The following is a 127500-nucleotide window of genomic DNA, read 5'->3' as shown; positions in this document are numbered from 1 at the left end:
TAAAACATGAAACATGTGTTTTTTGGTGTAAATTAGAGCCAGATAGTAGTTGATTGCATCACGCTGGCCTCGGTGACACCAGAGGATATTAGATAGGACATGCCTCACCCGGAGAGACACAAACCCAAAACAGAGCTTTGGTGACAGTTTGACAGAGAGCTAAGATTGTCATTCCTGATGCAGCAGATCATTTCATGGATGAAAACATTGTCCCTTATTTCTATGGCTAAGCAAACTGAAAACGTATTTCAAACCATAACGTCTAATTCCTCTTTTGCTTTGGCACAACCAATGTGATAAAACGAAGAGATTTTCTGCACAAAAAAAAAAAGAACACAAGTATTGTGTAGATATTCGTGCAGACATTCTCTCCATTGTATCACAGAAGCATCAGAACCATTTTACAACCTAAGTTTGACAGAAACATGAAGCCTAGCATGTGTGTTTTACAGAACACGAGGCAGGAGACAGGACTGTGTCCCAGTGTAATGAACACAACGCAGGAGACAGGACTGTGTCCCAGTGTAATGAACACAACGCAGGAGACAGGACTGTGTCCCAGTGTAATGAACACAAGACAGGAGACAGGACTGTGTCCCAGTGTAATGAACACGACGCAGGAGACAGGACTGTGTCCCAGTGTAATGAACACAAGACAGGAGACAGGACTGTGTCCCAGTGTAATGAACACAAGACAGGAGACAGGACTGTGTCCCAGTGTAAGGAACACAAGACAGGAGACAGGACTGTGTCCCAGTGTAATGAACACAAGACAGGAGACAGGACTGTGTCCCAGTGTAATGAACAGCAGACAGGGGACAGGACTGTGTCCCAGTGTAATAAACACAAGACAGGAGACAGGACTGTGTCCCAGTGTAATGAACACAAGACAGGAGACAGGACTGTGTCCCAGTGTAATGAACACAAGACAGGAGACAGGACTGTGTCCCAGTGTAATGAACACAAGACAGGAGACAGGAGACAGGACTGTGTCCCAGTGTAATGAACAGGAGACAGGAGACAGGACTGTGTCCCAGTGTAATGAACACAAGACAGGAGACAGGAGACAGGACTGTGTCCCAGTGTAATGAACAGGAGACAGGAGACAGGACTGTGTCCCAGTGTAATGAACAGGAGACAGGAGACAGGACTGTGTCCCAGTGTAATGAACACAAGACAGGAGACAGGACTGTGTCCCAGTGTAATGAACACAAGACAGGAGACAGGACTGTGTCCCAGTGTAATGAACACAAGACAGGAGACAGGAGACAGGACTGTGTCCCAGTGTAATGAACAGGAGACAGGAGACAGGACTGTGTCCCAGTGTAATGAACAGGAGACAGGACTGTGTCCCAGTGTAATGAACACAAGACAGGAGACAGGACTGTGTCCCAGTGTAATGAACACAAGACAGGAGACAGGACTGTGTCCCAGTGTAATGAACAGGAGACAGGAGACAGGACTGTGTCCCAGTGTAATGAACACAAGACAGGAGACAGGACTGTGTCCCAGTGTAATGAACAGGAGACAGGAGACAGGACTGTGTCCCAGTGTAATGAACAGGAGACAGGAGACAGGACTGTGTCCCAGTGTAATGAACACAAGACAGGAGACAGGACTGTGTCCCAGTGTAATGAACAGAACACAGGAGACAGGACTGTGTCCCAGTGTAATGAACACAAGACAGGAGACAGGACTGTGTCCCAGTGTAATGAGATTTATCACACACTCTTAAAACGAAGGACGGTCTTTCTCCCTCCCTCCATCTCTCTCTCTCTCTCCCAACTGAGGATATCCACACACATTTCTCTCTTCCTATTATACCCATAATTATCATAAGAATTCCTCGACAGGCAGCGTTGATGAGGAATGCAGGCACAACGCCACCAACACACACCGAGAGAGTTGATGAGGAATGCTGCAGCATGGGAGCAGATGAGTAGCAGTCCCAAGGCCAGGCAGTGAGAGACAGCCTGTCGGCATCATGGCGTTACAACTCTGATTATGTAATTCACGCTGTTCCTCCCTCAGGTCCTGTGACCTCATCATTGATAACACACAGAGAGAGGACTGCATGACCACTTCACTGTACAATCTGATAAAGGCTGATCTCGCTCACTGCCAGAACGAGTGAGTGAGTGTGTGTGCATATGTTTATATTCACAGTGAGAACTAAACAACATACAGAGGCACGAATACTCAAAGGGGAGTTGGTCTTTAGTGGTTTTGAGTCTCTATCAATTCAAATGAAGGGTCCAACTGGTGGTTTACAGCCAGTTCCTCTCAGTTCTCTGTGTTGTTGGAAAACATCGTAGTGTGTATCTGGTGAGTCATACTGACACGGAAAACACCATGTGTCGTAACAATAATGCAAAACCACTTGGGAACCATTACGTATACATTAGATGGGCTAATAAGGGATGCTGTGTTGATGCCACGATGCCTCCATCTTGGCACTCCCTCACCAGTGTAAAAAAAATTTTGTATTATAATTTTTTGAGATTACTAATGATACTGTCCCCACTACAGCAACAAAAAAATATATGAAATACATGTCATCTTGCCCTTGAAACATTTAATTGAAGTAGTGTAGAATTCCAATCATTTCTATGGAGGACTGCTCCTACTGGGGAGTGCCAATATGGCCGACCGGTGGCTTCAAAGCCTCTCAATGGCCAATACATAGTATCAGCAATCCAGGGTTTATATATATCATTGATACACAGCCACATCCAACATAGAGCATGTATTACCTGCTTGGTATTCCAGGTCTCTTTGCATTGTCAAATCAAACATACATTATTACTGTGAGATTTATAAAGCAGTTATTGACTTGTAATGGACAGCCTGTAGGCCTAAATGAGAACGCTCTTCTCACGAGTCTCTGTAAAACACTGTCTTAACAGTACAGGCCCTTTAATTGACAGTGGGGAGATTCATATTAGAAAGTCAGTAAGCAAACCTATATTACACTGATTCTCTCACAGGTACCCTGAATCCATCCACAAACAGTAAAACACAGACAGACACATAAAGACACACACACACAGTGCCGGTTGTTCTGCTGACTGTGAGAGACTCCGTGTTTTCCTGTTGCTGTAATTATGACTATCAGAACTTCAGGCTCCTCTCTCAAGACCCATAAATCCTGGGCAGACACACACGTGAAAGGAAATGAAACTAATATGAGATGTGGCTCTGGTTCTGATTCTACTGTCAAACAAACTACTTTAGCAACTCAGCTCAGCTTGGATAGGAAGAATAGGTTTAACTTTGGGATCTAATGTTAATCATGACTCTCAAAGTTGAAATATCTGCTACAATGGCCAAGTTATATGAAGCATCTGATTACTGTTGTTGTGGCTGACATGTTCTTAAAACTTTAAAAATATATATTTGTTTAACCCCTCGACACACTGATATACATGAGCGAATACATGACTGTTGACGTACTTCAACAAATGTACAACAGTTGATCACTTTGGATATGCACTTTGACCATGCGTAAATACGCACAGGTGAGTTCACACCGCACGCACCATTGTGTACAAGGCAGTGCCAAACGACCTCATCTCCAAACCCACGACAGGAAGAGAAGCCACTGGATAGAAATGCATTAGAACAGAACACATTCCGATAAAAAAAAATATTTGACACAGAACATATGGGCACATTTAACCCGACTTACCCTGTTGTTTTTATCCGTCTCCCTCACCTCCTCTACCCCCACACCTTGTCGGATCATGATCCGGACTATCGTGGCGTTGTTGGTGCAGCACGCCTGGAAGAACGTCAGCGGCTCGGGACTCGGTGGAGAGGGGGTCCGCTCGTTGTCCGCGAACACATCGTCCGGTGGGTAAAAGGAGTCGTCCGAAGCGATACTTTTACTGTCCGGTAATAACGAGAAATCGTCGTATTCCTCGTACTCATCCCCCTCTGACTCGCAGGACCCGAGGTATGAGTCATCGTCTGATAAGGACGGTGATTCCTCGGTAATGGTCGGATGGACCTGGGCGATGCCGCTGGCGCCTTTGGGGTTCTGCTGCTGCTGTTTGACTCGAACCGTAGTAGAGGAGCCACCTCCGTCTCTCTCATCCGTGATCAGCACCATCTAACCCCCTAGGTGGCTGTCCTCCTCAGGGGGGAAGAACGGGTGGATCTCGGGCGAAGAGCACGTGGACGTTTTTTCCAACATCAACGCGGAGTATGAGTTGAACTTTGCAAAGAGCCTGGAAATGGAATGACAGTGAAGGTTTGGCAACTCGTTGTGATGTGAATTTACAGGCAAACTGCTGATCCTACTCCGTTGAGGAATATTCCCCTGATAATAGTCCAACTCCAGCATCCCAGAGATAAATTAACATGAAATCATATCGCTGCGCTGTCCCTGGAATACCAACGTAAACTACACCGGGTTGTAGCCTTCACCGGAGTCAAAAGATGATTGTTTTTGTTCATTTTATAAAACACAGAAAGTTTTTCCATCACGTCTGGAGCAGTGAGAAAATGAAATGCCCGTGATTTAAAGTGCAATTCAACAGTCAACAATCCCCCTTTGCCGACACGAAGTAAACCCGAGAGTTACGCCAACTCTTGTTGTGTCATCATCAGTACGAAAAAAAATGTGTTCCTCATTAGGACAGAAAACAATAGACACGCAGTACCCAAAGTAAAAGAGCCACACTCACCCAGCTAACGCGCAGAGTAGAAAAACAGGCACTCGATAAACTGTAGTCCCATAATCCGATTAGTTTCGTAGCCAACTGCCCCCTCCTCTCCATGGCTCTCCCCTCATGCCCTCCCTCATTTCGTTTTCGTTTGAGCAGATTAATTCCGCTCTGTCTGAAATGTTGACATCAGAAATACTTTGAGATTATAATTTTAGCTAAATGGGGGCAACCCCATTGCAACCGTTTTATGAGACATTGGTCATCGTTAGAATGATTCATACTGCAAAAGCAAAGTAAAACGTCTGTGCAATCATTCTGCGGTTTCAAATGTACATTTTCTGTTTCTTGGATGATGTGAGATCTGTCAGGAAATCCCCCTACATTACCTTAGTTCTCACTGTGAATGACTCAGACACTCAGTAGAACAGTCACAACAGTTCAGATATCCATTCTTGATTCAACCATACAACCAATTTTCACATTTTCACACTTGTAGAACAAGCCAAGTTAAAGTAGGCCTAAACTGACTATTGATTCACTGACCAATCCATGTTTAATAAGGTTCCATCAACTCATGATGCCAATCCAAGACAGTGGTATTGTGCTTGTTAAATGGCCTGTGGATCTGTGTGTCTGCTTGCTAGAGGGACTCTCCTCTCTTGGTGTATCTGACCCTAATCTGTCCCTGGCCCGGCCCCAGCTGTCCTAGCCGCCCGAGGCCTATGCAACCTCTAAATCAGTCTGCAGTGTATCAGCCCATTGCTAATCAGATCCAACAGGAGTGAATGACAAGGCTGTTTAGTGTTCAGCAGGCCTGTTTTCTCCTGGTCCTCCTGATGTAGTCAAAGGCCTGATGCAGACAAACATCCAGTGGCCCTGGCTGGTTTGTTTGTTTGTGTGCGCGACAGAGGCAATAAGAACCTGCCCCGTTCCTGCCATATAACTTCATATGTAGCAATTAATCTATCACTCTGTGTCCTCTGTGATTCTGACCCACCTGATCTCATCTTGACTTGTGAGCCGCACCTGGAATCTCCAGACAGCCAATCGGAGTAGAACCAGTGGGGGTTAAAGACAGGTAAACGTCTGGCCCGAGCCCATGTTCTGAGGGTCATAGGTGTGTGACAGCCAGAGAAAGGGGTGTCACTCAACAGATCAGCACCCAAAACTTTACACCTAAGCATTTTCTGTGTGCCCGTGTCAATGCTCTATAGATGCTAATCATCAGTATATATATTTTTTTTTCTATGAAGATCGTGCCTTTATAAGTAGATAAACTGACAACTAATATCTCATACTGCCTATATTCTTCATCTTTGTCAGTATTCCTCAACACAACAACAGCATCTTACCTGGGATTTAAACATGTCTATACATGCACGCTCTACCTACAGACCTCTCAATGAATTTCTTTAAAACACAGAGCCTACACAACACCTTAAAGGCATAGATCCACCCAAAGTTGTTTTCAGCCCTCAAAAGTGGTTCTACTTTGGAGGTCGGAAAATGTCTGTAAAAAAAAAAAAGTACATATACTTCTGAGGTGAACTATCCGCTAACAAGCCATCCCCTCACCTGGAATACCCTGTGCTGCAGTGTACAAAAGCCCTCTTATGACTACTTAGACACACCCTGGCCTCTGTGTGGGTTTGAGTACACCGTGTGTGTGCGTTTATACAGGTCTCTGAGTTGTTGCCCCTTTTCCCATAAAGCACCAATCTGCTGCGTTTATGTACTCACTCGCACATGTGCGTATTTGTCTGACTGTGTGTTTACCATTTATTAAAAGATGGGACATGGATACAGATACATAAAATGGGACATGGATTCAGATACATAAGATGGGACATGGATACAGATACATAAGATGGGACATGGATACAGATACATAAGATGGGACATGGATACAGATACATAAGATGGGACATGGATACAGATACATAAGACGGGACATGGATACAGATACATAAGATGGGACATGGATACAGATACATAAAATGGGACATGGATTCAGATACATAAGATGGGACATGGATACAGATACATAAGATGGGACATGGATACAGATACATAAGATGGGACATGGATTCAGATACATAAGACGGGACATGGATACAGATACATAAGATGGGACATGGATACAGATACATAAGATGGGACATGGATACAGATACATAAGATGGGACATGGATACAGATACATAAGATGGGACATGGATTCAGATACATAAAATGGGACATGGATACAGATACATAAGATGGGACATGGATACAGATACATAAGATGGGACATGGATACAGATACATAAGATGGGACATGGATTCAGATACATAAGACGGGACATGGATACAGATACACACATACAGAATGAACCAGACCATGACAGTCATACAGTCAGATCATAGTACATGATTATAGACAGGCAATAGACAGACAGGTCTTTGAATGAGGCCTCTGGATATGAAAGTCATCTGTCCTGGGTCCTACTCAGTGCAGTCTGTTGGTCTGGAAAAGGGCAAGTCCACAATACAAAGAGACCATACAAAGTCAGGGAAAATGGGATACTGCTTTTGGGGGCGGTATAGGTCGTCAATTCCAACGGTCTTTTAATGGAGGATGATGACAGAAAAGCAGGAATTCCTGATTTCAGAAAAAAAGGACATTTCAGGAAAAATCCCATCCCTGAAGTCAGCTGGCTGCACCATTCCTCCTTGGCAGAACAAAGAAAATGAGTTGCTGTAGAGGAGAGAGACCTTACAGCATGTTGCCAGTGGACAAAAGTTGTTTTCCTTACACTCTCCCTCCCTCTCTTTGGGTCCAACTCTTTCTTTGTTGCTATCTTCTCTTTCTCTCCTCCTGTTCCATCTCCCTAGTTACTCCCTCTCCTCACTGAGGGCTTTGTGTTCTCTCTGGCCCTGGCCACTCGTTTCCTTCGTTTCCTTCCTTCCTACCTACTATTCTGTGATAGCGTCACCTCCCTAGAAATGTTATTTCCCAGGGACAGGCTGCAGTAAAGTAGAGGCTGCTGTTGTGCAACAAATTCTTCTCTAGGACCCCAGCCCACTAACTCTACAAAGCTACACACAGGCTGTAATTGAGGTCTATGGTGTCTTGTGCACAAGCTTCAGTTGTGAGATACCTAAGGAGCAATGAAGAGACCAGGGCCCATATCCACACAGCATCTCAGAGTATGAGTGCTGATTCAGGATCAGTCTTGCCTGTATAGATCAAAATGAATACGATTATATGGACAGAAGGGATCACAGCATAGAAGGGATCATTTAAACAAAATGTTAAAAACCTGGTCACGAAAAAACATATACAACTTTCCATGGCCCCCAGTCCCGGCATGGAGCCCAGACTAGAGGGGGGGTAGTTAGAAGAGGAGGGGTGCTGATGAGCCCCCTTCCTGCCCCCTCTAGCCTGCTGCTAACCAGTCCCGGAAACATAAAATCCCCCTGATCTTATTTCCTGACCTGGCTTGTAACTTAGCTGGATCACTCCACACTCACAGCATGGAAACCTCATGTTTTATACCTGTACCTAGCCAAGGTTACACTCTACTGCTGGTTAGTACCTATACTATTGTGTAATATGGTTACATCCCTTCATTTCGGAAAATAAAGAGGAAAACCCTACTTTCCTCAACTTTGCCCTACCTATGCTAGCGTGTGTGTGTGAGACTTATGTTTGTGTGTTTGTAAACTTGTTCTCTGAGGGTATGTGTGTTTGTGTAAGTGTTCACTGTCAGAGGTTTGTGTGTGTGTGTACTCTGCGAGAGTTGCAGTGTGTGTGTTAGGGATTAAGAGATTCCCTAGCAGTGAGTTGTCTGCTCTTCAGGTTTGGTATCATACTGCAGTCTGTCTCACAGCAGCCAGCCAGCCAGCCAGCCCTCACCTCAACAGCCTCAAGGGGTGTGTGTTCCCTGTGAGATTTGCAGTGTCTATGACTTTGGCACCATGATGTGGTGTGTCTATAAGCAGCACGCCTACCCAAACCTCTCCATAACCCTGCATCTGGAGGTCAGAACCACAGATATAGAACCAGATTACCCAATCCCCAAATTCTAACCTTAACCAATAGGGGTAACCTTTAGCAAGACCCTTTTCTGCTCCCTCACTCCATCACTGCCAAGAGCCAATTCGATCAAAGAACTCCTTTACCTAAAACAGCCAGCAGCCAATTAAATCACAGGATTGCCTAACCAATTTCTGCAAGAAGCCAATCAGATTACAGAGCTCATCAAGCGCTGCCAGGAGCAATTCAGATCACAGGGCTTATTAAGCAGCGCTGCCAACAGCCAATGGGATGACAGGGTGTTGTGAGGTAGTAAAGGAGTTTATTACATTACCATCAGTGACAGGCTAGCCAGGGAACTAGATTAACCCAATGAAACCCTGGCACAGATTCAAGAAACACTTTGTCTGGCACGAAACCCCCATTGTAATACAGTGGCTTGCGAAAGTATTCACCCCCTTGGCATTTTTCCTATTTTGTTGCCTTACAACTTGGAATTAAAATAGGTTTTTGGGCCGGGACTGGGGGCCACACACACACAAAGTCAATACTTTGTAGAGCCACGTTTTGCAGCAATTACAGCTGCAAGTCTCTTGGGGTATGTCTCTATAAGCTTGGCGCAACTAGCCACTGGGATTTTTGCCCATTCTTTAAGGCAAAACTGCTCCAGCTCCTTCAAGTTGGATGGGTTCCGCTGGTGTACAGCAATATTTAAGTCATACCACAGATTCTCAATTGGATTGAGGTCTGGGCTTTGACTAGGCCATTCCAAGACATTTAAATGTTTCCCCTTAAACCACTTGAGTGTTGCTTTAGCAGTATGCTTAGGGTCATTGTCCTGCTGGAAGGTGAGCCTCCGTCCCAGATTCAAATCTCTTGAAGACTGAAACATGTTTCCCTCAAGAATTTCCCTGTATTTAGCGCCATCCATCATTCCTTCAATTCTGACCAGTTTCCCAGTCGTGGAAAAAATACCCACAGCATGATGCTGCCGCCACCATGCTTCACTATGGGGATGGTATTCTCGGGGTGATGTGAGGTGTTGGGTTTGCGCCAGACATAGTGTTTTCCTTGATGGCCAAAATGCTCAATTTTAGTCTCATCTAACCAGAATACCTTCTTCCATATGTTTGGGGAATCTCCCACATGCCTTTTGGCGAACTTCAAACGTGTTTATTTTTTTCTTAAACATTTTTCTTCTGGCCACTCTTCCGTTAAGCCCAGCTCTGTGGAGCGCACGGCTTAAAGTGGTCCTATGGACAGATACTCCAATCTCTGCTGTGGAGCTTTGCAGCTCCTTCAGGGTTATCTTTGGTCTCTCTGTTGCCTCTCTGATTATTGCCCTCCTTGCTCTTGGCAGGGTTGTTGTGGCGCCATATTCTTTCCATTTTTTAATCAAGGATTTAAATGGTGCTCCGTGGGATGTTCAAGGTTTCTGATATTTGTTTTATAACCCAACCCTGATCTGTACTTCTCTACAACTTTGTCCCTGACCTGTTTGGAGAGCTCATTGGTCTTCATGGTGCCACTTTCTTGATGGTGCCCTTTGCTTAGTGGCGTTGCAGACTCTGGGGCCTTTCAGAACAGGCGTATATATACTGAGATCATGTGACAGATCATGTGACACTTAAATAAAGTCCACCTGTGTGCAATCTAACTAATTATGTGACTTCTGGAGGTAATTGGTTGCACCAGATCTTATTTAGGGGCTTAATAGCAAAGGGGGTGAATACATACAGTGCCTTGCGAAAGTATTCGGCCCCCTTGAACTTTGCAACCTTTTGCCACATTTCAGGCTTCAAACATAAAGATATAAAACTGTATTTTTTTGTGAAGAATCAACAACAAGTGGGGCACAATCATGAAGTGGAACGACATTTATTGGATATTTCAAACTTTTTTAACAAATCAAAAACTGAAAAATTGGGCGTGCAAAATTATTCAGCCCCCTTAAGTTAATACTTTGTAGCGCCACCTTTTGCTGCGATTACAGCTGTAAGTCGCTTGGGGTATGTCTCTATCAGTTTTGCACATTGAGAGACTGAATTTTTTTCCCATTCTTCCTTGCAAAACAGCTCGAGCTCAGTGAGGTTGGATGGAGAGCATTTGTGAACAGCAGTTTTCAGTTCTTTCCACAGATTCTCGATAGAATTTAAGGTCTGTACTTTAACTTGGCCATTCTAACACCTGGATATGTTTATTTTTGAACCATTCCATTGTAGATTTTGCTTTATGTTTTGGATCATTGTCTTGTTGGAAGACAAATCTCCGTCCCAGTCTCAGGTCTTTTGCAGACTCCATCAGGTTTTCTTCCAGAATGGTCCTGTATTTGGCTCTATCCATCTTCGCATCAATTTTAACCATCTTCACTGTCCCTGCTGAAGAAAAGCAGGCCCAAACCATGATGCTGCCACCACCATGTTTGACAGTGGGGATGGTGTGTTCAGGGTGATGAGCTGTGTTGCTTTTACGCCAAACATAACGTTTTGCATTGTTGCCAAAAAGTTCAATTTTGGTTTCATCTGACCAGAGCACCTTCTTGCACATGTTTGGTGTGTCTCCCAGGTGGCTTGTGGCAAACTTTAAATTACACTTTTTATGGATATCTTTAAGAAATGGCTTTCTTCTTGCCACTCTTCCATAAAGGCCAGATTTGTGCAATATACGACTGATTGTTGTCCTATGGACAGAGTCTCCCACCTCAGCTGTAGATATCTGCAGTTCATCCAGAGTGATCATGGGCCTCTTGGCTGCATCTCTGATCAGTCTTCTCCTTGTATGAGCTGAAAGTTTAGAGGGACGGCCAGGTCTTGGTAGATTTGCAGTGGTCTGATACTCCTTCCATTTCAATATTATCGCTTGCACAGTGCTCCTTGGGATGTTTAAAGCTTGGGAAATCTTTTTGTATCCAAATCCGGCTTTAAACTTCTTCACAACAGTATCTCGGACCTGCCTGGTGTGTTCCTTGTTCTTCGTGATGCTCTCTGCGCTTTTAACGGACCTCTGAGACTATCACAGTGCAGGTGCATTTATACGTAGACTTGATTACACACAGGTGGATTGTATTTATCATCATTAGTCATTTAGGTCAACATTGGATCATTCAGAGATCCTCACTAAACTTCTGGAGAGAGTTTGCTGCACTGAAAGTAAAGGGGCTGAATAATTTTGCACAACCAATTTTTCAGTTTTTGATTTGTTAAAAAAGTTTGAAATATCCAATAAATGTCGTTCCACTTCATGATTGTGTCCCACTTGTTGTTGATTCTTCACAAAAAAATACAGTTTTATATCTTCATGTTTGAAGCCTGAAATGTGGCAAAAGGTTGCAAAGTTCAAGGGGGCCGAATACTTTCGCAAGGCACTGTATCTACACACATTTTCCATTTAGAATTTTTTTCATTTCACTTTACCAATTTGGACTATTTTGTGTATGTCCATTATATGGAATCCAAATAAAAATCAATTTAAAATTACAGGTTGTAATGCAACAAAATAGGAAAAATGCCAAGGAGGGTGAATACTTTTGCAAGGCAACCTAGGCTGCTTCATGCTAGAGAGATGATTTTACTATGCTGCAAGCAGTCAACTGGTATATGCAATGAGAGTTCTCGATACATTGTCAAACATAGACGTCAATTCCTTGTAATATTTCCTCATCCTACATGACGACTGTATGGGAAAGAAAAAGTGAGAGATTAGTCTGTTTTGATTCCTGTGCTCAACCACTGCAGTGATGTGTTTTCTGGCTTTCACTATCACGCACAGGCAATCTTCTGTGTATTACAGCATGTGCTACTGTGTACCAGAGTGTGTTAGTTTTCAACAGATGATCTGGGGGCTCTCTCACTCACTAGCCTTATCAGTGTCTGTTCTATTGTCGAGAGGACCACTGATACGAACACTGTATCTCCATTTCACAAGAGCTGACAATCTCTCTGTCTCAGAACCTCTCACAGAATATGCCAAGTGGAAAGTGAATGCAACAGACACTTGAGTGATAAGACATGAGCATGACAAATTAACTATCGACTAACCTGTCAGGACAGGAGCGAGTGTCATTGGAAACAGTGATACTAACTTACATACAGTAAGTAGTAGTAGTAGTAATATCACAGCAACTCTCGATAAGATATGGACCAAACTCAATGACCCTGAGAGCATTCTGTTTGGGATATAATTCAGCCACTGGCTATTATGTATTATTATTGTCCAAATCTGAGCATTAATAGAGAAGAAAATCACTGATCCTGAATTCATGTTGATTTAGAGAATGTATTTGTACAGTAAGTAGTAAACCCTTTTTTCCTGCTATGCTCAGTTTCTTCCTTCTCCTCTTCCCTATCGTCTCTCTCCCTCTCCTCTTCCCTATCGTCTCTCTCCCTCTCATCTTCCCTATCGTCTCTCTCCCTCTCCTCTTCCCTATCGTCTCTCTCCCTCTCCTCTTCCCTATTGTCTCTCTCCCTCTCATCTTCCCTATCGTCTCTCTCCCTCTCCTCTTCCCTATCGTCTCTCTCCCTCTCCTCTTCCCTATCGTCTCTCTCCCTCTCCTCTTCCCTATCGTCTCTCTCCCTCTCCTCTTCCCTATCGTCTCTCTCCCTCTCCTCTTCCCTATCGTCTCTCTCCCTCTCCTCTTCCCTATCGTCTCTCTCCCTCTCCTCTTCCCTATCGTCTCTCTCCCTCTCCTCTTCCCTATCGTCTCTCTCCCTCTCCTCTTCCCTATCGTCTCTCTCCCTCTCCTCTTCCCTATCGTCTCTCTCCCTCTCCTCTTCCCTATCGTCTCTCTCCCTCTCCTCTTCCCTATCGTCTCTCTCCCTCTCCTCTTCCCTATCGTCTCTCTCCCTCTCCTCTTCCCTATCGTCTCTCTCCTTCTCCTCTTCCCTATCGTCTCTCTCCCTCTCCTCTTCCCTATCGTCTCTCTCCCTCTCCTCTTCCCTATCGTCTCTCTCCCTCTCATCTCCCCTATCGTCTCTCTCCCTCTCCTCTTCCCTATCGTCTCTCTCCCTCTCCTCTTCCCTATCGTCTCTCTCCCTCTCCTCTTCCCTATCGTCTCTCTCCTTCTCCTCTTCCCTATCGTCTCTTTCCCTTTCCTATTCTCTCAATTTTTGCCGCTGTAGAAGTTAGCCACCTGAATCATGTCTATCTGTTTGGTGGTGTAAACATTAATGCCTTGTTTTAGAACCATTTCATGCTGCTTACTATCAAATCTATGATTATAACTACAGTATCTCTAGCATCTCATGTTGAGGGTATATTCCCAATCGTCTTAGGCAGTGTTAGATAACGTAATCAGATATTACGCAATGATAGCCAATAGAATTAGGGTTAGGATATTTTAGAGGGTATTGACCGCCTTAGTAATGTAATGTACCATCCACATTACAGGTGTGCTGTGAATACTACAGGTATGTTCTCGCACTATAAACCAATGAGATTACTGTACTAGGCCTATACGGCTAATGAACAACAGGATAGATAGTATGAGAGAGGTAGAGACAGAGGGGGATAGATAGTGAGAGAGAGAGAGAGACAGACAGACAGCTACAGAGTGATAGAGAAAGTATGTGTAGGGTAGTGTACTCAGACAGGCTTCTGCAGGCTGCTTAGGAAGCTGTCTATCCTGGGGATCGCTCCGCCCAGGTAGGCCAGGTAGGGTGTACAGCCCTGCAAACAGATCAAAGGGCATCGTCGCCGCTCCACCCCCCTCATACTCTTTCAGGATTTCACACGCATACCTCAGGGCATTGATGATCGGAACACACACAGAAAAGTCAGTAAACGCCAGGTCATCAAGACAGTGAAATAGTGCCTCCATGTGGTACTTATACGAACTACACCACAGTTTCTCTCTGGAGACAGACTTTAAAAAAATATAATTTTTATTTCACCTTTATTTAACCAGGTAGGCTAGTTGAGAACAAGTTCTCATTTGCAACTGCGACCTGGCCAAGATAAAGCATAGCAGTGTGAACAGACAACACAGAGTTACACATGGAGTACACAATTAACAAGTCAATAACACAGTAGAAAAAAAAAGAGAGTCTATATACATTGTGTGCAAAAGGCATGAGGAGGTAGGCAAATAATTACAATTTTGCAGATTAACATTGGAGTGATGAATGATCAGATGGTCATGCACAGGTAGAGATACTGGTGTGCAAAAGAGCAGAAAAGTAAATAAATAAAAACAGTATGGGGATGAGGTAGGTAAAAATGGGTGGGCTATTTACCGATAGACTATGTACAGCTGCAGCGATCGGTTAGCTGCTCAGATAGCAGATGTTTGAAGTTGGTGAGGGAGATAAAAGTCTCCAACTTCAGCGATTTTTGTGAATCGTTCCAGTCACAGGCAGCAGAGAACTGGAACGAAAGGTGGCCAAATGAGGTGTTGGCTTTAGGGATGATCAGTGAGATACACCTGCTGGAGCACGTGCTACGGGTGGGTGTTGCCATCGTGACCAGTGAACTGAGATAAGGCGGAGCTTTACCTAGCATGGACTTGTAGATGACCTGGAGCCAGTGGGTCTGGCGACGAATATGTAGCGAGGGCCAGCCGACTAGAGCATACAGGTCGCAGTGGTGAGTGGTATAAGGTGCTTTAGTGACAAAACGGATGGCACTGTGATAAACTGCATCCAGTTTGCTGAGTAGAGTGTTGGAAGCTATTTTGTAGATGACATCGCCGAAGTCGAGGATCGGTAGGATAGTCAGTTTACTGGGGTAAGTTTGGCGGCGTGAGTGAAGGAGGCTTTGTTGCGGAATAGAAAGCCGACTCTAGATTTGATTTTCGATTGGAGATGTTTGATATGAGTGTGGAAGGAGAGTTTACAGTCTAGCCAGACACCTAGGTACTTATAGATGTCCACATATTCAAGGTCGGAACCATCCAGGGTGGTGATGCTAGTCAGGCGTGCGGGTGCAGGCAGCGAACGGTTGAAAAGCATGCATTTGGTTTTACTAGCATTTAAGAGCAGTTGGAGGCCACGGAAGGAGTGTTGTATGGCATTGAAGCTCGTTTGGAGGTTAGATAGCACAGTGTCCAAGGACGGGCCGGAAGTATATAGAATGGTGTCGACTGACATATAGGAGCCAGTCAATCACCCCTTACAGAGCGAATAAATGCATCCAGTAGATGTTGGCAAAGAAGTTTCCCAGGGCCAGCAGTGTCCAGCTGCTCTGAGGGCTGACACAGACCCTTCCACTTCTGCTGCAGCTTCTCCATACTGATTGTCTCCTTGGGAATAGGCTAGAAAGAAACATGGAAAGAGGAGGGAGAACAGGGGTTCAACTAGCTTGGTTCCTCTCAATTTTTCAACTACCATGGACAGTTTTAATAGGGGCAAGCTAGAGTACCAAATATGAGTGAGGAGGCCTGGTGTCATTCTTTGGGTTACTGACAATCTGTTTGTTTAGGACCTTGAGCAGGCCTGGAGTTAGTCCGGTTTCTGTCTTCTGTGTGGCGACAGGCCTCTCCAGCCTCTCCTTGGTTGGTAGAATGTCTCCTTTGGACAGGGCAGATAAGTACCCGATATAACAACAACAGATACACTTTAACGAAACAATTTCACCTTACCCTGCCCATTATCCCTGCTCAGATACTGGGTAGTTACACAGCCAATGTACGACCACCTGTACCATAAAAACCCCGTTCTCTTGGTGGTCCTGTAGTGGGTTTTATATATACCACAGGAGAACCAAGAAATGAAGAGCGACACCACGGCTGTCTTTTTGGCTTTTATGTTGATCTGCAATAGTATTGTGAAAAGACAGGACAGGAACACATCAGTCTCCAATGCACCATCTGACAAGTTGTTCTTTCTCTCTCTGTGTTTTCTCAGACTCAAATCACATTCATACATAAAGCCATAATGTATAGTATAAAATAATAACCAGTCCTTAATACAACAAATGTATCCTCTTAATTCTTAGACAATAGAACCATACCTGCAATAGTGTTGTGAAAAGACAGGACAGGAACACATCAGTCTCCAATGCATCATCAGACAAGTTGTTCTACACAGGAGCACGAAGAAAGGTAAAACACATATCCTGTCTCACATCCCCAATACATTGCTAGGTGCTTTCAGTGTTGACAGTATCAAAATACAACAACTCATGTACAAAAACACTGCAGCATAAACAAGTTACAACGTGAAATCGTCTCTATCCCATTTAGAACTTAGAGAGCCAAAACTACATCTCCCATAATACAACGCCAGCACCATTCGGCAGCTCAGCTAACAGTCTGCATCACAGAAAGGCATGCTGGCTAGCAACAGCAGCACTTTTAGCACTCTGTAAACTACACTGCTCAAAAAAAATAAAGGGAACACTAAAATAACACATCCTAGATCGGAATGAATGAAATATTCTTATTAAATACTTTACATAGTTGAATGTGCTGACAACAAAATCACACAAAAATGATCAATGGAAATCAAATGTATAAACCCATGGAGGTCTGGATTTGGAGTCACACTCAAAATTAAAGTGGAAAACCACACTACAGGCTGATCCAACTTTGATGTAATGTCCTTAAAACAAGTCAAAATGAGGCTCAGTAGTGTGTGTGGCCTCCACGTGCCTGTATGACCTCCCTACAACGCCTGGCATGCTCCTGATGAGGTGGCGGATGGTCTCCTGAGGGATCTCCTCCCAGACCTGGACTAAAGCATCCGCCAACTCCTGGACAGTCTGTGGTGCAACGTGGCGTTGGTGGATGGAGCGAGACATGATGTCCCAGATGTGCTCAATTGGATTCAGGTCTGGGGAACGGGCGGGCCAGTCCATAGCATCAATGCCTTCCTCTTGCAGGAACTGCTGACACACTCCAGCCACATGAGGTATAGTATTGTCTTGCATTAGGAGGAACCCAGGGCCAACCGCACCAGCATATGGTCTCACAAGGGGTCTGAGGATCTCATCTCGGTACCTAATGGCAGTCAGGCTAAGAAATGCCACCCCACACCATGACTGACACACCGCCAAACCGGTCATGCTGGAGGATGTTGCAGGCAGCAGAACGTTCTCCACGGCGTCTCCAGACTCTGTCACTTAGGTCACATGTGCTCAGTGTGAACCTGCTTTCATCTGTGAAGAGCACAGGGCGCCAGTGGCGAATTTGCCAATCTTGGTGTTCTCTGGCAAATGCCAAACGTCCTGCACGGTGTTGGGCTGTAAGCTCAACCCCCACCTGTAGACGTCGGGCCCTCATACCACCCTCATGGAGTCTGTTTCTGACAGTTTGAGCAGACACATGCACATTTGTGGCCTGCTGGAGGTCATTTTGCAGGGCTCTGGCAGTGCTCCTCCTGCTCCTCCTTGCACAAAGGCGGAGGTAGCGGTCCTGCTGCTGGGTTGTTGCCCTCCTACGGCCTCCTCCACATCTCCTGATGTACTGGCCTGTCTCCTGGTAGCGCCTCCATGCTCTGGACACTACGCTGACAGACACAGCAAACCTTCTTGCCACAGCTTGCATTGATGTGCCATCCTTGATGAGATGGACTACCTGAGCCACTTGTGTGGGTTGTAGACTCCGTCTCATGCTACCACTAGAGTGAAAGCACCGCCAGCATTCAAAAGTGACCAAAACATCAGCCAGGAAGCATAGGAACTGAGAAGTGGTCTGTGGTCACCACCTGCAGAACCACTCCATTATTGGGGGTGTCTTGCTAATTGCCTATAATTTCCACCATTTCCATTTGCACAACAGCATGTGACATTTATTGTCAATCAGTGTTGCTTCCTAAGTGGACAGTTTGATTTCACAGAAGTGTGATTGACTTGGAGTTACATTGTGTTGTTTAAGTGTTCCCTTTATTTTTTTGAGCAGTGTATATTAATAACAATACAACTCTTAAGTTACATGTTTCAATTGTCTCACACTCCATATTAACATTATCTTCAGGATTAACCTTGGGATGTTTTATTTATTTGACGTTATGGACTTCTACAAAGGAGTAATCTGCAACCTTTCTCTGTGTTTTCTCGGACTGAGGAGAACGGGAGCTACGGGTAGTACCAGGGTGTTAGTAGGTGATGCAAGCACCCAGATGAAATAAAATAAATGTAATGAAACAAAACCTGAAGATGTTAACATCATTCAGCTTCTGTAGCTGCCTACCTAACATCAACAGGCAGCACCAGTAGCGCAACAATTAAAAATATACACCAAAAGTAAAGTTCCTGGCGATCATAGCGATCTGACTCCCCCTTCTGTCTGAACTTGGAATATTCCTGTTCGCGGGCTTGGGCCACTGACCCTCAAACGGGTTGTTCTATTCTGATCATTTGAAGTTTGATGGGCAAACATTTTTAACTCTCCTACAGTCCAGTCACATGCAGGGAGGCTGTAGCCTGTACTTACGTTTTGATGGCAGCTTTGGTGAACTGTCTGGTAGTTCAGTGGGGGATGTTGATTTGCTGGGAACAGTACATAGTATCTGGAGAAGTCATTGCTGGGAAATAAAGTGGGAATGAAATGTTATTCAAGCTGTGATAATATTGTAGCGACCCGCACAGACAGCTGTGTATTATGTGTTAGGCTATTAGTGGGTTGTGTTGTACTTACCAGTGTTCGCGGGGTCCGACATGCCAATCAACCTGCTATCTGCCAATCACGGGAATGCATCCTGGCGGTTGGCGGAGTGGCGTGGAGGGGGGCTGGGCAGGGTGATGGAGCATTGGAAGTTAAGACCAGGTGTAGCCATTGTTCTCTCTCTAATATCTGGGCTTCACAAGAGAAGGTCACGGTATCTTTCATTTATTTGGCGTGGGCTACGGCCAAACAGTAGCCTGTGCAAATTTGGGTTAATAAACCGTCAATTCGTAAACTCAAGCCTCAGTCTGGACAATTGTTCCTTTATGATCTAGTCAGGTCATTACATTGGTGTCAGAAGTAAAAACGTTGTTAAAAGTGTCTGTGGCTAGCTACCGTAGGTGAGAACGGGGGTTGAAAATGCTTTGAGGGAATCTGAAAGTAGAGGTAGGGGACGATTATGGCCAAGGAGGTGCGTGTGCATGGACGTCGGAGGATCTGGCTGAGGAGATCGCCAGGGCGTCAGAGCCCAGAGGCCGCTTGAGGGAGGACGTTACAGTGATGGCGGCTGAAGCGGGCATGAGTCCTTCGTCGACTGTGTTTCGCGCGGATTCTGTTGGGCGGACCAAAGGGGTGACGTCGACGCTGCGGGACGCGGCGGATGAAGAAAGGGCACTGCAGTTGGCCTTATGCCTCACGGATGAAGCTCTGGCCTGTTTGATATTGATTAGCCCCAAGGACAGACATGATTATGGTGCTTTAGTGGGAGCACTGAGGAGGCGCTATGGACAGTGTGTACAGCCCGGGCTACTGCGCTCCGAACTAAGTAATAGACGCAGGCAGCCTGGAGAGCCTCTACGGGTGCTAGCTAATGACATTGAGAGCCTTTCTCAGGGGCATATGCTCACATGCCCCCCTCCGTGCAGAGTGAACTAGCACGGGACCAGTTCATACAGGCGCTCTCTCCTACGGAGCTGCGCATACAGACCCAGCTGGCTCACCCTGAGTCATTGCAGATAGCCTTGGAGATGGCTTTGGAGAGGGAGCTGGTGTGGCCTGGGGCTTCAGCTGGGGCTTTGGTGGGGGTGCAGGGAGAAAGACCCTCTGTGCGGGCTGCTCTGCCTCACAGCCCAGAGCCGGAAAAGCTCGAAACACACGCCCTGGTCCCAGGGTCTGCTGGGGTTGTAGCCAGCCAGGCCATCTGCGCCAGGGTTGCCCCATGTCCCCCAGAGCTGAGGGAAACGGAGGAGGAGCCCACCGGCACAGGCGGGGAAGCAAGGCTCCACTTCCCCCAGAAGCAGACGAGGGCAAGCGGCTGGAGCCTGTTGTTGTGGTGGGCCGGACCTGTGTTGGGGACTTTTGTCATGTCCCTGTCACTGTGGAGGGGGTGCCCTGCTCTGCCTTGGTGGACACTGGGTCCACAGTAACTCTGGTCAGGCCGGATATTGTGCCAGGTTGGACTCAGTGTGAGCCCACAACTGTGCAGCTCTGCACAGTCACAGGTGAGCTGGCACCATGAAAGGGAAGGGAATAATGACTCTGACAGTAGGGGGCAGGACTGTGCGTCATCCTGTGTGGGTGGCGGCTGTGCAGGACCCTTGTATCCTGGGGTTGGACTTTCTTAGGAGCACAGGCTGGCAGTTAGACCTAAATGGGGGCACACTGAGCTTCCATGGAGGGCCGGCAGTCACCATGCCCCCCCCCCCCTAATGTCACATTCACACAACCCAACAAACCCTTTACTCCAACAGTTAAAACAGCAGAGACTCATGGCTGCCCCCCCTCCTCCACATCTGTGTGTGGCTTTTCCCCAGACCCCCTGTCACCTACAGCTGTGTGTTACATTCCCCCAGCTACCTCCACGACACATCTCTCCGTTAGTCCGGGCCGCGCCCCCCCCCAGCCCAGCTACCTCAGATGGGAGAGGAGAGGACATTGTCTGCAGTGAGGGAGATATGGGGGAGGAACTGTGTTGGTCTTGACCCTGAGCAGCAGTAACGGTTGTGGCAGTTGCTGTTTAAATTCAGAGACAGCTTTGCACTGAGTGAGGAAGAGGTGGGTCAGTCTCATCTGGTGCAGCATGAGATCGACACAGGTGATGCTCGACCCATCAAGATGTGTCCCCGCCGTATCCCGCTGGCACGCCAGGAGGCGGCAGACAAGGCTGTGTTGGAGATGCAGCGGGAACACTTCACCGAGCCCTCAGACAGCCCCTGGGCGGCACCAATCGTCATGGTTCCTAAGAAGGGGGAGAGCTGAGGTTCTGTACGGACTACAGGTGGCTGAATGAGGTAACCAGGAAGGACTCATACCCCATATCGATGAGTCACTGGACCTGGTTAGGGGGTCCGCCTGGTTCTCCTCACTAGACCTCCGCAGTGGCTACTGCCGGGTGCCCCTCTCCCCAGAGACCGGAGCCAAAACTGCATTCTCCACTAACAGAGGACACTGGCAGTTCAAGGTCCTGTGCTTCGGCCTGTGCAACGCCCCAGCTACTTTTGAGCGTTTGATGGACAGTGTGCTGGATGGCATCCCCCGTCAGCAGTGTCTGGTATATCTCGGTGACATCCTGGCCCATTCCAGTCAGCCCTGGTGGCGCTTCGGCGTGTGCTGGAGCGAGTGGCTGCCGCAGGTCTGAAGCTCCCCCCCCCGAGTAGTGTCACTTCATGAGGAGAGAGGTGTCCTTTTTGGGCCACAGACTTGGGAAGGAGGGGATCAGCACCATGGAGGACAAGGTGGGGGCTGTCCGAGACTGGCCCACCCCCACCGACCAGCGTCAGCTGAAGAGCTTCTTGGGCCTGGCCTCGTACTACAGGAGGTTTATACGGGGCTTCTCAAGCGTCACTGCTCCCCTGAACCGCCTGCTACCGAAGGACAAGGCCTTCACTTAGACAGTGGAGTGTGACGAGGCCTTCAACACCTTCAAACGTGCACTGATCGAGGCCCCCGTGCTCGCCCCCCCTGACCTCACCTTGTCCTTTATCCTGGACACAGACGTGAGCAAAGTGGGCATGGGTGGGGTGCTGGCCTACGTGAGGCCAGAGGGGGAGAGAGTGGTGGCGTACTTCAGCAAAACATTTGACAAACATGAGCGCCGCTACTGTGTCACCCGGCGGGAGCTCTTGGCTGTTGTGGCTTCCGTCAAACACTTCAAGTACTACATGGGTGGCCTGCCCTTTACTGTAAGGACTGACCACTCTGCTCTCCAGTGGCTCATGTCTTTCAGAGAGACAGAGGGGCAGGTGGCACGCTGGTTGGAGGAGCTTCAGCCATATGACTTCACAGTGGTGCACAGGGCACGCCACTCCAACGCCATGTCCCATCGGCCCTATACTGCAGACAGCTGCCGCCACTGTGAGCGGAGAGAGGGACGGGAGAGAGAGCTGTGTGCAGAGGAGGGGGTCTGTGCCACAGTGTGTCAGGCGAGCGGGCCTGTCTGCTGTGAGCTGCAGACTGTCGACGTGGCTGAATGGGGGCAGCAGCAGGGACGGGACACAGACCTACAGCCAGTGCTACAGTAGGTAGAGGCGCAGGTGAGGCCACCATGGGAAGAGGTGACAGCGCTCTCACTAGCGACCAAAGGGTTGTGGTCAAAGTTTGAGAGACAGCAGCTGGCTATCGTCTCTGCCAAACACCAGCGCGACTGGGACAAGCACCTGCTTATGGTTCTCATGGCATGCCACTCCGCTGTCCAATACTCCACCTCCTGCACTCCTGCCCTCCTCATGCTGGGGAGAGATTCACACCATTCCGGAGATGGCATTTGGTCGGCCCCTGGATAGCCCTCATGTTCCCCCGGTGCCGGAGTATGCCCGGAGACTCCAGGACCGCCTGGAGAAAGCCCACACCTTCGCCAGAGAGCAGCTGGTGAATGCAGGTGTGAGGCAGAAGAGGAACTATGACGTGCACACCCCGGGAAGGCACTTTGTGGCTGGGGAGCTGGTCTGGGTCTACAGCCCCCTAAGGAAAAAAGGCAGATGCCCCAAGTTGGACAGTCACTGGGTGGGACCCTGCAGCGTCCTGGAGAGGGGAGGTTGTTTACCGGTGCAGCTTCCTCCCAGGGGGAGAAAGATGACACTGCACCGGGACAGGTTAGCCCCATACAGAGGGGCCTCTTCTCCCCAAACCCCAGGGACCCCCACAATTCCCCTCTCTGGCAATGACAGAGACAGCCCACTCCTCCGGTCTCCCTCCCTGTGTCACCGCGTGGTTCCCCGGAGCCACGGACTGTATTCCCCATTCCTTCTTCCTTGTTCCCCATATCACTTCCTTCATCCCCTGGGTCCCAGAGGGGCAGTCCCCTGCCACGGATGGAGCCCGTTTCACATCTGGACACTGCGACCATCACGGCCACGCAGGCAAAGGAGACCTCCGGGTCGCTTCAGAGACACTGTTTGTTCCCTCGGGGACGAGGGATTTTGTGGTGGGGGGTAGCGACCTGCACAGACAGCTGTGTGTTATGTGTTAGGCTATTAGTGGGTTGTGTTGTACTTACCAGTCTGACATGCCAATCAACCTGCTACCTGCCAATCACGGGAATGCCTGGAATGTTCTGATGCCGGGCATCCTGGCAGTTGGCGGAGTGGCGTGGAGGGGGGCTGGGAAGGGGGATGGAGCATTGGAAGTTAAGACCAGGTTTAGCCATTGTTTTCTCTCTTACGTCTGGCCTTCATAAGATAAGGTCACAGTTGGTTTGTGGGGTATCTTTCATTTTTTTTGGTGTGGGCTTCGGCCAAACAGTAGCCTGTGTAAATTTGGGTTAATAAACCGTCAATTCGTAAACTCAAGCCTCAGTCTGGACAATTGTTCCTTTATGATCTAGTCAGGTCATTACAAAATATTAGCTAGTATAAATAGTATTAACTAGTGCACGGTCTTAGCTAGTCACGTTTAGCAGACATAAAACACGGCTAACCAAGTCATGTAATCAGTTTTAGTTACTACAAAAATGGAATCTAATCTCTCTTGGTGGCAAAAAAACAATAGAAGAATTGCTAAATTACATAAATTGATTTGGTTTAGAGACGGACAACCTGATTTTCATTGCATAGTAACCCTCAAGGTCATATAGCAACAGTAAGCTTCGGTGATTGGACCAGAAAGGTGACATGTATTGCCGCAAAATATTTGTTCAACCGCCAGGTGGCATTGTAAACAGGCAAACAGCAGATTATCTTCCCAAACACTTGATACATGACCTCTGCTCATAAGAGAAACATTTCAACAAAAACAGACAAAGGAAAACCATCATCAACATCAGGAATTTTATTATTAAACTGATGTTTGAAAATACAGGTTTACACTTATCAACTCAAATGAATAGAACAGGATGACATCACTATTTGGTAACAGAGAGAATCAGAATAGACAACGAAAAAGCACAGACCGTAATACCCTCATCATCCACCAGCCCTAAAACAACACCACGGTCTATTGACACACACACTGCATAAATTCACACTTGACAGGAAATGTACGTATGTGTTTGTGCATGTTTGGTGTGTTCTGGTGCCCTTTCAGGTTCTAATTTGAGGCTGTGTGGGACATTCAGCACAGCCAGTTCTCTCCCTTGCATGCATCCTTGCACACACAACAAACACTTACAAAGAGTATAAAATAAAAACTCTACAAAAACTAAGCAATCATGATGAAACAATAATGAGGACATTTAAAAAGAACAAAACACAGGTTATGAACCTTATCCAAATGTGCTGATCTTTTTTTCTGCTCGAGGACTCCCTCTCCTCATTCCCTCCACCCTGGTCCTGCATAACCCCCCTCCCTCAAACCCTCTGCTCCCCCGTCAGGTATAAAAATAAAGATCTGGGACAGACTGTTACACCCCGACCTCCCCTGGACAGCTCTAGAAGTCGCCCTTAGGCACAGGTCTAGAATAAACGTACCCTCCCAAATCCACCTACATGGACTGTGACCCATTAAACAACCTTGGACAGTTCTGGAAGTCACAGATCTAGGATCAGCTTACCCTCCCCAAATCCTACCCGTTCCCTTTGCCCCTCTATCTCTTGCCCCTCTTGTTTCCCACCGGGGGCTTCTTGAGCTGCAGCAGTGGACCTCCAGTGCCGAAGCCCGTGGCGGGAGGGTTGGACACGCCAAACGTCAGGCCTGCAGACGCGTTGAGGCCGGGGCTACTGAAGTTAAACCCTGAACTACTGTTGCTTCCAAAACCTGGAGAGAAGGAGATAGGAGAAACAGAAGAGGACATGAGTTATTCAAATAATGAGTATGCTCACAGGGAGTGTGTGTGTCTGTCACCCTCCAGAGAGCTTGCACAAGGAGGTAAGGTGTGTGTGTGTACCTGCACTCAGGCTCCCTCCCGAGGGCTTGCTGGCAGAGGAGAAACCAAATGAGGAGCCCCCCGTCGCTACCCCCCCGAAACCTGGACCCCCACCAAACACTGCAGGGGAGAGAGATTGAGGGAGCCAAGCTTTAGGGACACACACACTCACTATGCTGCTACTACATGAGGGAGAGAGCTTAGCTTCATGGACACACCACACATACACAACTACTGCAAGAGAGTGAGAGAAAGAACAGTAGCTAAGCCTCTGTAATGGCTCTCACAAACAGGGTATAGTAGAAGTAACTGTCTCCAATGACGAGAGTAAAGCATAGAGACCCACTACATACCACAGCTACAGGCAGACTGTTTCAGCCCTAGATAGTGAAGAGCTTAACTCACACCACATACATTCCTAACACTGCCAACAGTCTTCCACACACAAGGAGGGGGAGAAATGGAGGGAGGTTGCGAGTGAGATCTAAAGAAAGCAACACAGTGAGAAAAGATACATAGTAGCGATGGATGAGGAAGAGGAAAAAGACTAGATGTAAAAAGAGAGGTAGTACCTCCGAGACCTGAGGTGCCCAAGCTAGAGCCCACTCCCAAGGCAAAGGGGTTTCCCAAGCCAGACCCCAGGGACACCTGGCTCCCTGAGACAGAGAGAGCACACAGCTTACTCCTCTGGACTAGGGAGTGTCCGTTTGTATGTGCGTGTGTGTGTTACTGAAGTCAAGTTCCCCCTCTCATCTGCAACGTTCAGGAGTGATATAGTCTGTGTGTGTGTCCACAAGAGAGTGAACAGAGTAACATGTCAGGACCCCGTGGATCAGTGGTTCTGTATCACATTCCACCAGACTACACGTCTAAGCCCAACCTCCTGTCTCCCCCCAACACTAACCTTACTGCCACATCGAAGTTGTTCCCTTTGAGATAATCCCTACACATTTCTACAAATACATTAGCAACTGTGGATAGATTTTCACAGATAAAATGGTCAAACAAATGTGACTGTGGTAGAAACATGTCTGCTAGTTCCTTCACTCTGAACCTCCGTGCACCTGTATCGTTTCTCAAATTGGATTTTAGAGATGCAAACTCAGCTTGGTTTTTAGCATCATCCAAAAAGTGTACTCATTAATTCTCTTAAATCCAATTGGGTGTTCAAAAATCAGTAATTTACCAGTCAAAAAGAAACAAAGACAAAGTCGCTCCTTTAAAACGGATTTATTGTCAATTTAAAGCAATACCACTTACATATAAACAGACACAGTTAAAGGACACAACCGATTGTTAATTCCTAGCCGCTATATTGCATTTCACAAGTTTTCCAAAACTATTCAAGATTCCAAGAGTGAAGGAACTAGCATGTGCTAGGAAAAATGCATCGCAAAATTATTATTAATATATGTCTAGTTTCAAAAGGCACACAATATTATATAGTATCAGATATATGCATCATCGTCAACAACAAGCATTGGTTATATTTAGATTAAACACACCATTCTAAACAAAAGCACTCTGAACCAGAGTGAAGATGAGGGGTGTGTTCAGTGATGTGACACGTTCTGTACGTTGAAGACAGAAATGTAATGAATAGAGCTGATATGACTCCCTATTCTACAACACATTTCTATCTGAACGTTCTACAACGCCACACCCTCCTGAACAGGCCACAGAATTGGCATCTGTGTTTGTCTGAAAATACACCTTCCCCAGCCAATACCAGTGTTCTACAAACATCCCAGCACTTCACTGGCTCCAACTAGCTATTCCACTGAGTCTGAACACTGTCTGAGTGGACGGACAGTCTCTCAGCCAGTCAGTCCAACCACAACTAGTAGTCATTTATTTATTTAAGTAGGCAAGTCAGTTAAGAACAAATTCTTATTTACAATGACGGCCTACCAAAAGGCCTCCTGCAGGGACGGGGGCTGGGATAAAAAAATCAAAAAAACTATCGGACCTTCTGACCTCATTGAACCCCTTCAAAAAGCCCCAAGACATTCATCATAGTCCTGTTAGCCAGCCCTGTCACATTAACAGGAGTTTGCTATGTAGAGCAGACCACGACTTACAGAAACCAACCAGAGTTCCAGAACTAATTTACGTGTTCCAGTTTCACAACTATTTAGCTACTCATTCTAGAACAATCAAAGTTTCAGTGGTTCTGGAATGCTAGCATGAAATGGAGGACAGACGGGTCAGTCCAGAGCAGCAGTTGGTTAATCTCGGAGCACAAAATGGCCGACTCTGAATAGAGAAAAATACTGATATTTGGCACTAATGATCCAACTGGCCTTCCCAAGGCAGTCGATACGAGCAGCACGTTCACTCGGTTTCTCCCCTGTAAAACTAGTGAGTGACGTAACACCGTAGCCCTTCTATTAAATAGAATGGATTATGGAACTAAAGAGAACTAGGTTCCATCTGTACAGATAGACTGTGCGTCATCAGCCCCTCTGCCATCTATATCCTGGAGTGAGGTAGACCTGCATGGTAGACCACCTGCCAGTGTTAAGTAGTGTGTGTAGGAAATACTGATAAATCACAATCATTATCTGAGTCAAAAGGTTATTGTAGAATGCATAGTGATTAATTGAAAGTGATATGGACTGTCAGGTAGAAGTGGGTGTCTTGTCTGTGGTTAAAATCACTGTACAACGGTTATTACCGGCTGAGGCAGTCATTGTCCTGTCTACAATGCGGATACAGTCACACACACACAGACAAGCACACACCTGGCCACTAGCAACCAGAGCCTGCTGTTATTGCTATTACAACTAAAGACGCTGCCGTTGTTACAAAAAGGAATGCATATGTTCAACAGTTAAAATCTTTCACTGAAATTAAAACACCCTTTTGATGCAAGACCTGTGCAGTAAATTATAATATATTCTTTAAACACTAAGCTATACACTGTCAGATCGTCTTGAACTTTTAAAATGTCATCCTGAAATATAGGTGAAGCATGTCAATCAAAGACAAAATGACAGATGCTGAGAAAAAAAGACAAATCATTACATACAACCTAGTTGGGAAGGGAGATCTGCTGGTCGAAGGCTGGTGTGTGTGTGTGTGTGTGAGAGAGAATGAGTGTGTGATTTAAGTGCTTATCAAGACTGCTACCACACAGTGAAAGCTACATTACTGCTTTATGAAAACACACAGACACAACTGTGTCCTAATCTAAACCAGTTTGTTCAGGAAAATCCTAATAATAATTTATAAAAGGTTGAGACCCAATTTCCGAACTATACCGATTTGGACAGTTGCGTCCTAATCGAAGACACAGAGCACACTCACTTGGAACCACCACATTACACCATCCAGACTAAGTCCAGAGTAACTACCTATGATATTTTAGTCAATAAAACCAAAGCAGTTAAGCTTCACAAAAAAGCACCTTCAATAAATATAGATAATCAAGAACCCATTCAGTATAAATTAAGCGACTGAACCCAAAGAGAATGTAGCCTCCACGTATTCAAAAGATTCTAGTCTAGAGTGTGTCTGGGACAGATGAGAGCTGTGAATGAATACCCAGTGATACGAGTCCTGCCTTCCTTGTTTTTAGTCTCATCTCCAGTAATCTGAGCACTCTACACTTTTTCAATCATCTTAAAAAGCCACAGATTCACTGAGAAACTGTTAAGTGCTTCTCTTATGGAGGGAGAGACAGAGTGACAGAGAGAGAGAGAGAGAGAGACAGAGAGAGAGACAGAGAGAGAGACAGAGACAGAGAGACAGAGACAGAGAGAGAGACAGAGAGAGAGACAGAGAGAGAGACAGAGAGAGAGACAGAGAGAGAGACAGAGACAGAGAGAGAGAGACAGAGAGAGAGAGACAGAGAGAGAGACAGAGAGAGTGACAGAGGGAGAGACAGAGAGAGAGACAGAGAGAGAGACAGAGAGAGAGACAGAGAGAGAGACAGAGAGAGAGACAGAGAGAGAGAGAGAGACAGAGAGAGAGAGAGAGAGAGAGAGAGAGAGAGAGAGAGAGAGAGAGAGAGAGACAGAGAGAGAGAGACAGAGAGAGAGACAGAGAGAGAGACAGAGAGAGAGACAGAGAGAGAGACAGAGAGAGAGAGAGAGAGAGACAGAGAGAGAGACAGAGAGAGAGACAGAGAGAGAGACAGAGAGAGAGACAGAGAGAGACAGAGAGAGAGACAGAGAGAGAGACAGAGACAGAGACAGAGAGAGAGAGAGACAGAGAGAGAGACAGAGAGAGAGACAGAGAGAGAGACAGAGAGAGAGAGAGAGAGAGACCGAGTGACAGAGGGAGAGGGGCAGATTAAGGGAAAGCAGAGAGCCAAGTAATGGCCCCTGCTACGTTGATGAACAGGCAGTTCCAACACCACCGCAGAAAGATTGCTTTGGGTCTAATGCCTGTGAGGAAAAGGTCTTCTCACACGTATAGAGCAGAACCACTGGAGAAAGACAAACTGAACACGGTTTGGAACTTACTATGTTGCTTTTACATTCTCCTCTTTCTCCTTCCCTCCATTTCTCTCCCTCTTTACAGAGAATCAAAAGACAAACTAACCTAAAAGTTGGGTACTGGCTACATTTTTATTCTGTCCCACTTTCCTTCTCTCCCCCTACATCTCTCTCCTCCCCCCTCTCTGTCAGACTGAGGGGTGGTAAGGTGAAAGGTCAAAGGTGAGGGGGTCAGGGTTCTAGAACTTGAAGGCGGAGGTCAGACCTGGGCCGGGCTGCTGCTGCTGGCTCAGCGTGGCTGCCATGGCGACCGCCGCCGCATTGGGGATGCTGCTGAAGGGGGCGGGGCCAGTGGTGATGCGTGGGGCACTCTGCCACTTCTTACTGGCCACCCGCTTGGACTCGAAGACGTCCGTGGAGTCCTCCAGGAAGGCCCGGCGGTATCCCAGGTACTGCTGCTTCAGGGTCTACAGATACCCCAGAGGAAGAACCTCAATCACTTCATTCAAAATACTCAATATGTATTTCTGTAACAAGGTGATTTCTTATAGAACAGTCAACAGTGATGTCTGTAGGACTTACCTTGACGTTCTCGTGTACTGACTGGAGCTGAGCAGCCAGAGCCACAAACGTCTGGTACAACTTCTGCATGGCCAGTGACAGATCTACACACAATATTCAGTGAAGAGACACAGAAACGCACACATAAAGACTATGAAGAAAGTCAAGAGTCTGTGTGTGTGTGTGTGTGTGTGTGTGTATGTATGTATGTATGTATGTATGTATGTATGTATGTATGTATGTATGTATGTATGTATGTATGTATGTATGTTACCCTGTGGTGTGATGTGTGATCCACTGCCCTGTGTAGTAAGGTGATTCTCCAGTTCCTCTATCTGCTGTCTGTACTGCTGCAACTGAACCTCAAACTGTTCCACTAAACACCGGAAATAACTACAGACAGAGAGAAAGAATGAGACAGGGTTGAATTTATTATGGCTAAAATGCAGTACATTCATCTGTGGTTCAAAATCAAAAAAGGGGTGCGGTACATTATATATACACACACAAAAGTATGTGGACACCCCTTTAAATGAGTGGATTCAGCTATTTCAGCAACACCCTTTGCTGACAGGTGCATCAAGCACACTGCCATGCAATCTCCATAGACAAACATTGGCAGTAGAATGGCCTTACTGAAGAGCTTTGAGACTTTCAACATGCCACCTTTCCAACAAGTCAGTTGATCAAATTTCTGGCCTGTTAGAGCTGCCTCGGTCAACTGTTAATTCTGTTATTGTGAAGTGGAAACGCCTAGGAGCAGCAACGGCTTAGCCGCGAAGTGGTAGGCCACGAGCTCACAGAACGAGACAGCAACTGCGGAAGCGTGTAAAAACCTGTCCTCGGTTGCAACACTCACTACCGAGTTCCAAACTGCCTCTGGAAGCAACTTCAGCACAATAACTGTTTGTCGGGAGCTTCATGAAGATCACCATGCGCAATGCCAAGCATCGGCTGGAGTGGTGTAAAGCTTGTCGCTATTGGACTCTTGAGCAGAGGAAACACATTCTTTGGAGTGATGAATCACGCTTCACCATCTGGCAGTCCAACGGACAAATCTGGGTTTGGCGGAAGCCAGGAGAACGCTACCTGCCCTAATGCATAGTGCCAACTGTCAAGCTTGGTGGAGGAGGAATAATGGTCTGGGGCTGTTTTCATGGTTTGGGCTAGGCCCCTTAGTTCCACTGAAGGGAAATCTTAACGCTACAGCATATAATGACATTCTAGACGATTATGTGCTTCCAACTTTGTGGCAACAGTTTGGGGAAAGCCCTTTTCTGTTTCACCATGACAATGTCCCTGTGCACAAAGCAAGGTCCATACAGAAATGGTTTGTCGAGATTGGTGTGGAAGAACTTGACTGGCCTACACCAAGTCCTGACCTCAACCCCATCGAACACCTTTGGGATGAATTGCCGCTTTGATGGCGAGCCAGGCCTAATTGCCCAAAATCAGTACCCGACCTCACTAATGCTCTTGTGGCTGAATGGAAGCAAGTCCCCACAGCAATGTTCCAACATCTAGTAGAAAGCCTTCCCAGAAGAGTGGAGGCTGTTATAGCAGCAAAGGGGGGACCAACTCGATATTAATGCCCATGATTTTGGAACGAGATAGTCGACGAGCAGGTGTTCACATACTTTTGATCATGGAAGTTCAGGGGGATATAACAATGATGGTGATAGGAATACTCACTCATAGGGAGCTGTGTTGTCATGCTGGAGTCCAGGGGGAGTCTTCTGAGTCCGCAGAGCTATGTCTGCATTCTTCAACTCCTAGACGAGGAGGGTTAGGAGAGAGGGACTATGACGTTCAGCAACAGTAAGGGCATGTGTATTTTGAGCCTTAATTCCTCAAAAGACAATGTGACATCAGCGTGTGTACCTGCGCAGTCTCCATCTTCAGTTTGTCTATAGCCAGGGCGTTTCTCTGTAGTCCCGAAGCACTGACAGACAGCAGCTGTTTGAGACTCTTGATGTCGTCCTGAACCTTCAGCATGGCTTTAGATGACATCCTGCTGATCTCCTCGTGAACCTGCTTCTGCTCCTTCACAAACTTCCTACAGGAAGGAGAACTCACACGTCAACACAATGCATCTTCATGACCAACAATGTGCAAACAGTACTGCTAGAGCCACACACACTAACATGGGGTGTAGTTGAAGAAAAGTACTGATTTACGTACTGGAAGTTGTCTACATCCTGACAGATGACTGGAGGCAAATTTTCATCTTTCAAAGCTTTACTGTCTCTGAGAGTGAGAGGAAAGAAAAATAAACAGGGACAAGAGTCAGATATATTACCTATTATGATGACCATTATAAACGATTGGTCAAGAAATGACACTGTGGACACTCATTGGTCCAGACAGCTGTCAGTCAGTAGGACTCACTGTGGGCTGGCCCCTGATGATTTGTCGCTTTTCTTCTCTGAGGAGGTGCTGAAGTCAACTCCTCCCAGTCCAAGGCTGGGGGCCGCTGACACCGCCGTGGAGGTAGAGGCCAGGGAACCTAACGTCAACCCCCCTGATCCGAGAGTGGTCTGGCCCAAACCTGAAAACATTAACACAAATAAACACACCGACACTCACAAACACAACCATGCAAATGTTAGTCTGACACCCATACAAACCTAACGCAAACCCCAGTCCTCCAAGAGTGGACTGACTCAGACCTAAGATCAACACATAATCAGAAAGGTGTTAGTCACACACACACGCGAGACAGATCATTCATTACCTCCAAATAAGGAATGTAGTGAAAAGACAGAGATAAGAGACAGAAATGGAAAAAGATAGGCGTGATGAGACTAGAGGACGACCGATTATGATTTTTCAACGCCGATACTGATTATTGGAGGACCAAAAAAAGCCGATACCGATTAAAAATCAGCCCAATTTTATTTATTTGTAATAATGACAATTACAACAATACTGAATGAACACTTATTTTAACTTAATATAATACATCAATAAAAATCTATTTAGCCTCAAATAAACAAATGAAACATGTTCAATTTGCTTTAAATAATGCAAAAACAAAGTTTGGAGAAGTAAAAGTGCAATATGTGCCATGTAAAAAAAGCTAACGTTTGAGTTCCTTGTTCAGAACATGAGAACACATGAAAGTTGGTGGTTCCTTTTAACATAGAGTCTTCAATATTCCAAGGTAAGAGGTTTTAGGTTGTAGTTAATATAGTATTTATAGGACTATTTCTATACCATTTGTATTTCATATACCTTTGACTATTGGATGTTCTTATAGGTAAATATAGTATTGCCAGTGTAACAGTACAGCTTCCGTCCCTCTCCTCGCCCCTACCTGGGCTCGAACCAGGAACACAACGACAACAGCCACCCTCGAAGAAGCGTTACCCATCGCTCCACAAAAGCCGCAGCCCTTGCAGAGCAAGGGGAATAACTACTCCAAGTCTCAGAGCGAGTGACGTTTGAAACGCTATTAGCGCGCACCCCGCTAACTAGCCAGCCATTTCACATCGGTTACACCAGCCATTAGGCTGATAGGCTTGAAGTCATAAACAGCGCAGTGCTTGCGAAGAGCTGCTGGCAAAACGCACAAAAGAGCTGTTTGAATGAATGCTTACGAGCCTGCTGCTGCCTACCATCGCTCAGTCAGACTGCTCTATCAAATCATAGACTTAATTATAACATAACACACAGAAATACGAGCCTTAGGCCATTAATATGGTCAAATCCGGAAACTATCATTTCGAAAACAAAACGTTTATTATTTCAGTGAAATACGGAACCGTTCAGTATTTTATCTAACGGGTGGCATCCCTAAGTCTAAATATTCTTGTTACATTGCACAACCTTCAATGTTATGTCATAATTAAGTAAAATTCTGTTGCATATACCCTGACTCTGCGTGCAATGAGCGCAAGAGAAGTGACACGATTTCACCTGGTTAATATTGCCTGCTAACCTAGATTTCTTTTAGCTAAATATGAAGGTTTCAAAATATATACTACTGTGTTCTGATTTTAAGAAAGGCATTGGTGTATATGGTTAGGTACAGTTGTCCAACGATTGTGCTTTTTTTTGCAAATGCGCTTTTGTTAAATCATCCCCCAGCGTTGCATTGATTATATGCAACGCAGGACACGCTAGATAAACTAGTAATATCATCAACCACGTGTAGTTATAACTAGTGATTATGATTGATTGCTTGTTTCTTGTAAGATAAGTTTAATGCTAGCTAGCAAATTACCTTGGCTTCGCGTAACAGGCAGTCAGTCTCCTCGTGGAGTGCAACGAGAGGCAGGTGGTTATAGCGTTGGACTCGTTAACTATAATGTTGCAAGATTGGATCCCCCAAGCTGACAAGAAGAAAATCTGTCCTTCTGCCCCTGAACAAGGCAGTTAACCCACCGTTCCCAGGTTGTCATTGAAAATAAGAATGTGTTCTTTAGCGTACTTGCCTAGTTAAATAAAGGTATATAAAAAATAATATTTAAAAAAAAATCAGCGCCCAAAAATACCGATTGTTATGAAAACTTGAAATCGGCCCTAATTAATCAGCCATTCCGATCAATCGGTCAACCTCTAGATGAGACCCAGAGAGAGATGTGTGTAATTAACTAACCAGTAGGATCCATGCTGGATAACAGAGAGAGACAGAGATATTTAGTTAACTAACCAGTAGTAGCCATGTTAGAGAACATACTGGAACCCAGCGATAGACCTGTGGATGGGGCTGTACTTGCGGCCACACCCCCTAGGTTGAGAGAGAATCCTGTGGCTCCTTGCTGTGGCGCAGTGGAGGTGAGGACTGAGCCTAGTGTCAGTCCTGCCCCTGTGGGGGCTGAGGAGGCTGCAGTGAGGGAGAAGGGTTGGGCCGAGGCAGAGGGTTTATTGAAGGTCATACTGAAGCCCGTGGTAGGGGCTGTAGAGGCTGCAGGGGCACCTGGGAGAGACAGCAGGTAGAGCAAGGTTAAAGGTAGACTCAACCATACAACATCCTCACCCACAGGCATTAACAAATTAATCTGCCAAGACAGGGACTATTGTATCATCATGCGAAGGCACAGACTGGGATGAGCCAATGGTAGCAGTGGAGGTCTTGACTGATGTGGAGCTACATTGATAGTAAGCTCACCTAATGTAAGGCCTTGGGTGGGTGCAGGAGCACCATAACTACAATAGTCACCTACACCTAAATGTATGTCTGTGTATTTCTTTGTGCTTGGTGGTAGGAAACATCAAGCATGAGGCAGGTCTGCAGAGGGAAAGAGACTGACAGGCCATGTAGAAAACGTGTGTGCCTACCTGAGGCAGGAGTGTTAAAGGAGAACCCCCCAGTAGGTTTTTGTGAGAATAGTGACCCGCCCAGGCCCAGAGAAGAGGTGGTGGTGGTGGAGGCTGGGGCTGTAGCACCCAGAGCTCCACCCAGAGTAAACCCACCTGTACCTGCTGCAGCTGGGGTACTAGAGAAAGGGGTGAGAAAAAAAGTGGGGGAGATAGAGGGAATAAGTACAAAACATTACATGACTTTGCAGTATGCCTCACCATATTTACAGACGTGCAATATGCCGCTGTCACAATTACAATGTATATCTGCTGAATACGAACAGTACGTAGCTATGACATAGAAAAGGCCGAAGTCTAAACCCCACACTGAATACAAACTTATCTCTCATATAATACACACACACACACACATATATAAAACAACTAGTTGACACACCCATAATATATTAGCAGTTTGACACACTTACACCAGAGCGCTGTTTGCATGATTACTTCTACATCGATATTTAGTTAGCTACAATACATCCTGGGTAACCCTAGCTGTATCGACATATCCGCGAGATAAAGCTAACGTACGTCAGCCGTACAATTCTTACCTGGCAGCGGCTCCAAACGAAAACCCTCCGCCAGCGTTGGTGGAACCAATAGACCCGGATCCGAAATTAAAGCCTGACATTTTTAAGCAACAACCAAGTTTCTAGTTAGTCAAACTTTATCTAACTGACTATTCGATAGCTGTTAGCTAGCTTTGAAAGGTACGAACGCCCGCGTGCAGGCCAGTGTGACTGTGGCTACGAAGTCATGGTAACGTGAAAGAAAATAAAAACATACTATTCGGCGATTTAAACTCAGACGCTTAGTAACGTATACACATTTACAGCGATCTGAAACGTAATTAATCCGTTATGCATATAGTTAAACAGCACTAAAATGTTAGCTTCCTTCTCAAAACTGTTTTTTCCGAATCCGCGCTTTACCCTCAATGTACTTTCCGGTTATTGTGGCCTGCTGGGATACTGGAGGACTTGGCAGATTGGACGGTCATATGGGGACATCTAGCGATTGCTATCATGTTTTTGAAGAAGTAAAAATTCGCTTTAATTATTTGTCAGTTTGAGAACGGGTTTTAAATACACATGTGTCACGATGGAACGACGACAGAATATTTGGAAATAGTAATAGGTGGTGGAGTAATGCCTAACAAGAATATCCTCTACTTAGACTACTCTACTTAGAATTCGATGTCTGATGGATGGGTGAAACATTTCCCATAACGCCTGGAATCTGTACTACGTTTAAAAAAAATTGTATTATACAAAATACAAATCAACAATTTACATTGTTACATCATACAAAACAGAACACATGTATTAACGAGAAAATACTAAAACATACAAAAAATATCAAGTAATAAAAAAAGAAACAATCAAGCAATGGAATCTGCACTACGTGGCGGTGAGGTAGAACGCCCATTGACGTCACCCAAGCGGGAAGCGCTGTAGTGGATAACGGTCTCCACTAGTTACCACAGTCAAAAAGTCAAAAATGTCTATATCGTAAAAATTCATGAAAACAAAAATTTGATTTTTGGTGTTAATTTAAAGTTAGGGTTAGGCATAATGTTAGTAGTGTGGTTATGGTTAGGTTTAAAATCACAATTTAAGAAGATAATTTGTAGAAATGGGCGGGGTTTATTACTTTGTGGCTGTGGTGACTAGTGACGACAGTGAATAACTAATCGCTAGCGAGCATCTACTGAAAAAAATACACAATCGTGATGTCGGTACCAAAGTAAAACAAGCGATCAAATAACGTCAGCTTGCCGCACCTTGATAATCGATGTGCGAGCCACATCACATGTCAACTGGTTGAATCGTTGCATGCACTGACAGCTGTCAGGGAAATGGAACATATCCGAACGCCTAAGGTAAGAAAGCTAGCTAGCGCCATTCACGTTACTGTTTTTTTGTTTAACCTCAGCAAAACATGTCAAATGCATATGATGTAGCTAGTTAACTAACTTTAGCTAGCTATAATAACTTGCTTTGTAATTACAACAACGTCTGGAGCGTTGACAATGGTGCCCTAAAAGCTAACGTTAGGCCTGACAGATACAGGGCCAGTTAATTAGTTAGTTAGCTAGCTAACTTGTTAATATGCCCAGTCTTGTTTTGGTTCCAAGAGAAGCGGATGCTGCACGGCTGTATGAATGGCCATTACAATGGTTGTTTAGAATGGGCAAGTTGGCTCGCGCTTTGGGTGGTGATTTTAGAACTTGATAGAGGGAGAGCTTCAGGGAAGCCACTGTAGACGTTGCTAGTAATATATAAACAACCGAGTAAGCTACACCATGAAGACGATCTTTTTTTTCTGTTGTTTTGACAACAGACTGTTTTATGTGTTGTGTGCCAGTGACCTGTTTTTCTCGCTAGCCGCCTCCTGCAGCTGCATGTCCTCCTTGGCACAAACACGATATTAGATTTATTGTACCAGTTGGATGTTTCCAGATAATGCACTTAGTGTGACAGATCATGGGGCCACCACTACGCCAAATGAGCAAAGTGGATTATTTTTTTGTATTTATGCTATAGTCAGAATAATGAGCTAGTTATACAATGATTTGCTATAGTGAGTGGCAGACGTCATCACAGCCGCTGTTTTCACAAAACGGGCTCAAAGCTTTCTTGTTGGTGGCACTGCAGTGAAGAGCCACCTCAAAGTCCTTTTGTAAAAAAAAATATCAGTGAAGTGCCACCTGAAGGAGTGTTGAACTGTCTGTTGAACTGGCACTTGTCGTGTGTTTGTTTTGTTCAGGTGAAAGATGATGGGTGTGGTCTCCTGCAAGGGTGTTACCCATCTGCAGTATTTTAGGCTCTGCCCCCCTGGACCCTGTTTGAACTCTTAATTAAAACATACAGACCGTCAACTCCTGAGATTTGCTGTGGCCTTGGGTAATGGGTGCACTAATCAGGATCATGCTGATATCCGAATCAAGGAAATAGGCCTTGGGACTGTGGAACTGCAATGCAGTTGGTGAACAGGACAGTCGTCAGCTTGACTTCAGGCCCGTCATCAACCTTTTCTTTCCTCCTCTGTGTGTGTGTCAGTCTACACAAACACACACACTCTCTTCTGTTTGCTACCAGGCCTAGACTGAGCTGACTGATCGCCATCCTGTGGCGTTGCCTAGCACCACACTGGTTGCTGGGAAACAGAGAGAGACTCAAAGAGAGGGAGAGAGAATAGGCTAGCCGATTTGTTAATCACAGATTAGAATAGTGCGGATGAAGTATATTCAGTCAAGTGTTCTAAATGTCATTAAAGTGATACAACCTACAGGGTGTGAAGACAAAGGTGAGAGTTAAATTAAGTAGTTCTTCATCTTGTAACCACTGTCAACAGGAGTCAGTGAACCAGGAATGTGTATTTAAAAAAAAAAAGCATCCAGTCAGGAAATGATCAACTCTGGTTCGACAGACTCTGTCATGTTCTACTGACATTCATGCTGTGGGAGTATTAGTGAGGACATGGTAATAGGGCCGAAGGGTTTCACTACAAGTGTTTTTGTGCTTGGTTTTGAGTGGACAAGGGAAAGAGAGAGTCCAAATCTCTTTACATAATGTTGCAAGGAGACAGGTTTGACAGGTGTCCTCGTAATCATAATTGTACAGGTGGAGCAGGTGCGTCTGTTGGAACGCTTCAGTAACAAGTCCACCAGCGGGACGCTGCACCTGACAGCCACACATCTCATCTTCGTGGAGAGCAATAACGCTGCCACCACCGCTGCACAGGAGATCTGGGTAAGAAGTACCTCTATTCTAATACGGAATACAGAACACACCTCATCTCACACAGCGCTCTAAATTCAGAATGTAGGACTTGCTTCAGCTAATGCCTGACACACCCCATTACAGATTAGTCTTCATTAATATCATAGGTGTGTGTGTGGGTGGTGTGAGGAAGTAGGGCAGTATGAGGTGTGTGTGTGTAGTCTGTCTAGCGGTGATAGTTACTGTTGAGACACCGTGGGAACTGGGTTCGGCCTTCCTCAAGTGACAACTGTTGCTACAGTAACCTGCTGGCCCAGCCTATGCTCAACATTGCCTTGGTAACCTGTTGGCAGTGCCAGGTGGAAAGGGAGGGGTGAGAGAGTAGGAATGAGGGAAGACAGTCAGCTCTTATTAGGCCTACTTGACTTGATAAATCAAACTTAACAACGTGTAGACCTTACCGTGGAATGCTTACTTACCTTAACCAACCATGCAGTTCAAGAAAGAGTTAAGAAAATGTTTACCAAATAAACTGAAGTAAAAAGTAACACAATACAATAACGAGGCTATACAGGGGGTACCAAGTCAATCTGCGGGGTACAGGTTAGTCGAGGTAATTTGTACATGTCTGTATGGGTGAAGTGACTATGCATAGATAATAAACAGCGGGTAGCAGCAGTGCAAAAAAAAACTGTCTATGACTTGGGTGACTGGAGTCTTTGACTATTTTGGGGGCTTTCCTCTGACACGCCTAGTATATAGGTCCTGGATGGCAGGAAGCTTGGCCCCAGTGACGTACTGGGCCGTAGGCACTACCCTCTGTAGTGCCTTAGTCAGCTGTTGAATCGGGTAGGTTAGTTAGTGCTGGCTGGGTTGGAGTCTGGAACAGAAATCTGTAAACCGTGTAGCTCCAGGGTCACGGTTGGAGTCGGATCTCTTAACAAAGACACTGCTGCCAGGCTTCCTACACACTTCCTTCCTCTTCCGACTGCTGAGCAAGGGGAAACGTGTGTGTCAATTTGGTAGCTAGCACTCAGTCAGAGAGTCCGAGTATGTGTAGCAAGGCAAAATGTGCCTCCAGGGCATAAATATTCAAGAGATGCTAAGACTTTGTCTTAGGCTTGGGCGGTGTCCAGATTATCATAACTTCATACCGGGCTATTCGGTAGTACCGGTACTGAATACAAGGGGCGCTATTGTAATCCGAAGGTTAGCAATGCTAATAAGTACATGTAAAATCCCATAAACAGTGCTAACTAAATATTAACAACCGCATTGGGAACATTGTATACAGTCTCTGACCTAAAGTATTTGCAGGACAAACATCCAAGCTCATAAAGTTATACAAGTAACCCCAAAATGCTACTCAGTTTGCTGCACGCGCAAAACAAGCCTCTTGATCCAGAGGGGATTCTTCTATTACCAGGCTAACCACTTACAGTGGATGTTCCACTAAAAGTTTGGCGATTATGCTGCGGGATTTAGAGGTAATTTGTGGTTTAGTACGGTACCCTGCGTGACCACTTCACTGCTCCAGACCAGCACAAGGGGGAGTTGGAGTGCTGATTATGCTTTTGGGTCCTACGGTGTCTTTAACTGACAATGAATGGGCGACATAAACCTAAATAGAAACGGATAATTGTGCACAACTTCAGTATTACTTACTAATACTGTTTATTTTGTTAGGATTATTTTGTTCTTACTGTAGCCCACGCCCGACCGGTCACGTTGTACAGCGCCTAAGTGGCGCAACGGTCTAAGACTCTGCATAGCAGTGCAAGCTGTGTTGCTACAGATGCTGGTTCAATACCTGTGCCCACCTCGACTGGGAGACCCATGAGATGACTGTAGGTTTTTGGTTTCTCTCCCTCTAAAAACCGAAATAAATCATTCAAAATAATAAACTGACTTTATTTACAAATTAATAACAATGTCTCACCCTATTTTCAAGAATGGCCTTTATCTCGCACATTTTACACAAGGTTCAAGGCACGAGGGCAAGGGTGGGCCGCAGAGCCGCACACAGAAGACGACCTAGCCCATGAGAAAGGGGTGGTGGACCCCCGCCCCACTGGGTAGCACAGAGCAACACTTTTAGGGGGATTGCACTAATAATGGCCCTAACTAGGGAATCGTTCCCGCTGTTCTTAGTGCCAGTCTGCACGTTCAAACTAAAATAATGTAACTAATAATGGCATCTTTATGCTTTCATTTATAAAATAATGATAAAAATATCCTCCAATCCTCTATATTTAATTATTGGCGGAGAGTCACATTGTTTTTTTGCTATACTGCAGGCCTACCGTAGGCGACATGAATCTCACTAGTGTTGAGTAATTTGCTGTTAAAAGTGGTGGTCTTATTTATTTAAAGAGTACATTGAAGTTCCATCCTAACGGAAACAGAGGGATTTTTGTTTTTCTTGGATTAGAAACACCATATTATTAATCAAATTAATTAAGGTTTCTCTTCATTTGACTATTTTCTACATTGTAGAAAAGTAGTGAATATATCACAACTATGAAATAACCCCTATGGAATCCGTTAAGAACAAATTATTTACTAGGACAGCCTACTCCTTCCTCTCTGTCAAATTGAACCCCGGTCTCCCGCGTGCCTGCATGACACAGGGATTCTTTAGCTAAATAGCCCAGAACTGTAGGCTACTCCTGGCCGTCACGTTGTACAGCGCCATATTTTCCGTGCTATCCTAACGGAAACCCAGAGGGTTTTTAATTTTTCTTAGCATAGAAACACCATTTCTTTATCAGCCCCTTACACTATGTTTTTACAAAAAAAGGTTTTAAATTCTGTAGTACAGCCGCTATTGAAAGCTATCAAATGCATCTCAAAGATGCCCTTTGGTGGTCAAAGTAGCACTAACTAGCATTAATGGTACCAGTGGCTCACACTTAAATAACGTGCCATAGAATTCTGCGTCACCGTGCAAGCTGTGCTGCAGTAACCTGCAACTTTTAAAGGAGGTACCGCTGTAACTAGATGGCTCACAAGCTACTAAATGAACAAACCAAATGAACAACTACAGAGCATTTAGCACATCTTTAGACAGTTAACTTAATAATTATGAGTTTTTATAAGACATTTTTAGTTTAAATTCCATACTGTAGCTAGGTCACCTAGATCACCTGGCTGCACAACAGTGGGTGACTCACAAGGCCATGGTCTCTCATCATTGTGTGCTTGTAAACAAACACCATGTGACTGGCGAATAGCGTCAAGCTTCATAATGAAAAAATGATGTGACTGGTGAAATGAAGAACGCAATCTTCTTTATCTCCTAACGTATATCACAATTTGACTGCAGGTATTTACTTAAATGTAGCTACAAACGTTCACATTTATAAAAATAAAAAAAGTCTCATAGTTAAGGGTATTGAAAATCCATTTCTATTTTCAAATAACCCAGTATACGGTATATCGCCCAAACTTACTGTCTGACTCTTTGCTACTTCTCTCTCTCTCTCACAAACACACACACACACACACACTTAGTGTTGGAATGTTCTGCTAGTCATTAACTATGCTGATGAATGCGCATTTTAATAATGTCCCAGGGTTGGAGTCACTATAGGGTTGTTGGTTATCTAATATGATTATGGTGATGGGCTGATTTAAATATGCTTATTTGGTGCAATGTCCTTTCATGCTCTCTGTTTTGATGGTCATGAAAAGGCTTTAATGAATTGGTAACCTCATTCACACACTCCTGGCAGATAGAAAAAGGTGATGAGGTATGATGATTGCAATGAGCGCGTGTGTGAGTGCACATTATCTCCCTGTGTCCTTTATGTGTGTTTAAATGTTTGATAGAGTGAAAGAAAACGGTCTCTACCTCTAGATTAAGATTACTTTATTTGTCTGTTTTACAAAAGGTTAAGCCGAAATTTGAGTTTCGCTTTTATCCCAACCCCTCTAAAAGACACACTTACATAGGTTGGAGCAGGGGACTGCTACACTGGGTGCCCATGAACCAGTTGTTGTGGGAGTTTAAATGCCTTGCTTAAGGGCACAATGGCAGGCAATCACATCTAGGATTGGATACCAGCGACCCTCCGGTTGCCAGCTCACTTCCCAACATATTTTTCCAGTCAGACCCGGGATTCGAACTGGAAACCTCCGGTGGCTGGCTTTTAACTGCTAAGTTACCTGCTGCCCCTACAGTATGTCCTGTGGTGTCATATTAAGGAAAGGTGTCATGACTGTTTTGTGTTCCCCTCCAGATCCTGCACCACCACATAGCGTCAGTGGAGAAGCTGTCGTTGACCACCAGCGGTTGTCCTCTGGTCATCCAGTGTCGTAACTTCAGAGTGGTCCACTTTGTGGTCCAGAGAGAGAGAGACTGTCACGACATCTACAGCTCACTGCTCAGATTGCTACGGCCAGGTACCTACTGTACCTGAGCGTGTGTGTGTGTTTCAGTTAGGGCTGTGATGGTTATTGGTCAGCTAAATTACCGTGGTCACCGTTTTAAAATCGTTAGAATAGCATTTTAATTTTAAATGTAAGACGCACATTTCTTCCTCTCCTCTGCTCCTGACTGCATGTGCTGCTGCTGCAGGGAGGAGGGTGTTGCCGAGGCAACCAAAGATTTGTTTGTTTCAGCAAGGAGCAACAGTTTCATCACGTTGTAAAGAGTCCATGTTACCGCGGAAATGGACTCAACCGCAAGAATGACCTGCCGTCCTGTCTTCAGTCAGCAGTTCATTCCACCCCCCAAAAAACAAAAACTAAACGGTTATGACTGTTTATTTTAATGAGTCTTCATTCATAATCGTTGGTTAGATGATTATAAGGTAATTAGGTGCCCGCCTACTTTGAGTGTGCAGGACGGTTGAGTTGAGTGAAGTTTCTAAAGAATGTTGACATTTGCTCTCTCCCTCTTCTCCATCTCTGTCTCCCTCCCTAGTATCCTATGATGAGCTCTATGCGTTCTCCTACAACCCCAAGCAAAACGAGCAGCAGAGAGAGGAAGGCTGGCAGCTCATCGATCTGGGGGCGGAGTTTGAGAGGATGGGCGTACCCTGTGACCGATGGCAGCTCACTGACGTCAACAGGGACTACAAGGTGGGCAGAGCGTTCCAATAGGATTCAGGATGTAATGGAATAAGATTGGTTCAATGTTTGACAACAAATCCCATGTTTCCTGTTGTAGATATGTGAGACGTATCCCAGGGACCTGTATGTGCCCATTACAGCCAGTAAGCCCATCATCGTCGGCAGCTCCAAGTTCAGGAGCAAAGGACGCTTTCCTGTCCTCACATACTTCTACCAGGAGAAGAAGGTGACACCTTACCCCACCCTACCCACCTTCACCCTTACCGTAACTTATTCCAAAAATGTATTAATATTTTTTATTTTTTTATTTAATATTTTTCATTTAATTTTTTATTTTTTCAATCAACCCCATAATGACAAAGGAAACGGGGCGGCAGGGTAGCCTAGTGGTTAGAGCGTTGGACTAGTAACCGGAAGGTTGCAAGTTCAAACCCCCGAGCTGACAAGGTACAAACAAATCTGTCGTTCTGCCCTTGAACAGGCAGTTAACCCACTGTTCCTAGGCCGTCATTGAAAATAAGAATTTGTTCTTAACTGACTTGCCTAGTTAAATAAAGGTGTAAAAAAAAAAAAAAACAGGTTTGTAGATTTTTTTAGCAAATGTATTAAAAATAAAAAAATTAAACAATTTACATAAGTATTCAGACCTTATTCTGAGTACTTTGTTGAAGCATCTTTGGCGGCGATTACTTCCTCAAGTCTTCTTGGGTATGACGCTACAAGCTTGGCACACCTGTATTTGGGTAGTTTCTCCCATTCTCTGCAGATCCTCAAGTTCTTTCAGCTTTTTTCTGGTCTTTTCAGAGATGTTCAATTGGGTTCAAGTCCAGCCTCTGGCAGGGCCACTCAAGGACATTCAGAGACTTGTCCCGAAGCCACTCCTGCATTGTCTTGATTGTGTGCTTAGGGTCGTTGTCTTGTTGGAAGGTGAACCTTTACCCCAGTCTGAGGTCTTGAGCGCACTGGAGCAGGTTTTCATCAAGGATCTCTCTGTACTTTGCTCCGTTCATCTTTCCCTCGATCCTGACTAGTTTCCCAGTCCCTGCTGCTGAAAAACATCCCCACAGCATGATGCTGCCACCACCATGCTTCATCGTAGGGATGGTGCCAGGTTTTCTCCAGAAGTGACCCTTGGCATGCAGGCCAAAGAGTTCAATCTTGGTTTCATCAGACCAGAGAATCTTGTTTCTCATGGTCAGAGTCCTTCAATGCCTTTTGGCAACTCCAACCGGGCTGTCATGTGCTTTTTTTTCCTGAGGAGTGGCTTCCGACTGGCCGCTCTACCATAAAGGCCTGATTGGTGGAGTGCTGCAGAGATGGTTGTCCTTCTGGAAGGTTCTCCCATCTCCACAGAGGATCTCTGGAGCTCTGTCAGAGTGACCATCGGATTCTTGGTCACCTCCCTGACCAAGGCCCCTCTCCCCCGATTGCTCCGTTTGGCCGGGGCGGCCAGCTCTAGGAAGTGTCATGGTGGTTCCAAACTTCTTCCATTTAAGAATGATTGGAGGGGCCTCCAATCCTTCTTGGTCTAAGGCACTGTATCACAGTGCTAGCTGTGCCACCAGAGGTTCTGGGTTCGAGCCCAGGCCCTGTCGCAGCCGGCCCACGGGGCGGCGCACAATTGGCCCAGCGTCGTCCGGCAGGGACATCCTTGTGTCATTCCTGACATTTAATCCTAGTAAAAATTCCCTGTCTAAGGTCAGTCAGGATCACCACCAGAATAATAGTAGAGTGATTTTATTTCAGCTTGTATTTCTTTCATCACATTCCCAGTGGGTCAGAAGTTTACATACACTCAATTAGTATTTTGTAGCATTGCCTTTTTAAATTGTTTAACTTGGGTCAAATGTTTCGGGTAGCCTTGCACAAGCTTCCCACAAAAAGTTGGGTGAATTTTGGCCCATTCCTCCTGACAGAGGTGGTGTAACTGAGTCAGGTTTGTAGGCCTCCTTGCTCACACATGCTTTTTCTGTTCTGCTCACAAATGTTCTATAGGATGAGGTTTTGTGATGGTCCCTCCAATACCTTGACTTTGTTGTCCACAACTTTGGAAGTTTGCTTGCGGTCATTGTCCATTTGGAAGACCCATTTGTGACCAAACTTCCTAATACTGATGTCTTGATGTTGCTTCAATATATCCACATAATTTCCCTGCTTCATGATGCCATCTATTTGGTGAAGTGCACCAGTCCTTCCTGCAGCAAAGCACCCACACAACATGATGCTGCTACCCCCGTGCTGCACGGTTGGGATGGTGTTCTTCGGCTTGCAAGCCTCCCCTTTTTCCTCCAAACATAACTATGGATATTATGGCCAAACAATTCTATTTTTGATTCATCAGACCAGAAGACATTTCTCCAAAAAGTATGATCTTTGTCCCCATGTGCAGTTGCAAACTGTAGTCTGGCTTTTTTATTGCGGTTTTGGAGCAGTGGCTTCTTCCTTGCTGAGCGGACTTTCAGGTTATGTTGATATAGGACTCGTTTTACTGTGGATATAGATTATGTTGTACCCGTTTCCTCCAGCATCTTCACAAGGTCCTTTGCTGCTGTTCTGGGATTGATTTGCACTTTTCGCACCACAGTACGTTCATCTCTAGGGGACAGAACGCGTCTCCTTTCTGAGCAGTATGATGGCTGCGTGGTCCCATGGTGTTTATATTTGCATACTATTGTTTGTACAGATGAACGTGGTACCTTCAGGCATTTGGAAATTGCTCCCAAGGATGAACCAGACCTGTGGAGGTCTAAAAAAATTTTTTATGTCAATTAGCCTATCAGAAGCTTTTAAAGCCATGACCTCATTTTCTGGAATTTTCCAAGCTCTTTAAAGGCACAGTCAGCGTTTGTAAACTTCTGACCCACTGGAATTGTGATACAGTAAAAAAATCTGTCTGTTAACAATTGTTGGAAAAATTACTTGTCATGCACAAAATAGATGTCATAACTGACATGCTAAAACTATAGTTTGTTAACAAGAAATTTGTGGAGTGGTTGAAAAACGAGTTTTAATGTCTCCAACCTAAGTGTATGTAAACTTCCGACTTCAACTGTATATAGACAGGTGTGTGCCTTTCCAAATCATGTCCAATTTAATCTAGCACAGGTGGACACCAATGAAGTTGTAGAAACATCAAGGATGATCAATGGAAACAGGATGCACCTGAGCTCAATTGAGTCTCATAGCAAAGGGTCTGAATAGTTTTTTTATATATATATATATATATATATAAGGTTTTGAGTGGCACAGTGGCCACTAGAGATTCTGGGTTCAAGTCTAGGCTCTGTCGCAGCGACCGGGAGAGAACCATGGGGTGGCGCACAATTGGCTCAGCGTCATCCGGGTTAGGGGTGGGTTTGACCGGCAGGGATGTTCGTGTCCCATCGCACACTAGTGACTCCTATGGCGGGCCAGGCACATTGCTCTTGACCTTCGCCTCTCCTGAGTCCGTAAGGGAGTTGCAGTGATCAGACGATTGTAACTATCAATTGGATACCACGAAATTGGAGAGAAAAAGGGGCAAAAAAATAAATAAATAATAAGTTATTTCAGCTTTTATTTGTAGTACATTTTCAAACATTTCTAAAAACCTGTTTTTGCTTTGTCATTATGGGATATTGTGTGTAGTATTATTTTTTTACAAAAATAAATAACATTTTAGAATAAGGCTGTAACGTAACAAAATGTGGAATAAGTCAAGGGGTCTGAATACTTTCTGAATGCACTGTATACCCTACCCATCTTCACCCTAACCATAACACGTATCTGCTTTTATTTGGCCCCCCCAAGTTCTTTCTTTTTATTGTTGAGAATTTTAATCAGTCCCAAGTAATTTTAATTTAAGTCATTTGTTCCCAAGTATTCCCACACATAATGGAGAGAAATTATTGTATACAAATGTAAGGTTTGAAATGATTATGTGCTAGTCAAATATTATCTGTTTGGGCTTCTTTCGGTCAATTTACAGTCTACAATTATTTTATAATTATGTTCAGGCACCCCGACCATCTGCTCAAGGAAAAATCTGTACACAGTGAATCTAGTTGATGATCCCTACCCTAACATTTTACCACTGATCACAACACCAGTCATAATCTAAACCTAATCTGTACCGTTACTTTTACCATTTCACCCCAACACAATATTCCCAACCTAACAAGTCTCTCTCTGTAAATCGTCCGGTTAGGTGTGTGGGGCCTAACCCCTGTTTTCTGTGCTCACCCCTGTTTTCTGTGCTCGTCCCTGTCCCCTGCAGGCAGCAGTGTGTCGGTGCAGCCAGCCTCTCTCTGGGTTCAGCGCACGATGCCTGGAGGACGAGAGCATGTTGCAGGCCATCAGCAAAGCCAATCACAACAGCCGATTTGTCTACGTCATGGATACCAGGCCCAAGGTACCTAATCGCAACGCTGTTAGCAAGCTCTTCCCAAAGAATCTGAACATTCTCACTCCATTCCTTCATTCTTTTGTTTATCGCCCTCCCTCTCTGCAGTTGAATGCCATGGCCAACAGAGCAGCAGGTAAAGGCTATGAGAATGAAGATAACTACTCCAACATCCGCTTCCAGTTTGTGGGGATCGAGAACATCCACGTGATGAGGACCAGCCTACAGAAACTCCTGGAAGGTCAGACGGGCACACTCACTCACACCACACATGCACTACACCCACATGCGCTATTTACTTCACCCCTTCCATCTCTCTCTGCCTGTCTCAGTGGTGGGAAGTCGTTTTCTGTCGGTAAATGACTACCTGCTGGGCTTGGAGAGCTGTGGTTGGCTACGGCACGTCAAAGCTGTGGTAGATGCAGCCATCTTCCTCACCAAGGTAAGGCCATGTCCCTTCTCCAATTACTTTCTGCTTTCCACTTCAGTTTAGTCACACTGTGATTGCAGACAGTTAGGGGTATAAACGTTAATTTGGGATCCTTAACGTTTTAAGAAAAATCTCAAACCGAAAAACAATGTAGCAGTGCAGTTATCACAAAACATGATTTTCCGTGTTATATCCTAACTAGACGATATGCAATATACAGTGCCTTGCGAAAGTATTCGGCCCCCTTGAACTTTGCGACCTTTTGCCACATTTCAGGCTTCAAACATAAAGATATAAAACTGTATTTTTTTGTGAAGAATCAACAACAAGTGGGACACAATCATGAAGTGGAACGACATTTATTGGATATTTCAAACTTTTTTAACAAATCAAAAACTGAAAAATTGGGCGTGCAAAATTATTCAGCCCCTTTACTTTCAGTGCAGCAAACTCTCTCCAGAAGTTCAGTGAGGATCTCTGAATGATCCAATGTTGACCTAAATGACTAATGATGATAAATACAATCCACCTGTGTGTAATCAAGTCTCCGTATGAATGCACCTGCACTGTGATAGTCTCAGAGGTCCGTTAAAAGCGCAGAGAGCATCATGAAGAACAAGGAACACACCAGGCAGGTCCGAGATACTGTTGTGAAGAAGTTTAAAACCGGATTTGGATACAAAAAGATTTCCCAAGCTTTAAACATCCCAAGGAGCACTGTGCAAGCGATAATATTGAAATGGAAGGAGTATCAGACCACTGCAAATCTACCAAGACCTGGCCGTTATTCAGCCCCCTTAAGTTAATACTTTGTAGCGCCACCTTTTGGTGCGATTACAGCTGTAAGTCGCTTGGGGTATGTCTCTATCAGTTTTGCACATCGAGAGACTGACATTTTTTCCCATTCCTCCTTGCAAAACAGCTCGAGCTCAGTGAGGTTGGATGGAGAGCATTTGTGAACAGCAGTTTTCAGTTCTTTCCACAGATTCTCGATAGGATTTAAGGTCTGTACTTTGACTTGGCCATTCTAACACCTGGATATGTTTATTTTTGAACCATTCCATTGTAGATTGTGCCGTATGTTTTGGATCATTGTCTTGTTGGAAGACAAATCTCCGTCCCAGTCTCAGGTCTTTTGCAGACTCCATCAGGTTCTTCCAGAATGGTCCTGTATTTGACTCCATCCATTTTCCCATCAATTTTAACCATCTTCCCTGTCCCTGCTGAAGAAAAGCAGGCCCAAACCATGATGCTGCCACCACCATGTTTGACAGTGGGGATGGTGTGTTCAGCTGTGTTGCTTTTACGCCAAACATAACGTTTTGCATTGTTGCCAAAAAGTTCAATTTTGGTTTCATCTGACCAGAGCACCTTCTTCCACATGTTTGGTGTGTCTCCCAGGTGGCTTGTGGCAAACTTTAAACTACACTTTTTATGGATATCTTTAAGAAATGGCTTTCTTCTTGCCACTCTTCCATAAAGGCCAGATTTGTGCAATATACAACTGATTGTTGTCCTATGGACAGAGTCTCCCACCTCAGCTGTAGATCTCTGCAGTTCATCCAGAGTGATCATGGGCCTCTTGGCTGCATCTCTGATCAGTCTTCTCCTTGTATGAGCTGAAAGTTTAGAGGGACGGCCAGGTCTTGGTAGATTTGCAGTGGTCTGATACTCCTTCCATTTCAATATTATCGCTTGCACAGTGCTCCTTGGGATGTTTAAAGCTTGGGAAATCTTTTTGTATCCAAATCCGGTTTTAAACTTCTTCACAACAGTATCTCGGACCTACCTGGTGTGTTCCTTGTTCTTCATGATGCTCTCTGCGCTTTTAACGGACCTCTGAGACTATCACAGTGCAGGTGCATTCATACGGAGACTTGATTACACACAGGTGGATTGTATTTATCATCATTAGTCATTTAGGTCAACATTGGATCATTCAGAGATCCTCACTGAACTTCTGGAGAGAGTTTGCTGCACTGAAAGTAAAGGGGCTGAATAATTTTGCACGCCCAATTTTTCAGTTTTTGATTTGTTAAAAAAGTTTGAAATATCCAATAAATGTCGTTCCACTTCATGATTGTGTCCCACTTGTTGTTGATTCTTCACAAAAAAATACAGTTTTATATCTTTATGTTTGAAGCCTGAAATGTGGCAAAAGGTCGCAAAGTTCAAGGGGGCCGAATACTTTCGCAAGGCACTGTAGGTCTGGGGAAAGTTGTTTCATTTAAATAAAACCAGAGCGGAAGAGGTGAACTTGAGGCTACTTTGGTGAATTTGCGAGGAATGCAAAACAGATTACCAAGACACATGCGCACCTCTCTCCCTCACGCTGGCTCGCCTGGGGGCGTATTCATTCTTCCGATTCTGTTGCAAAATTATTCTTAAACAGAAGAAAACGGGGAGGGACCTACCTGCATTTGTCTGTAGAAACTCTAGTTTTAGTTGAAAAACGCTTCTCAACTGTTAGAGCAGTGTTATGATCATGATGCCAGTGTGTGTTCAGTCTTCCGTCTGTTGCGTGTAGAATATCCTAGCCTATTCATTGATAATAGGCCCTGCTTTACTGAAGTTGCGAGACATTGGAAGGAAATAAATTGTGATATACAGCTTTTGACTGCCTATAGATGGGCCTAGTGCACGGTTCTGACTGTCTGCCTGGTGGCCGACCTGACTATGCTGTGCCCCTCCCCTCGCTATCCGTCCCTCGCTAGCTCGCTATGAAAGATGCAAGTGTTTGTGTTCGTGGAAGTACGGCAACTACTCAGTCTCCTCTGTTCCAAAAATACTGAATCTTTAGGAGTTGATTCTGAGCGGAATCTAATCTTGGCATTCAGAAATGGGAGTCGACGTGCAAGGAGCTGAGGAATCAATTATTTTGGAGTCGACTCTCCACCATTTTTCTAATTTGTCACATGAAGCAGGTAGCCTAGCACTTAGCATTGGGCCAGTAACCGAAAGGTCACTGGTTCTAATACCCTAATCCTGACCATGTAAAACAACACATTTTACTGCACCTTTCCGGTGTGTGTGACAATTAAAACATTGTATTTAAAAATATATAATTTATTTACAAGTTATGATAATGGTAGTGATTTAACTTCAGTCCCCCTCCCCCATAGGCAGTGACCGTAGAAGGAGCCAGTGTGTTGGTCCACTGTTCAGACGGCTGGGATCGGACAGCCCAGGTCTGCTCTCTGGGAGCTCTGCTCATGGACCCCTACTACCGCACCATCAAAGGCTTCATGGTAAGTGTGTGTGTGTATGTGTGTATGCCTGTAGAGGAAGGAAACATGTCATAAGAAACTCTGCTCTCTCTGTGTTTCAGGTCCTCATAGAGAAAGACTGGATCTCATTTGGACACAAGTTTGCAGACAGGTGTGACCAGTTGGATGGAGACCCCAAGGAGGTGTCCCCCGTTTTCACACAGTTCCTGGAGTGTGTGTGGCAGCTCACCGAGCAGTTTCCCCAGGTGTGTGTGTGTGTGTGTGTGTGTGTGTGTGTGTGTGTGTGTGTGTGTGCAGGCATCTGGTGTTTCCAGTATACTCACCACATAGCAGCCATCACAGTGGAAGAGTGAGGAATGATTGTGGTGATGATGATGAAACCTACTCTTCCTCAGGCGTTTGAGTTCAGTGAGTGGCTGCTGCTGCAGATCCATGAACATGTTCACTCCTGTCAGTACGGAAACTTCCTGGCTAACAACCAGAGACAGAGAGAAGAGCTGCAGTGAGTAAACCACAAACATGCACGCTTTCCATCTCTCTCCCACACACTCACTCAATCTTCTCTCTCTCTCCTGCCAGACTTGGAGACAGGACTCACTCTCTGTGGGCGTTTCTGTTAAGAGAGCAGCAGAACTACCTAAACCCTGCCTACTGCCCCACCTACGCAGACACACACCCCGTCCTAGAACCCTCCACCCTGCCCTGCCACTTCAAGTAAGAACTAGTCCTTTACCTCCTCTCTCTCTCTCCTTCCCTCATCCACTCTACTCTAAGAATATCCTTTCTCTCCTTTCCTCATCTTCCTAATCTCTGTTTCACTCCACACTACTTTGTCCCACCTGGACAAAAGGAACACTTATTTGAGGATGCTGTTAATTGACGACAGTTCACCGGTCAACACCCTAGTGCCCTCCAAGCTCATCACTAAGCTAAGGACCCTGGTATTAAACACCTTCTGCAACAACATATCCGCCACGCTGACCCTTAACAAGGGGGCCCCTCAGGGGTACGTGCTTAGTCCCCTCCTGTTCACCCATGACTGTGTGGCCGAGCACGACTCCAACACCATCATTAAGTTTGCAGATGGTGGTAGGCCTGATCACCGATGACGATAAGACAGCCTACAGGGAGGAGGTCAGAGACCTGGCAGTGTGGTGCCAGAACAACAACCTGATCGAGGAATATAGGAAACGGAGGGCCGAGTACGCCCCCATCCACATAGACGGGGCTGTTGTGGGACAGGTCTAGAGCTTCAAGTTCCTCTGTGTCCACATCACTAAGGAATTATCATGGTCCACACATCAACACAGTCGTGAAGAGGGCACGACAACGTCACTTTCCCCTCAGGAGGCTGAAAAGATTTGTCATGGGCCCTCGGATCCTCAAAGTTCTACAGCTGCACCATTGAGAGCATCTTGACTGACTGCATCACCACTTGGTATTGTAACTGCTTGGCATCCGACCGCAAGATGCTACAGAGGGTAGTGCGTACGGTCCAGTACATCACTAGGGCTGAGCTCCCTGCCATCCAGGACCTCTATACAGGGCAGTGTCAAAAAAAATAATCTTCAGTCATAAACTGTACAGTACCCTGTGTATATATCCATCCCCCCCAAAAAATATTTTTTGCATTGCATTGCTGGGAAGGGTCCGTAATTAAGCATTAGTTTACACCTGTTGTTTACGAAGAAAATACAATTACATTTTGATCTGTCTGTGTGTCTGTCTGTGTGTCTGTCTGTGTGTCTGTGTGTCTGTCTGTGTGTCTGTGTGTCTGTCTGTGTGTCTGTGTGTCTGTCTGTGTGTCTGTCTGTGTGTGTCAGGTTCTGGAGGAATATGTACCACCAGTTTGATCGCTCCATGCACCCCCGTCAGTCTGTCCTGAAGAACGTTCTCACCCTGAAAGAGAGCAACTGCAAACTGGAGGACACAATAAAAGACCTGGAGGCTGTGAGTACTTGTATCTCACTGGGGTCTGGGTTGATGGGTTGTGTTGAGGGCAACTATCCTATTTCTATCCTGTTTCGTGCTTATTTTGACGTTTTTATGCATTTTTTTCATGGTGCAGTGTTAACGCATTGTTTGTTTATTGGAGAAGGGGGTGTATAGATGGGGGGAAATGAGCAGAGGCAGGTTGTTGTAGTAACGGAAACTCTGGTGGTGGAGGTGAGTACAGGGTCTGTGGGGAACGCTAAGCATGCTGAGGAGGTGAGTACAGGGTCTGTGGGGAACGCTAAGCATGCTGAGGAGGTGAGTACAGGGTCTGTGGGGAACGCTAAGCATGCTGAGGAGGTGAGTACAGGGTCTGTGGGGAACGCTAAGCATGCTGAGGAGGTGAGTACAGGGTCTGTGGGGAACGCTAAGCATGCTGAGGAGGTGAGTACAGGGTCTGTGGGGAACGCTAAGCATGCTGAGGAGGTGAGTACAGGGTCTGTGGGGAACGCTAAGCATGCTGAGGAGGTGAGTACAGGGTCTGTGGGGAACGGTAAGCATGCTGAGGAGGTGAGTACAGGGTCTGTGGGCCCTATACATACAGCGAGGGAACTGTCTAGCTTCCTGAGGGAGATTAAGGGGAAAAATAAGGTTCTGCTGGAGTGTTATATTCCTGCTTCTGAAAGGTTTGTAAGGTCAGCACAACACCTGATGAAGAATTAGGGGTTTAGTGTCCTCTCACCCAGGAAGCAGTATAGGCTAAGAAAGTGGGTCACATTGGTGCGTAAGGGCATTTCTATAGACTCTGTGTAAATTGATAGGTATTTTATGGCACGGTGGCTTCATGGGCTACTCTACTGGTTTCTAATTGTGGTGTTTTCTCTCCCACCTGGAGATTTTATGGTTAGGCTGCCTTAACCTGAAAGCAGCAGAGACTGGGGGGAGAGGGGTTTGTAAAACAAAACAATTTCAATGTGATTTTTTTCTTAGTATATACACTGCTCAAAAAAATAAAGGGAACACTTAAACAACACAATGTAACTCCAAGTCAATCACACTTCTGTGAAATCAAACTGTCCACTTAGGAAGCAACACTGATTGACAAATTTCACATTCTGTTGTGCAAATGGAATAGACAACAGGTGGAAATTATAGGCAATTAGCAAGACACCCCCAATAAAGGAGTGGTTCTGCAGGTGGTGACCACAGACCACTTCTCAGTTCCTATGCTTCCTGGCTGATGTTTTAGTCACTTTTGAATGCTGGCGGTGCTTTCACTCTAGTGGTAGCATGAGACGGAGTCTACAACCCACACAAGTGGCTCAGGTAGTGCAGCTCATCCAAATCCAAATCAAATTTTATTTGTCACATACACATGGTTAGCAGATGTTAGTGCGAGTGTAGCGAAATGCTTGTGCTTCTAGTTCCGACAATGCAGTAATAACCAACATGTAATCTAGCTAACAATTCCAAAACTACTACCTTAAAGACACAAGTGTAAGGGGATAAAGAATATGTACATAAAGATATATGAATGAGAGATGGTACAGAGCGGCATAGGCAAGATACAGTAGATGGTATTGAGTGCAGTATATACATATGAGTATGTAAACAAAGTGGCATAGTTAAAGTGGCTAGTGATACATGTATTACATAAAGATGCAGTAGATGATATAGAGTACAGTATATACGTATACATATGAGATGAATAATGTAGGGTATGTAAACATTATATTAGGTAGAATTGTTTAAAGTGGCTAGTGATATATTTTACATCATTTCCCATCAATTCCCATTATTAAAGTGGCTAGAGTTGAGTCAGTGTGTTGGCAGCAGCCACTCAATGTTAGTGGTGGCTGTTTAACAGTCTGATGGCCTTGAGATAGAAGCTGTTTTTCAGTCTCTCGGTCCCTGCTTTGATGCACCTGTACTGACCTCGCCTTCTGGATGATAGCAGGGTGAACAGGCAGTGGCTCGGGTGGTTGTTGTCCTTGATGATCTTTATGGCCTTCCTGTGACATCGGGTGGTGTAGGTGTCCTGGAGGGCAGGTAGTTTGCCCCCGGTGATGCGTTGTGCAGACCATCCAGCATGGAACATCAATGCGAGCTGTGGCAAGAAGGTTTGCTGTGTCTGTCAGCGTAGTGTCCAGAGCATGGAGGCGCTACCAGGAGACAGGCCAGTACATCAGGAGACGTGGAGGAGGCCGTAGGAGGGCAACAACCCAACAGCAGGACCGCTACCTCCGCCTTTGTGCAAGGAGGAGCAGGAGGAGCACTGCCAGAGCCCTGCAAAATGACCTCCAGCAGGCCACAAATGTGCATATGTCTGCTCAAACTGTCAGAAACAGACTCCATGAGGGTGGTATGAGGTACCGACGTCCACAGGTGGGGGTGTTGCGCTTACAGCCCAACACCGTGCAGGACGTTTTGCATTTGCCAGAGAACACCAAGATTGGTAAATTCACCACTGGCGCCTGTTCTCTTCACAGATGAAAGCAGGTTCACACTGAGCACATGTGACAGACGTGACAGAGTCTGGAGACACCGTGGAGAACGTTCTGCTGCCTGCAACATCCTCCAGCATGACCGGTTTGGCGGTGGGTCAGTCATGGTGTGGGGTGGCATTTCTTTGGGGGGCCGCACAGCCCTCCATGTGCTCGCCAGAGGTAGCCTGATTGCCATTAGGTACCAAGATGAGATCCTCAGACCCCTTGTGAGACCATATGCTGGTGCGGTTGGCCCTGGGTTCCTCCTAATGCAAGACAATGCTAGACCTCATGTGGCTGGAGTGTGTCAGCAGTTCCTGCAAGAGGAAGGCATTGATGCTATGGACTGGCCCGCCTGTTCCCCAGACCTGAATCCAATTGAGCACATTTGGGACATCATGTCTCGCTTCATCCACCAACGCCACAGACTGTCCAGGAGTTGGCGGACAATTGACTTCACTAAAGACAGGAATGTTGAGGAATTGCGTTCGGTCTCGGCAGCGGTGTTGAATGACGTTCTGAATGAGTTTGATTTAGTGGACACATGGAGAACTAAGTATCCCACCTCCAAAGCAGTAAAGGTGGTTGGGGGAGGGTGAACGCAACTCGTTTGGATCGTATCTATGCATTAAAAAATCAGAGCAATACGCTAGTGAGAGCCTCCATTCTCCCAGTTGGGCTTTCAGACCATCATATTGCCATGGCTCACTTCTCTGTTTCACCAGGGCCCAGGCAGGTGTCCTATTGAAAATTCAAATTAAAGCTCTTACAAGATAACACTTTTTGCTCAAGCTTCCAAGGCTTTTGGGAGAGGTGGGGACACCGGAAAGGGGAGTTTGAGTCTCTGTCATTGGTGGGATGTATGGAAAGCCCAGATTGGGTGTTTCTGTCAGCAGTATACAGCCTTTTCTTCTTCAGGGTACTTGGGGAGCTTGAGTCTAGCGGAGGTTGAGCTGGTGTGGCAGGATAGGGTGGGGGATGCAAGATCATCTATCAACTACACTGGGACATGGGGCTCTTTATCCCATCAAAGAGAAAGGAGCACTTGTAAGAGCTGGATTTTCCATGTTGAGAGAGAGCTGTTAGCATCCATTTTCTTGTTTGGGTTGGAAAAACAGAGTGGGGAAACCAAGAAAACCCATTGTTTACTTTTGTCTGATGGGCGTGTAACTTCTGTTGTGAGGGAGATATGCGCGCGCGCACAACAGGAGTTACACGCCCATCAGACAAAAGTAAACAATGGGTTTTCTTGGTTTCCCCACTCTGTTTTTCCAACCCAAACAAGAAAATGGATGCTGACAGCTCTCTCTCAACATGGAAAATCCAGCTCTTACAAGTGCTCCTTTCTCTTTGATGGGATAAAGAGCCCCATGTCCCAGTGTAGTTGACACACACACACACACACACCCACCCCACCGGCAGATTGCTTGCGGACATGCAACGCAAATACGTGGATTATTATCTGTCCAGGAGGGAGGACAAGGCCTGGTGGACCTGGAGAGCAGGGTGGCATCATTCTGACTCGAAGCAGTGCAGAGGCTACTGTACCACACTGATGTTAGCTGGAGGGACCCAGCATGTGCTCTGTTTATGAGTGGTTTAGGGCTGGGCGGCAAGCTCTTCTTCATGAGAAGAAGCCGGAGAGACTAAACGAAGCAGGGGTCTCTGATTTCTATGCTGCAGTACTGAGTGCCTGGCAGCTGCCGAGGCCCACACGAGGGGGGACGTGGGAGAAGCCCATCTTCCACAACCCACTGATCCCTTTGAGGTCCGTTTGTTCAGCCACCCTGCAGTGATGTTTAATGGCAGCAGGAGACTAGCTGACCAACGACTGGTGGAGGGTGGGAAACCCCCCAGGAGTTGGCACAACAGGCGGGACTAACGTCTCTTAGGTTGCTGGAGAGAGTCATGGGAAGGTCCAGGAGGCTCTGCCTGAGCCAGTGAAGCGTGTGCTAGAGCAGCCTCTGGAGGAGTGGCCACCACTGCAAGTGACAGCAGAGACAGATATTACTGATATTTAGCACGCCGAGCCTGTGGGAGTATGTGGAAGTGGGGGGTAAGGCGCTGTACACCCTCCGTGTCAAGGTTAGGCACATCAGGAGCTTAGTGGGAGTGACGGGGCATCAGGGGGTTGTGGGGGGCTGAGAGCATGGCAGGGTATAGGTGGAGGGTGCACTATAAGCTCCCAGTGCCAAACATGTCAGAGGACCTCCAGTGGAGGGTATTACATGGAGCCCTGGTCACCAATAGCTATAGGGTTGACCTGGGAGTTGGGGAGGGGTATCTGTTTTGTGCAGTGACTGAGACTGATCATGTTTTTTTCTGTGTGCCAGGATAATGCTGTTATTGTCTCTAGACTCTGTGTGTGAGGTTGGGAGTGGTCTTCTCTGTGGGGATGTTTGTGATTGGGGCCAAGCTATTCAAGCAGAGAAAAGGGTAAAATGTGTTTTGCTGAACTGTTTGTTTGGCCAGGCCAAGTTGTCTGTATGGCTAACAAGAACGAACCCTGCCTTAGGTTTGAATTGTATAAAATGATTAACAGTGTGGCGTCATTTCAGGAGGTGTGGGGGCTCAGGGGGCTGTCGCTTTGTATACATCAATGATGTCGCTCTTGCTGCGGGTGATTCTTTGATCCACCTCTACGCAGACGACACCATTCTGTATACATCTGGCCCTTCTTTGGACACTGTGTTACCAAACCTCCAAACGAGCTTCAACGCCATACAACACTCCTTCTGTGGCCTCCAACTGCTCTTAAACGCTAGTTAAACTAAATGCCTGCTCTTCAACCGTTCCCTGCCCGCACCTGCCCACCAGTCCAGGATCACTACTCTGGACGGCTCTGACTTAGAATATGTGGACAACTACAAATACCTGGGTGTCTGGTTAGACTGTAAACTCTCCTTCCAGACTCGCATTAAACATCTCCAATCCAAAATGAAATCTAGAAACGGCTTCCTATTTTGCAACAAAGCATCCTTCACTTATGCTGCCAAACATACCCTCGTAAAACTGACCATCCTACCCATCCTCAACTTCGGTGATGTCATCTATAAAATAGTCTCCAACGCTCTACTCAACAAATTGGATGTAGTCTATCACAGTGCCACCCGTTTTGTCACCAAAGCCCCATATACTACTCACCACTGTGATCTGTACACTCGTTGGCTGGCCCTCGCTTCATACTCATTGCCAAACCCACTGGCTCCAGGTCATCTACAAGTCTACGCTAGGTAAAGCCCCGCCTTATCTCAGCTCACTGACACGCACTCCAGCGGGTATGTCTCCCTGGTTACCCCCAAAGCCAATTCTTCCTTTGGCCGCCTCTCCTTCCAGTTCTCTGCTGCCAATGACTGGAACGAACTGCAAAAATCACTAAAGCTGGAGACCCTTACCTCCCTCACTAGCTTTAAGCACCAGCTGTCAGAGCAGCTCACAGATCACTGCACCTGTACATAGCTCATCTATAATTAGCCCATCTAATCTACCTCATCCCCATACTGTATTTATTTGTTTATCTTGCTCTTTTGCACTCCAGTATCTCTACTTGCACATTTGTCTTCTGCACATTCTACCATTCCACTGTCTAATTGCAATATTGTAATTACTTCGCCACCATGGCCTATTTATTGCCTTACCTCTCTTATCCTACCTCATTTGCACATGCTGTATAAAGATTTTTCTACTGTATTTTTGATTGTATGTTTGTTTTACTCCATGTTTAACTCTGTGTAGTTATGTGTCGAACTGCTTTGCTTTATCTTGGCCACGTCGCAGTTGTAAATGAGAACTTGTTCTCAACTTGCCTACCTGGTTAAAAAAAGGTGTACGTTAATAAATAAAATATGGCTTGAGAGGAGGGGTTAGAGGTATGGTTTTAATGTGGTGCTGGTGTATTGAAACGACACACAATGTGACATCAATCAGCACATCAGAATTCTGAAAACAACAGGTGATTGTGTGGAGGTATTGGTGGTGCGCAATGTGTTTTTATGGGTGGGGGGGTTCTCGTTACTAAATCTAACCCTATGTCTCCTTCTTTGTCCCTCCAGAGGCTACAGAAGCATGGCATCAGCCCCCCCACCCCGGACCCACAGGCTTCCCCTAGAGACCAACGCATCCTCCCCACGCGCCCTCACTCCCTCATCCTGGAAGCCCCCCTCAGCCGGAAGGAGGCACAGCGACAGCAGGAGGAGGAGGAGGAGGAGGTGGGAGAGGAGGTGACAGAGTGCTGCAGTGACACAGAGCGGACAGTAGAGGGCAGCAGCGGTACAGAGCGCAAGGAGAGCTACAGTGACCTGCAGGGGACATACGGGGCCAAGGCCGAGCCCGCTGTGGTCAGCCTGGAGTTTGGAGTGGCCCGCATGACCTGCTGAGGCGCGTGATACTGGAGAAATGGAGGAGGGGTGATTGGGATGGAATGGAGAGAGGAGGAATGGAAAGAGTGAGAGATGGGGTCACTAAAGGACGAGTGTGAGTGAGTGCGTGTGTGTGTTGGTGTGAGTGCATGTGTGTGTGTGTTGGTGTGAGTGCGTGTGTGTGTGTTGTGTTTAGCCATATTCCTATGTTGGCGAATGAAGGTTGTATTATAAATCTTTATAGAAAGCGGCATTTACTGCACATAGAAAGGCTTGTTTTTAAGAATGTTGAAAAGCACTAAAGAGAATAAATGACTTCATGAAGATCTGCGTGTTCTGTCTGCCTATGTTATTCAACTCAACACAACTGTATTTGTGAAAGCCAATGCTCTGTAGCACAGTTCCTGGCATCAGACTGTGTCTGCTCTGATCTCTTGATGTTCAAACCATCAGATTCTCCCCTTAATCCAACGTCTAGCCGATTTAGTAATGAACATCCCATATTTCATGTTCTTAATATTGTGATCCTCCAGATGGGGTGACGGCCAGGTACAGATTTGAGTTCTAAAACGTCTCGATCCTCCGTCTAAGCCAGAACATCTTTGGATAACCCTGTTTTAACGTGGAATTGCACTGAAATCAGATCATTTATCCTTCAAACTGTTCCATCTTCCGAGATTCCACTGTAATCTGAATGATGGATGCTGAAAGCTGATTTTTACTGCCATGTCCAACATTCATCCATGGGCATGGCATTGAGATAATCCCTTTGGCTCCCTTGGGTTGATTGGATAATCCAGTTGGTTACCTTTGTCTCGCTGGGTAAGGTCATAACCCCATTTTCAAGGTAATTGCCATAGTTACTCTGGGGTCATAGAACATTGGAGGGGTCAGCCGGAGAACAAGGTGGCTGTGTGTGAGAGACAGGAAGAGTTTGTCAATCCATTAGAGGAGACTAGAGCAGGGCTGTCAACTCATTCCATGGAGGGCCTAGTGTCTGCTGGTTTTTCCTTTCAATGAACACCTGGACAACTAGGTGAGAAGGGAGTTCCTTACTAATTAGTGACCTTAATTCATCAACCAAGTACAAGGGAGGAAAGAACCCACAGACGCTTGGCCCTCTATGGAATGAGTTTGACATGTGCAGTAGAGCCTCTGACCAGGTTATCGCGATCTTTCAGACAGTTCCTCATGTTCCATTGGTGAGAACGTCAGGGTGACTATACCCTGATGAAGACCGCTTGTCTGTCAACGTTGGTTAGGTTATTCAATTATTGCATCGGAGCTCCTAGAGTGTGCGGCTCTCCATTTATTTTTCAAGTGTTCTACTCCGCTAGGCAGCACCTCGTCTAAACAGGTGTTCTACTCCGCTAGGCAGCACCTCGTCTAAACAGGTGTTCTACTCCGCTAGGCATCACCTCGTCTAAACAGGTGTTCTACTCCGCTAGGCATCACCTCGTCTAAACAGGTGTTCTACTATGCTAGGCAGCACCTCGTCTAAACAGGTGTTCTACTCCGCTAGGCAGCACCTCGTCTAAACAGGTGTTCTACTCCGCTAGGCAGCACCTCGTCTAAACAGGTGTTCTACTCCGCTAGGCAGCACCTCGTCTAAACAGGTGTTCTACTCCGCTAGGCAGCACCTCGTCTAAACAGGTGTTCTACTCCGCTAGGCAGCACCTCGTCTAAACAGGTGTTCTACTCCGCTAGGCAGCACCTCGTCTAAACAGGTGTTCTACTCCGCTAGGCAGCACCTCGTCTAAACAGGTGTGCGTTTTTTTCCCCGCCTCCACATTGGTGAGAACAGCCATAACTGGCATCCAGCAGGTGGTCACTACAACACACTTTGGCAACAGCAAGCAATAGGACAGTCACCCATTGTTTTAGTTGTTCGTCATAGTGCATCTGAGCTGGCCACTAGAACCTCCTTGATTACCCTTGGGCCCGCGGGACCCGTGTAGCCTCACTACAGTGTATAATGTAACCCCACGACGGCCCATGTTCGTGGTAGTGCATCTGAGCTGGCCACTAGAACTAGGCCCTCCTTGATTCCCCTTGGGCCCGCGGGACCCGTGTAGCCTCACTACAGTGTATAATGTAACCCCACAACGGCCCATGCCGAGGTCAGGACATTGCTGTCCCCCAGCAGTCACTACAGTAGTGTAACAGAGTTAGGATTAGACTGTCTGGAATGGGTTTATACAAGTTGACCTAAACCATTTCTCTGATCCCTCTCACACACTGACAAGCACACAGTGTACAGATGGTATTACGTGTGTGTGTGTGTGTGAACATACATTGTGAAGTTTGTCTGAAAGTAACTGGGGGAGGGGGGTAAAGCACTTGCTCCTAAATGATTTATGAATATGCCCTGCATGGGTATTGAACTAGTTCCACCAGCTCTCTGCAAATCTCCATGAAGACACTGTACCAATGTACTTTACCAGGCCTTTTATTCCAAGCCTGTGTGTGTGATTATGTCTGTTTTCACCAATACATTGTTGCTACTCTATACTCGTGTCAGCTTTCAGTAAAGACCAGCTAAAACCCTGTAGCCTGAGACAAGAAGGTCCTTGTTGTAAATGAGCTCTGGAGGTCACTGTTACTATACATACACACACACTATGTCCAGAGTGTCTGCTGAAGGGTTGGATTGCATAGACAAGACTTCACTCCCTACACTTCTCTCTCCCTCTACAGGATGAACTGTGCTTCCGTAAGCCATTTAGTCCCGTTGCACTTTAACTTCCATTAAACATTAACAAGTCTTCTACACGACATGGTTCCCCTACCCTCTCCCATAGCACGCCAACATTCTGCTACGTTCTACACCGCAGACAGCCATGACACTACTGAGGGCTAAGTATACATGCATGCACGTCCACCCACACACACACACACGCTCCATACATGGCCAAACGTGGACACCCGCTCGTCGAACATCTCATTCAAAAATCCTGGGTATTAGTATGGAGTTGGTCCCCCCCTTTGCTACTACAACAGCCTCCACTCTTCTGGGAAGACTTTCCATTGGACGTTGGAACATTGCTTCCATTCAGCCACAAGCGTTAATGAGGTCGGGCACTGATGTTGGACGATTAGGCCTGGCTCGCAGTCGGCGTTCCAATTCATCCCAAAGGTGTTCGACGGGGTTGAGGTCGGGGCTCTGTGCAAGCCAGTCAGGTTCTTCCACACCGATCTCGACAAACCATTTCTGTATGGTTCTTGCTTTGTGCATGGGGGCATTGTCATGCTGAAACAGGAAAGGGCCTTCCTCCAACCACAAAGTTGGAATCACAGAATCATCTAGAATGTTTGTATGCTGTAGCGTTAAGGTTTCCCTTCAGTGGAACTAAGGCCTGAACCTGAACCATGAAAAACAGCCCCAGACCATTATTCCTCCTCCACCAAACTTTACAGTTGTCACTGCAGGTAGAGTTCTCCTGCCGTTCTCCAAACCCAGATTCTTCCGTCGTGCTGCCAGATGGTGAAGTGTGATTCATCACTCCAGAGAACTCGTTTCCACTGCTCCAGAGTCCAATGGCGGCAAGCTTTACACCACTCCAGTTGACACTTGGCATTGTGCATGGCGATCTTAGGCTTGTGTGCGGCTGCTCACCATGGAAACCCATTTCATGAAGCTCCCGACGAACTGTTATTGTGCTGACGTTGCTTCCAGAGGCAGTTTGGAACTCGGTAGTGAGTGTTCCTTGCAACCAAGGACAGATGATTTTTAAGCACTTTGTGCTTGTATTTGCGGCTGAGCCATTGTTGCTCCTATACGTTTCCACTTCACAATAACAGCACTTACAGTTGACTGGGGCAGCTCTAGCAGGGCAGAAATTTGATAAACTGATTTGTTGGAAAGGTGGCATCCTATGACGGTTCCACATTGAAAGTCACTGAGCTCTTCAGTATGGGCCAATGTTTGTCTATGGTGATTGCATGGCGGTGTACTCGATATTATACAACTGTCAGCAACGGGTGTGGCTGAAATAGCCGAATCCACTCATTTGAAGGGATGTCCACATACTTTTGTATCTACATGTTCCCTTTTCATGCTCACATTTAGACCAGTCCTAAGACAGCAAATACAATTTGTTGACTGAACTGTACATGTGATTTTAATATAGGAGTGTGTGTATATTCATACTGTGTCACAATGGGGGGAGTGGCTCTATGTCACTTAATAAGACCTAAAGCTGCTCCCTGTTCATTACAGGAACAAAAGAGCACAATGAGTAATCCTGGGGGGGTTACAACACACACACACACACACACACATACATGGATTAGTCTAATTCTGACCCAGCCACACTGAGGAGACACTCTTCCAAGAGTCCCTACCCCCCAAAACCACTCACTACAAGACTCCTGAGGCTACAGAGGGGGTGACCAGTGTATGCTCTGTCTGCATGCACATGTCTGTGTACTGTGTGTTATTAATTCTGTATTAGAGGAAGGGTTATACTTTTGTATTGTTCAGAGCAGAAGATATGACCTGTTAAATCCATCAAATCTGTCCTTACCACTATGGCCAGACGGATGTCTAATAAGGCAGATATAAATAACATGGCTATTCACGGCCTGATCCATCCAATAATTGTTACCATACCAACCACTCTCACAATCCACTCCACTCTGCTTCAGCCCATCAATGGATTGAGTCATTGGTCTGAATATGGAGTCAATAGACAGATACCTCTCTCTCTCTCACACACACACACACGCACACACTCAGTAACACTCTGTAATGTCCTCTAACTGTCCCATTTAGTGATGAGATCAACCCAGGGGGCCTGTGAAAAAACACGCAATCGAGAGAGAGATAGAGAGTAACATACTATTTTCGCAGGCAGACAGGTAGGTACTGTAGTTAGACAAGCTAGTAGGCAGACAGACAGGAAGGTAGGTAGACAGGCAGACATGCAAGCAGACAGACAGATAAGCAGACAGACAGGAAGGTAGGTAGACAGACAGGCAGGCCTGGTTAGGCTCTATCTAATAGAGTTGGCTGGGAAAGAGCATAAGGAGATCCACCTCAGCGCTTCACTCTGGGGAAGCCCTCACCTGTCTTTGTGTGTGTGTCTGTGTGGATGTTGGTAGCCTCCATGTGAATGAAGACATTGTTTGATAGCAATGAGGTGGAAGATGGGTCCCGTTGTTACGGTGAGTGAATGAGGACCCAAAAGCGAACTAACTTAAACAGAGCTTCTTTAATAACCAAACATAGGTAGGCTCAGATAGACCGGCAGATTCCGACAGGACAGGACAAGGTTACAGCAAACATGACGATAGTCTGGCTCAGGCATGAAACACAACAAACAAGAATCCGACAAGGACAGGAACAAAAACAGAGAGAGATATAGGGGACTAATCAGAGGGAAAAGGGGAACAGGTGGGAGAAGGGGTGACGAGGTAGTCAAGAGGAGACAAGGAACAGCTGGGGGAAAGCGGGGGAGAAAAGGTAACCTAATACAACCAGCAGAGGGAGACAGGGTGAAAGGAAAGGACAGAAAGACACAACATGACAATACATGACAGTACCCCCCCACTCACCGAGCGCCTCCTGGCGCACTCGAGGAGGAAACCTGGCGGCAACGGAGGAAATCCTCGATCAGCGCACGGTCCAGCACGTCCCGAGAGGGAACCCAACTCCTCTCCTCAGGACCGTACCCCTCCCAATCAACGAGGTACTGGTGACCACGGCCCCGAGGACGCATGTCCAAAATCCTGCGGACCCTGTAGATGGGTGCGCCCTCGACAAGGATGGGGGGGGGGGGGGGAAGACGAGCGGGGGCGCGAAGAACGGGCTTAATACAGGAGACATGGAAGACCGGGTGGACGCGACGAAGGTATCGCGGAAGAAGAAGTCGAACTGCGACAGGATTAATGATCCTGGATTTCTCGGGATTAATTAACCCGAGAAATACGGAACGGACCAATGAACCGCGGGGTCAACTTGCGAGAAGCCGTCTTAAGGGGAAGGTTCTGAGTGGAGAGCCAAACTCTCTGACCGCGACAATATCTAGGACTCTTAGTTCTACGCTTATTAGCAGCCCTCACAGTCTGCGTCCTATAACGGCAAAGTGCAGACCTGACCCTCTTCCAGGTGCGCTCGCAACGTTGGACAAAAGCCTGAGCGGAGGGGACGCTGGACTCGGCGAACTGAGATGAGAACAGCGGAGGCTGGTACCCGAGGCTACTCTGAAAAGGAGATAGCCCGGTCGCAGACGAAGGAAGCGAGTTGTGGGCGTATTCTGCCCAGGGGAGCTGTTCTGACCAAGACGCAGGGTTGCGAAAAGAAAGACTGCGTAAGATGCGACCAATAGTCTGATTGGCCCGTTCTGCTTGACCGTTAGACTGGGGGTGAAAGCCGGAAGAGAGACTGACGGAAGCCCCAATCAAACGGCAAAACTCCCTCCAAAATTGAGACGTGAATTGCGGACCTCTGTCCGAAACGACGTCTGACGGAAGGCCATGAATTCTGAAAACATTCTCGATGATGATTTGTGCCGTCTCTTTAGCAGAAGGAAGCTTAGCAAGGGGAATGAAATGAGCCGCCTTAGAGAACCTATCGACAACCGTAAGAATAACAGTCTTCCCCGCTGACGAAGGCAGTCCGGTGACAAAATCTAAGGCGATGTGAGACCACGGTCGAGAGGGAATGGGAAGCGGCCTGAGACGGCCGGCAGGAGGGGAGTTACCGGACTTAGTCTGCGCGCAGACCGAACAAGCAGCCACGAAACGACGCGTGTCATGCTCCCGGGTGGGCCACCAAAAACGCTGGCGAATGGAAGCAAGCGTACCCCGAACGCCAGGGTGGCCGGCTAACTTGGCAGAGTGAGCCCACTGAAGAACGGCCAGACGAGTAGGAACGGGAACGAAAAGAAGGTTCCTAGGACAAGCGCGCGGCGACGGAGTGTGAGTGAGCGCTTGCTTTACCTGCCTCTCAATTCCCCAGACAGTCAACCCGACAACACGCCCCTCAGGGAGAATCCCCTCGGGGTCAGTGGAGGCTACTGAAGAACTGAAGAGACGAGATAAAGCATCAGGCTTGGTGTTCTTAGAGCCCGGACGATAAGAAATCACGAACTCGAAACGAGCGAAAAACAGCGCCCAACGCGCCTGACGCGCATTAAGTCGTTTGGCAGAACGGATGTACTCAAGGTTCCTATGGTCAGTCCAAACGACAAAAGGAACGGTCGCCCCCTCCAACCACTGTCGCCATTCGCCTAGGGCTAACCGGATGGCGAGCAGTTCGCGGTTTCCCACATCATAGTTACGTTCCGACGGCGACAGGCGATGAGAAAAATACGCGCATGGGTGGACCTTGTCGTCAGAGAGGGAGCGCTGAGAAAGAATGGCTCCCACGCCCACCTCTGACGCGTCAACCTCGACAACGAACTGTCTAGAGACGTCAGGTGTAACAAGGATAGGAGCGGATGTAAAACGATTCTTGAGGAGATCAAAAGCTCCCTGGGCGGAAACGGACCACTTAAAGCACGTCTTGACAGAAGTAAGGGCTGTGAGAGGAGCTGCCACCTGACCGAAATTACGGATGAAACGACGATAGAAGTTCGCGAAGCCGAGAAAGCGCTGCAGCTCGACGCGTGACTTAGGGGCGGGCCAATCAATGACAGCTTGGACCTTAGCGGGATCCATCTTAATGCCTTCAGCGGAAATAACAGAACCGAGAAATGTGACGGAGGAGGCATGAAAAGTGCACTTCTCAGCCTTCACAAAAAGACAATTCTCTAAAAGGCGCTGGAGGACACGTCGAACGTGCTGAAGATGAATCTGGAGTGACGGTGAAAAAATCAGGATATCGTCAAGGTAAACGAAAACAAAGATGTTCAGCATGTCTCTCAGGACATCATTGACTAATGCCTGAAAGACAGCTGGAGCGTTAGCGAGGCCGAAAGGAAGAACCCGGTATTCAAAGTGCCCTAACGGAGTGTTAAACGCCGTCTTCCACTCGTCCCCCTCCCTGATGCGCACGAGATGGTAAGCGTTACGAAGGTCCAACTTAGTGAAAAACCTGGCTCCCTGCAGGATCTCGAAGGCTGAAGACATAAGAGGAAGCGGATAACGATTCTTAACTGTTATGTCATTCAGCCCTCGATAATCTATGCAGGGGCGCAGAGACCCGTCCTTCTTCTTGACAAAAAAAAACCCCGCTCCGGCGGGAGAGGAGGAGGGGACTATGGTACCGGCGTCAAGAGCTACAGACAAATAATCCTTGAGAGCCTTACGTTCGGGAGCCGACAGAGAGTATAGTCTACCCCGGGGGGGAGTGGTTCCCGGAAGGAGATCAATACTACAATCATACGACCGGTGTGGAGGAAGAGAGGTGGCCCTGGACCGACTGAACACCGTGCGCAGATCGTGATATTCCTCCGGCACCCCTGTCAAATCACCAGGCTCCTCCTGTGAAGAAGAGACAGAGGAAACAGGAGGGATAGCAGACATTAAACATTTCACATGACAAGAGACGTTCCAGGAGAGGATAGAATTACTAGACCAATTAATGGAAGGATTATGACAAACTAGCCAGGGATGGCCCAAAACAACAGGTGTAAAAGGTGAACGAAAAATCAAAAAAGAAATGGTTTCGCTATGATTACCAGAAACAGTGAGGGTTAAAGGTAGCGTCTCACGCTGAATCCTGGGGAGAGGACTACCATCCAGGGCGAACAAGGCCGTGGACTCCCTTAACTGTCTGAGAGGAATGTCATGTTCCCGAGCCCAGGTCTCGTCCATAAAACAGCCCTCCGCCCCAGAGTCTATTAAGGCACTGCAGGAAGCTGACGAACCGGTCCAGCGTAGATGGACCGACAAGGTAGTGCAGGATCTTGAAGGAGAGACAGGAGTAGTAGCGCTCACCAGTAGCCCTCCGCTTACTGATGAGCTCTGGCTTTTACTGGACATGAAGTGACAAAATGACCAGCAGAACCGCAATAGAGACAGAGGCGGTTGGTGATTCTCCGTTCCCTCTCCTTAGTCGAGATGCGGATACCTCCCAGCTGCATAGGCTCAGCTCCCGAGCCGGCAGAGGAAGATGGTAGTGATGCGGAGAGGGGGGCAACGGAGAACGCAAGCTCCTTTCCACGAGCTCGTGACGAAGATCAACCCGTCGCTCAATGCGAATAGCGAGTTCAATCAGGGAATCCACGCTGGAAGGGACCTCCCGGGAGAGAATCTCATCCTTTACCTCTGCGCGGAGACCCTCCAGAAAACGAGCGAGCAAAGCCGGCTCGTTCCAGCCACTGGAGGCAGCAAGAGTGCGAAACTCAATAGAGTAGTCTGTTATGGATCGATTACCTTGACATAGGGAAGACAGGGCCCTGGAAGCCTCCTCCCCAAAAACAGATCGATCAAAAACCCGTATCATCTCCTCCTTAAAGTCCTGATACTGGTTAGTACACTCAGCCCTTGCCTCCCAGATTGCCGTGCCCCACTCACGAGCCCGTCCAATAAGGAGAGATATGACGTAGGCGACACGAGCAGTGCTCCTGGAGTAAGTGTTGGGCTGGAGAGAAAACACAATATCACACTGGGTGAGGAACGAGCGGCATTCAGTGGGCTCCCCAGAGTAACACGGCGGGTTATTGATTCTGGGCTCCGGAGATTCGAAAGCCCTGGAAGTGGCCGGTGGATCGAGGCGGAGATGGTGAACCTGTTCTGTGAGGTTGGAGACTTGGGTGGCCAGGGTCTCAACGGCATGTCGAGCAGCAGACAATTCCTGCTCGTGTCTGCCTAGCATCGCTCCCTGGATCTCGACGGCTGAGTGGAGAGGATCCGAAGTCGCTGGGTCCATTCTTGGTCGGATTCTTCTGTTACGGTGAGTGAATGAGGACCCAAAAGCGAACTAACTTAAACAGAGCTTCTTTAATAACCAAACATAGGTAGGCTCAGATAGACCGGCAGATTCCGACAGGACAGGACAAGGTTACAGCAAACATGACGATAGTCTGGCTCAGGCATGAAACACAACAAACAAGAATCCGACAAGGACAGGAACAAAAACAGAGAGAGATATAGGGGACTAATCAGAGGGAAAAGGGGAACAGGTGGGAGAAGGGGTGACGAGGTAGTCAAGAGGAGACAAGGAACAGCTGGGGGAAAGCGGGGGAGAAAAGGTAACCTAATACGACCAGCAGAGGGAGACAGGGTGAAAGGAAAGGACAGAAAGACACAACATGACAATACATGACACCCGTGCCTCAAAACTAGGAAGGAAGAGGGGGAGGAGGGAAGGAGCGAGGAGAGCGGCTAAAAGTAGGTCGGGTGCTGAGGGGAGATAGGGAGGATTGGAGGAATAGAAAAGGACTAGAAAAAGGATAGTACAGATTGAGCACATAAGCAGTACTCATATAGGAAGGAGAGAATGAAACAGAGTCTGTGGACAAAACACGAGGAGGGAGACAGAACAAAACGGTATGATATACAGGTACTATACATGTATGTATTTATTTCATTGGGTCAAATACACAACACCAAAAAATCTATTCCAACAGTCAGTCGTCTTTAGATGAGACTGTTAGACCACTGTCTCTTAGCTCTCATATCCTATTGGACACATGGTCCTTGACTCCATGTGGAACAGGGTTAGTTGTATACTGCCATATGTTGTATACTGCCAGGCCAAACTCTACTGGAGGTGTGTGTGTGTGACTGAGTGAGTGAGTGTGTGTGTGTGTTGAGAACATTAGCAATGCTGAGATAATTATCTAAATCTATATGCATGCTTTATCCTATTCATTCCACTGATCAGCAGATCTACTCACACACACACACACACACACACACACACACACACACACACACACACACACACACACACACACACACACACACACAGAGACACACAGACAGACACACAGACACACATGCAATGGGGGAAAAACACTACACAACTGAGTCTTCTCATCTGAGTGGGATTTGAGGGGATCAGTTTTTATACTTAGTGTTTACTTCTGAACACATACACACATGTTATTATGTAAGTTCTGTATAGGTCACACATTCATAAGCAAACACAAGCTCATCTGTCTAACGTACTATTGAAATCTCACACAAACACAAACACGTACACACACCCACACACACACAACCACACACACAACCACACACAGTAGTGCAGCACAAGTCAGTCTCTCTCTATGTCTCACTTTGATGGGAGGAACTAATCTGGGGGCGTGAACAAAGATGAATAAATAAAGGACAGAAAAGAAGAGAGGGAGCCATGGTGCTGATCGGGTGGGGAGGGGGAGGGAGAGAGGGAGGAGGAGAGACATGGGCAGTCCGCCAACTCTGACGAAAGCTGCTTAGCCCAACCAGTTGCCATGGATACAGTCAGGAGTAGCACCCGGCGTGTGTGTGTTTGAGAGAGAGAAAGAGACAGAGAGAGAGAGAGAGAGAGAGGGAAAACCAACAGGCAAGCATCAGATAGAACCAGTGAGGAAGCGAGAGAGTACCAGGCTGCAGGATAGAGAGAGAGTGTGAGTGAGAGAGAGAGAGCGGAACAGAGGGAAACAGCAGGAGAAATAGAGTGATAGAGATAGCTAGAAGATGGAGGTGCAGTCAGAATGCGTGGAACCTCCTCCACCTCCTCCTTCTGTTCCCCCATGCGACCCCCAACCGCCAGGGAAGATCAACAAAGCAGCCTTAAAGCTGTTTGGAAAACGACGCTCCAGCTCCGGAATGGCCAGATTCTTCTCCTTCAGGAACAAAGAGGCCAATGGGAATGGGAATTCCGAGAATGGGAATTCTGTGAATGGGAATTCTGTGGGGGCGGCTAATGAGCTCATCAGGAGTAAAACGCATGATGGACTAACAAGCTCGGAGACAGATGGACAGAGAGGGGAGGAGTCTGGAATATCAGAGGCGGGACAGGTGAGGTCTCTCAGCAAATCACTGAGCTTCTTTTCGCTGCTCAGACGAGGAAGTGTGAGAGCTAATGAGAATACAGGGTTTGGAAGCAGGGGGAGGGGTTTAAAAGGCTTCTTTAGTAGTATAAGGTGGCGGCGGAAGGAGAGAGTGATGGAGGGAGAGGTGGGGGTAACTGAGGGGAGGGAGGTGAGAGAGGGAGATGTGATTCTAAAGGAGGAAGTGAAAGACGTCACTCTGACCCTTGAACCCCAGCCCCGCTCACCACAGGAGGATAATGGGAGCTTGGAAGCTGAGCTAAACACAGAATCAGCGAGAACTTCTCCCGCAGACAACGCCACAACACCACTCACGCACTCTACTGCCATGACGACAAACCTGTCAGAATTCCCCTATACACCATCCCCTTCCCCTCTTCACTCTGCCTTTCACTCAAGAACCAAAACGTCAATTTCCTCAGCAACGGCCACCCCCCCTCTGGATCGGTGTGACCCCACCTCTGAACCCTCAGTGGACCGGCTCTGTTCACTCCTCTTCACTGACGTCACCTCGCTCAAGAGCTTTGATTCGCTGACAGGATGCGGTGATATCATCGCAGACGCAGAGGAGGAGGTGGCAGGAAACGTGGGAGGAGGAAATGGAGGAGGAGGAAGTGTCACCAGTAGTAGCAGTAGCAGTGGGGGAGGGGTAGTACGCAGCTCCCCAGCTAAATCCTCCATTACTAACCATGCCACCCCTTCCAGCATTACCCCTACCCCCACTTCCACCCCTGCCCCCCTCCCAGCCAGGGCACGGCTGATGCCCTCCCACTCTGCCCCGATTCAGCAGCCCTCTGGCAGCGGCGTGGTGGCCTACATGGGGGGTGGCGAGGAGATGGCCAGCCCTGACGGGGTGGACGACGCAGACATGCAGGGGCTCTGGCACATGCTCCCCTCTGGGGGAGAGAACTCCCCCGCCCTCCCCCGACCCAGCTCTCACCCGGCTCCCCCCAGGGGTACAGAGCGGAAACCCCCCCAGGTCAAGTCTCTGGGACTCAGCAAGATCCCTTTAGTGGGGGGAGGAAGGATGAGTAAACTCCCCACTCATGCTGCCCGTCAAACCTCTTTGCCCAATGAGAAGGACACTAAGGAGGAGGTCCAGCCCCAACAGGATGTCCCGGCCCTTAGAGACGAGGGCTATTGGGATACGCCCTCGGCAACCCCCACGGCAACGCCTGACGACGGCTTCCTGCGGAACCAGAGGATTGGTTTATCGCGTGACAGCTGCTCTGGCGACGCGCTGTACGACCTCTACAATGAGGAATTGGACAGATCTGATGAAGAGGAAGAGGAGGAGGAAGAAGATCTGACAAGTACTCCTTCCCTCTCCACTGACGACTACAAACGCAGCGCTCCCTCCCAGACTACTCCTCCTTCCTCTTCCTCCTCTTCATCTTTTCGCTCAATGAAGGGAAGCACTAGCCTTCCCCGCGAGTCCAAAATCCCTCTTAGTGTCAGACAGAACACACCCCCTCACTCGGTGAGCCAATCAGCTCTTTCCACTGTCCTCACAGCCACTCCTCCCTCTGACACACCCACCCAAGCTCCTCCCCCAGCCCGGACCAGGATCCCTGTCTCCAAGGTGCCAGTCCGTCGCCCTGGGAACAAGCCCGGCAACGCTACACGAGGGCCAGCCCCCAGGAAGTAAGTCTGGACGAGGCAGCCATGGACTTTGATGTCTTTGGTTAGAACTAGACAACATCACTGGACTAGTGTGTATGACATTGCCGGACTGGTGTATTGTGAAATGCATCAGACAATGATAAAGACTTGAAAGAGAGTGATATGAGCTCTAATCAACACTTCCATTGGTTCTGGTGGGTCACGCCCCCAAAAGTTAAAGTTAAAAAGAAAGAATCTACATCACTGGACTTGTGTGTGCAGCATCACTGAAATTATGTGTATGGGACACTTTTAAAGACTTCAAGTGGGTGAGGGGAGGGCATTTCGAAGTTTGGGATCCACATTTTCGACAACTCTCAGCGCTTTTGAATATGTAAACAATGGTCACAGAATTCAACTGCACTGCACACCACTAGGAATGACTAGAGAAGCTTTTCTTCTTCTCTTCAAGTCCTTGTTTCTGAAACACAGATTTTTACATGATACCACGTGTTTAATCTAATGAAACAGTTTGTAATAATCTAATTGTTAACTAATTACCTCCTAATCCCAGACTACATTCACAGTCTCAATCCTCCTCTACATCATGCCATTTAGCAGGCGCTTTTATCCAAAGCGATGTGTGCAATTATTTCTACGTATGGGTGGTCCCGGGAATCAAACACACTATGCTCTACCAGCTGAGCTACAGAGGAGGAATACAGGACTATTAAAGGCCCAGTGCACTACTTTTGTGATTAGAAAAAAACTATTTTTGTAATTTTCTTCAGCACCCCTACTTCCCGTGGCAACGTGGGGTGTACTGTTGACTGTTCTTCTCCCAGTTCTAAAGTACCAGTGGATAACAGTGGTGACAACATTGCTAAAAACAATCAGAAAGCGTTTATTAATGTATTTTTACTAAGGTGTACATGGAGATCACCGGATACAATACCTCACCTTGCCAGTGAACATAACCAAGAAACAACATCACAAAACTTAATCGTCCTAAGTGAATGACAAACACACACATTCTCCTCTGGACCATATGTGCTCCACCACTCGAACGAGCAACTACTGTACTATGATGACCTCACACTGGAGAAACAGCAGCAGGTTCAATCTCTCTGGAATTAACAACTATAACAAACCAACCAATAAAAAAACAGAATAAGTAACGCAATTGTGAGACAGCATTGAAGGATGTTCCTCTACTGACTGAACAACGACCACTGAACACTCCTCTCTTGCTGCATGAGGTGCCTGGAACACAAGGCACTAGGTTCAGGGAACACAGTCTACACTAAGGACACACACACACCACGTCAAGGACTCTCTTTCACACACACACACACACACACACACACACACACACACACACACACACACATCAAGGATGACTTTCTTCTCTACCAGGACACATTAATACAATGCTTTTTTCTACTGAGTAATTTGTTCTTCACTGGTTTTCATAGTCTTTTTATAAGATAATGTTTCATGAGACACCGCAAACAACCTTCACTGCGAACACCCCCCCCCCCCCTACTGGGCACAAACTGGTTGAATCAACAGTGTTTCAACGTAATTTGTCAATGTATTGTGACGTGGAATCTACATGGAAAATATCAACCTGTTGTTTTGAAGGTGAAATTTCAACCAGAGAATAATGGCATCAGGGTAACCAAATTTCAACATAGAAAATCATATATAATAATCCAGCATATCAGTTATTAATTTGCAGACAAACTGGAATTAAAGCCAGAGTAAGTCAGTGGCACAGATGGAACTATCCAAGCAGACGATAAATATCTTTCAAATGTCGATATTTGGTTGCGTTGACAAAAAAATGAACACAATTCAATATCCCTTTTGAAATACAAATAAATAGCCGATTAACTTGTTAACAAATGATATGTTGGATTCATGTCTCCAACTCAACCAAAAATAGAAGTTAAAGAATAGGTTTAAGCCAGTGGCTCTGATGGAACTATCCAATAAGTAGATACATCGCCTTTTAATGTTGATATTTGGTTGCGTTGTCAACCAAACACAATTCCATATTATTTTTGTATGCAGTAAATCTTTCAAACTAATTTAACATTTAACCTTAAAATGAGTAACACATCCATGGCCACATTTTGAGGTTACTGTTAACTATACATTTCTTATGTAATCATATACAGTGTGCATGTTCAAGATAGCATCATAGGTCATTGCAGGTCTGTGGAGATCTTTACGGTCGCTGTAATAATCTGCGCAGAATCTCAAACGGCATTGATCACTTGCATCATGTACTTTTAATGTCATCTCAACTTTAATCCAGGTCACTTGGTTGTGTGCTACCAGATGAAGCACAGTGATAACACATGAATCTGTTTTATAAATAAACAAAATATCTGACATTGTATTCCCATTTGAACTGCTGTGCTTTTAAATGGTTGAAAGTACAGTGATAGGCGTTTGACATCTAAACCAAAAATCAGACATAGTTTTCCCATTGGAATTTGATCGTGGTTGTAGATGGTTGAAAGCATATTGATGACACATTGGAAATTCAACTAACGTTTGGCTGTCTTTTTGAGTTGAATATAGGTTGTAATCTCATTGATCAACGTCTCAACCAAATATGACACAATTATCCATGTTGAAATGACCTGGTGTGCCCAATGGGCAGGTTCTTAGCTGACCTTTGTGGACCATTGTTTCTGATATCTGAAGGAGGAAGGGGTTGGAGGCCAAAGTTAATACCTGTGGCTTGCATTCAGGAGTACACCTCATCCCCATCCCCAAATCATGGACACACACTCCTTTTCTCTCATCCTGCTGGTGATCACTGTTCCTCTATATGCCATCAGGAGTGACAGACCTGCAGAAAATGAGCATGACGTTGTCCTTAACCCTATGTCTACCTACCTGTCTGTCGGTCTGTCTATCCATCTGTCGGTCTGTTCCTGAGTTTTGGAAGTGGGTATAAGGGATGTTGATTGGACCCACTAGCTTGGGGGGCGGTTCGGAGAAATCCTAACAGACAGTCGAAGAGAGGAGAGTGTAAAGGTGGAGCGCAGTTTTAAAAATAGTCTGGATGTTTTTCTATGTTTTGGTTTCCTTTTCTCTGTTCACCACCTTATTCTTAATCTGGGCAACAAGTTGCATTACAGTGGAAAGCATTATCCATCATTTTTACTGTTTTATCTTCCTGTCTGTCTTTCTTTCTCTCTGTTAACGGTGTGAATGTCTTTGTTTTCTTTCCTGTTTATATATTTAACGATTAAAACCCTGTGTTTGTGCTAATAGAGTGGACTCTGGCTCAGTGTTAGCATCCATTTGTCACCTGCACATACACACACATACACACACACAAACAAACACACATACACACACCACGTGTAGGGCATGGTTGTTCAGCTGGTGGGTGATATGGATGAAGCTTTGTGGTTCAACCCCCTACCCCCACTGTTTAAATCCCTAGGAGGATGAGGGGTGGGGGAGGGAGGCTGTTGTTGTTTTAGTGTGTGGCTCAGAGAGCTGTCTGGTTCATTTCAAGAGATGGAGATACAATTCCCCATGCTTGTTCGTTAAAATAAATCAATGTTGAGTATTGATTGTTAGAATGTATGGTGGGGAGAGACAGACTGAATCTGGAACACAAAGAAATGTGCTGGATTCAGGCAATCTGGCAATATGGAACTGTGTGTGTGTGTGTGTGTGTGTGTGTGTGTGTGTGTGTGTGTGTGCATGCATTTGTAAGGAAGGGGGATTTGGTGCAGTGCGAATCCCCTTTGTAATGGTGCAGCAAAAATAAGTCTCTCCTTCTCTCACCCCCCCATCTGTCTTCCCTCTCTCTCCCTGCAGAGTGCAGTTTATGTAAAAGCATTACGTAACACCATAACACTCTAATGGCAACAGCACACCAGATCAAAGCTGCTCATGATGACAGAGATAGGGGTGTGTGTACACTATCAGTGTGAAGTGGGAGCCTGCTTTTTGTGTGAAGTGTCTGCCTGTTTGTGTGTGTGTGTGTGTGTGTGTGTGTGTATAAGGGTTTGTTTAGGGTGGACTCTAAATGTCGAATGATGCTCGAAAAGGTCTAGCATCAAGAGCCTGTCTGTAGTCACAGTGTGCATGTTTGTTTGAGAACCTGCATAATTTAGAAGAATGAATTCAGGTGAGATTGTACTACTAAAATATTATGATTATGGTGATGAGGTGATGATGATGATATACAGTTCTACACCCTTAGCAATAAGGTGCTATCTAGAACCTAAAATGGTTCTTTAGAAGAATGCTTTTTGGTTCCAGGTAGAACCCTTTTGGGTTCCATGCAGGACCCTTTCCACAGAGAGTTCTAAATGGAACCCAAAAGGGTCCTACGTAGAACCAAAAAGGGTTATTCTACGTGGAGAGCCGAAGAACCCTTATGTGTGTGATATACTAGATAATGTACTCTTTTTCAGAAACTCAAGAGTTAACAATGATTGTAGTTCTCTCCTCCCGTCATCTGTTCTTCCCTCTCTTTTCCTTCTCTATCTGTTTTTTTCTCCATCATTTAATCTCCATGGGTAACTGGCCTTGATTGTAGAAAATCTCACCACTGATTTTCACCTGAGTGTATGCGTGTGTGTGTGCCAGAAAGTGGATGCATGTGTGAATGTGTGATTGAAGCCCATTCAAAAAGCTGCACCCCACATTTCGCCCCACCACAGATGTTTCCTTGGCAACCCCACTAGGTCATCCAATAAGAAGAAGGTGCTGGGCAAGGAGAGGAGGGGGGGGGGGGGGGGGGACTGAGAAACCAGATTGGAGTCAGACTGGTGCAGTGACACACACACACTCACACACAAACACACACACACACGCACACACACACACCAACAAACTGAACATTCATGGCATGAACATGTGGTTTTGAAGCAAGCCTGTTTTGTTCAATAGAACTCTCACCTTTAACACATTATATCCATGTGTCAATCTCACCTCAATGGTCTCCGGCTCTCTCTCTCCGATCTCCCCCCAATGCAAGATGATGCCACTTCCTGTTCAGAGAAGTGGTTACGTAATGGTTCCTCTTTTCAATATCATATGCACCTCCTCAGCTTCTGCCACTCTGTGTGTGTGCAGTGTGAGTGTGTGTGTGGGAGAGAGAGAGAGAGAAAGAGACAGAAAGAGGAGGGGGCGGGGGCTGGAGAGTGAGACATGAAGAGGGATGGGATAGAGATGAATATATATTACAAGAGATATATGGTCAATAATGTTTCAGCTCTGAGTGGATAGAACATTCAGGCTGGAGACCCGGGCTCATTCTCAAAAGTCTTTCCTTGATTCCTCGTGTTGCCTCTCCTCGTCTCCTTTGTAACACACATTGGAGGAGAGGATCTGAGAGAAGAGTGGAAGGAAGTGTAACAGTACAACTTTAGTCCGTCCCCGGGCTCCAACCAGGGACCCTCTGCACACAGACAACAGTCCCCCACGAAGCATCGTTACCCATCGCTCCACAGAAGCCGCGGCCCTTGCAGAGGGGAACAACTACTTCAAGGTCTCAGAGCGAGTGACGTCACCGATCGAAACACTATTAGCACGCACCACCGCTAACTAGCTAGCCATTTCACATTGGTTACATAAGGAACATAGAAAATACTTTTGAGGAAGGCCGAAGCTCTCACTGACCCGAGTTTTCACATCTCCCATGAAGACAGAGATGTCTGACAATTCTTTTCCAATTGACTAAAACAACACTGCTGAGAAATACCTGTCAGGCCTCATATCTCTGACATCCAGCCCTGCCCTGCCCCCCCCCCCCCTCCAAAATGAACCTCCCACCCTCTCTGTGTTTTGAGGGGGGCTTAGGAGGTGATGTAGGCCGCTACGCTCACACACTCTTTATACAATATATGTTGTGAAATCTGCCCTCCTGCCCCATCCCTCAGGAAAAACAGAAACATGTAAGTATAGCATCCTGTAACTGTAATCTGGTACGTTACCAGCTACAATACTGTAATCAGAGTACAGATACTTTTGGATTACTTTCAAATTCAGAACAGATGTTTGCAAAAAAACAACATTATGACACTGTTCTGTTTTCTCAATGACATTCAATTCAGCATTTAAAAAAGGTGCAAGTTGAAGTTTGTTCGACCTGAGGGAGTCTTACCACAAGTCAGAGACCACTATGATGACACACCAAATGCATTTAGCGGATCCTTTTAATCTTCTTCTAATGCCTCTTAAAGGGACATTTCACCATGTTTCAACTTCATATTCATCATCTCCAGCACCACCCCAACATCAACATTGTGAAAAAGATGTTTCTATGTTTTGTAGGAGGATAAGTGTTTCCAATGTCATCATCAACCAATTAGTAGGCAATGCCTACTCATAAATTGATTAAAATCACATGATGCACAGCGATGGTGTCATTGGAAATACATGTACCTATTCTTTTTTTAAATGGACTATTAACATTTCCTTTAAGGGTAATGTAGTCCAAAAGTAATCAGATTACGTTACTACATTTGGGTAATCTAAAAGTTATGTTACTGATTACAATGTTGGACAGGTAATTAATAACTAACAGATTACGTTTAGAAAGTAATTTACTCAACCCTGGATGTGCACCATGAAGTTTATGGTTAGTTATAAACAAAATACTTATATATCGCTGGTACAACGCTTCAGACAGCACACATAATGAAGTTTGTTAAGAATGACCAATGAAGAATAGATTTTGGGTCAGTTTCAGCTCATATAAGATAAGACCTCAGTGTAACCCCTGTGTAGCCCACGCACAATGTGCCTCTAGACCTGTCTCTGGAGAGTGGAGTCAGAACCAGTCTGAATCCAGGACAAGATCACCCTCTAGTGGTTCTGACACAACACTGCTGCTTCTGAGCACAGATGACAAATGCACCATCAGCTTTAACTAGCTGGGCATGTGCAGCTGTTGTTGCATATTGCCTGCCAGTCCCCAGGATTCTGCGATCGCATAATTCAAAGCAAACTCAACTAATCAGCGCATATTATGCGAGACTCGCAATTTTGACCAGTTCCCGCACTTTTAGCGCATAAAAGGGTCCAATCAAAAGCGGGTTCGTAATTTTGACCAATTACTGCACTGTTACGGTGGGAAATGTCCCAATCCAACCACACGTCAACAAAGGTTTTCCGCTGGCCTGTCAGCGTATTCACGTGCGAAGATGATGGGTGGTTGTTGATGGCTGACAGGGCAGTACAATGAACGGAAATCAATCTAATTTGCCAACCAAAATAACAGCTAACTACAGTGCGAAACAATTTCGAAATGTTTTTGGAAACTAGAGAATGTTGGCAATCAACAGTCACTTCAAATCAACAAAGCATATTTGAATGTCAGAACAGTTCCCATAGCAGCGGCAAATCGCCATGACTGAAGTGGTAGCAGGGAAGACTGACAAGCCCTGAAAGAATCAAGGTGAGTGGCGTTTTACTCCGCTAACCTTGGCTTTAGTAGGGTGGTCGGCACTCTGCTCTCCCCAGTCTGTCTATGGAGAGCACTGCTCAAAGCACTGAGTGCAATTTGTCAGCATTGCCGTTTTAAACTCTCTGTAAAACGTAATATGGATCACCAAAGCACAATATTTCTGGATTTAAAAAAAATGTAATCAACTACAACTCTATTTTTACGTGTATTGTTTATTTTTTTAAAGAGAGAGAGTAGGAATGGGAGGTGCATCTCGTGCTGATAGCAAGCACCAAGCCTGATGGAGAGGTGTGTGTGTGTGAGAGAGAGAGAGAGAGTGAATATGTGAGTGGATTATGAGAGCTTTTTGTTTAGGAAAATAAACAGAATTTAGCACTTCAGATGTTTCTAATAGTTTTTGTATTTATAATGTATTCTGCTGAAACTCGTCCAACAACTGAGCACATGACTTTTATTGCTTTATATGAAATGAACGTGTGGAAAAAAACCATCTCAAAATGTATCGCAGAATTTCAGAGAAGCTACCGCAAAATCAAGCAGTTTTGGCTGCAGAAATCACCATTTTTTTAAAAGAAATCCTGGAGGGACTGAACACTTAAGACACACCCTCGTCCACTTACCCTTACATTATGCCGTTGGGGAAATCCCCGTCGCCATCTTGGAGGGTGGTCCAACTGTTTAGCCAAGCAAGGGAAGTTTGCAACATAAGCCCCTCAGCCTTCATTTTTGAGAGTGTACAATTTATGTTCACTCCAAGGGCCTGAAACTCCCCATAATTCAATTTGACGATTGTACATCCGCTAAGTCAGCGAAAACTTCAACATCAATGGAGAAGTCAACATAAGTGTAAGTAAAAACGAATGCAAATAAATTACTTTTTACATAGTAACAACATTTGTTTGGTTATCTTTTGGAAGTTGTAGAAATAAATCATTTCCCTTCAGAAGTTCCAGCTAGGCAGCTAATTCATTTTCTAGCTATCATACAGTAGGTTTTTTTATTTAATAGAAGTAGACATGCACTCAATTGAATGTAGCACATAAAGCACCCACAAGCCACCGGTGGCTGAAACACAATCATCTTGGGATGAACGAGTGATTCATTTACGACCAAGGGTGGTTCATTTAAAAATCATTCCTTCCTCGCTTGCCCTGGAAGTGTATACTCGTCAGACGTCATGATTCGTCATCAGAAGTGTCCACTTAAGACACACCCTATCCCCTCAGCCCTCAAATTAAGTGTTGGACTGCGGCCATTGTTTAACGTTGGACCACTGCATGTCACATGACCACATTTGAGGCGCAGCCTGTGAACTTCAGTCCGGGAGATCCCACCTTTTTTAATACATCTACCACATTTTGGAGGAAGGAAATAAGACAGCCAGTGTAGATAATTACCAGTAATTACCACGAACCGGCTCATAGCTCGTAACAAAAAGGGAGACAACGCAGAGACCAAGGAATAACAAAAATGTATTTATTAACTAAAGTAACTATATACAATCAACAATGGTGTGTGTAGTCAGTAATCAGTAGTGTGAGGTGTTGAGGTGCCAAAACAAACAAGCCACAAAATGCCACAAAAAAATTAGTCTGCGTGGAGAGTCTCCTCAATGAATCAGGGAAAGGTATGTATCCCCGGGACATACCCGAGCCCAGGTGTGTCCCATTTCGCTGACCACCCTCCCGGCTCCGCCCACCCAAACAAAAATAAAATACTGCGTATGTTAACGCAGGGTAGCCTAGTGGCTAGAGCATTGGACTAGTAACCAGAAGGTTGCAAGTTCAAATCCCTGAGCTGACAAGGTACAAATATGTTGTTCTGCCCCTGAACAGGCAGTTAACCCACTGTTCCTAGGCCGTAATTGAAAATAAGAATTTGTTCTTAACTGACTTGCCTAGTTAAATAAAGGTAAAATAAAAAATGCTACCCCACTGCCCCAGCCATCCGCATCCTCTGCAACCTTTGCTCACAGGAAGCAACCTTTGAGAGAAAAGAGGACAACAGGGAACAGAAAACAGGAACAAGACAACACAAAATAAACAGTGGCCAGTCACATGGACGACATACAACCTCAGGGACCACGCGTATGAGAAAGCACATCCGCCGATCAATAGGACCAGACGTGTTCAGGAACAGGGCGCACGAGAGAACGCGTCTGCATCTACATGCTTCACATTGAGATGGAATGCCTGTAAAAACAAACCATCTGGTTAGGACACATCATAGACCTCAAGAAGGTGAGAGGGTTATGGTCGGTATAGACCACAATAGGTACTACACCCGACATACACCTCAGTGTATGTAGCGCTTCTCTTTCCACCACAGAGTAGTTCAACTGACAATGGTTAAACTTCTTGGAAGATAAACTAAACAGGCCTCTCAACACCGGACACGTCTGCTTGCAGCAGGACTGCACCTGCATCCACCTGCAAGGTGAATGACAAGTCCAGGGGAGGAGCAGCCAGCACGGGAGCTGAGGTAAGCAACCTCTTTGCATCTTGAGAAGCCTGATAGGAGACCAGACGTACACCGCATGAACTTTCAGCAAATCTGTCAGGGGAGTGACTACGGTAGAGAAGTTCCTACAGAACCAATCATAATGCAACAAAATACTATCCACCAAAATGTCTAGGAACCAACCTTATGATCCCAGACGAGCCCCACGAACCAGCTCGTAGCCCATAACACAGAGGGAGACGACGCAGAGATCAAGGAATAACCAAATATATGAACTAAATTACTACATACAATTAACAATGGCGTGTGAGTAGTTGTGTGCGTAGATGGTGATAATGAGGAGAGGTGCCAAAACAAACAAGCCACAACCAAAAATACAGTGTGTGTCTGTGTGAAGAGAGTCTCCTCAATGAATGGGGGAAAGATGTATTTATAATTTCGCTGACGTCCCTCCCGGCTCCGCCCACTGACATCCTATTAAGGTAAACAAGAGCAAAAAGAGAGAATTTGGCAGACAGAGTGGGAGGGTCATCATATTGCACACTAGCTGATACAATATACAGGGAAGTTGCTATTGTTCTGGGCTAATGTGATGGTCCATTAGCCATTACCAGATGGGTACTGTTTGGTGTAACACAGAGAATTTTAGACCAAACTTAACTTGGCGATACAATCTTTGTTCTCAATTCAAAACATGTATCTTCTAAAATGTCCGTGTCCAGTTGCTGGTGATTCGTTTGAAATTAGAGCCATGGCTACATGGAACATTTTCTATGTAGTACTGTGTGCCTCCCTTAGTCTGTTCTGGACTTTAAGTTTGTGAAGAGACCTGGCGGCATGTCTTGTGGGGTATGCATTAGAGGTCGACCGATTAATCGGAATGTCCGATTAATTAGGGCCGATTTCAAGATTTCCTAACAATTGGTAATCGGCATTTTGGACACCGATTGTGGACGATAAATTTGAAAAAATCATTTATTTTTTTTAATTTTTTTTTTGGACCTTTTATTTAACTTGGCAAGTCAGTTAAGAACACATTCTTATTTTCAATGACTGCCTAGGAACGGTGGGTTAACTGCTTTGTTCAGGGGCAGAACGACAGATATTTATTTACCTTGTCAGCTCGGGTATTCGATCTCGCAACCTTCCGGTTACTAGGCCAACGCTCTAACCACCTGCCTTACATTGCACTCCATGAGGAGACTGCGTGGCAGGCTGACTACCTGTTAAGCGAGTGCAGCAAGGAGCCAAGGTAAGTTGCTAGCTAGCATTAAACACATCTTATAAAAAACAATCAATCTTAACATAATCACTAGTTAACTACACATGGTTGATGATATTACTAGTTTATCTAGCGTGTCCTGCGTTGCATATAATCGATGTGGTGCCTGTTAATTTCTCATCGAATCACAGCCTACTTCGCCAAACGGGCGATTTAACAAGCACATTTGCAAAAAAAGCACTGTCGTTGCACCAATGTACCTAACCATAAACATCAATGCCTTTCTTTAAAATCAATACACAAGTATATATTTTTAAACCTGCATATTTAGTTAATATTGCCTGCTAACATGACTTTCTTTTAACTAGGGAAATTGTGTCACTTCTCTTGGGTTCCGTGCAAGCGGAGTCAGGGTATATGCAGCCGTTTCGGCTGCCTAGCTTGTTGAGAACTGTGTGAAGACCATTTATTCCTAACAAAGATCGTAATTAATTTGCCAGAATTGTACATAATTATGACATAACATTGAAGGTTGTACAATGTACCAGCAATATTTAGACTTATGGATGCCACCCGTTAGATAAAATATGGTACGGTTCCGTATTTCACTGAAAGAATAAACGTTTTGTTTTCGAAATGATAGTTTCTGGATTTGACCATATTAATGACCTAAGGGTCGTATTTCTGTGTGTTATTATGTTATAATTAAGTCTATGATTTGATAGAGCAGTCTGACTGAGCGGTGGTAGGCAGAAGCAGGCTCGTAAGCATTCATTCAAACAGCACTTTCGTGCGTTTGCCAGCAGCTCTTCGTTATGCTTCAAGCATTGAGCTGTTTATGACTTTTATGACTCAACTCCTGAGATGAGGCTGGTGTAACCGATGTGAAATGGCTAGCTAGTTAGCGGGGTACGCGCTAATAGTGTTTCAATTGGTGACCCCACTCTCTCTGAGACCTTGAAGTAGTTGTTCCCCTTGCTCTGCAAGGGCCGCGGCATTTGTGGAGCAATGGGTAACGATGCTTCGAGGATGGCTGTTTTCAATGTGTTCCTGGTTCGAGCACAGGTAGGGGCAAGGATAGGGATGGAAGCTATACTGTTACACTGGCAATACTATAGTGCCTTAAAGAACATCCAATAGTCAAAGGTATATGAAATACAAATGGTATAGAGAGAAACAGTCCTATAATAACTACAACCTAAAACTTCTTACCTGGGAATATTGAAGACTCATGTTAAAAGGAACCACCAGCTTTCATATGTTCTCATGTTCTGAGCAAGGAACTTAAACGTTAGCTTTTTTATTTGGCACATATTGCACTTTTTCTTCTCAAACACTTTGTTTTTGCATTATTTAAAGCAAATTGAACATGTTTCATTATTTATTTGAGGCTAAATTGATTTTATTGATGTATTAAGTTAAAATTAAAGTGTTCATTCAGGATTGTTGTAATTTTCATTATTACAAATAAATAAATAAATAACATTCGTCCGATTAATCGGTATCGGATTGTTTTGGTCCTCCAATAATCGGTATCGGATTGTTTTGGTCCTCCAATAATTGGTATCGGATTGTTTTGGTCCTCCAATAATCAGTATCGGATTGTTTTGGTCCTCCAATAATCGGTATCGGATTGTTTTGGTCCTCCAATAATCAGTATCGGATTGTTTTGGTCCTCCAATAATCGGTATCGGATTGTTTTGGTCCTCCAATAATCGGTATCGGATTGTTTTGGTCCTCCAATAATCAGTATCGGATTGTTTTGGTCCTCCAATAATCAGTATCGGATTGTTTTGGTCCTCCAATAATCAGTATCGGATTGTTTTGGTCCTCCAATAATCGGTATCGGATTGTTTTGGTCCTCCAATAATCGGTATCGGATTGTTTTGGTCCTCCAATAATCAGTATCGGATTGTTTTGGTCCTCCAATAATTGGTATCGGATTGTTTTGGTCCTCCAATAATTGGTATCGGATTGTTTTGGTCCTCCAATAATCGGTATCGGATTGTTTTGGTCCTCCAATAATTGGTATCGGATTGTTTTGGTCCTCCAATAATCAGTATCGGATTGTTTTGGTCCTCCAATAATTGGTATCGGATTGTTTTGGTCCTCCAATAATCAGTATCGGATTGTTTTGGTCCTCCAATAATTGGTATCGGATTGTTTTGGTCCTCCAATAATTGGTATCGGATTGTTTTGGTCCTCCAATAATCGGTATCGGATTGTTTTGGTCCTCCAATAATTGGTATCGGATTGTTTTGGTCCTCCAATAATTGGTATCGGATTGTTTTGGTCCTCCAATAATCAGTATCGGATTGTTTTGGTCCTCCAATAATCGGTATCGGATTGTTTTGGTCCTCCAATAATCAGTATCGGATTGTTTTGGTCCTCCAATAATTGGTATCGGATTGTTTTGGTCCTACAATAATCGGTATTGGCGTTGAAAAATCATAATCGGTCGACCTCTAGTATGCATGAGTGTCCGAGCTGTGTGCTGGTAGTTTAAACAGACAGCTCAGTGCATTCAGCATGTCAATACTTCTATAAACAAGTAGTAATGAAGTAAGTCTCTCCTCTACTTTGAGCCATGAGAGATTGACATGCGGACGACACTACAGTGGTAGGCTTGATTACCAACAACGACGAGACGGCCTACAGGGAGGAGGTGAGGGCCCTCGGAGTGTGGTGTCAGGAAAATAACCTCACACTCAACGTCAACAAAACAAAGGAGATGAATGTGGACTTCAGGAAACAGCAGAGGGAGCACCCCCCATATCGACGGGCCGTAGTGGAGAAGGTGGAAAGTTTTAAGTTCCTCGGTGTACACATCACGGACAAACTGAAATGGTCCACATGCACAGACAGCATGGTGAAAAACAGTGCCTCCATAACCTCAGGAGGCTGAAGAAATTTGGCTTGGCCCCTAAGACCCACAAACTTTTACAGATACACAATCGAGAGCATCCTGTCGGGCTGTATCACCGCCTGGTACGTCAACTGCACCGCCCTCAACCGCAAGGCTCTCCAGAGGGTAGTGCGGTCTGCACAACGCATCACCAGGGGCAAACTACCTGCCCTCCAGGACACCTACAGCACCCGATGTCACAGGAAGGCCAAAAAGATCATCAAGGACAACAACCACCCGAGCCACTGCCTGTTCACCCCACTATCATCTAGAGGGCGAGGTCAGTACAGGTGCATCAAGGCTGGGACCGAGAAACTGAAAAACAGCTTCTATCTCGAAGACATCAGACCATCACTAACATAGAGATGCTGCTGTCAACATACAGACTCAATTCTCTAGCCACTTTAATAAATGGATTTAATAACGGTATCACTAGTCACCTTAAATAACGACACTTTAATAATGTGTACATATCCTACATTATTCATCTCATATGTATATACGGTTCTATACCATCTACCTCATCTTGCCTATGCCGCACGGCCATCGCTCATCCATATTTATATGTACATATTCTTCATTAAAGAATACTTGCTAAAGACCAGTCTCAACATCAACTGTGAAGAGGAGACTCCGGGATGCTGCCCTTCTAGGCAGAGTTGCAAAGACAAAGGCATATCTCAGACTGGCCAATAAAAATAAAATATTAAGATGGGCAAAACAACACAGACACTGGATAGAGGAACTCTGCCTAGAAGGCCAGCATCCCAGTCAAATAAAATCAAATCAAATGTATTTATATAGCCCTTCATACATCAGCTGATATCTCAAAGTGCTGTACAGAAACCCAGCCTAAAACCCCAAACAGCAAGCAATGCAGGTGTAGAAGCACGGTGGCTAGGAAAAACTCCCTAGAAAGGCCAAAACCTAGGAAATTAACCTAGAGAGGAACCAGGCTATGTGGGGTGGCCAGTCCTCTTCTGGCTGTGCCGGGTGGAGATTATAACAGAACATGGCCAAGATGTTCAAATGTTCATAAATGACCAGCATGGTCCAATAATAATAAGGCAGAGCAGTTGAAACTGGAGCAGCAGCACGGCCAGGTGGACTGGGGACAGCAAGGAGTCATCATGTCAGGTAGTCCTGAGGCATGGTCCTAGGGCTCAGGTCCTCCGAGAGAGAGAGAGAAAGAAAGAGAGAAAGAGAGAGCACACTTAAATTCACACAGGACACCGAATAGGACAGGAGAAGTACTCCAGATATAACAAACTGATCCTAGCCCCCCGACACATAAACTACTGCAGCATAAATACTGGAGGCTGAGACAGGAGGGGTCAGGAGACACTGTGGCCCCATCTGAGGACCCCCCCCCGGACAGGGCCAAACAGGAAGGATATAACCCCACCCACTTTGCTAAAGCACAGCCCCCACACCACTAGAGGGATATCTTCAACCACCAACTTACCATCCTGAGACAAGGCTGAGTATAGCCCACAAAGATCTCCGCCACGGCACAACCCAAGGGGGGGGGCGCCAACCCAGACAGGATGATCACATCAGTGACTCAACCCACTCAGGTGACGCACCCCTCCCAGGGATGGTATGAGAGAGCCCCAGTAAGCCAGTGACTCAGCCCCTGTAATAGGGTTAGAGGCAGAGAATCCCAGTGGAAAGAGGGGAACCGGCCAGGCAGAGACAGCAAGGGCGGTTTGTTGCTCCAGAGCCTTTCCGTTCACCTTCCCCCTCCTGGGCCAGACTACACTCAATCATATGACCCACTGAAGGAAAGACTTAAAGGTTGAGACCGAGTTTGCGTCTCTGACATGGGTAGGCAGACCGTTCCATAAAAATGGAGCTCTATAGGAGAAAGCCCTGCCTCCAGCTGTTTGCTTAGAAATTCTAGGGACAATTAGGAGGCCTGCGTCTTGTGACCGTAGCGTACGTGTAGGTATGTACGGCAGGACCAAATCAGAGAGATAGGTAGGAGCAAGCCCATGTAATGCTTTGTAGGTTAGCAGTAAAACCTTGAAATCAGCCCTTTCTTTGACAGGAAGCCAGTGTAGGGAGGCTAGCACTGGAGTAATCAGATCAAATGTTTTGGTCCTAGTCAGGATTCTAGCAGCCGTATTTAGCACTAACTGAAGTTTATTTAGTGCTTTATCCTGGTAGCCGGAAGGTAGAGCATTGCAGTAGTCTAACCTTGAAGTGACAAAAGCATGGATTCATTTTTCTGCATCATTTTTGGACAGAAAGTTTCTGATTTTTGCAATGTTACATATATGGAAAAAAGCTGTCCTTGAAATGGTCTTGAAATGTTCTTCAAAAGAGAGATCAGGGTCCAGAGTAACGCCGAGGTCCTTCACAGTTTTATTTGAGACGACTGTACAACCATTAAGATTAATTGTCAGATTCAACAGAAGATCTCTTTGTTTCTTGGGACCTAGAACAAGCATCTCTGTTTTGTCCGAGTTTAAAAGTAGAAAGTTTGCAGCCATCCACTTCCTTATGTCTGAAACACATGCTTCTAGCGAGGGCAATTTTGGGGCTTTACCATGTTTCATTGAAATGTACAGCTGTGTGTCATCCGCATAGCAGTGAAAGTTAACATTATGTTTTCGAATGACATCCCCAAGAGGTAAAATATATAGTGAAAACAATAGTGGTCCTAAAACGGAACATTGAGGAACACCGAAATTTACAGTTGATTTGTCAGAGGACAAACCATTCACAGAGACAAACTGATATCTTTCCGACAGATAAGATCTAAACCAGGCCAGAACTTGTCCGTGTAGACCAATTTGGGTTTCCAATCTCTCCAAAAGAATGTGGTGATCGATGGTATCAAAAGCAGCACTAAGGTCTAGGAGCACGAGGACAGATGCAGAGCCTCGGTCTGATGCCATTAAAAGGTAATTTACCACCTTCACAAGCGCAGTCTCAGTGCTATGATGGGGTCTAAAACTAGACTGAAGCATTTCGTATACATTGTTTGTCTTCAGGAAGGCCGTGAGTTGCTGCGCAACAGCCTTTTCTAAAATTTTTGAGAGGAATGGAAGATTCGATATAGGCCGATAGTTTTTTATATTTTCTGGGTCAAGGTTTGGCTTTTCCAGCGAGGCTTTATTACTGCCACTTTTAGTGAGTTTGGTACACATCCGGTGGATAGAGAGCCGTTTATTATGTTCAACATAGGAGGGCCAAGCACAGGAAGCAGCGCTTTCAGTAGTTTAGTTGGAATAGGGTCCAGTATGCAGCTTGAAGGTTTAGAGGCCATGATTATTTTCATCATTGTGTCAAGAGATATAGTACTAAAACACTTGAGCGTCTCTCTTGATCCTAGGTCCTGACAGAGTTGTGCAGACTCAGGACAACTGAGCTTTGAAGGAATACGCAGATTTCAAGAGGAGTCCGTAATTTGCTTTCTAATAATCATGATCTTTTCCTCAAAGAAGTTCATAAATGTATCACTGCTAAAGTGAAAGCCATCCTCTCTTGGGGAATGCTGCTTTTTAGTTGGCTTTGCGACAGTATCAAAAAGGAATTTCGGATTGTTCTTATTTTCCTCAATTAAGTTAGAAAAATAGGATGATCGAGCAGCAGTAAGGGCTCTTCGGTACTGCACGGTACTGTCTTTCCAAGCTAGTCGGAAGACTTCCAGTTTGGTGTGGCGCCATTTCCGTTCCAATTTTCTGGAAGCTTGCTTCAGAGCTCGGGTATTTTCTGTGTACCAGGGAGCTAGTTTCTTATGAGAAATGTTTTTAGTTTTTAGGGGTGCAACTGCATCTAGGGTATTGCGCAAGGTTAAATTGAGTTCCTCAGTTAGGTGGTTAACTGATTTTTGTCCTCTGGCGTCCTTGGGTAGACAGAGGGAATCTGGAAGGACATCAAGGAATCTTTGTGTTGTCTGTGAATTAATAGCACGACTTTTGATGTTCCTTGGTTGGGGTCTGAGCAGATTATTTGTTGCAATTGCAAACGTAATAAAATGGTGGTCCGATAGTCCAGGATTATGAGGAAAAAGGATTAAGATCCACAACATTTATTCCATGGGACAAAACTAGGTCCAGAGTATGACTGTGACAGTGAGTGGGTCCAGAGACATGTTGGACAAAACCCACTGAGTCGATGATGGCTCCAAAAGCCTTTTGGAGTGGGTCTGTGGACTTTTCCATGTGAATATTAAAGTCACCAAAGATTAGAATATTATCTGCTATGACTACAAGGTCCGATAGGAATTCAGGGAACTCAATGAGGAACGCTGTATATGGCCCAGGAGGCCTGTAAACAGTAGCTATAAAAAGTGATTGAGTAGGCTGCATAGATTTCATGACTAGAAGCTCAAAAGACGAAAACGTCTTTTTTTTTTTTGTAAATTGAAATTTGCTATCGTAAATGTTAGCAACACCTCCGCCTTTGCGGGATGCACGGGGGATATGGTCACTAGTGTAGCCAGGAGGTGAGGCCTCATTTAACACAGTAAATTCATCAGGCTTAAACCATGTTTCAGTCAGGCCAATCACATCAAGATTATGATCAGTGATTAGTTCATTGACTATAATTGCCTTTGAAGTAAGGGATCTAACATTAAGTAGCCCTATTTTGAGATGTGAGGTATCATGATCTCTTTCAATAATGACCGGAATGGAGGAGGTCTTTATCCTAGTGAGATTGCTAAGGCGAACACCGCCATGTTTAGTTTTTCCCAACCTAGGTCGAGGCACAGACACGGTCTCAATGGGGATAGCTGAGCTGACTACACTGACTGTGCTAGTGGCAGACTCCACTATGCTGGCAGGCTGGCTAACAGCCTGCTGCCTGGCCTGCACCCTATTTCAGTCGCCTCTTCACTGTTGACGTTGAGACTGGTATTTTGCGGCAGGTAGCCTAGTGGTTAGAGCATTGGGCCAATAACCGAAAGGTTGCTAGATCGAATCCCCGAGCTGACAAGGTAAAAATCTGTTTCTGCCCCTGAACAAGGCAGTTAACCCAATGTTGCTAGGCCGTTATTGTAAATAAGAATTTGTTCTTAACTGACTTGCGTAGTTAAATAAAAATGATGACAGTTATTTAAAATGTATTGTATTTGTCTCTATCTGCATTAGATATCAGATGTTATTGGTCACATATAAAATACAACAGGTGTAGACTTCATAGTGAAATGCTTGCTTACCAGCACATTCCCATCAATGGGAATGTTAAAAAGTGTAATATTTGCTAAACAAATAAAGGAAATAGAAATACACACACAATAACAAGGCTATATACAAGGATTACCAGTGCCGAGTCAATGTGATGCAGTTGAGGTACAGTAATACAATATGTATAAATAAACAGAGTAGGAGCAGCGTGTGTGTGTGCATACATATGCGTGTGTGTTTTTGTGTTTGAGTGTGTGTGGGTAGTCTAGTGAGTGTGCATAGTACTGTGAGTGTGTGGGTAGTCTAGTGAGTGTGCATAGTACTGTGAGTGTGTGGGTAGTCTAGTGAGTGTGCATAGTACTGTGAGTGTGCATAGTACTGTGAGTGTGTGGGTAGTCTAGTGAGTGTGCATAGTACTGTGAGTGTGCATAGTACTGTGAGTGTGTGGGTAGTCTAGTGAGTGTGCATAGTACTGTGAGTGTGTGGGTAGTCTAGTGAGTGTGCATAGTACTGTGAGTGTGCATAGTACTGTGAGTGTGTGGGTAGTCTAGTGAGTGTGCATAGTACTGTGAGTGTGCATAGTACTGTGAGTGTGTGGGTAGTCTAGTGAGTGTGCATAGTACTGTGAGTGTGTGGGTAGTCTAGTGAGTGTGCATAGTACTGTGAGTGTGTGGGTAGTCTAGTGAGTGTGCATAGTACTGTGAGTGTGTGAGTAGTCTAGTGAGTGTGCATAGAGCCACAGCAAAACAAATAAAATCCCTTTATTATTTATTTATAGTTGAATACATCAGTAAGAATCTGGGAGGAACCTCATTGGACTCCATTGTTGGTGAAAAGCCACCTCTTATTCTGAAAAAGGAAACAAACTCCTTTATATGGAACTGAAATGTCAGGAAAAGGACATGGGATCTACATATTCCCGGTTGAGTTTCTTTCTATGCATTCTTCTGTATTTCTGGGTTCTATTTAATCCAGTAAATGGCTACTCAATAAACACTGCAGAATCAGGGAATCTCTAAACATGTCTGTGCTATGTGATGGCAGGAACCTCAATGCCGTACCAGCAGACATCCCATTATTGGTGAGATCTGTAAACATAGCAAAGAATAACATTTCACAGATAAAAAGGGAGGACTTCAAAGATCTAAAGTTCCTCAAAATGTTAATCATGTACAGCAACAGGATCTCTCATGTTGAGAATGGGTCTTTTTCAGACCTGGTGGCTCTAGAGCAGCTGAATCTGGCCTTTAACAAACTCACATCCCTCTCAGACCAAATGTTTAAGGGCCTGGACAACCTCACAGTACTACAATTGGAGAACAACCACATCTCAAGTATTGCCTCCTCATCTTTTCAGTTACTCTTCAGCTTGAAGGTACTGAACTTAACCAGCAACAAACTACATTGTTTCAAGGAGCTCCAGCACATTTTATAATGGCCAAGCTTGATGAAGTTGTTCATTGGGAACAACAGCTTGAACTCTTTGCAGTCACAGGAAATATCAAATAGGTCAATAGGGCTGACAGAGCTGGATCTATCCAGGAATCCTCTGGAGATCTTCAGTGTCACAGCAGATATACTTCCCCATTTTAAGAAACTAGACCTCTACATCTGTGGCATTAATGGAAGCATGGAATGGGATGTAGCGGACAGGTGTTTTCTGAGGATTTTGAGCAGCCTCGACTTCACGTCTTTAGAGGGGATGAGTTCGGTGCTCCAGAGCATCAACTTTTCGTTAGCACTTCTGGGGCTGGATAAAATGGGACAATATAATCTCATTAATATAGCCTGCCACAGAGTAGTAAAACAAGGTTGTCCATTATCGGCATATCTATTTATTATTGCCATCGAAATGTTAGCCGCTAAGTTTAGAGCAAACAATAATATTAAGGGATTAGAAATCAGTGGCTTAAAAACTAAGGTGTCATTGTACACAGATGATTCATGTTTTCTTTTAAAACAACAATTAGAGTCTCTCCACGGCCTCTTAGAGGATCTAGATACTTTTGCTATCCTCTCTGGATTAAAACCAAATTATGATAAATGTACCGTATTGGATCACTAAAAAAATGCAAATGTTACATTATCATGTCGTTTACTAATAAAATGGTCTGACGGGGATGTGGACATACTCGGTATACAAATCCCCCCAAAAAGAAATGATCTCACTCCAATACATTTGTATAGAAAGTTACCAAAAATAGATAAGATCTTGCTACCATGGAAAGGAAAATACCTGTCTATTTGTGGAAAAATCACCCTGATTAACTCTTTAGTTATATCACAGTTTACCTCTTTGCTTATGATTTTGCCTACACCTAATGACCTGCTTTTTAAATTATATGAACAAAAAATATTCAATTTTATTTGGAACGACAAGCCAGATAAAATTAAAGGGGCCTATTTATATAACAAATATGAATTCGGTGGGCAGAAATTATTAAATATTAAAGCATTAGACCTCTCACTAAAGGCATCAGTCATACAAAAGTTATACTTAAATCCAAACTGGTTCTCTAGTCAATTGGTACAAATGTCTCATCCTATATTCAGGAAGGGCCTTTCCCCCTTTATTCAGATTACACCTGCTCACTTTCGGTTGTTTGAAAAGGAAATCATCTCCAAAATATCTATATTTTTTAAACAAGCCTTAGAAAGTTAGTTGCAATTTCAGTTTAATAGACCTGAAAGAACGGAACAAATAGTACAACAAATATTGTGGTTAAATTCAAATACACTAATTGATAAAAAAAACGATTTCTTGAAGAAATGTTTAAAAAATGTATAATTTTAGGGAATGATACCATAAATAGGACTGGTGGAGTTATGTCACACATGCAGCAAACAGATATATATAAATGTCTGCTCTACCCCAAATTACAACCAACTAATTGCAGCATTACCACAATGGAAGAGGCAAGTAGAAGGGGAAAAAGTAAGGAACTTGTATGTCGGCCTTGTATTAAAGAACATAAATGGTTAAAGAAAAGTGTGATGAATAAAAACATACACCAATTTCATTTAAGGACCAAAAAACTGACCACTGTGCCATATAAATTGCAAAATAGTTGGGAACAGATTTTCAATGTACCCATTCCATGGCACATGGTTTATGAACTGAGACACAAAACAACGCCAAATTCAAAACTTCTAATTTTTCAATATAAATTACTATACAAAATTCTTGCAACTAATAGAATGTTATATATATGGGGGATACAATCTTCCCAGCTCTGCAGATTCTGCTGTGAGGAGGCAGACTCATTAGATCATTTATTTTGGTATTGTCCATATGTAGCTCGTTTTTGGTCACAGGTCCAGGAATGGCTGAAGAATTGCAACATTTGCCTAGAACTAATGCTAACGTTAACACCTAACGCGGAAGTTTACATACACCTAGGTTGGTGTCATTAAAACTCATTTTTCAACCACTCCACAAATTTCTTGTTAACAAACTATAGTTCTGGCAGGTCGGTTAGGATATCTACTTTGTGCATGACACAAGTAATTTTCCCAACAATTGTTTACAGACAGATTATTTCACTTATCATTCACTAAATTGACTGTGCCTTTAAACAGCTTGGAAAATTCCAGAAAATTACGTCTTGGCTTTAGATGCTTCTGATGGGCTAATTGACATCAATTGAGTCAATTTGGAGGTGTACCTGTAGATGTATTTCAAGGCCTACCTTCAAACCACGTTCACCTGTACAAACAATAATATGCAAGTATAAACACCATGGGACAATGCAGCCGTCATACCGCTCAGGAAGGAGACGCGTTCTGTCTCCTAGAGATGAATGTACTTTGGTGTGAAAAGTGCAAATCAATTCCAGAACAACAGCAAAGGACCCTGTGAAGATGCTGGAGGAAATGAGTACAAAAGTATCTATATCCACAGTAAAACGAGTCCTACATCAACATAACCTGAAAGGCCGCTCAGCAAGGAAGAAGCCACTGCTCCAAAACCGCCATGAAAAAGCCAGACTACAGTTTGCAACTGCACATGGGGACAAATATTGTACTTTTTGGAGAAATGTCCTCTGGTCTGATGAAACAAAAATAGAGTTGTTTGGCCATAATGACCATCGCTATGTTTGGAGGACAAAGGGGAGGCTTGCAAGCCGAAGAACACCATCCTAACCGCGAAGCATGGGGGTGGCATCATCATGTCGTGTAGGTGCTTTGTTGCAGGAGGGACTGGTGCACTTTACAAAATAGATGGCATCATGAGGCAGGAAAATTATGTGGATATATTGAAGCAACATCTCAAGACATCAGTCAGGAAGTTCAAGCTTGGTCACAAATGGGTTTTCCAAATGGACATGACCCCAAGCATACTTCCAAAGTTGTTGCAAAATGGTTTAAGGACAACAATGTCAAGGTATTGGAGTGGCCATCACAAAGCCCTGACCTCAATCCTATAGAAAATGTGTGAGCAGATCTAAAAAAAAAAGCATGTGCGAGCAAGGATCTCACAATACTGACTCAGTTACACCAGCTCTATCAGGAGGAATAGGCCAAAATTCAACCAACTTATTGTGGGAAGCTTGTGGAAGGCAACCCAAAACGTTTCACCCAAGTTAGACAGTTTAAAGGCAATGCTGCCAAATACTAATTGAGTGTATGTAAACTTCTGACCCACTGGGAATGTGATTAAATAAATAAAAGCTGAAATAAATCATTCTCTGCTATTATTCTGACATTTCACATTCTTAAAATAAAGTGGTGATCCTAACTGACCTAAGACAGGTCATTTTTACTAGGAGTAAATGTCAGGAATTGTGAAAAACTGAGTTTAAATGCATTTGTCCAAAGTGTATGTAAACTTCCAACTTCATCTATATATGATTGTCTTATCTACCTTCCAACTTTCTTGAAGGTCTGAAAATGTTAGAGTTCCAAGCAGGGAATCTTCATATTATGTCCCTGTACCCTGACATGTTCATTCACACACCCCAGTTGTTGTCCCAGCCAGAATTGGTTCAAAGCCCTCTCCCCACAGCTCTTTCACCCATGCCCCAAGCTCAAAAGACTCACCATCTCCAAAACTGAACTTGAGTCATTAGATTTTCTCATAGAAGCCAACCTCACTCAAGTCTGTTTCTTAAAACTTCTTAGGGCTAGGCCCCTTTTTTTCTCAATTTCTGCCTGAATGACTCAGGCTCAGGCCCTGAAGCCATTGGAAAGAAAATACTTTGAAGTTTGTAGAAATGTTAAAATAATGTAAGAGAATATAACACTAGATATTGTAGGAGAAAATCCAAAGAAAAACCAACTGGACATTTTTTCTTTTTGAGAGCCCATGCTCTTTCAATGAAAAGTATAGGGGACGTACTGAATTCTCGCTCTCAGGATGCAATTGCTATGGCTTCCACAGGGGGTCAGCAGTCCATGTTCAAGGTTTCAGGCTTGTAACTTCTAAAACGAATAAGAAATATCAGTTTTAGTTCAAGGACAGTCTTGGAAATTTGGAAACAGAACGCACGTGCTAAAATCGGTTTCCTATTGAACATTCTTCTTTCCGTAAGAAATATTATAGTTTGATTAGATTTTAAGGTATCTGAGGATTGAATAGAAACATATTTTGACTTGTTGAAACAAAGTTTAGGAGTAGATTTTCGGATTCCGTTCTCTGCATGTTGAACGAGTGGATTACTCAAATCGATGGCACCAACTAAACAGACTTTTTTGGGATATAAAGAAGGATTTTATCTAACAAAACAACACTACATGTTATAGCTGGGACCCTTTGGATGACAAATCAGAGGAAGATTTTCAAAAAGTATGTGAATATTTAATCGCTATTTGTGAATTTATGAAACCTCTGCAGGTGGAAAAATATTTTGATGTGGGGCGCCATCCTCAAACAATCGCATGGCATGCTTTCGCTGTAATTGCTACTGTACATCGGACAGATTAACAAGAATGTAAGCTCTCAACCTATATAAAAGACTTGTATGTACCTAAATGTTTAATATCCATAATTTTTATGATTATTTATTTGAATCATGTGCGCACTCCAGTTTCACCGGAAGTTGTCCTGCTAGCGGGATGCCTAGCCCTAAGAAGTGAGACAGAATTAAATTACATGGACCAATGAGACAGTGCTGCACTCTCTCCCAGCCTTAACTCTCCTGGATATGCAAAGGAATCCTTTCATTTGTGACTGCAGAAATGCTTGGTTTGTTCATTGGGCTGAGAGCAACAACCAAACACAAGTTGCTTATGCCCATGACTATCCATGTAGCTATCCAGACGATCTCAAGAACACTAAACTGTTGGACCTGGACACCCACTCCTGTTCAGTGGACCTAGGCATCTTCTACTTCATCTCAACCCCTTCTCTGGTCCTCCTCACCCTGCTGGGGTCCTTTATCTATCATCTCCTGAGGTGGCAGGTGGTATATGCCTACTACCTCTTCCTGGCTTATCTCCATGACACCATTCTCACCGGGGTGGAGAGACGGGGACATTGAAAACTGTCCTGCTCTGATTTTATATTATATTTTTGGTTTTACTTTTAAACATTAATTCTATATATTAAATGACTGATTTAGAATTAGCATTTGTTAATGTTAGTCATTCTAAGAACTTAATAGGCCTACACTTGCTTAGTTACATGTGTTGATTTCTATTAACCTAGTTTGTTAACTATTGGTTGTTGTTTTTAGCTTTTTTTTGGTGAACAATTGTCTTTGAATTGCCCTGGTGACCCAATCATAAACATAAAATGAAAATGTTCCCCCCTTTTTTTTGTACTTAAACACCTTCCTACCCATTTCAAACATACTGCGCTACACTACATTTAACAAGCGCTACACTAGAATATATACAGCAAAGTTATTTGCTAATACAACAATATCAAGTAAGCATTTTACATCACATCCAACAGTTTAGAGATTTGAGGCGGCTACTTTCCATAGGTAAAGTATGGGCTTTGAGCCTGTTTTGCATGAAATCTTACAAGCGGGGTCCAGTAAGATCTCTGACAAAGTTTGTTTTAAATTAAGTATTTGTTCGGGTTATTTGAGTGAAATATATTCTCCCGGATATTCGCCAAATCAATAGCTTCAACATCAACAGTCAAATCATTTACCCATGCTTTAACCATTGAAAGATCTTTCTGCTTTAATCGTTGAGATGAGCATTAATAGCAGACTAAACCTCTGGACTGGAATGTAAATATCCACTCTATCACTGGGTGCCTTCCCAAACGTGTACCTCATGGTACCCCATAGGCACGAAGTGCTGACCGTAGGATATAGAAAGAATGATGACCCTTGCAAATCAAAATGAAGACGAAGTTCCTGAAAACTAAGAACACCCTTTTGAGTTCGAATATATCCCCTAGATTATTGACCCCTTTTGCAGAACAGGCTCTAGACTCAAAAGCTTTATTACCGGAAGTAATAGCCTTGTTATGCCATAGAGGGGTTTGGAGGTGCCATTTACAGTTAACACCTACACACTTCTCAACCTTCCTAAAATTCTGTGTTGTATTAGAATTCATAGGACCAAAATACAGCATGCATTTCTTATTAGATATACCAGAATATAACACATCCTGCAATCTAGTAGGTGAAAAAAGTTATTCTTCAATAGTTCTCCAAGAGTATGATGTAGACTGATCAAACCATGATCTAAGTGGGCGTAATTGGAGAGATTGGTGGTAAATACCAAAATGTTTTAATGCAAGTCCACCATGACACTTCTGTCATTGTTACACCTCAAACCTAATCTTCGGATGTTTGCCATTCCAAAGGTATTTACCAAGGATTTATCAATCCTTCCCCAATAGCCTACAGGTGGAGGGATCGGGATCATCATGCTCAGGAAACTGATACGTGGCAACACATTCACCTTTATGGTAGCGACCCTAGTTTGTAAAGAAGCAGGCAACTTCTCCAAAACGGTTCAATCTCGTTCAACCTCCTTGTACATTTTCTCATAATTAAACTTCACCCGACCATGCAGGGATGTTTGTATACTACTACCCAAATAAGTGGACTGTGTTTTCATGGGAAGTGTTGAGGGAAGTGAAAGTTCCTTGGCCGCCTCATTCACTAACATTAATGCTGATTTTGTCCAAGTTATTTTATACCCGGGCAGCAATTTGAATTCTTCAAATGTGGATAATAAATATGAGATTGAATTCTAGATATCTGTCATATATATGAGTGTCCCGTCTAGTCCCACTCCTCCCCTCCGTTACGAGGAGAATATCATCCGCATATAGTGAGTGATATGATATGAGAGGAAGATTTAATCAGTGTTGGAGAAGCAACTACATTCTGCCTTAGATGTAGTGCTGACGACTGTAGCGACATAATTAATATAGTTGGGGAAAGGCCGTCTACTTGTCTACATCCCCGGAAAATAGGGAATGAACTTGAGCGCACGCCCTTAGTAGAAACCATAGCAACAGGGTTAGCATATAAAACACAAACCATATCGATAAAATTCTTTCCCAAACCAAATTTCTCCAAGGTAGCCCACAAGTACTGCCATTCAAGCCTGTCAAAATCCTTCTCGGCATCTAGAGACAGCAGCGCACACAGTGTGTCCTGCTGTTGTGTTTCATGTATTACCTGCATTACTCAACGGACATTGTCAGCTGCAAGGCGGCCTTTCTTAAAACCTGACTGGTCCATGTGAATCAACTTACGGACGGAAAAGTATACTTTTCAATACAATTTTTGGTCAGGATTAAGTCGAGATATCAGATGGTAATTAACACAATCTGTGTGTTTTTTCCCTTTCTATGGCAGTAGAGAGATTCATGCAGAGTTAATATGCTCATGGAAAAAAATCCTTGTCGATGGCCGAATGAATTGACTCTAATAATACTGTTCTTAAAATGCCCGAAAAATGTAGTGACAATTCAGGTGGAACGCCATCCGGGCCAGGTGATTTACCCTTTTTAGCACCTTTCAGTGCTGACTCCAGTTCCTCTAATGAGATGGGTCGGCCCAGATCCTCAGATTGCTTCTCATCCAATACGGGCAAATCAAGATTCTTAAAACTGCTTACATTTGTCTGGCTCAAATTGGATATAGTATTTTATAACTCTTGGTAAAAAGACTAAAATGTTGCATTAATTTCCCTTGGATCAGAAAGTGAGCCCTGAGATGGGGATTGAATATATTTTATAGAAGAATAATTAGAAGCCTGCTTTGTTTGCTCCCTGTCTGTGTCCAGTATCTTTGCTCCAATAGTCTATGTGCCTGGAGGCTAGGGTCAGTCTGTCCTATCTGGTATAATTATCCTGTTTTGTCTGGTGTGCTGTGTGAACTTAAGTATGCTCTCTCTCTCTCTCGGAGGACCTGAGCCCTAGGACCATGCCTCAGGACTACCTGGCCTGACGATTCCTGACTGTCCCAGTCCACCTTGTTGTGCTGCTGCTCCAGTTTCAACTGTTCTGCCTGCGGCTATAGAACCCTGACCTGTTCACCGGACGAGCTACCTTGTCCCGGACCTGATGTTTTTGACCCTATCTCTCTCTCTCTCACTCCCTCTCTTTCTCCCTCTCTACTGCACCTGATCTCTCGACTTCCTAATGCTGGGCTATGAAAAGCAGACTGACATTAACTCCTGAGGTACTTACCTGTTGCACCCTCTACAACCACTACGATACAACCATCTATGAACGTTTGAACATTTTGAAGAAAGATCTGGCCTTAATGGCCATGCATTCTTATAATCTCCACCCAGCACAGCCAGAAGAGGACTGGCCACCCCTCAGCCTGGTTCCTCTCTAGGTTTCTTCCTAGGTTCCTGCCTTTCTAGGAAGTTTTTCCTAGCCACTGTGCTTCTACATCTGCATTGCTTGCTCTTTGGGGTTTTGAGGCTGGGTTTCTGTATAAGCACTTTGTGATATCTGCTGATATAAAAAGGGCTTTATAAATACATTTGATTGATTGGTTGATACTCACTTCTCCTCCTGGAAACCTCTCTCACCTTCCCTCTCCTCCTCTCTCCCTGCTTTATCCCATTTCCATTCAATCTCTCCACCTCTGTCCCCCTACAATACTCCCCTCCTGTCTCCACCTCTGAAATGAAATTATTGTATTGAGCCACTGTATGAGAATTTAACATTACAGCAAATGTGAAAACAATATAACAGATTCTAATAAAGCACAACTCTGGGTGACCTCATACCAGGTAATTTGAAGTTTGTTATATAACAACTAGTTCAGGCTGTGGCGAAATCCTGCACGGAGCCTTCGCCGTGCGCTGCCACTTTAAGAGCGCATCAGAGGTCAGAAAGGAGGAAATAACGGTAGTTCTTCCGGCAAAAAAAATAATAATAAATAAATACAATTTTAAAAAGATAGTTCTTTCGGCACTCTGGGAGGTAGCTCCCGGTTGGCGCGGCAGTTTGATTGTAGTGTGCAATGCTGCAGAAGTCTTGTTTATTTTCAGCGTGCTGAGTTTGTAAAATGTTTAACTCGATTATCGGTGTTACTGTTTCTTTCTTTCTGTATTGATGTGGGGTGGTACTATTTTGTTTTGTCTACCCCCCATGCATACCCTCTGCACTCCTCCACTGGTAGGTAATACAGATTATTGCAAATCTTCTGATATTGATGATTGCGTCCTTTCTTGTAAATTGTTTCTCTGAAGTTGCCGTTAACTTAAATTGCTCTGCCATTATTATTGTGTGAGTTATTATTGGTGGCGTTACTCCTGTGCTGTGATGTGTTTTATATGGTGTGTCTTCTCTTTTCTCTCCACTGGCTATGTGGCAAACAGGCTACACTCCAGGCAGTCTCTTCTGCTGATGTGTGTGTGGGTCTGGTAGTGGTACTCTCTCTATCCTATTATTTTCCTTTCGGCATGGTTAATACCTGCCTGGCACCCAAACAAAATCTTTATCTTTACCCCTCTCTAACAATACCTTCATCAATGTTTTCTTATTCCTTGATAACCTTCTGCTAGGAGCAAGTTACACAGGAAATGTTCCTTGACTATTAGTATGCGGCCTCAATATGGGAGTTCTACGTATGTTCTACAGGAGCTGAAAGGGTTAATGATGGGGAAAGTGAAGCAGGTTTTAGAACAGAAGTAAAATGGCATGTGACTGTCTGAGGAACTATTTGTGAAATGTTGCGTATTCCATGATCACATTACAACTACTGTAAACCCTTGTTAGACTAAGAAGCATGTCCTCTTCTGCGTGTGGTGAGTAAAACAGTAAGAAGTTATATATTTTCACATTTACCTCTGTCTTGTTTAACAGCTTTTGTTCAGTTTGACTACTTCAGTATAGTATTATTTACCATTACATGAAGTTAACAGTTTAGGAACCAAGTTGGTTAATTGGATTACCCATAAGTAGGGCTGTCAAATGATTGATTAATGTATGCAATTATATGATCAACTCTGGTCCATATAGTTATTCGCCATCATGTGACATGACCAAGGAAAGGTTTCTAGGGTTATGTGATGTCTTTCAGTGAATACAGCATTGATTAATACTATCACATTGTTAAAATGACAGTAAGTAAATATGAATATGGCACAATCATAACTTGTATCTTCTGAGTTCGGCACTAGAACAACTGATGAAATATGATTGCACATTTTTTTGCAGTCTGTTTTCATTCTGAAATTAACGAAAGTCACATGTCCTACATCTATGATGACGCAGTTATTGAACATATTTTGTATTTGTCTTTTATTTACATTAGATCTCAAGTAGCTTATAAGTCGAATACATCAGGAAGAGTCTTGAGAAGAACCTCACTGGACAAGACACTTTTTCTTCCAAAAAAGGAAACGAAGCTCCTTAATATGGAACTGAAAGTAACCTTGTCAGGAAAAGGAAATGGGTCTACATATTCTCGGTTGAGTTTCTTTCTATGCATTCTTCTGTATTTCTGGGTTCTATTTAATCCAGTAAATGGCTACTCAATGAAACACTGCAGAATTAGGGAATCTCTAAACACGTCTGTGCTATGTGACGGCAGGAACCTCAATGCCGTACCAGCAGACATCCCATTATTGGTGAGATCTGTAAACATAGCAAAGAATAACATTTCACAGATAAAAAGGGAGGACTTCAAAGATCTAACAATCCTCAAAATGTTAATCATGTACAGCAACAGGATTTCTCATGTTGAGAATGGGTCTTTTTCAGACCTGGTGGCTCTAGAGCAGCTGAATCTGGCCTTTAACAAACTCACATCCCTCTCAGACCAAATGTTTAAGGGCCTGGACAACCTCACAGTACTACAATTGGAGAACAACCACATCTCAAGTATTGCCTCCTCATCTTTTCAGTTACTCTTCAGCTTGAAGGTACTGAACTTAACCAGCAACAAACTACATTGTTTCAAGGAGCTGAAGCACATTTTACAATTGCCAAGCTTGCTGAAGTTGTTCATTGGGAACAACAGCTTGAACTCTTTGCAGTCACAGGAAATATCAAATAGGTCAATAGGGCTGACAGAGCTGGATCTATCCAGGAATCCTCTGGAGATCTTCAGTGTCACAGCAGATATTTTTCCCTATCTTAAGAAACTAGACCTCTCCTTCTGTGGCATTAATGGAAGCATGGAATGGGATGTAGCGGACAGGTATTTTCTGAGTAATGTGAGCAGCCTCGACTTGAGTGGCATTCACATGTCTTTACAGGGGATTGGTTCGGTGCTCCAGAGCATCAACTTTTCGTTGGCATCTCTGGGGCTGGATAAAATAGGAAAAGATAACCTCATTAATGTAGCCTGCCACATACCTACACTGAAGACCCTCCGATTGCAATGTAACAACTTCAGCAGTGTCTCTGACAAGATGCTGCAGTCCTGCACACAGGTGACTGACCTGGACATATCAGGTAATAATATTACTGACCTGTCAGAAGCTGCTTTTCGATCAATAAAAGATCTTAAAACTCTGAGACTAGGCTATGATGGCCTCTCTTCTGTGCCGAATGCTACAAGGAATCTCCGCACATTAAAAAAATTGGATCTCAGCCACAACATCATCAAAACTTTAGGCTGCTCGGATTTCTCCAATCTAAGAAGACTTGAAAAACTCTATCTTAACAACAATTTAATCTCAAAACTTGAAGGGTGTGTTTTCCTGGATTTAAGGGCCTTAAATAGCCTGACACTTAGAAGGAACAGAATCCTAAACGTGGGCGACGCTTTCACAAAGGGTTTGCAACATTTAAAGAGCTTGGATTTAGGATTCAATAAACTAACCAACATCAGAACAAAGGACTTCAAAAGCTTAAGATCACTTGAGGATTTGGCTTTATATGACAATGAAATAAAGACACTGGATGATGGGGCCTTTGTGGGTTTGGCCAAACTTAAAAATCTTGTCCTGCTAAACAATGTTATAGGTAAAAGTGAAATCCGGGGTGCTGTGTTCAAAGGACTTAGAAGCTTAAAAACTCTCAATATGGCTTCCAATGCTATCAAATATGAAAAAGATGAACAACTACTACAACCACCCTTCACTGACCTGTCATCTCTGGAAAACCTCTACATATTTAGTCAGCATTATAGTAAGTATATGAGACAGTCTTGTCTACCTTCCAACTTTCTTGAAGGTCTGAACATGTTATCAGAGTTCCAAGCAGGGAATCTTCATATTGCGACCCTGCACCCTGACACATTCATTCACACACCCCAGTTGTTGTCCCTTGATATCAGCCAGAATTTCTTCCATGCCCTCTCCCCAGAGCTCTTTCACCCAATCCCCAAGCTTAAAAGACTCACCATCTCCAAAACTGAACTTGAGTCATTAGATTTCCTTATAGAAGCCAATCTCACTCAAGTACGTTTCTTAAAGGTGAGACAGAATAAAATTAAATGGACCAATGAGACAGTGCTGCACTCTCTCCCAGCCTTAACTCTCCTGGATATGCAAAGGAATCCTTTCATTTGTGACTGCAGAAATGCTTGGTTTGTTCATTGGGCTGAGAGCAACAACCAAACACAAGTTGCTTATGCCCATGACTATCCATGTAGCTATCCAGACGATCTCAAGAACACTAAACTGTTGGACCTGGACACCCACTCCTGTTCAGTGGACCTAGGCATCTTCTACTTCATCTCAACCACTTCTCTGGTCCTCCTCACCCTGCTGGGGTCCTTTATCTATCATCTCCTGAGGTGGCAGGTGGTATATGCCTACTACCTCTTCCTGGCTTATCTCCATGACTCCAAGCGGAGGAACAGACAAACTCCTCATCAGTACGATGCCTTCGTTTCCTACAACACCCATGATGAATGCTGGGTCGTGAGGGAGCTGCTGCCAGAGTTGGAGGGAGAGCAGGGCTGGAAGTTGTGTCTTCACCACCGGGACTTCCAGCCAGGTATCACATATTTAGCACAACCTTTGGTCATTGTATTGAAATGCATTGTTATTTCAGACATTTTATAAGAAAGTTCACATTTTAGATGAATATTCTGGATTAAACACAGGCTTGTGTGAGTGACCTGGATCCAGTACAGCATTAAATGCCATCTGAAACAGGAAGTTGCATAACACTAAGATTGTACCGATTCAGTTGCAACACGTAGTCAGCTGGTGTGTCCCAGTAACTACATACACTTACAACTAGTAGGTACATTGTCAAAAATCACTGCTTCCAAAGGATTTGTTTCTCACCGTGTTCCACAGGTAAACCCATCATAGAGAACATCACAGACGCCATCTACAGGAGCAGGAAAACCATCTGTGTGATCACCCACCGATATCTGCAGAGTGAGTGGTGCTCCAGAGAGATCCAGGTGGCCAGGTTGGTTTTGGGTCTTTCTATTTATAGTTGTATGACTGTCCAGGAGTTTGTTTCCCTGAAGCTTCATAGCTAATATTCGCTTTATTTCTCTCAATGTCCCAGACACACTCCTCTCATAGAACAGCAAAGTGCTTTATTTGACCGATGTTGTTTCTATACAAATAGACAATTGACATTCAAACATCGATTTGATCATTTTTACTCTCTTGCGGCTTTGCATCTGAGTTGTTGAGAGAAAACAATGTGCAATGTGGTTAGCTTCAGGTATGATGTTTTTTGGAAAATCACACCGTGTATGGGACTTGGGTTGTCTACGCAAACACTGAAATAAAAGACTGCTCTCTCCAGCTTCCGTCTTTTTGATGAGCAGAAGGACGTGCTGATCCTGGTGTTTCTCGAAGAGATCCCAGACCACCAGCTCTCACCCTACCACCGCATGAGAAGGCTGGTGAAGAGACGCACCTACCTGAGCTGGCCAAGAGTTGGGGAGGACACAAGGGTCTTCTGGCAGAAACTCCAGGTGGCTTTGGAGACCAGGGACTGGCCTGCTGAGGAGAACCCCATCCTCACCGGGGTGGAGAGGCAGTGACATAGACAACTGTCATGCTCCGATTTATTTTATATTTTTGGTTTTAACTTTTAAATATTTATTTTATATGTTACATGATTGAATAACATTAACCAATGATAATACTTAATTAATCCAAGGTTATAATAGGCCTACACTTGCTTAGTTACATGTGTTGATTACTACTTCTATTAACCTAGCTGGTATTGCTCATTCTGATACTTAACTCTTTTTTTAACTTTTCGCATTGTGTGTGTTGTTCTGTATTGCTAGATAATATTGCACTGTTGGAGCTAGAAAACACAAGCATTTCGCCTCATCTGCGATGACATCTGAAAATCTGTGTGCGTGACTAATAAACATTCATTTGGTAATTGTCTTTGGAATGAACAGCTCTCCTATGATGGAGCATTTTCATTATTACATTCAACTCACTTCGTACAATATGTATTGTACCTTGTCAAGTTGAATAAAGAACACTTGCTATATTTTGGAGCAACAGTGTTTGACTAGTTTTAATACAGAGATCAGTTAACCATTTCCTCGAGGTGCAACACACACACACGCACACACACACACACACAAGTTTTAGCCTTTCTGCTGAGCATATTATAATATTATAGCCTGACAGATGGCAAAATGATTCATATTTATTGGTGGTGGATACAAGCATTTATCTTTTTTGCCTGTCAGCTCAGCGATAATAGATAAATCACCAACAAACCCACACCGAATCTGATTGGTTGCAATTATCACAAGTATGGTCTCATTTCTACTAAATAAGATTACCACACAGACTGTGCAGGAAGTATTACACACTTTGCATAACAGCCTATTGTGATGTTGGTGCAAGATTGTGATATCTCCTAGGCTACAGCACAGCTCCAAAACATATGGTTTGAATATATCCCTATAGGAATATTACAGTAACCACCCATGTTTATTAATCCATTTGTCAACTGCAAAGCACTATTCGTATAATAGTCTTCTTTGTCATTATACCTTTTTGTTCATACGTTTTACTTGTATTATAGACAGAACATGGTGAACTGTTTGAAAGGCCGTTAGCAGTATTATTTGCATGTTGTCCTCAATCAATGAAATCCATGTTGTTTCTGAAAAAACAGTATAATCAACATTAACATCTGTATCATATTCTTTCATCTCTGTAACTAATACATGTAACACTAGTAAACACCCAGTCTATCAGTAACCCACCATGATAACATTAAATAGCTTCCCACTGGGCACAAACGTCAATCCAACATTTACTCCACGTGTGTTAAACGTCATTTAATAGAAAGGACGTGGAAACAGCGTTGATTGAACCAGTTTGTGCCCTATGTGTTTCCTTGACCCGCTATGGAATTCAAACAAATATACAGGAGATTTAAGAGTCCTGATTTCCCTTCTCTACCAACATGCTTCCCAGGGTTGGGCTAACAGCAATATGCTCGGACATTGAAGGGCATTTTGTGTGAGGGTCTGTGTTTGTGTCTAATGTTTGCCTATCTATGAAAAATACATGGTAGAGTTTGTAAGGTTAAACTAACAGGCTTTGAGGCAGTGCCACGTTTTCATGGAATGAGATTTACAGAGTTAACAAGAAACAGAGCTATTGGGTGCAGTGGGCACCTCTCTCATGGAAAGACAGAAAAGAGACCAGTCTCTTCCTCTTTCTTTCCTGGGAAAGCCATCATTCACAGTGATTCATATTCCAGTGAGAGAGTCTATTCGTTGTTATAACAGATTTGACCATTGGCCATGTATCATATGGATGATTAGGACATGTTAAGATAGTATTTGAACCGATCCTTGTTTGAGTTCCCAGGGCCCACTAAGTACCCAAATCTCCATTGAACTTACTGGGAGCTGATGCTATAATTATTTTAAAAATATTGTATTTTAGTCCAAATCCATATACTTCAAAATCCATCACACATAAGAATGAGTGTTAACTGGGCTGGCAGGTAGTCTAGCGATTAAGAGCGTTGGACCAGTAACCGAAGGGTCACTGGTTCGAATCCCTGAATTGACTTGGTGAAAGGTCTGTCGATATGCACTTGGGCAAGGCACTTAACCCCAATTGCTCCTGTAAGTCACTCTTGATAAGATTGTTTACTATAATGTAATTGTGATAGTTTGGATATTGTAGCGCTGCATTCTGCCTGTTGGAGCACCAGGGGGAGCTGTTGTATAACAAGTTGAACAGTGTTCTTAATGTTCTGTATAGGCAGAGTAATGCAGTAGTGTATTTCGCTTTCATTCTCTCACCGGCCCTCCAGTCAGACCTCCATGGTAAGGTCAGAGAAGCAGGCCGTTCCTAAACCTTATGCCCAGGAGAGGAGAGTCTCCTCTGTAACTCCAGATTGAGAGTGTGTGTTTGAGAGAGAAATGCTGGTCATGTTTAGATTTCCTTCAAACATTTGGATAAATTGTTAGCTTTTTACAGAGAAACATGATCCAGCAACTGCTGAAGATAACATAGAGTTTTGGTTTTGAGAGGAAAGAATTTACTCTGTCCTTTACCCCTGTATCGCTCACTTGCTAACTCTGTCACTCGCTCAATTGAATTTCAATTCAATTTCAATTTAAGGGGCTTCATTGCCAAAGCAAGTGAAATATATATATATGTTTTACAGTAAAGATTACCCTCACAAAAGTTCCAAAAGAATAAAGACATTTCAAATGTCATATTATCTCTCTCTGTCTCGCTCTCTCCCTTGGTTACTCTCTCTCTTTCTCAGTTCAAAGGTGTCATCAGTATTCACCCCTTGGATTTAAAAAAAAAAACAGCTGTGAGTGTTCTTGGGTAAGTCTCTAAGAGTGATTACAACTGTGAGTGTTCTTGGGTAAGTCTCTAATAGTGATTACAGCTGTGAGTGTTCTTGGGTAAGTCTCTAAGAGTGATTACAGCTGTGAGTGTTCTTGGGTAAGTCTCTAAGAGTGATTACAACTGTGAGTGTTCTTGGGTAAGTCTCTAATAGTGATTACAGCTGTGAGTGTTCTTGGGTAAGTCTCTAAGAGTGATTACAGCTGTGAGTGTTCTTGGGTAAGTCTCTAAGAGTGATTACAGCTGTGAGTGTTCTTGGGTAAGTCTCTAAGAGTGATTACAGCTGTGAGTGTTCTTGGGTAAGTCTCTAAGAGTGATTACAGTTGTGAGTCTTCTTGGGTAAGTCTCTAAGAGTGATTACAGCTGTGAGTGTTCTTGGGTAAGTCTCTAAGAGTGATTACAGCTGTGAGTGTTCTTGGGTAAGTCTCTAAGAGTGATTACAGCTGTGAGTGTTCTTGGGTAAGTCTCAAAGAGCTTTGCACACCTGGATTGTGAAATATTTGACCACTATTCCTTTCAGAATTCTTCAAGCTCTGTCAAAGTGTTGGGATCATTGCTGGACAGCCATTTTTTTGCGGGAGGTTTTCAAGCAGATTTAAGTCAAAACTGTAACTTGGCAACTCAGAAGACATTCACTGTCTTCTTGGTAAGCGACTCCAGTGTAGATTTGGCCTTGTGTTGTAGGTTTTTGCTGAAAGGTGAATTCCTCTCCCAGTGTTTGGTATAAAGCAGACTGAAGGTCTTCCTCTAGGATTGTGTCTGTGGTTAGGTCGATTCTGTTTTTTTTCATCCTGAAAAACTCCCTAGTCTTTACTGATGTCAAGCATACCCATACCATGATGCAGCTTCCACCATACTTGAAAATTAGGAGGCAATTATTCAGTGATGTGTTGCGTTGGATTTGCCCCAAACATAAGGCTTTGCATTTAGGCCAAAAAGTGTATTCCTTTGCCGTGTTTAAAAAAAAAAAGGTATTACTTTAGTGCCTTGTTGCATACAGGATGCATGTTTTGGAATATTTTATTTCGGTATATTATTTTATTTATTTTCACTCTGTCATTTAGTTCATTATTGTGGAGTGTACGATGTTGATCCGTACTCTGTTTTATCCCATCACTGCCATTGAACTCTGGAGCTGTTTTATAATCACTAATGTCCTTATGGTGATATTATGTGTAGATCAATTAGTATTTTATGTAGATCAATAACCAACAGAAAATATCACAATTACATCTATTTCAATCCCACTTTGTAATGCAACAAAATCAGAAAAAAATCCTGGGTGGTGAGTACTTATGATACCCACTGTATGTTAACCTTGCCAAAGAAACTCTCTCTCTCTCTCTCTCTCTCTCTCTCGCTTATTTGCTCCCTTTACCTCTGAGGATTTGAAAAGATCACAGCACCATGTATACACAATATAACATGTTTTTATTTCAGTGTTTTAGTGTGTTTCGACAGCTAGCGTTGGTGGCTAACCGCTGCTAATGATCTCCTGTGTTGTAGGCTTTCACTAGCAAAGACATATTCTTACCAAGACCTTAAATTAGCACTCACACTGTGCTGAGAGAACCTCAATTACAATTTAATTTCTGCCTGCGAGTTGGGAAGACACATGGTTATGGTTGTGGTGATTGCATTTGATTATTTTGTGTTCTGTGGGGAAAATAAGTTGGGCTTGACACAATGATTATTGATGGCCTTTTGTGTGGAATAGAAAACTCTGAAATAGTGTTTAGAAAATCTGTATTTGCTGGAACATTTGAGAGGGTCAAGAGCTTCAGTCTTTATTTAACTAGGCAAGTCAATTAAGAACAAATTCGTATTTACAATGACAGCCTACCCCGGCAAAACCCTCCCCTAACCTGGACGATGCTGGGCCAATTGTGCGCCGCCCTATGGGACTCCCAATCATGTGATACAGTCCGGGATCAAACAAGGGTCTGTAGTGACGCCTCTAGCACTGAGATGCAGTACCTTAGACAGCTGCGCCACTCGAGAGCTCCCAGTCATTCAGGACATTCATGTCAAACGTCTGAGAAAGGCCCAGAAAATTGCTAAAAATTACCCCAGACATGGATTGTTCTCTTTGCTTCCGTCCAGCAAAATTATTCAGCCCCTTTACTTCCAGTGCAGCAAACTCTCTCCAGAAGTTCAGTGAGGATCTCTGAATGATCCAATGATCCAATGTTGACCTAAATGACTAATGATGATAAATACAATCCACCTGTGTGTAATCAAGTCTCCGTATGAATGCACCTGCACTGTGATAGTCTCAGAGGTCCGTTAAAAGCGCAGAGAGCATCATGAAGAACAAGGAACACACCAGGCAGGTCCGAGATACTGTTGTGAAGAAGTTTAAAGCCGGATTTGGATACAAAAAGATTTCCCAAGCTTTAAACATCCCAAGGAGCACTGTGCAAGCGATAATAATGAAATGGAAGGAGTATCAGACCACTGCAAATCTACCAAGACCTGGCCGTCCCTCTAAACTTTCAGCTCATACAAGGAGAAGACTGATCAGAGATGCAGCCAAGAGGCCCATGATCACTCTGGATGAACTGCAGCGATCTACAGCTGAGGTGGGAGACTCTGTCCATAGGACAACAATCAGTCGTATATTGCACAAATCTGGCCTTTATGGAAGAGTGGCAAGAAGAAAGCCATTTCTTAAAGATATCCATAAAAAGTGTCGTTTAAAGTTTGCCACAAGCCACCTGGGAGACACACCAAACGTGTGGAAGAAGATGCTCTGGTCAGATGAAACCAAAATTGAACTTTTTGGCAACAATGCAAAACGTTATGTTTGGCGTAAAAGCAACACAGCTCATCACCCTGAACACATCATCCCCACTGTCAAACATGGTGGTGGCAGCATCAGACCTGAGACTGGGACGGAGATTTGTCTTCCAACAAGACAATGATCCAAAACATAAAGCAAAATCTACAATGGAATGGTTCAAAAATAAACATATCCAGGTGTTAGAATGGCCAAGTCAAAGTCCAGACCTGAATCCAATCGAGAATCTGTGGAAAGAACTGAAAACTGCTGTTCACAAATGCTCTCCATCCAACCTCACTGAGCTCGAGCTGTTTTGCAAGGAGGAATGGGAAAAAAATTCAGTCTCTCGATGTGCAAAGCTGATAGAGACATACCCCAAGCGACTTACAGCTGTAATCGCAGCAAAAGGTGACGCTACAAAGTATTAACTTAAGGGGGCTGAATAATTTTGCACGCCCAATTTTTCAGTTTTTGATTTGTTAAAAAAGTTTGAAATATCCAATAAATGTCGTTCCACTTCATGATTGTGTCCCACTTGTTGTTGATTCTTCACAAAAAAATACAGTTTTATATCTTTATGTTTGAAGCCTGAAATGTGGCAAAAGGTCGCAAAGTTCAAGGGGGCCGAATACTTTCACAAGGCACTGTATATTGGTTACTATTACCATAAGTATTTATTCTGCTACTGGTCACGTTTTATCCCTGTTTATATGTACATACAGTACCTACCGCAATTACTCCAGGTTGTGTGTGTTTATTTTATTTTATCATTTAAAAACAACGTACGCATACACAGTTATGCACTTGATTAAGAATCATTGAGGATATAACAAAAAAGTCTATGACTTATTTGCATTGTGGTCCTTTTCCATGAGAGCCGTGCACATTGTAAGAATGGTACTGCACTGACCTGTATTGTCACGGCTGTTCAAAGGAGAGGACCAAGGTGCAGCGTGGTGAGCGTACATTTTCTTTATTTTCATCAAAATGACGCCAAACACTACAAAAAAAACAAACCGTGAAGCTCAAAAGCAAAGTGCTCTTAACAGAGACAACCTCCCACAAACACAGGTGGGGAAAAAGGGTACCTAAGTATGGTTCCCAATCAGAGACAACGATAGACAGCTGTCCCTGATTGAGAATCATACCCGGCCAACCACAAAGAAATAGAAAACATAGAACACAAAACATAGAATTCCCACCCCAACTCACGCCCTGACCAAACCAAAATAGAGACATAAAAAGGATCTCTAAGGTCAGGGCGTGACATGTATTCACTATAACTTGTATTCTCCTGTTCCTTTTCTTCTCTCATTCTTCTCCTGTGTGTTTCTTATCTAGATTTTTTACTTTTATTACTGCATTGTTAGGGAAGTAAGCGTTTCACTGTTTTACACCTGCTGTATCCTGTGCATGTGACAAACATTGAAACTTGACCAGGATAAACTCACGTCACTATTTATAGCTTGATTATTCATTATGTCCAGTGATTTAAAAGAGGGAAACCCAGACCTTGAAATTCACTTCAACCAAACACATTATTCCTAATGTTCGATGTGAGGTTCGGCATTTTCCATATTTTCCATCTGTCACGACCTTCAAAACACATCAGTCATCAGTGTTAATTGTTGCATATGTAAAATCTGAGGTAGCCCAGAACACAAACTTGCCTCCACATACTGGGCAAAAACTGGTTCAATCCACATTGTTTCCAAAACTGATTGGACCTGAATTTTTTTTTTAACCTAAATCAAATGACATGGTGACATGTTTTGTTGATTTCACGTTAGTTGACAATCAACCAAATGTAAATCAAAACTAGACGTTGAACTGATGTCTGTGCCCAGTGGGCAGCTTCTAGCCACAACTCTTTAAACAGACACACAGACACAGACACAGACACACACAGATACACACACACACACACACACACACACACACACACACAGCTCTCACAAACAAACCTCTCTCCCCACAACTCTTTAAAAAGCCATGCGTTGGTGGAATACTCAGCATTTTAGGGAAATGTGATCCCAAGCTATAAGAATATAGCAGGCAGGCTTTGAACATTGTGTGTGTGCGTGCGTGCGTGTGTGTGTGTGTGTGTGTCTGTGTGTGCTGAGCCTTTGTGATGAGTGGTCTCAGCTGTGCAGGACACACAGTCATGACAACCAATCAGAGATAATTCAGAATCAGAGTGGATATGACGGCTGCATGGTCACCCGGGGGGAACTGTGTCTCTCTCTCTCTCTCTCTCTCTCTCTCTCTCTCTCTCTCTCACTTTCTCTCTCTCTCTCTCTCTCTTTCTCTCTTTCTCTCGGTTTCTTTCTATTCCACCGTTTATCTTGCTACCTATACCACAGTCATTGGTTTATAATGACAACCAACATTTTCCATACCTTGCCTATTTGGTATTATGTTCGTTGGCACCATGTAGCCTACAGTGTGTTTTATTCTTTATCCCTATCGTAGTGAGCAGTGTAAAAGTACCACAAACGTTCAAGTATCTTATGCACTACTAGATAGTGATTGTCTCGGTTTATAATTAATCTAGCTAGCCACTAATCCAACCAAGGAAACGTCTGATAAAAAGTTACATTTCCACTCAAAGCAGAAGTCCTAGCTGACGAGCTCAGAATTAGGAGCGTTCCATCCAGTCAGACCCATGATAGCGTGATCATAAAAACACAGGGAATTAAAAAGATGAGGAAAGTGGACTTTTTCCCGAGAGCTTTTGTTTAGTTAATTCCCTGTCGTCGACATCACTGCGCTAGCTCCGTTAGCCTGGAGAAAACGAGCGAGGAAGAGATTACATTTCAACTTCTAATTAAGGCAGCTTATTTACATATAGCTTTATAAATCATAATATATGCTAATGTGAATTTACACGGCAGAGTGCTGTGTAGACAGTTCACGTGTCCTAAATATGTCCATAAACATTATGTTTTTAAATAAATGTGTAATTTCTAGCTGCTTATCATGCATCTTCCTAAAATGTTTTCCAATTATGTGTTTTTCTTACATTGTTGAGTCGAGTGCAATTATGGTTTAGTGTAGATTACACGCTGCTCTACCCGCAAGACATACGCAATCAGAACGCAATTCAAAACACCGCAGTCATTTCTGTTTTACAGCTTGCGTTTCAGATTTGATGTAAATGTTATTTATAGGGTTTTAGTATAGGACAAGATATCTCGAGCAGAATGGTTGTCTGCGTTTATTTTGCCAAAGGACCACCCTTTTAGACCAATCAACCGCTGGATCTAATCCATGGAACTCCCCCACATTCAACTGAGATGATCCAGAATAGTCTGGAATCCACTCCAAACCTACTGTAGGAACTTCTAGAACAACACGTACTACATGTAGAACTGGGATGATTCCAAATTTGCATAACTGATAATAAAGCAAAGAGACATCCAAGGCAGTCCTATGTATTTTAGACAGCATTTGTTGTATTGGAACACTGGAATGGTCTAAGGCAAAAAAGATCAACAGGAAAATGTGTTAATGTTTCTAAGCTTGCTGCCTGTTTGCATTTTTGGTGTGTGTGTAAGCGTGTGTTCCATGTTTTCCCTCAGGTTAAAATTGAAAACACGTCCTTCCTCTCGCTCTCTCGCTCTCTCTCCATTCTCCCACTCCCTTCTTTATAGCACCCCTGGAAAATGGTTGTCATTTGTTTGTGTGAACTTCCCATAACCCTCGGGAGTGGGGAGCAGTCCTGAATAAAACTCAGCGTGTGTGCTGTGCATTCTGTCAACCAACCTAATTCTCCCCCTCTCCTCTTCTCCTTCTTGCTTTTCCTCTTCCTCATATGTACCCTCCCCTCTCCTCATTATCAAGTTCTTCCTCTCTTCCTGCTCTTCTCTACATCTGGTTTCTCTCCTTCCACCTCCTTCCTCACAATTATTTGACGGTCTTCAATCTTCCTCTTTATCCCCCTTCCTTTCTCTCCTTCTCCCTTCTTCTATAATTCCCCTCTTCTGCATTCTCCTCTTCTATATTCCCCTCTTCTATATTCCTCTGTTCTATATTCCCCTCTTCTATATTCCTCTGTTCTATATTCCCCTCTTCTATATTCCTCTGTTCTATATTCCTCTGTTCTATATTCCCCTCTTCTATATTCCTCTGTTCTATATTCCCCTCTTCTATAATTCCCTCTTCTGCATTCCCCTCTTCTATATTCCCCTCCTCTATATTCCTCTGTTCTATATTCCTCTGTTCTATATTCCCTCTTCTATATCCCCCTCTTCTATATTCCTCTGTTCTATATTCCCCTCCTCTATATTCCTCTGTTCTATATTCCCCTCCTCTGTATTCCTCTGTTCTATATTCCCCTCTTCTATAATTCCCTCTTCTGCATTCCCCTCTTCTATATTCCCCTCTTCTATATTCCTCTGTTCTATATTCCTCTGTTCTATATTCCCCTCTTCTATAATTCCCTCTTCTGCATTCCCCTCTTCTATATTCCCCTTTTCTATATTCCCCTCTTCTATATTCCTCTATTCTATATTCCCCTCTTCTATATTCCTCTGTTCTATATTCCCCTCCTCTATATTCCTCTGTTCTATATTCCTCTGTTCTATATTCCCTTTTCTATATCCCCCTCTTCTATATTCCTGTGTTCTATATTCCCCTCCTCTGTATTCCTCTGTTCTATATTCCCCTCCTCTGTATTCCTCTGTTCTATATTCCCCTCTTCTATAATTCCCTCTTCTGCATTCCCCTCTTCTATATTCTCATCTTCTATATTCCTCTGTTCTATATTCCCCTCCTCTGTATTCCTCTGTTCTATATTCCCCTCCTCTGTATTCCTCTGTTCTATATTCCCCTCTTCTATAATTCCCTCTTCTGCATTCCCCTCTTCTATATTTCCCTCTTCTATATTCCCCTCTTCTATATTTCTCGCTTCTATATTCCCCTCTTCTATATTCCCCTCTTCTATATTCCCCTTTTCTATATTCCCCTCTTCTATATTCCCCTCCTCTATATTCCCCTCTTCTATATTCCTCGCTTCTATATTCCCCGCTTCTATATTCCCCTCTTCTATATTCCCCTCTTCTATATTCCCCTCTTCTATATTCCCCTCTTCTATATTCCCCTCTTCTATATTGCCCTCTTCTATATTCCCCTCTTCTATATTCCCCTCTTCTATATTCCCCTCCTCTATGTTCTCCTCTTCTATATTCCTCGCTTCTATATTCCTCTCTTCTATATTCCTCTCTTCTATACTATCCTCTATATTCCCTCTTCTATATTCCTCTCTTCTATACTATCCTCTATATTCCCCTCTTCTATATTCCTCTCTTCTATACTATCCTCTATATTCCCCTCTTCTATATTCCTCTCTTCTATACTATCCTCTATATTCCCCTCTTCTATATTCCTCGCTTCTATATTCCCCTCTTCTATATTGCCCTCTTCTATATTCCTCTCTTCTATATTCCCCTCTTCTATATTGCCCTCTTCTATATTCCTCTCTTCTATATTCCCCTCTTCTATATTCCCCTCTTCTATATTGCCCTCTTCTATATTCCTCTCTTCTATATTCCCCTCTTCTATATTGCCCTCTTCTATATTCCTCTCTTCTATATTCCCCTCTTCTTATATATTCCTCGCTTCTATACTATCCTCTATATTCCCCTCTTCTATATTCCTCTCTTCTATACTATCCTCTATATTCCCCTCTTCTATATTCCTCGCTTCTATATTCCCCTCTTCTATATTGCCCTCTTCTATATTCCTCTCTTCTATATTCCCCTCTTCTATATTCCCCTCTTCTATATTGCCCTCTTCTATATTCTCCTCTTCTATATTCCCCTCTTCTATATTCCCCTCTTCTATATTCCCCTCTTCTATATTCCCCTCTTCTATATTGCCCTCTTCTATATTCCCCTCTTCTATATTCCCCTCTTCTATATTGCCCCCTTCTATATTGCCCTCTTCTATATTCCTCGCTTATATATTTTCCTCTTCTATATTCCCCTCTTCTATATTCCTCTGTTCTATATTCCTCGCTTCTATATTCCCCTCTTCTATATTGCCCTCTTCTATATTCTCCTCTTCTATATTCTCCTCTTCTATATTCCCCTCTTCTATATTCCCCTCTTCTATATTCCTCGCTTCTATATTCCCCTCTTCTATATTGCCCTCTTCTATATTCTCCTCTTCTATATTCCCCTCTTCTATATTCCCCTCTTCTATATTGCCCTCTTCTATATTCCCCTCTTCTATATTCCCCTCTTCTATATTCCCCTCTTCTATATTGCCCTCTTCTATATTCCTCGCTTCTATATTCCCCTCTTCTATATTCCCCTCTTCTATATTCCCCTCTTCTATATTGCCCTCTTCTATATTCCCCTCTTCTATATTCCCCTCTTCTATATTCCCCTCTTCTATATTCCCCTTTTCTATATTCCTCGCTTCTATATTCCTCTCTTCTATATTCCTCTCTTCTATACTATCCTCTATATTCCCTCTTCTATATTCCTCTCTTCTATACTATCCTCTATATTCCCCTCTTCTATATTCCTCTCTTCTATACTATCCTCTATATTCCCCTCTTCTATATTCCTCTCTTCTATACTATCCTCTATATTCCCCTCTTCTATATTCCTCGCTTCTATATTCCCCTCTTCTATATTGCCCTCTTCTATATTCCTCTCTTCTATATTCCCCTCTTCTATATTGCCCTCTTCTATATTCCTCTCTTCTATATTCCCCTCTTCTATATTCCCCTCTTCTATATTGCCCTCTTCTATATTCCTCTCTTCTATATTCCCCTCTTCTATATTGCCCTCTTCTATATTCCTCTCTTCTATATTCCCCTCTTCTTATATATTCCTCGCTTCTATACTATCCTCTATATTCCCCTCTTCTATATTCCCCTCTTCTATATTCCCCTCTTCTATATTGCCCTCTTCTATATTCCCCTCTTCTATATTCCCCTCTTCTATATTGCCCCCTTCTATATTGCCCTCTTCTATATTCCTCGCTTCTATATTCCCCTCTTCTATATTCCCCTCTTCTATATTCCTCTGTTCTATATTCCTCGCTTCTATATTCCCCTCTTCTATATTGCCCTCTTCTATATTCTCCTCTTCTATATTCTCCTCTTCTATATTCCCCTCTTCTATATTCCCCTCTTCTATATTCCCCTCTTCTATATTCCTCGCTTCTATATTCCCCTCTTCTATATTGCCCTCTTCTATATTCTCCTCTTCTATATTCCCCTCTTCTATATTCCCCTCTTCTATATTGCCCTCTTCTATATTCCCCTCTTCTATATTCCCCTCTTCTATATTCCCCTCTTCTATATTGCCCTCTTCTACATTCCTCGCTTCTATATTCCCCTCTTCTATATTCCCCTCTTCTATATTCCCCTCTTCTATATTCCCCTCTTCTATATTGCCCTCTTCTATATTCCCCTCTTCTATATTCCCCTCTTCTATATTCCCCTCTTCTATATTCCCCTTTTCTATATTCCTCGCTTCTATATTCCCCTCTTCTATATTCCCCTCTTCTATATTCCCCTCTTCTATATTCCCCTCTTCTATATTGCCCTCTTCTATATTCCCCTCTTCTATATTCCCCTCTTCTATATTCCTCGCTTCTATATTCCCCTCTTCTATATTCCTCTGTTCTATATTCCCCTCTTCTATATTCCCCTCTTCTATATTCCTCTGTTCTATATTCCCCTCTTCTATATTCCCCTCTTCTATATTCCTCGCTTCTATATTCCCCTCTTCTATATTCCTCTGTTCTATATTCCCCTCTTCTATATTCCCCTCTTCTATATTCCTCGCTTCTATATTCCCCTCTTCTATATTCCCCTCTTCTATATTCCTCGCTTCTATATTCCCCTCTTCTATATTCCTCTGTTCTATATTCCCCTCTTCTATATTCCCCTCTTCTATATTCCCCTCTTCTATATTCCTCTCTTTCGGGAATATAGACACATTTCATTACTGAACCACACATCTTATCAGACATTCTCTCTTCCTAACACATCTTCATCCCAGAACTCTCATCACACACACACACACACACACACACACACACACACACACACACACACACACACACACACACACACACACACACACACACACACACAAAAGCATCACAGAGAAGAAGAGGGGTGTGTGTGCAGTGCATGAAAATGTTTGTCAAACTATTTGTATTACCCCCCTGACTGGTGTGTTCGAACCGAAAACTCATTTGAATATTGTAAACAAATGTAGCCGAGGGAGAGAAGGTGATAGGTTAACTTGGGCTAGAATGATTTGCATAATTGGCTCTGGTGGTTTAAATTACAGCACACTGTATGGGTGAAGGGAGAGGGATGGAGGGAGGGAGGGAACTTACAGCCCAAACCAGCCAATTGGAGTGTAGAAACTCCCTCTCTGTCCAACCCGTCGAAATACAGGTCCCTCCCCTCAGCCTGTCCCCATCACAACCAAGGTGTCAGATTGCTGTGTGTGTGTGTGTGTGTGTGTGTGTGTGTGTGTGTGTGTGTGTGTGTGTGTGTGTGTGTGTGTGTGTGTGTGTGTGTGTGTGTGTGTGTGTGTGTGTGTGTGTGTGCGTGTGTGTGTGTGTAAGCCAGACAAGGAGAGAGGGAATGAATTTGCATTCCATATCTGCACCCAAAATGTGGAAGGCGAGGGAGGCCACACAGAGAGAGTTGAGTGGAGAGGGAGGGCCCATTTCCCCTCTACAAAATAAAACCCAATTTTCGCAGCTCCATATCCTGGCTGAATTGTGTGTATGTGTGTATATGTGTGCGTGTACAGGGATAAGGGCACAGTAAATAAATCACGGGGGCTTTCTAGCAGAAGGTCACTGTCTGACCCCTCTGTCTCATTTTAGGACACACACACACACACATACACACACACACACGCACACACGCACACACACAAACACACACACATTGTCTGACAGTCTCCTGCCCCTGATTTCGGGGAGACCTGGGATATTCTCCAACCATATTACCTTCTCCCACAGTCGGTGTCAGATTGGAGTCAGACACACTCTCACACACACCTAGACAGTCAGTCAGGGAGACCGGAGGGAGGGCCGAAACGCTCTGGTAAATATATCTAAATCTTTGATCAAGTTTTTTGTGTGTTTGCATTGGCATGCGATTCCATGTCTCTCTTTGACATTTAAGGTGAGATTTTGTTATAATTGGGCCTGTGTGTGTGTGTGTGTGTGTGTGTGTGTGTGTGTGTGTGTGTGTGTGTGTGTGTGTGTAAGTGTAACTGAGCACATCTATACCCAAAGCTGTCTGGATCCTTATCTGTCCTTTTAGAGAGGTGGTTTTGGTGGGAGTGGCTGACCATCATCTACTGTATAATCATGTGAGGGAGGTCTTTACTTCATCACAGTGCTCCATTGGTGGGAGAGGGAGAACTCATTTTCATAGGGATGATTGACAAATGTGAGTAACCGTCTGTAACCATTTTCAGTAAATTAAACTTGCTTGTAAATGCTGATGATGAGCCTGAAAATATGTGCTGTCATAAAATGTACATTTTTTTATAAAAAAAAAAGATACATATTTTTTTCTTGAATTGTTAATGTAAAACAAGCCTCTAAAATGAATTTAAATAAGACATGAATATTACTGAGTTTAGTTTGGTTATTTATTGTGCTAACATTGAATTATTCAGTCATACTTAAAACAGATACATGGAAAAGACATATACATTTTAACATCAATTCTGATACTGAAATGATTCTAAAATGAGGTTGTTACTATGAAGATAAATGCAATAAGACATATAATTACAATAAATCAGTGCCAATTCACATACAGCATGCACTGAATAGTTATACAACTATACATTATTAACAAATACATACCTTATTATCAAACATTATTATTATACTTATGCAACAAAAAAAATATATATTCTCATGAGACATTTACTTTATTTTCGTATTATTATCTTTGACTATTTCTTATGGTTGTTGCATTATCGAGAAGGAACCTGCTAGTAAGCATTAAATGGAAGGGTGTATACCATGTGTATCCCTTACATATGACTAATAAAACATGAAACCAAGGCAAGATCAGAATTTAGTAAACATTGTCAGTACATAGAAATCAGAAGAACATGAAATAAATGTGGCTGATTTAAAACCTACCCTTTCTTCCTCTGGTTTTGGACACCAGCTGCATGCAGTAATATGAAACAGTTAGAGGAAACAAGAGATTGGGGTCTCTCTCTCTCTCTCCTGCTCTATCTCTCTCTCTCTCCTGCTCTCTCTCCTGCTCTATCTCTCTCTCTCTCCTGCTCTCTCTCCTGCTCTCTCTCTCTCTCTCTCTCTCTCTCTCTCCCTCCTGCTCTCTCTCCCGCTCTCTCTCTCTCTCTCTCTCTCTCTCTCTCGCTCTCCTCATCTGACACATTGGAAATGAGAAACAAGGTGCACATTTTCAAATTCTTCCTAGAAAGGTGTAGCAGACATTGTGTTCACCTTCTCTACACCTTTCCCATTCTCTTTTTCCCTCTACATGTCCCTCCAAATCAAATCTTCCTTCTCTTTCTACATTTCCTAAAATCTTACCCCATTTCCCCCTCCCTCTCTCCCTCCATCCCTCCATCCGTCTCTGACCTTCAGCTTTGTGAGGGTGGAAATTGTGAACACCTAACTAGGGGGCTTAAGTGTAATCATGTAGTTAGCTGTAGAGATAGATTTAGACCAGGCAGACTGAGACTGACTGGTCCTGGGTCTGAGACTGATCCTTTATGGAAACAAACGCACACACACAACGCCCTGCCCAGAATGATTGGAGAGGAAATCAGACATTTGGTGTCTACTTCTACTTCCATAGGTGTCTGGCACTGGTACACATTCCACCAGGCTTAAACTAATAGTGTTGTCTTAGGAACGGACTTCTGGGAAAACTGGGAATACATTGAGCGCTTTGTTCTTCGCTTTGACTGTAGGCATTTAAGGTTTGTCAGGGTGTTTTACATTTTTCTCATTAACCATTTATTAATTATTTATCTTCTTGTGTTCTTTGGGGAGTTTGTATTAATGTCACGATTTTCTGTCTCAGATCTTTCAAAAATCTAAAACCCAATCAGTTAACTTCAAGAAAGCCTGAACACACAATGGCAGGCAGGTCACCACGACAGCAGTCAGTATTCAACGTCCATCCATGTCTGAGGAGGTGACGTAGAAACCGGACACTAGGGACAACAATAAGCGCTGTTACCTTCAAGTAGGCTTTTGTTTTGCTAGGGTGTTGTGGACGGGGATGACAGATGGGCGTAAGCATCTGCCTCAGGTCCGAAGGTTGCATGTTTGAATACAGTGATAGAAAGTTGTTTTTTATCTATTTTTTTATAAGCCTATCCGAAACCTTAATCCTTACCTTAACCATTCAAAGTTAATGCCCAACCTTAAGAATTCAGAGTTAATTCCTAAAAATGTACCTTGAAAGGACACAAAGAAGTAACCAAACACTTAAAATTTGACATTTGGACAGTAGCGGTGTGTGGGTAAACTCACTGGGGAAGCCAAGCCAGAAAAAAAGCCACATTACAACCTATGTGCTGTGATAATTGCATTGCTTGCTCTATAAATGATTAGTTCATATGCCTTGCGACTGTGGGCTAAGACAATATGAAGAAACAGTTGCAAAATAAATTCAACCAAACCAGAGAGCAACCTCTGTCTGGGGAAGTCCACAAAGCATGTTCCATGTAACAAACTGTTACATGACCTACAGCAAGGTCAAGCAAGTTAATGTTTCTGACATTTTCAGACTACTAAACAACTATTGATTTAGAACCACGGAGAGTTACTGCAAGTCTCAAAGAAAACAGGAGCTGCCTCCACTATTCCAGCATCATCATCATCAAATCACCTATGCTTAGTCTAATACAGTGACAACTAAACGATACTAAAAACAATTTAGTCCAGTCAACGTAAGCTAAATGTTATCTGGTTGTCCATGGTTCTGATTTGTGTGTGTGTGTGCGTTCAAGTAGAATAAACATGTTGACTGACCCTACTTGTAGAGAAATGCCATCCTCCTCTCTTAAAGTACACACTTTAGTTTTTGTTGTCCTAGGCTACCTGGCTAAAATGCTTGCTCGCTAGCCTAACTTCCTTTCATGGGCAACGTTAGCTAGTTAACATTAGAGGGTCAGTTTTAGCTAGCTAGCTAGCCACCGGAGGACAACAGCACAATGAGATGCAACAATTCAAGTTGTTTCTGTCAATGGCATATTCATCTTGATGTGATGTGATTGGACTGAAGCCAAATCCAACTGGCTTCCCTTGACACTTTAATTTTGGTGCGCCAGAACTATTCACTGTTGAGCTACCTCAGTTTAGCTCAACACTGATTGGATTTCATTTCATACTTTTTTAATCAAGGGAGGCCAA

General features: G+C 44.4%; 5 protein-coding genes and 1 pseudogene across 13 annotated transcripts in view; 4 read left to right on the top strand and 2 right to left on the bottom strand.

Annotated features, from left to right (window-relative positions):
- Nucleotides 1-5011, bottom strand: part of ankrd33ba (ankyrin repeat domain 33ba) — a 22558-nt gene extending 17547 nt beyond the window's left edge. The window contains exon 1 of the mRNA XM_036935118.1: nucleotides 3689-5011. Coding sequence (XP_036791013.1) covers nucleotides 3689-4111 — 423 coding nt within the window. The 5' untranslated portion in view covers nucleotides 4112-5011. The remainder of the gene's footprint in view (nucleotides 1-3688) is intronic.
- Nucleotides 5012-24473: 19462 nt separating this feature from the next.
- LOC110535429 (nucleoporin p58/p45) lies at nucleotides 24474-37175 on the bottom strand. Of its 5 annotated transcripts, none has more exons than XM_021620419.2 (14): nucleotides 36387-37175; nucleotides 35944-35966; nucleotides 35180-35446; nucleotides 33153-33194; nucleotides 32914-33073; nucleotides 32707-32772; nucleotides 32407-32581; nucleotides 32218-32297; nucleotides 30800-30918; nucleotides 30547-30629; nucleotides 30230-30431; nucleotides 26095-26178; nucleotides 25544-25642; nucleotides 24474-25413 (listed from the first exon to the last, which is right to left on the bottom strand). In XM_021620419.2, exons 1-14 carry the CDS (start codon nucleotides 36464-36466, stop codon nucleotides 25244-25246), a joined length of 1650 nt encoding a protein of 549 aa, XP_021476094.1. In that variant the 5' UTR covers nucleotides 36467-37175; the 3' UTR covers nucleotides 24474-25243. The 5 variants fall into 5 exon arrangements, with proteins under 5 accessions (XP_021476094.1, XP_021476090.1, XP_021476091.1 ...); XM_021620415.2 differs by having other exon boundaries at nucleotides 35809-35966; nucleotides 36387-37165; XM_021620416.2 differs by lacking the exon at nucleotides 33153-33194 and having other exon boundaries at nucleotides 35809-35966; nucleotides 36387-37161.
- A 188-nt stretch (nucleotides 37176-37363) lies between these two features.
- On the top strand, nucleotides 37364-61776 carry LOC110535428 (myotubularin-related protein 6). 2 transcript variants are annotated; one of them, XM_021620414.2, is made up of 14 exons: nucleotides 37365-37717; nucleotides 39462-39590; nucleotides 43802-43964; nucleotides 44488-44645; nucleotides 44734-44862; nucleotides 48892-49026; nucleotides 49126-49258; nucleotides 49350-49459; nucleotides 52570-52695; nucleotides 52776-52919; nucleotides 53070-53176; nucleotides 53254-53388; nucleotides 54498-54624; nucleotides 61145-61776. In XM_021620414.2, the coding sequence occupies exons 1-14, from the start codon at nucleotides 37694-37696 to the stop codon at nucleotides 61466-61468; spliced, it is 1944 nt and encodes a 647-aa protein (XP_021476089.2). In that variant the 5' UTR covers nucleotides 37365-37693; the 3' UTR covers nucleotides 61469-61776. The 2 variants fall into 2 exon arrangements, with proteins under 2 accessions (XP_036791011.1, XP_021476089.2); XM_036935116.1 differs by having other exon boundaries at nucleotides 37364-37717; nucleotides 48892-49258.
- An 11030-nt stretch (nucleotides 61777-72806) lies between these two features.
- LOC110535430 (APC membrane recruitment protein 2-like) lies at nucleotides 72807-78272 on the top strand. The gene has a single exon (XM_021620421.2). The coding sequence runs from the start codon at nucleotides 73022-73024 to the stop codon at nucleotides 75023-75025; it is 2004 nt and encodes a 667-aa protein (XP_021476096.1). The 5' UTR covers nucleotides 72807-73021; the 3' UTR covers nucleotides 75026-78272.
- A 20734-nt stretch (nucleotides 78273-99006) lies between these two features.
- On the top strand, nucleotides 99007-100636 carry LOC110536576 (annotated as a pseudogene).
- A 3841-nt stretch (nucleotides 100637-104477) lies between these two features.
- On the top strand, nucleotides 104478-109968 carry LOC110535431 (toll-like receptor 13). Of its 4 annotated transcripts, none has more exons than XM_021620422.2 (4): nucleotides 104479-105341; nucleotides 105851-108486; nucleotides 108795-108912; nucleotides 109261-109968. In XM_021620422.2, the coding sequence occupies exons 2-4, from the start codon at nucleotides 105954-105956 to the stop codon at nucleotides 109499-109501; spliced, it is 2892 nt and encodes a 963-aa protein (XP_021476097.2). In that variant the 5' UTR covers nucleotides 104479-105341; nucleotides 105851-105953; the 3' UTR covers nucleotides 109502-109968. The 4 variants fall into 4 exon arrangements, with proteins under 4 accessions (XP_036791010.1, XP_021476097.2, XP_021476098.2 ...); XM_021620423.2 differs by having other exon boundaries at nucleotides 104479-105353; XM_036935115.1 differs by having other exon boundaries at nucleotides 104478-108486; nucleotides 109283-109438.
- Nucleotides 109969-127500: the final 17532 nt, after the last annotated feature.

Source organism: Oncorhynchus mykiss, chromosome 11 (assembly GCF_013265735.2).
Source record: "Oncorhynchus mykiss isolate Arlee chromosome 11, USDA_OmykA_1.1, whole genome shotgun sequence".
Taxonomy (NCBI): Eukaryota; Metazoa; Chordata; class Actinopteri; order Salmoniformes; family Salmonidae; genus Oncorhynchus; species Oncorhynchus mykiss.
The sequence above is the reverse complement of the archived record's forward strand: the minus strand, read 5'-3'. Positions and strand labels throughout refer to the sequence as shown.

Excerpts from the sequence above, each read along its gene's own strand:
- LOC110535429 (XM_021620415.2), bottom strand. The coding sequence starts at position 36,466 with ATGTCAGGCTTTAATTTCGGATCCGGGTCTATTGGTTCCACCAACGCT. Across the intron at positions 32,582-32,706 it reads CAGGATGTAGACAACTTCCA|GAAGTTTGTGAAGGAGCAGA; the intron begins GTACGTAAATCA and ends TCCTTCCTGTAG. Across the intron at positions 25,414-25,543 it reads GGGAGGGAGCCTGAGTGCAG|GTTTTGGAAGCAACAGTAGT; the intron begins GTACACACACAC and ends CCTTCTCTCCAG.
- LOC110535428 (XM_036935116.1), top strand. The coding sequence starts at position 37,694 with ATGGAACATATCCGAACGCCTAAG. Across the intron at positions 49,460-52,569 it reads CAGCCATCTTCCTCACCAAG|GCAGTGACCGTAGAAGGAGC; the intron begins GTAAGGCCATGT and ends CCTCCCCCATAG. Across the intron at positions 52,696-52,775 it reads GCACCATCAAAGGCTTCATG|GTCCTCATAGAGAAAGACTG; the intron begins GTAAGTGTGTGT and ends TCTGTGTTTCAG.
- LOC110535430 (XM_021620421.2), top strand. The coding sequence starts at position 73,022 with ATGGAGGTGCAGTCAGAATGCGTGGAACCTCCTCCACCTCCTCCTTCT.
- LOC110535431 (XM_036935114.1), top strand. The coding sequence starts at position 105,732 with ATGATTGCACATTTTTTTGCAGTCTGTTTTCATTCTGAAATTAACGAA. Across the intron at positions 108,487-108,794 it reads CCACCGGGACTTCCAGCCAG|GTAAACCCATCATAGAGAAC; the intron begins GTATCACATATT and ends CGTGTTCCACAG. Across the intron at positions 108,913-109,260 it reads AGAGAGATCCAGGTGGCCAG|CTTCCGTCTTTTTGATGAGC; the intron begins GTTGGTTTTGGG and ends TGCTCTCTCCAG.